Source organism: Drosophila eugracilis, unplaced genomic scaffold, assembly GCF_018153835.1.
Source record: "Drosophila eugracilis isolate 14026-0451.02 unplaced genomic scaffold, ASM1815383v1 contig_2152, whole genome shotgun sequence".
Classification (NCBI taxonomy): Eukaryota; Metazoa; Arthropoda; class Insecta; order Diptera; family Drosophilidae; genus Drosophila; species Drosophila eugracilis.
In genome coordinates, this window is record NW_024573036.1 from 1,839,265 (window position 1) to 1,983,443 (window position 144,179).

General features: G+C 42.4%; 6 protein-coding genes across 8 annotated transcripts in view; 5 read left to right on the forward strand and 1 right to left on the reverse strand.

Moving 5' to 3' along the window:
• Positions 1 to 10,082: 10,082 nt before the first annotated feature.
• On the forward strand, positions 10,083 to 90,695 carry LOC108110657 (hemicentin-1). 3 transcript variants are annotated; one of them, XM_017219770.2, is made up of 9 exons: positions 10,083 to 10,221; positions 11,182 to 11,586; positions 50,102 to 50,300; positions 55,448 to 55,708; positions 55,774 to 55,970; positions 73,476 to 75,665; positions 76,215 to 76,718; positions 82,859 to 83,227; positions 88,869 to 90,695. In XM_017219770.2, the coding sequence occupies exons 2-9, from the start codon at positions 11,493 to 11,495 to the stop codon at positions 89,048 to 89,050; spliced, it is 3,996 nt and encodes a 1,331-aa protein (XP_017075259.1). In that variant the 5' UTR covers positions 10,083 to 10,221; positions 11,182 to 11,492; the 3' UTR covers positions 89,051 to 90,695. The 3 variants fall into 3 exon arrangements, with proteins under 3 accessions (XP_017075259.1, XP_017075260.1, XP_017075258.1); XM_017219771.2 differs by lacking the exon at positions 10,083 to 10,221 and adding an exon at positions 88,562 to 88,608 and having other exon boundaries at positions 10,274 to 11,586; positions 88,869 to 88,985; XM_017219769.2 differs by lacking the exon at positions 10,083 to 10,221 and having other exon boundaries at positions 10,277 to 11,586.
• A 4,385-nt stretch (positions 90,696 to 95,080) lies between these two features.
• Positions 95,081 to 96,415, forward strand: LOC108110605. The gene is made up of 2 exons (XM_017219703.2): positions 95,081 to 95,582; positions 95,669 to 96,415. Exons 1-2 carry the CDS (start codon positions 95,366 to 95,368, stop codon positions 96,349 to 96,351), a joined length of 900 nt encoding a protein of 299 aa, XP_017075192.2. The 5' UTR covers positions 95,081 to 95,365; the 3' UTR covers positions 96,352 to 96,415.
• Positions 96,416 to 96,782: 367 nt separating this feature from the next.
• LOC108110629 (MAM and LDL-receptor class A domain-containing protein 1-like) lies at positions 96,783 to 97,879 on the forward strand. The gene is given in 4 exon segments (XM_017219728.2): positions 96,783 to 97,023; positions 97,113 to 97,653; positions 97,707 to 97,749; positions 97,751 to 97,879. Coding segments are annotated over 4 exon segments (942 nt in total). The 5' UTR covers positions 96,783 to 96,794.
• A 448-nt stretch (positions 97,880 to 98,327) lies between these two features.
• On the forward strand, positions 98,328 to 99,624 carry LOC121529970 (MAM and LDL-receptor class A domain-containing protein 1-like). Its single transcript, XM_041818130.1, has 3 exons — positions 98,328 to 98,445; positions 98,550 to 99,090; positions 99,192 to 99,624. The coding sequence occupies exons 1-3, from the start codon at positions 98,328 to 98,330 to the stop codon at positions 99,622 to 99,624; spliced, it is 1,092 nt and encodes a 363-aa protein (XP_041674064.1).
• Positions 99,625 to 99,973: 349 nt separating this feature from the next.
• On the forward strand, positions 99,974 to 102,417 carry LOC108110436. Its single transcript, XM_041818120.1, is given in 4 exon segments — positions 99,974 to 100,840; positions 100,957 to 101,667; positions 101,669 to 101,801; positions 102,038 to 102,417. Coding segments are annotated over 4 exon segments (1,938 nt in total). The 5' UTR covers positions 99,974 to 100,082; the 3' UTR covers positions 102,374 to 102,417.
• A 41,128-nt stretch (positions 102,418 to 143,545) lies between these two features.
• LOC108110643 (odorant receptor 24a) overlaps positions 143,546 to 144,179 on the reverse strand; it is a 1,423-nt gene continuing 789 nt past the window's right edge. Inside the window, 4 exon segments of the mRNA XM_017219744.2 lie at positions 143,546 to 143,596; positions 143,655 to 143,807; positions 143,863 to 143,961; positions 144,023 to 144,179. The exon segment at positions 144,023 to 144,179 is cut by the window's right edge and continues 216 nt beyond it. Coding sequence (XP_017075233.2) covers positions 143,546 to 143,596; positions 143,655 to 143,807; positions 143,863 to 143,961; positions 144,023 to 144,179 — 460 coding nt within the window.

The window sequence follows — 144,179 nt, forward strand, 5'->3', positions numbered from 1 at the left end:
ACATGCGATAATCATTCCACATTACGGTAAGATAATGATTTCATTTTTTTTTTTTCATGTTATTAATTATATATTTTACCCTCGCCGCGCGCGGAGCTGGAAATAGTGGGAAAATAATTATTGGTCTACAAATTTTCCTCCTTAAGACCGAAGACAATATCATGCTGGTAATTGTATGTGTGGCCCCTGTGAAAAGGAAGTTGAGCTGGGCTCGAAAAGAAAACGCTCGTCTATGGCATCTCCTAACGACACTTGCGTGTCTTTCGATCTTCGACTGAGCCTCGTATCATTTTCCAGTTTGCAGGTGTAGGATGCTAAGATGGCTTTTTAATGGCATTTGGGATTTAATGCGTTGAGATCAGTGACCCTGAACTTGAGTCAGATGGTAAATAATCATTAGATTGGAGATGGAAAGGGGTTTTATATTAAACTTTCCTATTGCAACTCTCAAATATAGACACTGATGTGGTTTTATCTTCGAACATTCTTTCAAATAGGTTAATCATGTCCATCTTTTTTCGATCAATCAAAGACCAAGCTCTCCACCTTCAGGCCTAATTATTTCAAGCAGATCGAACCCTAATCCCTAAACCTACATACAGTCTGTGCCCTTGGGTCAGCTCACACTTTCTTCATGAGATTTCTTTGATCTTCTGATGGCATTTTCATTGGCGCCAGTTTTAAGTGGCTTCCAGGGCGTGGCAGCTTGCCACAAAATCTATTTTGGATGCTGCAGCACCTTAAGATAGCAATTAATAATGGCAACACAGACTTAATAGTCATCATTTCCATAAGCTTAAGTTAGTTCTTATGGGTCACTATTCATGATAAACTGCAATTTCCATAATATTAATATTGAGATTTGACCTATTTTGGATATTATTTACCTTACTCCCTTCCGAATGACGAATTTTCCTGGAAACTCAAAATTGAAATTGTGGTCAGTAAGCTGATTCGCTTTCATTTCGGCCAAATCAAATGTGCCTTTGTTTGGTTTGCTATTGGACCGCAATCGAAGTCACTCCTGGCCAGGCGGAGGCACATGCACTTCGTAATAAGTCACGCACAATTGCACAACCACTCGACCACCCCTCGTCCGATTTAACCCCTGCCAGCCCCCGCCTTTCCGCCTTAACAGCAATTGTTGTCTGTCCCCGAGGTGAAGAGAAGCCAACAAGAGCAATTATTAACCATAAACAATTGAGAAGTTCCCACAGTTCGAGAGGGTTTCCCTCGAGGAAAGAGCAGCTGTACAAGCACAGGAGGTGGGCAGGGGTGTTCCGCCTTGGGGGGTGGGACCTGTAAAAGGTTCTGGCGAGGGTGAGCAAAGAAAACTTGTTGAGCTGGACGACGTTTTCGTACCGCTTCGTTGACTTCTTACCTGCAGTTGGGCGGTTGTGGGTTAAGGAAGTCGAGGAGCTGGGGGCTAAGGAAGATGATCAGGGTGCGAGGGTCGCAAGACATATTACTTAACCCGAGGGAGACTCCGGGAATGGCCCTCATCATCATCGCAGCCATCACCAACGCTGAAGGAAAATGTCTGTTAACACAACACAAGGTGGTAAAGGGGGTTAACTGGGTCGACAGGGGGTTAAAGAGGGTGGTTGCCGGTCGGCAGAGGGTGGTGGCTGGGTCGCACGGTAAATAAATCACATAAAATATCAATTTCAGAGCAAAATGTGAGAACTTTCATTCGCCACAAGAAAATAATTAGTAGCTTCGACTTGTTGGGTTTTATTTTTAATATTTCTAACTTCCACGCCCCCTTCAAGCCCCGTTTATTCTCTCAGTGCAGGAACTATTTCGATTGAGATTTGTGTTGCCTGGCTTCTCCTTGGCCACTAACAATAAACAAAATCAAATTTCTATAAACAAAAACAAAAACAGTTGCCTGCAATTGCCGGGCGGCAAAGAGGGTCATCAGGTGAGCAAACAGAGGTAGGAAAAAGGGGTTGTCCCGGCAACCTGAAGGCCAATTAATTGCAACCATGAAAAAACAGTTGACGGTCTTCCTTAAGGAAGCAACTGATGATTGCGGGTGGAAAAGCAGTCGGAAAGCAGTGGAAGGGGCCAATCGAGTTTTCCACTTCAAAAAGGAGTCATTGACTCAAAGGGGGTGCGGTGAAGGGAAAGGGAAGAGGAGATGAAGTGATAAGGGCTGAGGATGCAAAGTATCAAAGGACGAGCACTTTTTAAAAGCCTCTAATGGAACCGGCAAGCTAAGAGGTTTAGATTGAGGCAAGATAACGGTTAGAGAAAGATAAATGGGAATCAGAATAGATCTTAGAAAAGGAAATCAAATTCAAACTGCTCTGAGAATATTCAAAGTTTACGTTCTAAGTTAAAGGAACTTTAATATTTTAACATATTAAGCGCCATAAAAGGGGGTAAAACCCTTTTCTAAAATAATTAATTCTCCTTCTATCTGCTACCATTTATCAATCATTTCTTGGCCAAATGCCCTCTGCCTGCCTTCCATGCCTTCTTGCCACTTTCGCGTGCGATCTGCGATAGTGCGGCTTTGTGCTGGCAAATTGTCGGACTTTTGATGTATCAATAACGGAGTCGCGTATCAGCCAGTTACCCCTCCACCCCTCACTTTGCAGTTGTCCACATATGAGGTCAGCTAACGGGACCCCGGTTTTCCCCGCTCTTCCCCCTTTCCGCACCTCATTTGGCTGCAATTTCGTTCGTCTGCCGTTGGCCAAAACGAGTCTTCTTCTTGGGTGCATGCGTCTCATAACGGCAACCGGTCTTATGAGTGTCATAGTGCACTGAGCGAAAAGATGTGATGGAACTGAGGAAATATTACCAACATTATCTAGGAAAAGTGGTCTTGTGGGCTTATAAAAGAAATGGTCAATAGTTTAGTAATCATATTCATATTATAAATGAGTTTTAATGTATGAAATTTCTTTCAGTGCAGCTGTCTTTCCATTCCTTTTTCCAGCCTGTCGCTTGGTAATTAAATTGGCTTAGGTGCGCCGCAAAAAAAAAACCGAGGGACAAATAATTGCACATTCGCACACAGTTGCAGTTGGTCTGACAGAGTTGGCCAAAACGCTATTAGCCTAAACGGATTTTTGCGATTTTCAACTGGGCAAAAACATTGTGTTTTTTCGTCAAGTAAAAGGCACTTTAAGGCTTTGTATTTTAATGGAAATTCCGTTTTATATCACCTTTTTTATTGAAGAGATTTGAAGAATGTGCTAACTTGTTTGTTAAAGGAAGCACACGTGTGGTAGCTGATTTAAGAGTCCAAAATAAGCCCACTGTTAAAGCTCGGATGTTTCCTGGACTCCGGGAGGCAGCCACTTGGGTGTGAAGAACATTTCTCGAGAGCATCGAAGTGTGCGGAGGAAACTCTTCACCAAAATTAGACGATTTTTGGGCTTTTGTAGGCTAAACAGGAAGGTACTTACAAAGGCCTGGGGAAGGGAAGAGAGGGAGCGAGAGGAAAAAGCGAGAAAATCGAGACACACAAAGTTGTTGATACATTGGCCCCGAGTTCTGGCTATTGTGGCACTTGCTCCTAATTGAGCGCCAGTTGCAGTTGCAGCTGCAGTGGCCAATCCAATTATGCAGGCACACTAAACGGAAAAGCTCTGACCAAGGTACTTTCATCTCTTCTCATCTCCATTTCCCAGTTCCATTTCCATTTCGTTTGCCTTGAGTCTGCCGCAACTGTTTGCCCAGCTGTTTGGGCATTTCGATCACGTAAAATGTGCAGGATTAACCCACCGAAAATTATTAATTTCCAGGAGATTCGACGTGTCTGGGGCTTAACCCATGTTCCTCACCTTGCCGATCACTTACGTTTTCCTTCTGGCAATTAGCAAAATTAGCAAAAATGTGCTTGTGCTGGCCGAAAAACTGATATGAGACGCTGCCCTTCCTGCCTCCATTTTTCCCACTTCCCAATTTAAGCATTTTCACCATTTTCCGCCCCCTCTGCATTTGGATAATTGTGAGCGTCGATTGAGGTGGGAGTTCGGTTTGCGGCTCACTTCTTTTTCGGCGGTCGAGGGGTGCAATTAGCAACTCGAAGCGGGCCAATTTGCACAAGGCCAATAGCATTTGAGTCCACTGACCACCGCTCACTTTGCCTGTGTTTTCCAAGCTCCCGTCCTTCCGCTTTTCCGGGCTCCATGTGTGTGTTAAATGGGCAATTTTTGCATGTGAGTGGGCGGTCTGAGGGAGGTTTTCCTGTGAAACTTCTTCGCTGATTTACACTGTAATTCTAAGCTGGTATTTCGGGAGAATCGAGAAGGGGGTGGGGTCGTTTATAAGGCAGTTTAAGTGGCTCAAAAAATATTACTGCCGGTTTAGGTAAGTTGTTCCTGAGAAGAAGGCCAATGACCCTAGTTTAGCTTGGGAGAAGTTATTTTGCATTCTTATAAGAATGATGGTAGTATGTTAGCTTAAAGGGGATATATTTAGTGTTAGTTAGTTATTAGTTATTAGTTAGTTTAAATACTCATTGGAAAGCAGAACAAGCTTACTGCTTAGTTAAAGTAATCAATTTCAAGAAGTACTTGATGATACTTTCCAAAAGGTTAACTCCAACTTATCCCCTCTTGGGACTAAATTTAACTTCAATCTAATAATGCAACTATTTTGTGGCTGCAAACATGCACAGACACCCCTCTCTACCCACTTCATCACCCATTTTCCACGCCCCATCCCTTGGAGCAGCTGACTTGGAGGGAAATTGGCTGGCAAATTGTGTTTCGCAAATGTCAAATGAAATATGCAATGCATCTAATGGATTAACTGGCTATGAGAACCTTTAGCCATCAATGCATCAAACTCGCTCCGAGGGAAATGACAAGGGGTTGTGCATTTTGGGCGGGGGTGTACGTGGGAGGTCCGATGTTTGGCCAGTTGCTGAAAAGTTGAAAATTACTTTTCCCTTGCCCTGCAAAGTTGCTGCAACTTGTTATTATTTCATAACAGCTACCCCATGAAAACAAAAATTAAAGTTTAATTCGGAATATGGAACGTGGAAATGCAAGTTGAATGCCTAACAAAAGCTTAACGTTTTCTTTTAGATTAAGTTAAACTCCTCACAAGATTAGTTTCTTTTGCTGCAGCAGAGAGAGTCTTGTAAGTTAAGCCAATTTCTGTTCTTGACACATTTTTTGAAATATTTTGTATGTGTAATTTCCTTTTAGGAGTATTATTTCCCTGCTAACAATAAAATATTTCGAGAAATGCTAGACAAAGGCATAGGAAAACTCCAGCCCCGCCTCCCTACTCGTATATCCTTTTCCCCCGGCAATTACAGAGTTTTCCTATTACGTTCTCCTTTTTATTATTTACGCATCAAATTTAACGACAAATACTTGAAAGGCCCAAAACGGATTATGTGCAATTGGAAATTAAGTTAGGGGGCTGCTGGGAGGAGGGCGATGAGAGGTTGTATTTTTGGATTCGAAGGCAAGGCAAAGAACTCAAGTGGCGGTCACAGTGGGCCCCAAAAGAATGCGCACTCCACAGTGCTGGCTGCTTGTTATTGTTCCGCCAGCTTCTTATTCTTCGACTCTCTGCTCGGAAGGGAAAACAAACATTTTAATTCCCATTGAGTTCCTTATGGAGCAATTTCGAAGCGTTCCGCACAAAGGCGGACGGGAGAAAAATCTGGAAAATTGCGTTCTAATCGAAGCGAATGAGCAGCCCCACCCCCTTCATAGCCCCGCTACCCCCACACCCTCCTGCAGCCATTAAAATGCATCCCTCAAGTGCTTCTTCTTTTGCCTGAATGTTTCACGAATCGAATTACAACAAAAGAAACAAAACGCAACAGAAACGCACACGAGGCAATTATATAGAACTTGATTCCTGGTCGGAGGTCTCTTGAAAAGGTTACAGTGGGCACTGGATAGGGCGAACAGATCAAGTAACAGGGATTACAGTCAGTAATTGAGATAGAAAACTATTTCAGCTTCCATTTGAGTTAACAATCATAAGTTGTATCTTTTATATATCACTTACTGGGGGTCCACTGTACTTTTATATGCACAATGGCATATGGTTTCGACCCCCGACCGCAGGCTGAACCAATTTTCATAGAGATTGCAATTTAGCCCCCAACCTTTACCTTGCTGCCCCTCTCTTTCTACCCCAAATCAGCCCGTCTCTCTCTTTCGCCTTTTCTTCTTCTTTTGGCAGCTGCTGACGGAGTTGGGTTCGAAAACCTCAAACCCATAATTAACTTGGCCAATGCGAAATGGCCAAGGCAGACGACAGGCTGCACTTTGGAAGACAGAAGACTGGATGCAGAAGACTGAAGACTGAAGACAGTAGACTGCAAACGTGAGTCGAGTTAGACTTCAGCGGGCATAGGGGACTAGACGGGACTACGGCTGATCCGTGTTTAACGCTGATCAAAAATATTGGTAAATTACTTTTATTGATTATTGATTATTATTATTATATTTAATATTATTTTATAAAGAAAAAAATACAAAATAGAAAAGATTTGATTTCTTCCTGCATATCCCTTTTACCAATTCGGTATCTCAACTTAGTGTGAGTTCGTAACTGAGTTTTTCAGCCGTCTTTTCTTGCCCACTTTGTTGTGTTAAACTTCTTGAACTTGACTGACAGTTGAGTTCCCCCTCTCTCCCGCTCTCTTTCTGCCCCACCTGATCCCCTCACACCTCCTCCCCCATCCACCTTCCTCAGCTATCTTCGGTTACATTGCGTGAGTGGCAACAAGAAGTGGTAAGTAAAGGAGAATGGAGAAGGTAAGAACAGAAGTAGAGGCTTAGGTAGAAGAACAACTCCTTTCTTCGCTCTTCCAATTTACTTCTTTGTATGCTTCTTCTTTCCCATTGCACTTTCCAGTGGTCTTTTCCTTTGTTTTGTTGTTGTCCCTCTTTCTACCTGCATTTTTATCTCGGCCTTGATTAAGGAAATTCTGAGGGTTGTTTCTGTTTTTTACACTTTTATTTTTCCATCTTCGTTGGTTAAACGCCTTTATACTGGCTATCCTTGGTAGGTGTTCTTTGTAATATTTATCAGGTGCAAGAAATTTATATGTACTTTTAAAATATTATATAAAAAGAATATATATTAACATATGTATATGAGAAGAAAGAGCCCAATATAAAATAGCTTGCGGATTGCTGAAATTTAACCACAAAAAGTACTCCCCCAACTTTTCCCTTTTCTGTTTTTACTTTAATCTACTTGTTATTCAAGAAGTCTCCGAAACCGCAGATCATGTTTTGGTTTCTTAATTTTGCCCGCTGTCAAATTCTTCGGCGGCGTCGACCTTTTCTTCTGATTCTTCGGGATCTCCAACTTTGAAGGCGGGTTCTTCTTCTCCAACTCCAACTTCTCAGTTTTAATCTTCAGCGGCTTCTGACAATGTTTTGGTTTTTTTTTTCAGATCGCAGAGTTTGTTTTCTTTTGTGTTTTGGTTCTTTTTTCAAAACAGAAGATCAAGAGATCAAATCCGAAATCGATTTCAGCTCAAGAAAGAAAAAAAAGGTTTTTGGAGAATCGGATTAAAGCAGCTAGAAAACTAACATTTTGAGATGAGTCCCATTTCAGATTAAATGTCCTTCACTCTCTTTGAATTTCTTTCAATTCGTTACCCTTTTCTTTACAAAAATCTTTAGTTAATATTCAGTAGCCACTTCTGAAGTTAGGCTTTTCCTATTAATTTCCCCCGCCTTATGTTTTCTTCTTCCTGTTGCGATTAATATGCAGGGAAATTCCATCGGAATAAGGCTGTAAAATTAAGGCAATTACCGAGGCCTTGGAAAATCACCAGCTAAAGCCAGGGGATAGAGATAATTAAGCTGGATTTTGCGTGTATTTCTAGTGGGAAAAATTAAAAGTGTGGCCAGGGAGGGGGAGACTAGTCTAGTCGGCTTTTCACCTGAGGGAAATGGGGGCAGGCCCGGGGCGCTGAGGTCATTTGTATGCGTCTCCAGTAGCGGGACATGTCCGGAGTTTTATTATAAGGAGAAATCAGCCCGAGGCCCAAATCAAAAATTCAATAAACATTGAGGAACACGCAGGGCGGGCAGAACGAGCAGAAAATCTGTTTTAAAATTATTTACCATTCTTGGCCGGCTTGTAGGTTTATGCATTCATTATGCAAAGTGCGTGGGCGGACTCTCAAATAAAATTGAGAATTTTCAAAGTGCAGGGGGTCTTCTCTCAGAGTTATGAAGGGAAATAATCAATCATTCGCAGACAAACTCATTTTGCGGTGTTGATTTACTATTTAATACTAACTTATGTTAGTAACAGAATGTAAGAACAGTGAAATAAATTTAAAAAAAAACTTGCTTAAAAAACACAATTTTATTCTTTTAACCAATTACTTAGTTTCTTGTTAAAAATCTCGTGGGTGTGGTCGAAGATAAAAGTCTAAGAAAAGGTTCGAGCTGAAAGTGCCATATCGGCCAGGTTTTCGTCTTGGAAATAACGTGTTTGAAAGGAAAACGGGTTTACCAGAGGTATGGAAAGATGGTATGAAGGAGGAGGAGAAGAAGGCGAAGAAAAGCAAACATGAACTCGGGCGACAGAAACAGCAGAATGAAAGAAATCTTCAAGAATCTAAAACTTTAAGCTTTTGAAAACTGTTTTTTATTTCTTAATGGTAAATATTTATTATTACAGCGGCTATCATCTATGTTTTCTTAATAAAACACAAGCTGAAAATATATTTCATTCTTTTAGTTAACAGTTAAAGATTAACATAGAAAAACCTTAATAAACCTACAGTTTTACATTTTAGTGTATCACCTCTTCCTCTTCTCCTACTTCTTCTGCTTCGCTTTTTTCTACCTCACCTCCTTACCTCTTCTTCTTCACCCCCTTCTTCAAAAAAACTGGTTAAAAGATCGTTAACAGTGATCTTCAGGGGGTGTGAAAGGGATGGCCATGCATACGAGCGAACTTAACGAAGTTTCTTGCCTTCAAACTTGTTGCATGTCCCCTATCTCGCGCTCTGTTGCACTGTCCTACCCGTCTCTCTTGCACCCAACTTGTTGCTGGTTTTTCTTATTTTTCTTGACTAATTTTCCCGACTGGTTTTTCTTGTTGGCCGTAAAAACAAGTTTCTTTCGAAAAAGACGAATAAAACCTCTTGAAAAACGCAACATGTTGCTGAAGTCGAGCTTTTCTATTTCAGCTTTTCAGCGGTTTTGGCCCATTTATTTGCGTATTTTTTATGAATCAAGAAAATATTTAGATTAAGATATTGGTTTAAGATATATTTTATGATTATTTTGTATGACAGTTTTAGCTAACACTCAAACTTGAAACACAAACTGTTGAATTTGTACTCATTTTAAGGAAAGAAAGAAGCTTTCTCTTAAATTTGCTCCTCTCTTAATGTGCTGTTAAAATGGTACAATTCAGACTTTTGGCAGAATGTTAAATTCAAATAAAACGGTTGTTTCAAATGTGGTTTGCGCAAAGTCGTAGGGTTACCAAAATAGTAGTTTAAATTTGTTTCAATTAATAAATCAGGTAAAATAGGATACTATTTACAAAAAAGTAAATGAGAGCTCAATCTATCCCAAGTTGATTCGCTTATTTTCAACTTTAAAATCAAGAGGACATTCAGCAATACAAAAAATTATTATACTTTTAACATAATAATATATTTGTGTTATAGATAAAATGTTGTTATGCTCATGAAGATGTTTCAGTTGGTGTCAAGTAAATAACCATGTCTTTATGTCTAAGAGTGATTTTAAGAGAGTATTGAAAGTAAAAGAGTAAATTCCCATCCAACTTGAAATCCGTTCGAACTGCCGCTGTTAGCCGCTCTCCACGTCCAGCATGTTCGATTTAAACTTCGACTTCAAGCCGCTTGGTTCGATACTGATAACATCATGTCATACAGAAATGTTAAGGTACAGCCGCCATAGCGGGATTGCTCTGTTAGTCAAACGTTACCACTTAACAGGTGACGTTCGATTGTTTGATTCGAACCGTTTGACGGTGTTTGATTCGAGCCCTGCCCGAACTCAACTCCGACGCAACCGTCGAGCCTGTCGAACCTATAAGTATAGGTAAATTTTCGAGTCTTCTTTTCACCATTTTCGCATCGAACGCCTTCGTGGATGAAAGTGGGAGCGCGTCGCTGAGTTACCGCCGCGTTTTAGCCGATTTTCCGAATTTCGCGTGTGCGCGAGCAACAACAACAAGCTGAGGATTGGCCCAAAACAAATACAAAATACTAAGTTTAAGGTATAAAATTACACTAATTTTAAAGTGCAAAGTGAGTGATTTTTAGTATCGAAAACTGGCAAAGGAACAGAGTAATCGAAAACAAAAACCAACAAAAGTTAATAAATATATTAAAAATATCTGTATAACAAAAGTTATTTGAAACAAACAACAGTTAAAACTCAAAGAAGAAATAGAAGAGAAGCTAAGATAAATAAGAAAAAACGCAGCATCTGCGTCATCGCTCCCTCTCTCTCCGCATCACTCTTCTCCATCCTCGATCTCTGGCGATCGGTCTGTCCCCCTCGCTCTCGCACACCTTTACTGATTTACCTGGAAAACAGGTTTGCCTTCCAATCTCTGAGAGTGTGTGTGTTTGTGTGTTTCAACGTGTCTTTGTGCGAGTTTCTTGGAAACCTTTTAAGTGATTTTCTTACCTGCTCAAAAGTACAACAAGCAAAGCAATAAAACATGTTGCAACTCTAAAACAACAACAACAACATCTACGAAATAGTGTGAAGCACAAATGCAATTATAACTGTGAAAAAAGGAGAGGTTAGAAAGGTGAAGCGCAGATAACGATAAAAGTGACCAAAGGGAGTTGCCGAGAAATTAAACTTGAAATCATCGAAAAACGTTTAATAAATGCAAATTGTAAAAGTAATAAGTATTAAAACATAAGGAATATAAAGAAATGCCTAAAACCTAACCTAACCAAGAGAAGGAGAAACCCAAAGAGAAACCCACAAAAATGTTTCTTTAAGACGAAATTCATAAATGTCCCATAAAAGAACCCTGTAAAAACTCAAAAAGTGCATTACAAAAACCCTAAAAAGCAGTGTTATTGTTGACTACCAACATGTTGTTAATAACAAATACCTAAAGAAAAACACAAAAGCAAAGAAAGAACCACAAAAAAACGATAAAAGAAAATCTTAAAATCAAAGTTTAATCAGCATCATCATTCTTAACCCTTTTCAGTTGTTCTTCCTCGTTTTCGGATACCCATTACAAGTTCCATGTGCAATAAATAATAAACAACAAATAATATTAACTGAATAGTAAACAAAAACATTTTCCAACGCAATGGAGCGTTGCAACAACAACAACTGCAACTGCAGCAGCTAGAAGAAGCTGAAAGAACCGCTATCATTGCAAGAAGAAGAAGAGCTGCGGTAATAGCAAAACCTATTTTCGGAAAGGAAAATCGGAAGTAGCTATTCCACCCCCATCCAAAGATAAGGAAAATCAAACAAAACATAAAACAGATAAAATAATAAAGGAGTGACGATATGAGGCGAACGACAGCCACGGAAGAGATGGCAACAGTCGATAGGAGGAGTGCGAGGAGAGCAGCGCTAAATATTTGGAACTTTCTTCTTATCGGTGAGTTTAAGTTTGCTTTTTATGATTATTCCCTTGATTGCTGATAAGAAGGGCAGATTATGCGGATTAAAGGAGGTCTTAGGTATTCCATGTACTCTATCAGGGCTCCGCTGCATAAGGAAATACAAACTAAACACAAAGTATTCGAGTTTTTCTTATCATTCAATTTGAAATGTTTTTTCTTGGGAACTTTAAAGCTTTGATAAGGGGACCCCTGAGATCATCTCGGGTTAAGGACAAGCTCATCAAATTCCAGGTATTTCCCTGTAAGTGATTAAGATAAATGTATTTATTAGCTCATTTTATGCAAGTAAAAAGTTAATTCAACCTTTTTTGCCCTGACTTGCCACCGGATAATCTAGTCCCTCCCTTGATTTTCGTTTGTTTTTGGCACTCGCATATCACAAATCAATTAAAACTTTGGGTTCCTCCTTAGACATCCCCTGGTTATGACAGCTTCCCTTTTCCGCAATTTTCCCTAGCATATTCCCTCGATTTTCCATGTCGCTTTTGCTGTTGTCACCATGCGACGTCACTTTAGTTTTTTGTTGATCTTTGTTGCTGCAGCTTGACGTCAGCATAAAGTTTTTTATCTGCTCCTCAAGCCTTCCCAATTTTCCACCCGATTTCCACAGTCCCTCCTTTGTCTCACCCGCCCACTTAGGATCCTGTCAATTGGTAGCATTCACTGCTAGCAAGAGCCCTCGATATTGAATCTGAACTGGGAGTACAGTCAGTACTCAGTAGGGGTAACTTAAAGCATTAAGGGACCACTATACAGCTTTGGATATTCTATTATTCCTAGATCTCTTATCAGGAATACTCACTGTACCATGAAAAGTGGCACAAATAGAGGTGGAAAAGTGGGGACATAAGAAACTTTAGTTTGGCACGCCTCGCCAAAGTTTTCCCCCCTCTCACATGTAATAGTTTGCTTACAAAATGCTTTTTAATACTTAACGGACCCCTGGAAAAGCATCCGAGGGCGGGGGCTAAATTTAAATGTGAATTATATCCACTCGATCGGGCAAATCGGTCAAGTTAACTCGAAAGGGGGGGCGACTCCTTTATTAATTTGTCAGCCATTAGGTGGGCAGAGAGTTCTTGCCCCTCAGAAGATATGGTGCACCATTAACTTTATGGTGCTGCCACATTTTCTTTTGTGTTTGTGTTTCGGGCGCGTAATCATTTAATAAATAAAACGTGTTGATTCGACATCTTAATTGGGCCTTTGACACGTGTTCTTGGCGCTTCGGGAAGAACTACTCGTAAAAGCCGACTTTCAGCTTAACTGTCAACGCCTCCGACTCAGAGAGCAGCGAGAATCAGAAATCAATGAACTCTCCACGGAGGTTTTTTGGCCCCAAGCTTCTGGGGAATTGCTCGACTCGGGGGCATTATTAGATTTGATGACAGTGGCCGGGGGAAAAACTTCAGGGGTTGAGGGATCGAACATTAAAAACACATTAAAAGATTAGCAAAGAGCAGCAGGAGTACCCAAGACCTTTTCTGGCTTAGGCTAAATAGTTAGAAGTTAATGCCTAATAAAAAGAAATTATAATTTTAATTATTTCTGGGGGCGAACCTTTGATCTTTAATATTCTTAAGTAGACTATTTTTTATACCAACTAAATGTGACTTAAAGACATGTAAAAACTACTTAAAGGACAGAAAACTCTCCATTTTCCCAACCGCATTTCCATAGATTATTTTTAGCCATTTTTATTTGTTCTTCGCCGTCGCGTCCCCTTAATTTTCAGGACATTTTCCCTGTTGATCCTTGAAGTGCCTTCCGATTCGGCTGAGTTTTCCTCGGAAAATCCTGCGTGTGTGCAATGAAATGCTTAAGACGAAGCGCAGGATATTGCTTGAGAAGTGCTCGATAGGTTGTTTGCAACAATTTGTGTGCGTTTTCTTGAGTTTTTATGTTTGTTTCCCCGCCCTTGGTTTGGTTTTTATTTTCGTCTGTCTACCTGCTAACTGTCTCCCTTTTTCTTCTTTCTTTTTTCCTTTTTCCATGCCGTTTTCCTTTGAGTCTTTCCACATTCATTTCATTTCCTGGCTTTTCCAAGTGCCTGGGCTCCTGAAACCTCTCTTTTTTCCCTTCGCCCTCCGTTTACCCGCTTCCCTGTTGGTGTTTTTAGCGCGTGAATTATGATTGTGGCTTAGTTTTCTCACTTTTCCGGAGTTGTTATTGTCCCTGTTTTTCCCCGCCATATCCTTTCCGCACACACTCGCTTTTCCGCCTTTTCCGCTACCAAAAATATCTGCAACTGCTGCAACTTTGAAATTAAAATAAATTAAACAAATATTTTGTTTGTTTCAAACATTTTTTACGTGCAAAATCCAGCGACGTGTGCGGAAATTTGTTGCCCCAAAAAATAGCGAGTGGGAAGGGTGATGGGAGGGGGGATGGAGCAAGAGACAGGTGGAGCAGCAGAGTAGAAGGGGAGGTTGGCAACAGATGCAGTGGAAATGAGAAGCGCTTTTCCTGCAGAGCAAAATTTATATTTTTGCAATTTGCATTTGCAAAATCAAAGTTGGATTGCACGGAAAAGTGGAAAAGAGACGGCCGGAGGCCATGGCTTCAAAGGGGATTTTCTATACAATAAATTGGCTTAGTTGGCTGGAATTCCAGTGTCTGTTGTGGAAATATTGATAAGCAAAGGTTGGAGTTAAATAAACAAAGGAAAATGACACTCTTAGCTGGGAAATGGTTCTAGCTTTGCTGTAAGAGATGTTTATGAAAACAGGAAATGAGTGAATGAAGTAACTTAAATTAGTTGAATAAATTAAATATTTAAGAGTGGCCAGAGTTAGTTTATGCTCCCCTGAAACTCTGACTAACCCCTTAGCTCCGACTAAAGCTGTTTGCCACTCTACAAAATCCCTCAAAGTTTGGTTTTGCCAGAGTGAAAAACTAAAAAAACTAAAAAACGGAAAACACAAACGCATTTTTGTTTTGATGCTTTGGCATATGGAATTTATAACTCGCAAGCGGAGAATTTATATCTCTCGGTTCGCATATCTGTAGTCATGTTTATGCACTCTGTATCTGTGGCTGTTTTTTATTTTCCGAGGTGGGCGGTGGATTTAAGCTGGCAGCTGTTTAAACAAGTTCCGACGTAGAGGGCCGAAATGCAGGCAGCATTGGCCAACATTTATATGATGTTTCTCGCCCAGAGAGAGAGCACAATAAAACAGTAAATAAAAATAATAAAAATTCAATAACATTTGCTGACTGATGACGAAGTTAGCGCGACTTTTTGCTTAACCCCCGAACGACCTCGTCATAGGTTTTGGTTACACAAAAATTTTCACCAGCATTTGCAGAAAATAAATATTTTTCTAAAGTTTTATGGGACTCTTTTTTGCTGGCCGCTTTCATCGTTATGGCAATGATTTTTATGCACTTTTTTTTAGCATATCAAGCCAATTTATTTCTTCATTTCAACGTATGCAATTTGTGAAATATTAATTTCTGTAAATATTTTCATGAAGCGTTGATAGAAGATCGCATTTGAATACCAATTAATGCTGATTAATCTCCGGGCCATTCGTAATTGTGTTTCGCATTCCATCTGCTGCTGGCTAGAAGCTACTGACTCACAGCCTTTGAATATAAATTGATTTCCATATTATTTTTTACCTTCTCTTTTTTTTTTTTTGTCGTGTTTTTGCATTCCCAATCAAGTTGCCGGACAAACGGCAGGGGGTCGCGCTTGACGTGATGGCATTTCTTGACCAACTCCCCGGCGATTGTCACGCCTGGAAACCTCTCACTTGAGGGGCTCCTCACCTTTCCCACCTTTGCTAATTGCGTTGGCTACTGGAATTGGTAGTGGAAGTGGGGCTGGAAGGGGAGCGTATCTTCAAGATATTTCGGATCATTAGCATGGATTGTGTGCTGTGTGGTGGGTACTCGATGACGCCAATAGTTTTTGCTGGATTTCTCTGTGAGTTTCTGGATTAAATGAGAGTTTAATGCTCCTCCATAATCCGCCAGCCATGAATTTATCTACCTCTGAATTTATATTTCCTTTGATTCGAATTAAATCGGAATTTTAAAATGCATTTCCAGTGATTGTCCGTTTTAAGCTCCTTATGCCTGCTAAGCACTTGCATTTCCGAAATAGAATTGATGGAATTATTAATAAATAAGATTTCGGCCTGAGGGATTAGATTAAATTAGTTTGTGGGTACCTAAAGGGTATTTGTGAGGACTAAAATACTTTATTTTCATTCTGCTTTTCGATAAAGAGTATTTTACCATTCTCTGTGGATTCTTTTGTGTTTTTTATCTGCTTTCGGCTTACTTATTCCTGCGCTTTCAGCACTCTTTTTCCACTCTTTTTGCCCACGCTGTTTTTATTTATTTATATAATTCTTTCTTTAACTGCTTCGACTTTTCTTTGGCTTCTGTTTGCCGATTTCTGCTTTCGGTTCTCCTTTCAGTTGGCTTCTTTATTGGGGATTGCTTTTGCTCTCCGCTCTTTGCTTTTTGCTGTTTCGCTTCCAAATGAGCCAAAGAGGAGAAATCGGTAGGGGGCAAGCGAAGGGGCAGCCTGCTCTAATTTGTATGCGTAGCATGTCAAAAATCGTTGTGGTCAATACTCTGATTGCTTTTGCGTGTATCTGTATCTATGTATATCTCGATATGGATATGGCTATGGCTATGGATCTGGATCTGAATCTGGCACTGGATCCGTATCTGTATCTGTTTGGGTATCGCTGTCGGAGTATCTCGGACAGAGTATCTTTTTTGGGCCACTCGCACGTTTCATGTTTCGCTGATAAATTTATGGCTGACTGTTTTTCGCCACTGTTTTTTCCCTGATTGGAGGAGTTAGCGGGTTAAGTGGTCTCGGGGCTTCAAGGGGTTAGCCAGAGAGTTGGGTTAGGGTCGAAGAAGGCTTAACTGGGATGAGCTCAGACCGAAAAGGGTTTATCTTTGCGGCTTCCATAAGTTGTAAAGTACTTGGGGAAATTAAAGGGACTATTTTGATAGACTTAAAGAAACAAATTGAAGGAATTTAATATAAGAAGTTATCATTATAATCAACCACTAACTGCGCAATCCGCCTGAATAAACAGATTAATTAGACCTCATCCGAATGTTTCAAATTCGCAGTCAAAGCCCGAGGGCGCAGCCTTAACCCTCTGCAACCCCCGGCCGGCTTAGACCCCATAATGATCGTTTAGCACTCGAATTTGTTCGAATCGCAGAATGGGACAGGGAAAAGAACAACAAAGGCGGTGGAAAATGTGTAAAGTTTTCCCAGTGGTTGGCTGGTTCGGCGGCTGCCTGGGGCCCAACTGTTTGCTTGGAAAATTGAAGACACCGAAATCAGTGCATCCCTTAACCCACTCCACCCCCCACGAACACAGAATGCAATCCCCTTTCGGTACAATCCAATCCAATCCTGTGCTTTTGTTACTTTTGCCGGGTTTCTCAAGCATATCAATTCGCTTTTTTAGGGTTGTGCATCTGTCTGAGGTGGTGCGTGAGGGGAGGGGGTGCTAGCGGGGGCTTAGGGGGTTAAGGGGAGAACGCCTGGCAAAGCAACATTGTAGAAATTACACAAAATGAACTGTGAAAACCTTTTTTTGTAAAACGCATTTCGTTTTCAACGCTTAAGCAGTCGCACAGGGGTTAAACCCCCCTCCCTCTCGCAGTTGACACGCCCATCACGACTGAGCAGAGGAATATAGAATTTTACGCTATGCAAAACATTTTTCTAATCAAACATTCCATTTCATTTGCTCAATCGCAGGGAAAGGAGGCTGGGTGGGACTCGTCCTAGGGGTGGCTGCCTTCGAAGGGTTTTTGTCTTTGGCCGCAGCTGAAGTTTTAATTTCGTCTCAAGTGTAAAAAACTCATTTGGAGTCCGGCTGGGGGAGGAACAGCCCTCGTAATGCTCACTTGGCCGACAGAAATTAAGACTCGGTGAAAAGTTCCAGCAAATAATAAATCCTTAAACTGGATATTAAAAAAGAAAAGCTGAAGATATAAACTTGCAACCCCCTTGGCAGCGACGAGGCAACCCCGAAAGTGTTTTTATTAATTTCACTTTGCACTCGGAACGTTTTTATTTTATGCATTGCACGAAATTGATTTCACTTCGGAATCAAACGGAAAACACAGAAAACGGCAAATAAAGATTGGGGAGCGGGTGGAAAAACCTGTGGGAAAAGTGTAAAAAATTGCATTTGCTTATTTCCATTTTTAATCATTCCGCCAATATTTTTTCTATCCATTGTTTGTGTCTGCATTTATTATATAACACTCTGCATTTTCCATCCCTTGGCTGGATTTATTTTTAAATTTTCGCATTTGCATTAAACTTTTTCTATGGCCTTTCGGTTTCGATGGGGGAAATGTGACAAATGGAAAAATTGTTCGTGTTTTTATTGAGTTTCATTGAAGCGCATGAAATGGCAATAAAAGTCTATGAATGGGATTGAAGCCCAGCTCGTTCTCACTTGATAATTTCTGAATTATCAGAGCAAATGGGAATACTCGGGCAGAGCAATGTGCCTTTAATTAAAAACTTTAAAGTTTCCTTAATCAACGGGGGCGGAGGGGGAGAGTTCAAGTTGAGGGGTTAAATTAATACGCAAGACGGGGAAGAACAAAAAGAAAAACTGAAAGGGGGCGGAGAAGAGGGAGTGGAGGAGATGCCCCAATAAATTAAAAATGAATTATGGATGCGTCGAATAATTGTTGTTAAGCCGGGTTTAAAGATCAAAATGATTAATGTAAATTATGAGCCGGATAAAGTTTCAATTTATGTTCATAAGGCCGACTTAGTTGGTCGTTAGACAGGCCTATAAATCAAACGGCATCTACCCTCTGTTTACCTATAATCATAATTTGAAATGAGCAAAAAAGTAAATAAAGATTGCAATTTAATGCCTTGCATTTCCCGACTTTAAAGTAGAGAGCACTTTTCACCCTCTGAAAACTCAAAGGGAAAGCTTTAAGCATTTATTTCCACTCGCTAATCACCTGCCAAAAGCGGAAAAGACGCTGACAAATGATGGCTCAACCCCTGAAATCCCCCCTTGGCCCGAGTGTTGGGTTCTTTAAAAAAATTAATACCACAAAAAGCAGAAATAAAATAAGAAAGAAAATAAAACGCCATGAATTCAATTGACAAGCCAAAGAACGACGAAGAAAAAATCAATTTCCAGCGAAAATGTATGCGAAACATTTTTTTCGGCGCCAATTTGACTTGGTCCCCCCCTCGCTGCCCTGCCCCCGCAGTTTCCCTTCTCCTTTGTCTGGCAATGAAAATGTGCTTGTAATAATAACTTTGGAGGGGAGTTGGGGGGAATTCGGGTTCGCTGCTGCGCCATAGAAAGCCAAATTCAAGGACAAACAAACAGAAAAGTGAAGTCAAACAGTTTCTTTTCTGGCTTCCAACTAAACCCCCGTTCTGGCTGATTTTCCCTGGCTTTTTGGGCTGGCAAACATTTTCCCCTTCAGGCCCGAAAGCAGGCATAACTCTGCTTAGAACTTCTAGCCTGTATTTCCAGCCTTCTTTTTTCCGTTTAAGTAATTTTCATTACACTTACCTCAAGGCAGGCAAAGTGCACTGGAAATAAAGTCTCCTTTGAATAGAAATCTTAATCTAAGGATTCTAATGCCTAGTTGGCCGTGTTTTTCCGAGTGCAGGCCCCCCGAAAAGCCTGGCAAATGTTCTAGTAGGCTGAATAAATTTGGCAATGGCTTGGCAAAGGGAAATTCAGCTCCAGCAAAGGCAGCAATAAATTTTAAAGACGCCTCCAGGGCAATTTTAAAGCCTAATTTCCATTTCGAGGGGGCAAAAACGAAGGTAAACGCGGAGGTGTTCCGGGGCAGGTCTAATCTAAGTTGAAAAACTTTGCCATACCTTGGGCCGAAGTCTGGGAAATGGAGAGGAACTACTTTGCGTAATTATGTCAATTGCCATTAGGGAAATGTTTTTCAGGGGGAAAAAACCCTTGAACCCCTCCTATGGCAGTCATCGATATGTTGGCCCTCCCTGGCTTTCCCTTTCCTGTGTCTGGGTCTTATGCTTTGATTTCCCTCTACTCGAGGAATATGTCTTTGTCTGCTTTTCCAAATGGAAAGCTGTTAGTGGGTGGTTGATGGCGGTGCCTGCTAACCAGCATAATCCTTAACACTTCAAGGACGAACCGCTGTTGCGTGCCCAAAGACATTCCGGCCAAAATACGCTTAAATAGTGCCACAAAATCAATCAAGAGTCAGTTTACGAAGCCAATAGGGGTTAACGTCGCCGGCGGTGGTGGGTTAAAAGGCGGAGGAGAGCATGATTAACAAACAGCCACCAAAACGATTGCCATTAATTTTGCACATAATTGAAAATTGATTACACACGCGTAAAAAATATCAAAAAGACGCCGCCCGCACTAAATTAAAAATGAAATTTACCTTCGAGCATTACACTTCTTTTTTGCGGCAAAAGCTTGTTAAATATAAATTAATTTCAATTAATTTGTCATTGGTGAAGGCAGTCCTGGCTTCCTTTGAAGGGTATATTAGCAGAGGGCTAACTGGGCTATTTCGGAAAGGTGTTCTTGGTATTGGCAGAGGTGGTATAAGAATTCTTTACGAAGTATTTAAGATACAAGCTAGGTATTTTTTATTCGTTAGATATAGTGAATATTTTTATAGGGTATTAATTGTCTCATATGCCCCTTCGACCATAGCTCCTGGCAAATTTCATAAATGAAATGCATTTTAATTAATTTTGCACAATTTGATGCGTTTGTCAGAGTCGGCGAGTGTCCTTCAGCCTGCCTGTCCCGCCGCCTTGTGTGTTTGTCAATGTTTACATAAATATTTAATAGACCAGATAAATTTCAATGAATTGACTTTGCAACAGACACTTTAGCCTTTTTAATGCCAGACATAAGCAAATTAATTTATTTATTTGCCAAGATAAAAGCATCGTTGTTTGCCGGATTATTATTTATAAATTAAACATGTTACAGCCATATATTATTCCCCCTTTATTTGCTCATAATGCCTGTTTATTTTGCTGTTTAATTAGAACTACAAATGCGTGGAAGGCGCGTTCAGTTTTCAGTTTTCCCAGCACACTGAATAATTCAATTAGGCCAGCGGAAAATGGCCCAAAGAAAATATTTGGAAATAATTCATACAAATTCCTTTCCCAATCTTCGTTTTTTCTGCCGAATTTAAACTGGGAAAAGCCAGAAATTATGTGCATTTTTTATGCCCAAAATAATTGCCAAAAGCTTTAAGGATTTGCCTGAATATTTAACGGGCGTTCGATGTTTTTTCTTCCAATTAAAAAAGTGCCAGCAGCGTTAAAAATAAGCAACGAAATTAAACCCAAAGTCGGGATAATTATGCTTTAAAAAAGAGTATGAAGTTAGAGTTTAAAATTCCTAACAATTTAGTTACCTTCTGGCCAATTCGCAAGATCTCAACCACAGAGAGCTGTCCGCAGCTTAGTGGTTTTATTATTGGTTAATTTTTGCCTTTTTTTAGTATTTCACATAAAAAATATTGCACTAGAACGCTAATTAATTCATAGTTGGCTTTTTATGCCCCGGCGACAGGAGGGAAATAAAAAGCCACGCGAAAGAACTTCAAACTTCGCAGGCAGCGAACTAATAAGTAAACAAACTGCAATATTTGATATTCCCGACTATTGTTTATTAGCGGAATGTATAAATATTTAAAAGGCTCCAAGCTCCAACCAGCAGCGCTAACGTGCCCCACCTTCCAACTACATGTGCCCCACTTCTTGCCTCTTCTGCCTGCCGCCTTTCCTTGTTTGTTACTAATTTTGAACCCGAACTCTGCGAGAGAAAGCAAACAATAAACAAAGGCATAAAATTGTCGGTGTAAATGGGGTTTATTACGGCATGAGGGGCGGGGGGAACCTGTAGGGAAATGCAGCTGTCCAAGCAGAAAAGCGGGAAAGGTGTGAAAATTAAGGGCAGCACCTGGAGAAAATGCGGATACCCATTATCTATCTGATTTTTGGTATCACTTTGGATTGGATTCTAATCAGTAAATATGGGAAATACACCTTTACAGGGTATATACTAGAATATCAGAATGAGGAAAATGGGAAACTCTTTTGTTAAATGGCAAACCAATTTCTTACCAACTCGTTGCCCCACTTCATAAGCCGCGTACAGTCTTAACAGTATTCAGCTTTGGCAACAGTCACTGTAATCTTCAAAGGTAATGAACACTGTACGTGACTTGCGCTTGATTTATAACTGTAAAAAGAATGTCACCAGCGGGGAAATAAATAAAGCAGCGAACACACGAGAAGTGTTGTAAGAAGTGGCTCAGAGAGTCAGAGAATCAGTGGGAAAACGGTAGTTGTTGCTGGTTTTGCTTAGTCAGTTTATGTTTATCACCGAAGAAGAACGAGAGAGCTGAAGACACGAAATGGAAGACTGAAGACTCTCTTCCCCCGCCCAGTGACACTTAAAAACTCATTAGCCAGCGAAAAAAACAAGCGGAAGATTGGGAAAACAGCAAAGAACTACAAAGAGGAAGCGGAATCCGGTTGAATTGTCAACTTGTTGCGCCAGCCACGCCCACACAGACACATCCAATCATAACGCCTAAAAACCCCAAGAACAACAAAAGAAGAGAACTAGAAAAAAGGCTGGGAAAAAGAAAACTAACAAAAAGTGGCAGAAGCCTGCCAGCAGCTGCCTAAAACAGTTGGTCAACAGTTTAGTAGGCCTCCTCTCGGCCATTAGATTTGATACACTTTTTGGGCTTTGATAGAAGGTATTTAACTAATTTAATATCTTTTCTTAAAAATATCTTACATAACTCTTAGAGATTGTACAAATAACTAGTAAGTTTTCTCCTTGAAAAGTACCCCAAAGTACAGGGTATCCTAGTATTCGCCTAATCATTTTCCTTGGCTTTTTGTGGCAGCTTTGCCGTTTGAGTGCCACCAATGCTAAATCCACTTGTCAAATGCAGGCGAGCAAGCAGCAAGGGGAAACTCTGGGTGGAGGGGTGTATGTGCTGTGGAAATTCTGGGGGCTGTAGATGGAAAAGTGGACAGAGAAGGAAAGCAGGGAGGCGCCGCTGACATCTCCGCCTTAAGAGTGTCAAAACAAAACTATTTATTTCCCTCACGCGCTGCGACAAAGACAAAGAGAGTGCCCCCTCCCCTCCCCCGCCACTTTCTCCCCCGCTTGCATTTCTTTTTAAATTGCGGCGACATTGAAATTAAATTGTCTGTTTGCAGTCTCAAAAAATGAGGGGAGAGTCGAGCTGGAGCTCCGCTGTGCCGCTGTGTGGCAATGAAGAATTATTCGTGGAGTCGGCAAGATGCCATCTAAATTGCCAGCTCTGCTGTTTCTGTGCTGGTTTTTGGCTAAAAAATAGACCATTTGGAGTAAAAAATAGATTTGAGTTCTCCTTTTTGGAATACTCCATCAAATGCTGCACTCGTTGTTTGCTTTATTCAGCAGCTGAATTATTTATTTGGCCAAAAGCCGGGAAAGCATTCATAAAAAGTAGCCACCCACAAGGAGATTAAATCTAAATTGGTTTCATTTTGGCTATTTGCCAATCATCGAATGTTTTTCATCAGCAAAAGAGACTTTTTTATAGGATCAAATCATTTAAGAGTTGTTTAATTTTAATTTATTATTCATAATTTGAAACTTCATACGAGTCCTTAGATTTCCATTCGGGTTTCCATTTGCCAAAGAAGGTTTTCTTGAAATGGAAAAAGTGGGATCTCCCAGCAGCAGCAACTTGCAACTTGTGTTGCTGCCGCTTACTTTAAGTGGCTTTTCTGCTGTTGTGGCAAAATAACTGGAAAAGCATCAGCCACATGAGGTTGGGTGTGGGGGAGGGAGGTGATATTAGCAGGGGGATTCACATGCCAGGGAGCGAGGGAGGGAGCGAGGGAGAAGGCAGGATGAGAAACAGCAAAATTGACAAGCGCAACATTGAAATTGCTACAATGACAAACTGCAATGTGGCACAGGCGTCGGTGCGAGGAGGAGGGGCGATGCGGGACTTGAAAGAGAGGGAAGATGCACTGCCACTTGACAGAGACGAATGGTGAAAGAGAGGGGTGTAGTAAGAGCGAGGGAGAGGCAAGAAGTGCTGCACGTGCGTCTCTGCCACACAGACATTTAAATATAAACCGAAGATTGCCGCAGATGCTACTGCTGCACTGCGAGAAAATTCTATTTACTAAGATATGATATGGATATAGATTTCTGGGAAATTCCTGAGGATTTCCCTTCTCATGGATAATGAAATCCATGAACTTGATCTTGGAAAGTATCTTAATCCTTTTCTCTCAGTGCTTTGAGAGGGGGTATTGAAAAATCTACACCCAGTTGATGAGATGGTGGCGGCGGAAAGGGCGGGTGATCTGAGTAGGTGGCAGGGCATGTTTAATTAATGCAAAGTAAATAAGAAAAACGAAGGAGACGCCAGAGGAAGCCAACCAAATTGATTGAGGAATGTACCACAGGCAGGGAGGCTGGTTGGGGGGAAATGCACTAACCCCCCTCCCACCACAGCCATGCCGCCTTCCTGTTGCATTGTTTTCCTGGCTATTTATAAAGTTCAGCTTCCTCTGCCGCCCGTAGATCGGGCAAAAATGGCTGGTAAATTGGTTTTTGGTGTTTTATGGTCGAAAATTCCGGGCAGAACGACAGTTCCGTAATTGGTGTGGGTTTCCATCTCGAGATTGCGAGTAAGCCAAAGCAATGTCTGGTCTAAACGTGTGTGGCTGTAATTTATGCAGAAACATCGATTACTGCCCGGCAGATAATTGCGCTGACATCATGATGATATTATTAATTCAGTCTTGACATTCTGATTGGACTTTATCAGCCTTTATAAATCTGAAATTCAATGATAGAATAACTTGATATTATGTAGAATATATATTTATTAAAGGTCAAAGCAATATGTGAGGGATCAGGACCTTTAGGAGCTGCTAAAATGTGTTTAATTTATGTGGCAACTTTTTACTTCCCCTTCGGGCTCAATTACCAAACTGTCAGATTCAGTTTTGATTTTTTAAAAGCGATTTCTCATCTGTCACTTTCATCGTTTATATAAATATAAACTAATTAACGATTAAATAATCCAATTTCCCACCAACATTGACTAATTATTTGCCTTTTCTATCTCATTTTAGGTAAGTCCAGTGAATAAAAAGCGCGACAAGGCCTTGTGAAAGGTTTTTTATGGTGGGCTCTGTAAGTTTTCCATTTCATTTTGTTTAATTAACAATGCTTTTCCAAGATCTATGAACTATGTTCGCAGAGATAGAAAGTGCCAAGTAAATAGCTGAATAGGAGTACAGAAATAACTAAGCTGAAAATATTTCTCTATTAGGAAAGCGAAAAAGTAAAAGTTGTCGCCCCATCTCTGCCCCTTCTCTAAGTAGCTTTCAGCAGCTGCTCCAAATGTGATTGTAATTGGCAGAAAAATAAAGAAAAACATGAATAAATCCTAATCAAGTGTGGCCGAAAGAGGAAAAGCAGAAAAGGGGAGTAAATCGGATTGTGGCGTAGCAAAAAGTAAGTTTCTTTCGCTCTCCGGCTTTTTAAATGCAGGCGACAGACATCAATCTCCTCGTCTTCGTCACATGCTTAGAGCTCATTTCATTCATGACAAATAACCGCCAGAGAACCCTCTATTCCCTCCTCTTCTCCCTTCGAAACAAGCCATCTTCCAGTTCAAATTTCGAAATTCGAAACGCTGCCAAAGCAGCGGAGATAGTCAGAGTTTGCTATCGGTTTCATCTCAGCACAGTGGCCACCATTGATGTGAGGCTGCAGCCCCTCTTGGCCCCCCTTTTAACCCCCAGCACTGCTCTCGAATCAATGATGCGCAATAATTAGCGCAGCTATCGCTCGTTCCTGGAAGTTTACACGATCTTTCCTCTGGTTTTCCCTCTTTCCCTCCTCCCCTTTTCCCCTTTGACGTCTTGCAAATCAAAAACAGATGCATCCAGTGCATTTTCCCCCATGCTGCTGCTGCTGCTGCTGCTGCATTCGGAAAATCAGCAATGATTTCCCTCCTTCCCACCGTTTGCAAAACATTTGCAAATTGCCAGAGCAGCGAAAATCCTTCTTCGCACTTAAAGTTTTCCGCTATTAGCTGATTATTCGGTGTTAAGATAAGGAATTGATTTGAAAGCCAGATTGAAGGGCAAGTAATCTTCAAGCACATAACATTTTTGGAATAAATATTTACTAATATAATATATTCCATTTACCAAGAAAAGTTCTTAGAAACCTAATTCAATTTTCCATTTAATTTCATCTCTCAGATTCAATGGGAGGCCTTGCCCCCAGAAACCGTTCCGTAAATCACGAAATGCATTGCACTCTGTTCATTTCCCCATCAGCTCCTTGTTTTCCCTGCTTTTCCCCTCGCAACTTGCACCAAATTCGCGCATAAACAATTGACCCGTGGTGAACCCCCTTTCCTTTTTCCAAACTTTTCTCCCACCCGCCCATGTGTTTCCCCTTTGGGCAACCAACTAACCGCAAATGTACAGGCAATAAAATGGCTCATCTGTCGGCCAGCGAGTTCCATGGTCGGAATTTCGCGATGTCCTTGCTGTGCCACGCCCCTCAGCCCCTTTGGCCACCCTTTCAGGCCCCCTCTTTGTCGCCTTTCGCTGCATGTTTGCCAAATGCCGAGCATCATCATAATAATTATGGCAAAAATCGTCGCTGTCAATGGACACATGTACATTTTGGGGAGGCGATGGACGGGGCAGTGGGTGGATGGGTGCTAAGGGGGCCAAAAGGATGCCACTTCAAAATGGCTGCCAGTTTTCGATGCTCTCGAAGCCAAGTGGGTGGTTTTTTGGAGGAGCCTCTGCTGATGAGCCACCCTTCCGACCACATACAAAACCACAATTTCATGCGAATTTTCACAAGGACCACGCCCACTCTGCTGAATTCGCCCACTTTGAAGCCCTTTCACTTTTATTTTTGGTACCCAATTTTTGCATTTTTCGGAATGCGTGTCGCGTAAAATTTTCTTTTGCCGTTGCATTTTTTCTGCGTGTTGTGTTTTTGGTGGCTGCCAATTTTCCAGCCGCGCCTCCGTTTTCCCACTTTTCCCAGCCAGCCAAACAAATGGTACATACAAAATTCGCTGGCCACCCGAAAATGTAGTGAAAAACAGCGAGGATGATGTTCCCTTAACATTCCCCCCTTTTTTTGGGGGTTTTCGGTTGGTCGCTTGTCATTTTTGCCACATAAACTCGATAATTTACACTTTTTTCGAAGTTGCCCCCAGCTTTTGGCGACGATTTTTTACCTTTCTGTTTTTATACATATTCCCTTGTTCTTGTCTATTTCTAACATGGGGGGAAGGGTTATCTTCTATACATTAAACTTATCTTCTAACATTCCTGATTAAATAAAAGAAAAATTGTTTCTTGATTAATTCTAAACCCTTTTACTGCAGTGCATGTGTCGAGAGATTTCACTTCACCTGCATTGTTGGCTCAAGATAAAAAAATGCTTTTAAAATGTTGTTTTCCCACACGCACTCAGAAAAAAAGGAGTGGCAAACCCTTGGAAAAGACTGAAAATAAAGAAGCCGGCCAAAAGTTGATAGAAATCTGCTGACTGTTTTTTGTTTCTGTTTCGCATGATGCTTCCTCTTATTGTGTACAAATGTCATTAGGTCTGTCCCGCTCTCTCTATCTGGTTGTCTACCTCTCTTTCTAGATAGATATCTCCTCTTCTGCCGCACAAACAATGCAACAATGCAGCAATGCTGAGCAGCATTTTCCTTCTAAGCTGCTAAAGTTTTTCCTACTCTTCTAATCTTGTGGCAAGTGCATTTGTGTGCCGCCTCCCTGACTCCCTCACTCCCCCACTACCCTTCTCTTTCGGCGTGTGAGTAACTGCCAGCAGATTGACACACAAACACAATTACAACGATCACGACACACAATTTTCAGATAAAAACCAAGGAAAACCCAAAAGAACATTGGTAAAAAAAAGCAGAGATACGACTTCGGGTTTCCAGTTAGCAAAATTGAATTCCGAGCCAAGTTCATCGAATTGCAGCCATAAAGAAGCGAATGCAATAACCACAGCTGGGAGATGCCATTAACTAAAGTGGAGAGTAAACTTGAATAGTCGGCAGCAGCTGCTTAAGTTTTGATTTATTTTATGATAAATATAATATTTTAAGTGTTTCAACGCTAAATCTTAAGATATTATTGTTCTTCGGCTTAGTTAGCTTGACATTGATACTAATGTGCTACCAAAAGTAGGGTTTCTCTTGGCTGTTGCCCCACGTAGCACGTACTTACAGAAGCTACTGAAAAATACTAGAAAAACAAACAAACAGCCATTTCTCTGAGCTTAGTCAGCCTCCTATTTTGACCAACTTCAGGTGGCCCACATAATAATAATAAAGTTTATAATTATAAAACCAAACGAGCCGACATTTCCGCTTTTAGTGACTCACACGAAATTGCGAAAACCCCAGAAAGAAACTTTCTGCTTAAACATTTGGCTTTAGAGTCGGGCTTAATGAGTCAGACTTCTATTTCGAAATTGGAGACTTTTTGTAGAGTATTTTGCACTTTTAATTCAGCCAACAAAAATCGGTTTAAAATGCCTGAAATTTAAATGGAGGTTCTTTAAGATGCTGGGGGTGCCGGAAAAACCGTGTCAAGTCGGAAAATTCGTTCTGGTGGGCGTTCGAAAAGGGGGCGTGACGGGTGACTGTCTGCCAGAGAAAGGAAAAAACTTTTCTCTCGCTTTTCACGTGCGCGTCATGCATAATAAGAGGAAAATGGGATGTTGAATGGCGGAGGAGTGTGGAAAATCAGGAAGAGGAAGCGTAGGGCTCTACACATATGCGTGGGAGCCAGAGAGAGGGGGGGGGAGTCACATGAGTGCATTCAAATAATAAAAAACACCTCAGGATAGCAGGTTAAAGAGATGGGAGATGGGGGAAATGGGTGGAAAACTGAGTGGGAAACTGGACGAAGGGGGGCTGTCAACTGAAAGGCGTGGAAATGGGGCGTGGCACTTAGCCGAAATTAACTAAAGTTGAGTTCGCCACTTTTGTTGCTGAAACACTGCAACTGATGACAGTTGAAAAGCGGCGAAAATCTACAAAAGCGCAGCTGGACACGGGGAAAATGCGAGGGATAACCCCTGTAAGCAAACTCCTCTGCCCGACTCATTTTCCACTATTTTTGCAGTACCCCCTACCCCCAGCTCACTGCTCCCTGCTGCCTCTCTTTGTCACCATTTTCATTTGCCAAAGTGAAAAATAATTAAAAAGGCGTTAAAAATGGCAACAAACTAAGCGGCGGGAAAAGGGGAAAATTCACTGGAAAAAACGGACCAAGGACCAAGATATCCCGAGAAAGGCGAGCGAATAGGAGGGAAACCCTTTTGGCCCTGTCGTTTTGCCGTTGACACTTTAAATCATTTTGGTGCTGGCCCCGGATATTTTAATTATTAAATGCAAAGCATCCGCAGGATTTTCCAGGATGCCACACGAGCGGAAAACGCAACAAAAACAGCTACAAAGTGAGGAAAGCGGACGCCACGCGTGGAAACTGCCGAGAAGAGCCTGCGGTGCCTCTATCTTTATCTAAAGGAAAGGCAAAATTAGAGCACAGACTGTTGCAAGAACGGGAAAAGTGCGGGAAGATGGTGGAAAACTACCCTGCTGCGAAATCACAGGTGCAGGCAGATTGTTTGCCAAGGACCAGGCAGGAAGTATTTAGAGCAGTCAGATGAGAAGCCAGAAGAAAGCGAAAATAAAGCGAGAAAGTCTAGGAAAAGAGTGGCTAGCTAACCGACTATGATGTACCCTGTATTTTAATATCTTCTCGTGCAAAATTTCTTCTAAGTTTTTAGGTTTCTTAGATTATTTGAAAAGTAAGAAAATAGTTAAAAGCTACCGATAGACAGTATACCCTCTAAGCTCCCTGTAATATATGTCTGTGGGTAAGAAGAAAAGTACCCTCTTAGCCGCAATTACCGAGCATGAAAAGCGGCCGGGCGCAGTGAAAGCGAGAAAATCTAAACGCAAATGGAGCGACAAGGATGGTGAGCCAAGGATAAGCAGCAAGATGAAGCCTCGGGCTTCAAAATGGAAGAAAAAGGTGGGAAAATGGAAGTGGGGAAAATCCCAGGTAGCCCAAGGATTTGTTGGGTGCCATAACAAAGTGTCTTTCTCTCACTCAAGAATCCTCCTTGGCTATTCCTAGTTGTTTTTTTCTCGGTTTTTTGTGGGAAAATGATGGACACGAGACAGCGGAGGACAAGCCACATCATTTTCTAATTTGTAACTAATTCCCGGGGCAAGTCGCTGCTTCAAAATAAATTCTCCCATAAATTAAGAATTATATTTCCATTTCTTCTGGGGACTTTAAGGCGCAATTAGCATTAGCCCAGCGCTGGGAACTCTGGGATCTCTTCTTGGCCTTTGTCTCTGTGACCCATCAAATGCCTATCAGCAGCAGGTCAGAATCGGAATTGCCTGCATTTACATAATTCTATAAAATTCCCATTAGAGCCAGTCGATGACCAAAAATATCTCGCAGAGCCCATAAAATGACTAATTAACTTTAAGCGTCTTTTGGCTTTTATTTCGCTGCCTCTTCGCTGCTTTTACGCTGCCTCGTTCGACTTCTTTTGTTAATGATGATTTCGGCTACACCTGCTCTTCGGTTTGCATTTCATATGTGTGTGTGAGCCGTAAATATCAAATTTTGAGACATTGGCTTATTATCTGGCGCTGGTTTCATAATCGCTCAAAACTCGTCCCCCAAAACAACACAAATGCCAAGTTTGTCTCTATAACAGAAACCCAAGTTTGTTTGGCCAAGACGAAGACTTCAATGCCCTAGACAATAAAAGCTTCAACACAAATATGACATAAGAAAAACATGATTTTAGTTGATTTTTATTTAAATTTAGTTCGTTGTGTTATGCTAATCTGATTATGAGTTTATTAAATTCCTGCAACTAGAATTTCACCACAGCTGAACATCTCTTCAGTGGCTTCCAAACCTCTTGCCAGTTTGGCAATTCCCCTCGTGTTGAAGTGCCATCGAAATTTATAAAATATCATCTTTAAATATATCCACATACACACCCCTGCTCCCCTTGCATATTTTGGCTGTCTTTTGGAGTGTGTAAGATGAAACGTCATAAAAAAGACAAAGCCAAAAAATGAACAAAAAATGAAGAAAAAGTGGGGAAATAATAACGCTGAGTGAGGCAATGGGTTGCCATGTGTTGTGACGGCTTTCGGACGTCTTCTCTGATGGCTTTTGATGGAGGAACTCGCATGTGATGTACGGAACAAGCCGAGAGACCGACCATATAAAACCACACACATGAGAAACAAATTAGAAACGGGCTATTAAAAGTGGAGTGGGAGGCGGGAGCCTGGGGCCAAGTTAGAGGAGATGATTATGATGGATTAATCGATGGATGAATTTTCGGGAGAATGCTGGGCTTAAAGATGGGCTGCACCAAGCGGAAAATTGCTAGCTTTTACTTGGTTTAAATTGAAGATTTTCTACTTTTAACTTTTTTGATAAATGAATTGGGAAATTAGAATGAACATCTACAGAGATTCCAAACTGAAATACTGAAACTTTCATCTCCCAAAAATGAACTTCCTCTAGAAAGCTTGCGTTTACCTTTCCAGTACTATTTTCATAGCTTCCTCATTATTTTTCCTAATTTCAGGCTTCCCAGTTTTTGATTAAATTTGATTGTTGTTGGCCTTTTGTGTTGGCCCGTTTCCTCTTCGTTTTTTCAACTTCTAATTTGATTTTCGAAAGGTTATCGTGCTCTCTGGGCCTTTTTAGTTTATTTTATTTCTTTTCTATTTGTTGTAGGTGTGGAGAGATGATGCTTCTTCTTCTTTGGCTTCTATGTCTCCCCGCTGCGGTTGTTGTTGTTGCTTTTGAACTATGCAAATGACTTTATCGCTCCTCTATTATTCTCCCCTCTCTTTTTTCCATTCTTTTCTCGGTTTCTCTTTGCCTCTTGGCTTTCTGTTCTATTCTCCAAGAGATTTATAGACGAGAAACAGACAAAAAAGACAACAAAGGTATACCAGCAGGTGCACTGCGAGAAAAGAGAATGACTTTGTATTTTCAAAATAGAAAATAAATTAGATTTTACATTTTGTAGGTGATATCAGGTGAAAATGTTTGGTACTTAGACTTAATCCCTACTTTGCGGTGACCTAACGGAGGTTTATTTTCCTCTGTGCACTACAAATATGGTCCATGACTTGACTTTTGTTGGCTCTTCCTCTTTTACCTACCTGTTTCCAGCTGCCTCGACTTCTCCACCTTCATCTTCCCCCGCCCTCCCCGACTCTCTTTTATTTATGTTTGCTCGCATCATCGTCTTCTTCTTCTCCAGCTGCTGCTTTTGTTGCTTCTTCCTCATCTGTTGGCATTTCGTTGACCTAAAAAACGTTCAAGCCAAGAAAAAAAAAGACGATGGACAAAAAAAATGTTAAAAAATGCCAGCGAAGGAGACAAACATAAATTGTTGTTGCTGCTGTTGTCGCCGGCGTTTATTAACATTCGTTGATGATGCAGCAAGGCAGCGAGGCAAGCAGCACGGCAGCAACATTGCAGCCCAGCAGCAACACCAACAACAAGGCAACAACATCTGAGGCAGTTGCATTTTCCGTTGCAGCTTTCTTACCTGTTTTTTTGCACATAAAAAGGCAACAGCAGCTGCTACCCTAAAAGATATTTAAACTGTGGTTCCCCCTCCCCTTCAACCGATCTCCTATATATCTTTCTCCTTGTCTCCGTTTCGGCCTTCAATCTCAGCTTTAAAGTGCCAATCTAAAGTGTAATTAAGTTTTTTTCTGCTGCTCCGGCAAAACATCTGCCTGTGGAATTTTTCGCTTGAGTTTAAAGTGGCACAAAAAGGGGTTCGGAAGGGGCAAGAAAGGGGTTCAGGAAGAAGGGGATACGGCATGGGATACGCCCTTCCAGGAACTCTTCATAATCATCGTCATCGCCAGCATCACTTTTTATATTTTAGCTGCTTGCCAAATATTTACCTCCTGCATTATTTTTGGGGCTTTTACGCCCTTTCTGAGTATCGGTATCCGACCAAAAAAGATGACGAAGGAAGTCCTTGTGAGTTAAAAAGATCTTTGAAATAGTATATATAAGATAATATATAATCTCAAAGATTTTCCTAAAAGGATAGATATGAGTAGTCAAGCATGGATATCGATATAATCCAACTAGTTTCTACATATGTATAGTTCCTATATAACCTTTACGAACTCTGTCCAATTTACCAGAATTAATTCAAGATATCGAAAAACCTGTTCAAACGATTTCCATCCCCTACCCCTGCCCCCCGCAGCTGCCTTAAAACCCGAAAAAGAAAACATCTGCCCCTCTTTGTAGTTCTTTACTGCCGCTTCTGTTTGGGATTCCTCATTTCGTTTTCGGCTCTCAAACATTTACCTAGGCCATCAGACATTTCCCTTCCACCTTCCGCAATCTCCCGTATTCCTCGAAAACGTGTGCTGCCCTTTTTCGAAATTTAATTTTGATTTTAATTTGATTTCGGCTCCTCTTCTCTTGATTGTGTTTGTGTTTTCGTTGTGCTGCTCTCCTCTCTATCTGCCGGAAATTGTGTTTTTAATTGCCGGGAGAGAGGCGTGCGGGAAAATCAGAAATGATTTGCGGTCTAGGGTTGCATATAAATATTTATTGCGGATCGGATAGGATCGCCGTCTTTATCAGGCCCATCAGCAGTGCAGTTTGCACTTGTCGTTGCCGCTGCAGTTGCAGTTAGCAAGTTCTTCTGGTCTCTGAGTTGTGGATTCCCTCGTTGTGTTGATTTCTTTGTTCTAGTTTATCAACTTTTGTCATCGCCAAACAGACACCGCAGGGCAAGAGAATATGTGCGCAGATGCCACTCTTTTCCTTTCATCCACTTGAGTCGTCTTGAGTCTTCCCTATTCTTTTTGTTGGGTTTTCCCTCGGGTTTCGCCATCGGCATGCCACGGTCTTAGGTGGCAGGTTCTTATTGTTCTTCATCCACTGAGAAAAATCTTTAGACTTGAATACTAAGGCCTTAATTTTTTATCACAAGTGATTAAGACTAAAGCCCCTTTTCTCTGAGTACCTTCTCTGCCGCTAAAATTATGTGTGTAGCCTGAGAGCTTCTTTATCGAGTTCCCACTGCATTATGATGCATATTCATATTTCTTTGGCCCTTCTTCTACCCTGTAGCCCGTTTGTCTCTCACATGTAAATGTTATTAATAGCCCTGGTCTCGTTTTCCTGGTCCCGTCCTCCTCCTTTTCCCCAGCTCTTCGTTTTTCACGTAGTGTCCCATTACATATTTTCTGCTGTTTTCTGCCTGCATCTGAGTTTGAAATCCGAGCTTCCTGTTCAATGTCGGCCAAACAAAGTCGCACACACTCGTACCTGCCAGCCAGCCAGCCATCTCTTTCGTTCATCCTCTAGCCTTCTTTCTCTCTCTGAGACCACTAAGCACCTGGGGTATTTTTATGTAATTAAATGAAATTTTACACTCGCCATTTGAGGTGACAAGCAACGATTTTGCTTCCCTTTTTCGGGGACCTATCTATTAGACTCTAATCTTTTAATTAAATGCAAATTCCGGCGAATAAGGGGAATAATTTCACTTTATATCAGATACAACTTACTTACACTCTCCTTTTCTTTCTTCTCTTTGCAGGTAAGCTTTGATTTGACTTTATTGGACCAAAGAGGAGTGCAGAGATTGAGGTTATAAGTGTAAGCGGGCTGGGCGAAATCAATTTTGTTTGCAGCTCTGAGAGTGAAACTTAAATTGAATCAACAAAGGAAGGACGCTTAGTGTGCTTTTTCCTTCTTAATATCAAAGCAGCTTGAAGTGCCTCCTCCTACCGCCTTGGATATCCTTTTCCCCCGCTCTCCCTAGCTTCCCCTCTTCTCCCGTCTTTCCTGTCACGCATCACTTACATGGGCCACAACTCACTCTATACTTCTCTAGCACGTTGCTGCCATTTTCAATTTTGCATTTTAATAATAAAATTTTGCACAGCAGCAGTGCAGGGAAAAGAAAGCAGAAGAAAGTAGGAATAAAAAACACAGGATGGCTCGTTCGGCACGAAAAAAACAGGCAGCTGGGCAAACTTTTAACGCCAGACGACGATGCATGATTACTTTGTTGATGATGACAACCCTGGCACAACCCGCAGGCCACTGAGAAAAATCCTGAAAATATACCTTCTACCATTTCCAATGAGCAGGGAAAGTAAATCGTAAATGTAAATATTTTAAATTAAATTCAAGGCCAAAATTATTTTTAAGGCACTTAAGAAATGGATAGTAACCACGAATTGGTTATACTCTCCAATACTAAAACTTTCAATATGACGTTTCTCTTAGTGCTTTTGATGTGCCAGTGCATGAGTGATGGGCGTGCGGGGGCGTGGCAACATGCTGTTGTCTGCGCCACAAAGTATGCAATACATTTTGGCACGTGGCTTGCTCTTTGTCTCAACTTTTTTCGGGAGTCGAGTCTGCAGTTTGGAGCTCGGAGTTGGGAGCTTCACTTTTCCCCTGTTGTTTATCATTTCGCTGCGTGCTGCCTTCAATTTGATGCAACATTTTCCCCGCACTAAAATGCTCCTCACGTTTCCCGGTCCTCGTATTTATTTTCTTTTTTCGACTCTTTTTAATTACGCTCCACTTTGACGTCGACTTTTTCTAGTTGCTCCGCAGAAACCCGGTGCCCGACTTTAAGCCGATGTTTACACTAATTTTCCTCATCGAGAGCACGGGACTTTTGTTTATTTAAAATTTCCGCTCTTATTCAGCGTTCTCCGTGAACTTTCGATTGTTGATTCAGATACAGCTTCTTGTTTTCTTTGCGGTTTTGCGGAAGGCAGTTCGGTTGGATAAATTACACAACCGTGTGTCGTATGCATAAATTTCGCAATGTTTTTTCTTTTATCTTGGAACACATGTTTCAACCCTATTTTTTTAGGCCGTTCTCAGCGGGCGAAAACAGCGAAAAAGCATTTCAAATTTTACACTAAATTGACTTTTGGGCGCACAAATTTTGCATGCACAATTACACTTTCGCCGTTTCGCGTAGTAATTGTTGGAATATTTCACAAATTAAATTATGCAAGAATGACATTTTTGAAACATTTGTCACTTTAACTGGTCTCTCCCCTGGTCAAACGATGGCTAATCGTTTCGTTATATGGTTTATTGGCCTTTATAGTTAAAAGGCCGACAATTTCGATCGTTTGAGGAATTTAATCACCCCTTTGATAAGTTATTTTAATATCAAGAGTTTACTCTAACTTTGAGTAGTTCAAGCAATCATCATTACTGATAATTACATTACATTAACTGCCCAGCAAATCTTGAAACTTCCCAGAGTGTGTGCTTCAGTGTATGTTCAAACCTGGCCTGAAGTCCAGTCTAAGCTCCCAATTAAACAGTGCAAATAATTTGTGAAAGTGGCCAAATATTTGGCCATTGAAAATAAGATGGTAATTATAGTTTGTTGAGCAAATTATGTGAGTTCGAGTCCGAGTTCACTTTCGGTTTTCCACCTGCTGCTCAGCTGGCCATGAAGAAAATGGTTAGTGGCAAGGGGAGGAAGATGAAGAGGCAGAGGCAGAGGCAGAGGAAAACATGTGTGGCAATCGCAGGTGAATGAGTGAATGAGATGTAAAGCGAAAATCGTGTAAACTTCATGCACAATGAGCAGATTTCCATGGTCAGTCGTTGTCCGCCCCTCTCTTATCCAGCACTTTTCCTCACTTTTCTTCACTTTTCTCCACTTGTCTGGCTGTTCATAATGCGCTTAGCAAAGTTTTTGATTGCATTACAACGGATATTTAGATGGAGAGTCTGCCGTCTCTTATGCAATTTATCGAAACGCACACAGGTTTATAAATTGCTTCGATTATGGGATTACATCTTGTATATGTTTATAAATAGAGAGAAAGAGATATATGTTTTGCCGTCTTACATAACCACAAACAATTTGCTCAGAGTGCGTAAACGATTCTTGACTAATTCAGAGCAAGAATTTTTAGGATTCCCTGCCGGACTGGCAAACAGATTAAAGTTTCATAATTTGTGGCTCAGGAGAAAAGATAAAGTTGTCATTCATCTGCAGCTTTGTTTTAATTTATGCAAATTTTCTAAGATTTTTTGCCTCTGCCCTGGCTTTTTATCTTATGCATCATTTACAAATTGTTTTGCTTGGGAAAATCCACATAATTGCCGGCTTAAATGTAAATGAATTTCAATTAATGTTGGCCAAAGCAATATGCAAATCTAAACGCCTGCGTGTATCGCCTCCATTTCGTTTCAATTTATTTATGAACAAAGTTTCCCAAGTCTCCTTGAGCCCAGATTCACACATAATTCTTTGTCGAACCGGCTGATTAAGCCTCTTCATTCTGTCAACTCGACTCTATAAATATTTTATTTAAATCACTCTTAACGAAGTCCAAGGCCTGAAGCCTGTGGGAATTCGGAAATTAACTTTCAGGCTGAAGATAGAAAATAGTTTTAAAGCGGAAATGAAATTGTTGAGTTTTTGTTTTAGGGCAGCCAACCAATTAAAATCCTTGTACTACGTTTTGCCCTAAAACGGAAAACTAAAGTTTAGAACCCAAACAGGGGATAGATTTTGGGAGGTGTTGGGAGATGGCAAACTAATTTTTTCCCTTCCCCAACCAAAATCGTAAAATGTCAGCCATAAAAAAGAGTGGTTTCAGGGGGTTAAGGGCTGGGTTCTCCCCATTTTTTTGCCCCTTTTCGTATTGATTAACCAGAGCAAATCCATCATTGTCAATGCGGTCTGGTTGCCTCAGCCTCATTAGACATTTGTCCATTAAGGGGGGATAAATAGTAGGGGTCTGCAGAGGGGAAATGCAGCATTAAAAACCAGAAGGAGGTTTTCCACCCAGCGGGAAAGAGAGAACAACAAGACCATTAGATGCCACAACCAGATGAAAAAAGGACTGGAAAAATGAGTAGGGAGGGGGAGTTTGACCAGGTGAGAACGTGCGAACACCGGTGGTCAAAAGGGGAAGCTGTGGACCCTTCCTTGCATAAACTTGACTTAATTAGCTGCACAACTAACTTGGCTATTTAAACAGGTGCAAAAGGGGCCAAAGACTTGGAGAGCAGAGAAAAAACAGCAGCAAGAGGAGCGTGAGTAAGTGCAACAGGAAGAGAGGGCAAAAAGAACAAGCCCGACCCGACAATTGCCATTTCCCCATTTGCTTTTGGGCTTTTAAGTGCCGCAAATGGCTATTAAAATGCAAAAAAATCCGGTGACTTTAAGCCCCCATTTGGATTGTGATTGCGAGTGTGGAAAACGCAAAGCCGAAAGCTCATATATGCAGGGCCAGTGTAAATGGGGATTAAGACCAGATTTGGTCCTGGCCAAATGAAAACCAAATTCAATTCTGGACAAAAATTAATAGGGGTGAAAATGGGGCTTTACTCTTAGAAGGATGAACAAGTTTTCTAATGCAGTGATGTATAATTTTTAAGATAAAGGGGCTTATGTTATAAAGATCAAAGAAAAGTGGTTGTTTTTAGATCATTTTGCTGCATATTTCATCTTCCGCTTCATGAAAACACTCCAGGAAAAGTTGAGGAAAAGTCCCCACACAATCATCGATAAGCTCTCACCTACCGAATGATAAAAAGTGTATTCCCCAACCAGGTCCAAGGAGTATCTGGCCAACAAATTGAGCTTGACCCGGGGCCAAGTTGGAATAAAAGAAATAAGTTAAAGCCAGGAGAATGCAGTGCTGGTTGATTTTTGTTACAATTTTTGTCGTGATATTTTTTCGGACTTGTTGTTTGTGCGGTTGTTGTCATTGTTCTTTAACCCTTGTCAAATCCCTGCCCACTGCATGGACGTACAAATACTGGTATGAAAATGGAAAAAAGAAGCCAAAAAATACGAAGAACCCAAAAATAATGTGGGTCACTTGACGCACAACAACAAGAAGAACACGACGGGAAAAACAGTTGGAAAATTTATTGTCGCCGGTAGTTTTTTTTTGTTTGGTTTTTCGTTTTTGTGTCGGAGGAAAGAGCTGCTGCAAAAGCTGCCAAAAAAGAGCGACACCAACAACCGAAAATGTTGTCATGCATTTGCTCCACTTTGGTGTCCCCATCTCGCTCGCTCCGCATATGGCCATCTCCCTCTGCGAACCCATGGCTATCTCCCTCCACTGGCATGTCTATCGCTGGTTTATTGAGTGTCGCAACAGCGGGACTTCCACCAAAATTGGGGATTTGGCCCGGATAGAGGGATTGGGTTCTTGTTTTCCAGGTCCGCTTTCGGGGCTTTCGATTTCGAGGAGTTCTAATTTCCCGGCCGGGTATTTTGTTTTTAATTTATTGTGGCACTTTGGTTCGGCGTGCCATAGAGATAATATTAATAGCCGGCCGACCGCACAAGTGGTCAGCGTAGGAAAATCTGAAATCCGAAAGGTAAGCGGCTCCTAATGGCTGGGAAATGGAGATAGTCCAGCCAGCATTTGCGTGAAAAGATGTCACGCCATAAAGTTGCTTTATTGAGCCATTTGGGGTCAATATATGTGTTTTAGGCTGGGCTCGTAAATGTTTTCCGAGTGGTTTTCGATGATAGTTGTGGCTTGATAAATGCCTAGTTGTAAAAGTCAGTTTCTGCTTTTCTGAAAAGGCGTGGGAACTTTTTGAAGAACTTTCCCAATATCTTTGTATTTTGTTTATTTAAAATTTAGCCCTAAAAAGTTAAATAAATTTGTTCCTTGTCTTTTAAACTTTTGTAATGCAAAGTATTCATAAAATTAAAATCCATATATTCCTGATTTTAGTGCCTTGAAAATGAAATTTCCTAGAATTTTCCCCACATATCGCAAAGTTTGAACCATATTTCAAGAGCACTTTCCCAAGTATCCCGGAAACTTTGCTAAGCAACAGTTTGAATTTAAGTTTGGCGCAACTCCTTTACTTGCGAGTTGGCTACCTTCGAACCCTTGGTTATGTTCCACCTATTAATTACTCGATGCTCTCGGGGAAGCTTTTCCGTTGGAAAAGCGCTGCATATTGCGTATACGCCCGGCTGTCATGCTCTGTTGTGCGCTTTTCCATCATTTCAACCATTTTTCTCGTCTACTTTGTGTTCTGCATAGTTTGCTGCGTTTTTATGATGATTTTTAGTATTATTGCATTGCAATTTTAAATGGCAAACATTTTGTTGCTGTCAGCAGCTGTTGAAGTTTCTTTCAGCTGCCTTTCCCTGGCCCTTTTTTCCTGCGTTCCCGACTCCCTCTGACTTTTATTATATGTATATTTTAATGCTAAATGGGAAAAATTACTTTCATTTTCCTAGGAATTGGTTTTACAAGCAGCAGTAGTAACGGCAGCAAAAGTTGAGCAAAACAAGCGGCAAAAACAGTGAGCCAAACTTTTTGTTGAGTGAAAAATGCAGCAGAGATGGGAGCTTGTTTTCCCTTCGTTTCCCTTGAGCTCTCCCGCTAGCTGCACTTCTGCGACTGCGACTCTGATCCTCTCGTGCAATATATGTAATGCAAAAGTTTTTAATTTAGCGCCAACTTAGCGCCGAGACTCGCAAAACGCAAAGCAACTGGAAGGGAAATGCCGAAAAGAGCAGTGGGAAAAATGTACGAAAACGGAGGAAAGCGGAGGAGATTTTTGAAATATGCTTTAAAAAATAATCAACTTGCCAAGATTGCCAAAGCGAGCATGCAGAGCCGAGAAGTGGAGCAGTGGAGAAAATCTCAGGGAAAAGGAGTCTCTGGGCCAAGGAATCTGCCCCAGTTGCTTTGCCAAGAGGTTTCCCTTTTCTCTCCTTATTTGTTTCACATTCTTCCCCATTTTTTTGGCTTATGATTGTTTGGGAATTCCGTATTAGTTTTTATTTATTAGCTTGTCTCTAATTGGCGGTTTTCTTAAGAGGATTTTCTATATAAATATCATTCCTTGCTTAGCTTTATTTAGTTTAAAAGTCCCAAAGACCAATGCAGTTTTCCAACGACTTCCTGACCCAAAATTCCAGCTCCAAAAGTGGAGTTTTTGGTTATGCAATTTAGCAATCCGAAAGGCGCTTGGTCAAATGAACTGCTGTGGTTTTCCCCAGCTGCCGGCCCCACCCTCGCTCCGATTTTTCCGGCTTTTCCAGGCCCAGCTGCTGCTCCACAATTCTTTTGTCTGCACTCGGAATCAAAAACACGAGGTGAATGGCGGCCGTGGCCAGAAACCAAGTTGCATGAGTAACAAGCGTGGAAAAGCTTGTCGAGTGGTCAGTAACCAAACTCTAGCCCAAAAAAATGTATATAAAAATAAATGCGGGCCAGCAAAAATAAAATAAAATAAAAGAGAGTTCAAAGGGGCGGCGGCGGAGTGTGTGTGGGCGGGTGGGCGTGTGGGCGTGTCAGCCATGTTGGCTGAAAATTAAATTTGCACCACGCAAAAACACGGAAAGTGGGGGCAACAAAAATTGCGATACAGATAGAGAAACGAGGGGATAACTTAGCACTAAGCTCCAGTTGAAACCCGCAGGACAAATGAATGGAATGCCATGGAATGGACACAGGACATGGTTTTTAAGGAGACGGTGAAGGGGGTGCTCGTACTGCGGACTGGGAACAATGCAAAGGATGAGCGAGGCTTTGCTGACATATTCCCAGTGTCATTTCCCAGGATCTCTGGATGCCAGCGGGCAAAAAGGATAAAGAATCAAGAGGAGTCCTTATCCTGGTAGAACAGCTGTTGAGGGTGGGGAAGTCTCCTCTCCTTTTCCAAAGCCAAAGCTGCTAAGTCCTTGTTCCGACCCAAATCAGCAAGGAATGTTGAAGATTCAATCTGGCATTCTATTCAAGATAACACCGGTGGGTGAGACAAGATAGTTTTTGTGATAATATTCAGAGACTATAAGTCAAGATTAAACTGTTTATTTGAGATCTTTAAACAACCTACAACTATTTCCAAATCTGGTCTATATTTTACAAAATATTTTCAAATCATTTTTCTTTCATTTAAATTTGAATGAAAAGTCGACCGCAGCTGTACATTTCGCATGAAATATGATTTTGGGTTCGGCTTGGGTTTCTGCTCCCGGTTGTGTGGATATATTTTTATAGCATACTTTGCGGCATTTCCTCGGAGTCGGCTCCCTTTGTGTCTCAACTTCACTTTGGCGGCACAAATTTGAATACAAACATTGTCGTCGTCCTCGCTGTGGTTGTTGTTGTTGTTGCTGCTGTTGTTCCTCACTTGTTTCCACATGAAATATGATAATTCATTACACTGGCTTGAAGACGTTGCAAGGGAGTCGGGAAAGAGGAAGCGGCAGGAAAGGACAAAAAATGGAGAAGGAAAATATAAAGAAACGACACTCACTCAATTGTATCTTATGCAAATTGCCAGTGATTTTTCCTCAACTTTTTTTCTTGCCTTTGCTTCTTCTTTCCTTTCCTGTTTCCTGTGTGCTTAGAACGATGCTTCCTTTGTGGGGAAAGGGAAAATCTTTTGCGTGCGAGCAGAGACAGGTTTTCCTTTCGCTCATCTCGCCCGTTGATTTTTTTGCGTTTGAGCAGAAGCAAAACATTTAGAAATATTTATGACATGCCAGGCTGATTTTTAATTGAATCAAAAGCGTGTGTGGCATAAATAAAGGAATAATAAATACAAAGAAAATATTTGGCAAAGAGAAGGTTGCTTAATTTATTTGCTTATGATTAGGCAAACGATAACATCAGTGGGCAATGTTTGTACGCTGGAAATTAAAAGATAAGAACGTTTGATCAAATTAGAAAAATATTTTCACTTTAAATTAAATATGGAATGTGCACTTTTGAAGATATTTGAGAGTTCAGTGGCCTTGTTTCTGATTTAAAAAAGAAGAAGCCAGCAGAAAGGGAAGCTGTAAGTAAAACTGCAAATTGATTTCACAAGTGGAAAGACACTAACTGGTCTTCGAGAAATCAATCAAAAATGAAGGGAAAAAGAAAGATTTATTTTAATTAGCTCTAGGGAGAAGTGTCCAGTGGCAATGAAGTGCTGACTCCCAGTAATGAGAAAATCGTTCCGCCCTTCGAGAAGAACCTCAACCCCCATGATTGTCAACAACTTGAAGTTGGTCAAGCAATGGGTTTTCCTGCCATTTCTTACCTGACTTTTTATCGTCTTCCTCCTCGGCGGAAGCTCCATGCACCCAGCTATGTTCGCCTGCACTTGGGTAAACAAAAGTTTTTGCTGGCCGGTCTCTGGTGGTTTATTTGTTTGGCTAGCAAACTTTGCTACCTCCGTTTCTATCTGCCAGATACTTTCTGCCGTATTTGTGCGGACTGCAATCGATGAAGCGTAAATGTTCAAATATTGCCACAGATATTTCAGCCCTTCTCCCTGCACCACCGCCACCCCGGAAAACAAAACGTGCTCTGGTCATTACCAGCGGACAACCGCAATCCCAGTGCAGTGGCAGCACAAAAGATACAAGAGTATCTTGCAGATTGCCTTGGGGTATTTTCCAGCAGTTCCAGTTCGACCGAAACTACTTCGACTTGTTCTATTTCTTCGCAGCTGCTGCTGTTCTTTTTCACATTTTGTGTGTGCTCTATCTGGGGAGTGCCAAGTGATAAAGTGGTCACCAAAGCTGGGGGCAATTTATGAAGTGCAGACAGAGAATCAGATGGGGTCGAACTTTTGGTTAGGTGACTTTTAATCAAGACTGCTTCCCCCTCTTTTACATAGTTAAGACAGACTAAAACGACAGCATAATTATCTTTTAAAATCACAAACTACCTTGACTATTTCTCTAACTGTACCCTTTCACGCCGATTCTTTTCCCACCCAGCTCTTCTCTTCATTTTCAAATGCATTTTTAATAAACTCCACCTGCTAAAGTGTTGAACTTTGCAATGCCAAAAGTTTGCGCGAATATGATAAGTGCCACGCCCCCTGGGTCTGGGCCGCCTGCATATGGGCAAGTGAAATTGAATTTTCCCCAGTGTTGATAAAGTGATACGCAGCGCGGGTTGGAAAAATGGGGAAAACTCTGACCCAAAAGTCAACAGCGAAAAAGGAAAATTCTTGGTGTACTTTTCCCGTATTCCTTTGCTGTTTTTCCCTTTTTTTTCCCTTCCGCCTTTCTTCGGCTTCTCTTCTGGGCTTTTTCGAGTGCAAAAGTTTGGCGCACTTGGCCCGCTTTTGATTTGGTCGAGAGTGGGTTAAGAGAGGGGCTGGAGGGGTGCTTTCCATGCATGTGCAACTTTTCGTGGCAGCAAGAAAAATTTCAGCTGCCTTTGGCCCGTTGGTTTTGCGGTTTGTCAAGAGGGGGTGGCAACCCTAGAGCTAGCTGGCGAAAATTGCCAAAGTTGCCAGGCTTATTTATTAATATTTCAACACCAGTTCGGCTGCGAAGCCCAGCCCCTTGCTCTTTCGCTGCAAATCAACAAGTGTTTGTTTTGCTTTTGAAAATTGCATTTTCATTCGAGTTTTTCTTGCCGAAATGTATGCCAAAAAAAGGGGCTATAAAAGAAGAAGGAGGAGCAGGAGGAGGTCACTTGTAAACAAGAAAAAAGGCAACAAGAATAAAGAGCTGCGAAAACATTTCAGTTCTTGTGGAAACTTTCGAAAGTTGCAACTTATCTGTTGTTGCTTATATTTCTTTTTCGGGGCATAAAAGTTTCTTAAGCCATGTTAACCACACACATTCGCACCAGAGGGTTAAGAGCGAGGGTTAAGGGGTTAAGGGGCTTGCGGCTCGGCTCATGTGAGTATCTTGCAGCCAAAGTTGCAACTCGAACTGGTTTTTCCACTTTGGCCAAAGCAATTTGGAGCCCGCTGCATAAAAACGCATAAATGCCGCTGCCATTGCAAAAAGAGTTGCCTTTATATATATACACGATATATACAGATATATATATATATATATACAGACATATCGGTGAGATACAACTTGTATTTCTCCTCGACTTTGGCTGCGAGTCTTGTGCCCCTTTTTTCTCCGATGAGAGTTTCTCGTTCGCAGCTTCTTATGTTCTCCCACCTTTCCGCATTGTCATGCAAAAGTTGTAATGAAATAACGGTACGTAGATACTCGTATAGGTGTCCCCATCTGCCGGTGTCTTAGCCCCTGCCCGGCTGGCCCCTTTCTCGGCAGCCACCTTTCGATATTTGCGGTGGAACAGCTGCAGCACGCGATTTTCTCTCTGCCTTAACCCACGGCTGTCTTAATTTATTCGTGTGCACTTCTTGTGGGCTTGCTTTATGTAACTTATGGAAATATATTAAGTTTTTTTCTTAGTCCCATGTCAGAAAGATTTATCTTATTATATATATTATATAGATTAGTACTTAGCTCTTAAATTCTATAAAAATATTCAAAACCAAATGGAAAATAACTCTTTTTGGATATTAAATATGTCCTGGTCTTGAGAGGGTTAAGTGTGCCACTTAAATATTGTCACGTTTCTCCTGCCACTCCCCTTAAACATTTCTGATTTTGTGCAACTCGAGGCTTCTTCTTATTACTTTTGTTCCTTGCCCAAGGAGCTTGCAACTTGGCCATCAATATTTCTCTGTATTCCTCTGCAGACACACAAAAAACCGGTTTGCCGCACCTTAACCCAACCGCCACGTCCCACGCCCCCCTTTCCGCCGCCCTTAAATTGCAATCTTCTTCCGTTTCGTTGACTTTTGCTGCCTCAGACTCTTGGCTTTTGCTTTTATTTGGGCCCTGCTTTTGCTTTTGGTAGCCAGGATAAACGGGAGCGCCGTTTAAAACAGATAACATTCATTGTAACAGTAGCGGAGTCACCCACCCCCCGCCTTAACCCCTTAACACCTTAACCCTCTCTCACCTTCTTGCAATCGTTTCGTTTGATTTTCTGCTCGCAGCCATTTTTTCTTCTCTTTGTCTATCTGTGTGAGTCATAAGAAAATTATGTTGCATTTTATGGGCCAGGAGCAGGAGCATTTGCAGTTTTTATCGACTCTGCTTTTGGCCAAAAGGATTCTGCAAGTTGGCAAGGATCTAAGGAAAGGCCAAGTATTCTAGTACAGAGAACGAAAACCTCTGATTCTTGGTTGTCCCATACTTTATGTAAGCCAAGACTTTATCGGTACTTTTGGCCAGTGTAGGGATTCTCTAGACCGGCCAACATTTGGCTTAAGCATAGAGACATTAAAGACCATTCGGGGGGAGAGGCCGAGGGGCAGAGGAAGTAGAAGGCGTTGAGATTGCGACTTTGGTGCAGTGCCAGGACAACAACCAACAACCCGATTGCCAGCTTTGGAGTCCTGCTCTCGGTCCTGGCTCTGTGATTTGCCATTGTTCTTCGCCTCGTCCACAGGCTGCAGGCAAAATAATAAGACATAATTCCTAAGCTTCTGTTGGTCCTGGTCCTGGTCCTTCATCCTTCGGCATCTCCTTGCTGTGTCCACATTATGCATAACTTTGCAGACCCATCCCCCCTCTCTTTCTCTGTCTTTCTCTCTCTCTCTGTATATTTATCCCTGTGGTTGCAATCAGGGTATTACAAACTTTTGAGATACTCAGTCGATGGGTTAGGTTTAAAGAGAGATGGAAAATTATAAATAAGTTTATATAGAAAAGGATTCAAACTGCATTTTCACATTTGATTACTCATTCAATTCCGACGATTTTATTATCAAAAGTATATCAAATGTCGCCAGAAAAACCCAACCTAATATTTTGATATTATTTCGCCTTTGTGTATCTAATTTCCAACTATAACATAGCCCGACAAGATGGCAAAATGTTTCACCAACTTTTGTTTCCAATTAAAATCAAAAATCTATGCCAACTTACATTGTAATCACGTGAGTGAAAGAGATGGCCAGCGGAGCTAGGGAAAGGCACGGGCGGTGTGTAGGTATTTCTTACATTTTATGGCTAAATTCAATGCTGGTAATTAACTCTGAAAATCCAATTATGGCAAACTTTTCCCAAAGTCTTCGTAGCTCTATACAACATATCGCCGTCCCTCTCGCTTGCCATGCTGCCGTCTCTTTCTTCTGTGTGTTTTGACATGTGAGGCAAGGTGTCTGTGAAAGTGCGAAGTTGACTGGCTGTGACTGTGTGGGTGCACTCATAAGTGATATGCAGAACATGCAATTAACAAGGGCAAAATTCACTACCGTAGAATTGGTCTTGTGCTCTGGTTATACACTGAAAGAAACTCACATTTGACCATTTTAAAAGGTACTAACTTAAAGGTTAGAGAATGATGAAGGATAATCTTTGGTTTTCCCCTGCGATTGATAACAAAAGCAACCTCTGAAAACCAAACTCCATTCTTTTCGGTGTACTTTCTTAGTTATATGTTATACGTTCTCTGACTTCTCGAGTTTCCCCAAAGGCAGCCACAAAAGAGCTCACAGCTTGGGGTTTCCCACCTCCCGCCCCTTTCGGAGGCCCCTTTGCCTCGTCATTGTTTCCATTTTAATATAATTCCCACGTCATAATTGCGTATTGTAGCTGCAGCAACCGAGGCTCCACTGTACCAAGAGGTGTTGGCCTGAGAATTCTCGGCCCGAAGAGACAACAATGCCCATTGCAAGGGCCGTTGACCAAATGTTCTAGAAAATTTTCCAGCTCTTGCCATTGAGGCGGAATCGAATTGCTTCCTTTGAATTGGACTGCAGAAATTCTCGGAAAATATTCAGCTCAGCAGAAAATTCAGGAAAATACAAATTAACTAGATGATGCGAAAAGCTGTTGTGTTAAATAATTTTCTACGCCAATTATTTTCCAGCAAACAAGAATCTTGTATGGGTGAGTTTTGCAAGGTTGCACAAGATAAGGACCATCTAGGCTCGAAAAACTGAATTGTGAAATTTCATATTCCTTTACCTAACTTTAACTTTAAATTACTTTACAGTTTCTTTAAACAAATAAAAACGTAGAAAGGCAATCTGAATTAATATCTCTTTGCTGATGAACCTCTAAAACTAGATTCTCTAGCTCTTTGAGCCAAGATATATCCGCAATCTGCGAGTTAATGTGTAAATGCTCATAAAAAACATAAAGTATATAAATGAAAACTCGGCTGCTTCCGTAGCCTCTGTCCTTTTGGCTCCATTAGCTCTTAGTTGGTATGGAAAAGTGAAGTCTTGACCCTGTCCTGGGCGGAAATTGAATTTTTAGCCTTTCGCTGGGCTGCCTTTGCACTCGTCGCTCCTTTTGCATATTATTTTTAATTTCCAGCAATTATAAGAAATTTTTCTTCCAGCTTTTCCTGTGCTCTCCATTTTCGTGTGCCTTCTTTAACGATAATTTAATTAGTTGCAAGTTGCCGCCGTCGGTTGGCCGTTGCCTTTTCGCCGTCTTTGCATTCGCCCCATTAATTGCACTTAACATTTCGTGAATTCTTAATGTCCAACAATAAAACAGGCGAAATCGAAAATATAAGGAAGCGTTGACGTTTCTTCTTTAAGCGTTTCGATTAATCAGCCATGGACAGGATCGAAAGGCGACGCTTTGTTTTTAATTAATTTTATCCAAGAGTTGGCTTCGATTACTCTTGAGGAAGCTATATATATGTATTTAAGATTTCGATTGTTGAATTCCAGTAAATGTTTCTTTTTTAGTTAGAATGTTTTTGGTACAGTTTGGCAAGTTTGTTTATGTCCGGCAAAAAAGGGGTTTCAGTGTTCATCATGAAGTACTTCTAGGTCAATGCTGGTCATTTCTTCCTTTTAATTTTCGCTATGGTTGGCGAGCAGGAAAAACTGAGACGGAGTATCAAAATGAGAAGATAACTCTTTCGGCCAAGTCTTCATCAGATAGGGTTAAAATACGTTGTTGTCATGGCTAACCATCTACCATATAAAATTCATCTAAGTACTTCACTCAAACCGATTGTATAGTTAAGAACATTTCTTAAGAAAATTCGCATTTCACATCTACTTAAATGTTGACCCAAGGTATTCAGAGGGATAATTCAGTGGAACAGGACAACATCTGGCAATTTGCCTAAGTGCAGCGAGCTGAACTTCTTCGTCCCTTTCACAATCTCTTTCTCTCATTCTCTCTCTGTCTATCTAAAGTTTTTAATTAGAAACGCATCCTGCGAAAATGGACAGCGCTAGCACTCTCTCTCTCTCTTTCGTACCCCTGATTTTCCAGGGCTGCTCCCCAGCCCTGTCACCGGGTTTCCTCCCGTTAAGCAGTCAAGTGAAATGAGCAAAGAAATGCGTTGACAACCAGGCCAAAAGCTCCACAAAAGTAACTTTAATGGCAGACAGAGACGGCCAGAATAAATGAATGAAATGGGCACAGCGCCCAGGACTTGGAAAAATAACAAGAAACGAAACTTTTGACATAAATTCCCGGCCCAAAAAGATAGAAAACTCGGGCGCAAAATGAGAAGTGAAGGCTTTTGGCCGCCAGAGTTGCCACCTTGACGTGTGATGCTATTATCCATCGGATTAGATACGGATATTTAGGGCCTTTAGCCGAGTGCCAAATTAATTTTAATGCGATTTTCATGGGCTGCATAACTTTGGGATTTTAACGACTATTGGCCCTAATGCAAATGCCGGGAAACAGACCGAAACAATCTTTAAATTTAGCACAGACTAAAAACAGTCTGGAGCTGCAGCTCAAATACACAAATTTATTGCCTCTCAAACACTCTTTTTGCGCACTTTTTTTTTCTTTTGGAGTGGCTTAAACGCCGACTCATGCATATTTGATGCCAAATATAAAGCGGCTATAAATTCCACTCGAAATTTACGCACCAAAGTAAGAGTAATGCGCCAAGAGTCCGCCCGAAAAGAAAGGAAAGGAAAAGTGGGCGACGAAGCGAGTCCTTGGGATACGCATGTGTTCAAGGTGCGCTTAAAGGTAGGACATGTATCTCGAACTTTGTCGTCTAAGCATATGAAAAAGTTACTCGAAATTATTTTCATTCTTTTCATCCGAGTTTGCCTTTTTATTTCCCTCTTTTCCGTTCTGTTGACAAGTTTCGAGTTGAGCTGTTGAGGTATAATGCATTATTAAGAATTAAACAAAAATTGTTCTTGTTGTCCTTTGTTTTTCTTACGGGCTCCTTTATTTTAAACCGATTTTCGCTTTTGTTTCGGGGAAGAAAGAGCAACGGCTGATGAAAATTTCATGAACACTGAAAAGGTTCTTATGTCGTCGGTTTTCGGGGCTTGGCCTGGGATGTGAGTGAAAAGTTATGATTCTTTTCGGTTTAAGCCTTATGAAAATGTTATAAATTTGGTTTGTGTGGTGGTCAAGAATTTCAATTATTTATGGGAGTGGAAACACAATTATTTTTGGGGTCACCATCAAAAGTTGTCAGCTTGCGTAGGGGTAGCCAGATTATTACTTTAGAATATTCTTTTAAGTTGCCTTCGGATTATGTATAACCCCCATACTAAATACTTTATGTTCCCTAATATCTTTACAGCTCTCGTAGCGCTGAGCTCCATGATTCTAGCCGATGAATCGATTGACACACGCGAAAACGCCGACTTAACCCTCAAGTGCCGGTTTAACGACAAGTACGAGGCGGACGACTTCTCGTTTTTCTGGACCCGCTGGACAGCGAATCCCGCTCAATTTGATAACGTGGCCATCGGCGACGTGCAGTTGAGTTCCGGCTATAGGTGAGTAATCGATTTAACTATCGATAAATATTAATATTTTTAGATATTTAATTTAGTTCCTTAATTTAAGTTTAAAGTGAAACAAAAGTACTTAAATTCCGGCTAAGGTTTAACCACTATCGATTCCCTCTATCGATGTTTTCGCTAGTCCAGTGAGTAATGGACATCGAAATGCGACCTAGCAACGAGGATGATAATTGCGGGAATGGCTGGCTTTGAGGGATGTTAAATGCTGTCCATAAAGCTGATGTCCTTAATGGCTATATGGGCAGATATATATGTCTGTGTGTGTGTGTGCGGGGTCGTAAAGTGAAACACGGAGGGGAATCCCCGCAGCCATCGTCCTTCTGCGGCATTAACGGTTATCCTTCCGCCGACCGAGAAGTACAGTTTATCCCGGCAGCAGCAGTTGGCAGCCATTTGTTAAGTTAATTAAATGTTTCACACCACCCTTCCGCCCGCCCGACCTGGATAATGCGATTTATGCATGTGACTGACTGGGCTAGCAACTTAATTAAAATCAAGTTCTTGGCAATTTAAACAAATGCCAGGCGAATGGAACCGTTGAGTCCGAGCTTGGTCGCAGTCCGATATTCCCTTAAAGGGGTTTATGCATATGAAAAAGCCGTTATGAATATTCATATACGACATTAACTATCTGTCAGGAAAGACCATTACTATTTAAAGAGTTGTCTTATTAAACATTTCCTTGCGATTAATCGCTGGCCGTGAGTCCATCGCTATGGCCCGTGTCCTGGCGTAATCCTTAATGTCAACGCCGCGTGTTGCATGTTGAGGCATGCATACTCGCACACACACATGGCCTTCCGCCTATTGGTGTTTGTGTTTATGTTTCATTTTCATGACCCCCCTCCTTCCCCAGATTTCAATTGTATTTTTATTTGCCTGGTGCCTGCGACTTCCGTTTCCTGTTGGCCGCCTGCTTTTTAATGTTCGGTTTGGTTTCTTTATGTGGCAACGCATAAATTTTAAGTGCCAACTGTGCCGCACGGAGCTCCATCTTCTTCTTCTCCGTCGGCTTCCTCTTCTTCCGCGGAAAGTGCAACCCTCCGTCCGTTTCATTCCGTGTCGTTGCGCTTCCGTTTCATTCCGTTCCGTTTCAATCCGCTCCCTGGTTGCCAAATAAAATGGCCACAAGCCAGCACGGCTATAAGGCCATATACATTTTATGGATGCACTGGGGAAAATGCTTTGATTAATACTTAAAAGTCGGACAAGCTCGGCCCGGATCTTAAATTAGTTGTGGTTTTAAGCAGTCTTTAAGTTTGTCAACTGAAGTATTTAAAGAATCTTAAAGCTAGACTAGTTTTTTTTAAACTTGAAAAACTTTTATTTTCCCTGTACAAAAGAGCAAGAGCGTGGGCATAATAAAAGCAAATCAGCAAATAGGAAAGCAGCGTAAAGAGGCGTTGAGGGGCCGCAGAAATCGCGCTGCGGGCCCAGGCAAATTGTAAAATATATTTTTACTGCAATTTGTGCCGAAAGCTAACAAGGAGCCCGAAACAAGCAGCCAACAAGGACAAATAAGAGGACGTGGAACAGAAGCCAGGACACGAGAACACGGCTCAAGGAAACCGAAGCGAAACTGGCCACATAATGAAGGCGAAGATAGTACCCAAACCGAAGCCCCCTGGAAAATTCCTATCTGTGCAAAAGTGAAATTACTGCAAATTTGCTGGCAATGCCAAACAACACACAGAAAACAAATACAACAAAAAAACAGAAAATCGCAAAGGAAAATTACAGAATTTTTCTCTGGGCCAAAATGTCGCGACAGGTCGAAGGAGAAAAAGAGAAGCTCAGGGCTAATATTTCGCCAAACATTTAATTTAACGAGACATCAGGGGAATGCTGTTCTCACAGAGATTGAGAAACAATGAGTGCGGCATTTAGAAGTGGGGAAAGTCGAAAGGAAAGCGATTCCCTCGAATGCGAAATTCACTTGTGGAGGACTTTCGGCGAGGGGACAAACACGACAGCATTCTTGAGAGGAAAATCTGCTGGAAAATCAGTGGGGGTATCTGAAATCTGAACAAATGGTTGGGCATAAACATGATTCCTAAATATGTTTTCGCTTTCATAAATCAATTTTCAAATGGGATGTGCAATCTTTGATTTAAAGTGTCATTCAACTTTTCTCTCTATTATATTTTGTAATCAAATCTTAAATAGTCTTAGTTTTAATCTTAAATCTTTATTCCATAGCCCGAAGAAAGCTTCCTTCCTGGCGAATAATTGGCGGCCCTTTAAGGTTACCCCCTGTCCTGTCATAATAATAATAAAAAATAAAAACTTTCTGCCTTTGCCCGGAGGGAGCGACAAAAAGTAAAAAATTGCGAATCGAGGCCAGCCCTGTAGTAGCAACAACAAATCACGAGTTGCAATGCAGGAGGAGGATTTTCCGAAGGTGGGGAGTCGGGGTGATATAAATAAAACCAGCTGGGGATAAACTTGAAAATTGCAACAAGAAGAAGGCAGCCGGGGGCCTTTTGCCTATCCCCCTGGAGTCCTTTTCGGCAGCGCTCAAGGACACGCGTCCCTTTCGCCAGTTTCCTTGCTCGTTTAAAGCGCTTTTCATTTGTCGATAGGAGGTGGAAATCAAGGGGATTCCCCAGAGTGGCGGCAATGACGATGACGATGACTGCGCTTTGCCAGCAGTTTTTATAATTTGCACTTTTTTATTTCGACCGAGCACGTGTCCTGAGGATTCTCTCTATCCCAGCTGCAAATGAGCAAGTCGCCAGAGACTCGGCCCCAAAAAGATACCAGAAGGGCGGGAGTGGCGCAAGTAGGGAAAGGCAGGGCAGCAGCTGCAAATAGAAAAATACTCGTAGTAATAAAAAAAACCACCTAGACAAGGACACTCGGTTTTGGGGTGGAAGAAGGAGATGAGCGGGCCAGTCTGTGGAGAATTTAGTAAATTTGCTGTCTTCTGCAGAGGCAAAAATTAGGACACATGTACTTAAAATTAGTCGTTGTAAAGACGTTAGATTTGCCACTAATAATGTTGGATACGGTATTGATTATAACCATAAAAGGTATTGCAAAAATATTGTACTTAAATTCCAGCTGGTTTACTATTTATTATTAACAGAAAACCTACTGACATGTCCTAAATTTTGTTTAAGTACACTTCATTTTATTCACTCCTTTGGATTCTCTTAGCAAGTTACTTTTCCTTTTCCCTTGGATTTTCCCCTGCATTTTTTGGCTTGTCTGCGCATTCTGTTTAGGGATTTCAAGAGCAAGGGACCGAGGCAGCTTCAGTATTTTTTTTCGTCCAGCTGCGGTTTGCTGCTGGGAAAATTAAATTTTCACACAGACGCGTGTTTTATTTTCCCTTTTCTGGTGGTGCCACTGCGGTTTTTGGCAGCAATTAGAACACGAGTAAAACTGGTGTGTAAATAAAGCGAACTTTTGAGCAGCTAATCAGTCTTAGCCCTAAGTCGGTCCAATTAGAATCGCAAAACCGTCTAGACAATAAGTGGACATCGCTGAAATCTCTCTAAAATATCTCAGAACATCAGAAGGAAAATTGCCACCCAGGCCGGGCCAGGGGGAAATCCTCGAGATGAGAACCAATTTCTGTGTCAGTCAAAAGTCCACTTGCAGCTTGACAAATGAACTCGGAGAAGACTTGGGAAATGGAAAATGAAAATCGTATCTGTAAGACTTAGGAGCATCTTGTTTGCCAATCTAATAAACTGCTGGCTGACCAGCGTGGAAAAGCCAAGAATCCAGCGAAGCGCATTCGGGCGGCATCAATTTTCAGTAGTTGTCCAGGACAACGATGAGGATGAGGACGAGGATGAGGATGACGACCAAATAATCATCGGCATCATCATCCTATTGAAAAATTGTGAAAAATCGCAGGACAAGAAAAAGTTAAAAGAGGACACTGAAGTGGCCTTGAAATATTAAGACATTGATGGAACGGAGGTTGGGAAAGTGTGCAGGAGGGGGAGGGAAAATGAATGTCTGACAGAAGCCAAAAACAGAAAATTGACTAGCTTGTCCCTGTCCTTTCGCTTTTTGTTTAGTTAGATGAAAGAGGAGCAACTTTCCGATAAATTCAATATGCAGCTGGACACGTGATTGGGCTTTAAGCTGGCCTTTAAGCTGCGGAAAACTAACAGAATTTAGTCAAAAGCTTCTGATAGAAGTAATCACTTTAAAAATTTAATTAAATACGAAGCTTTCGAGCTCATAAAATAGCATTTAGAAGGATAAATGGTACCATAAATGGTCGAAAGTTTTCTTCTCAGCTGAAAATACATCAAAGTTGTCACATGCGAATTATGGCAAAGCAAATTTAATTTACTGCCTCTCTTGATTGGGCAAACATAGTTCGTGTTTTATTTATTTGGAGAAGAAGGAATATGCCGAGAAAAGTTTGATTTGGAAACGAATTTAAAGTTATCTTCGATTTTCCAATTATACATTTTCTTGCAATTAATTTGGTTTACGGGGCTGCAAAGCAATTACGCCTGGAGAACCCCTCAGTGCCTAATAGTCCGGCACATAACAATAACAATAAGGTAAACATCAGGATCAGGGAAATTCCGAAGGCTGTGCGAAAATTACTTCACTTTTTTCTGTTTACCTTTCACTTGGACTGGCGGCGTCTGAGACCCGGGTTCTTATTGGAAATTGTCTAGGAAAAATATGCAAACATTTATTCGAACGTTGATTTTATTTATGTTGGCCCCCTCTCTTCTCTCTCCACTCTCCACTCTCCCAGGACAGTCCTCGTCCTGCCATCTCCTTCGTCAAATATTACCATTTCGTATTTATTTATATTACGAGCGTTTAAAGTTTGGCCACCTGCGGGCGGAAAACAGGAAGCGAATCAAGGACAAGAGTGGGAAAATCCAATATTAGCACAATTAGTGATGGCCACTGAGGCGGGCAGGGCGGTGGTGGAGCAGAGAAGTCCCCTGCAAGTTTTCAAATAAAAATAAATTGATTTCCAGGCAAATGGAAATTGATTGACTGGATTTTGACATTTAAGCTTTGAAGTTTGCTTCTGGTTTGGCTTTGCCGAAATCTTGGTTAAATGTATATTTTTATAGGCTTAAAGACTGGAGGATTTTCTTTAATTTGCTTTTCCAATTTTCTAATTTCAGACTCGACTTTCAACCGGAGCGCGGCATTTACGATCTGCAGATCAAGAATGTGTCCTACAACCGGGACAACGGCCGCTTCGAGTGCCGGATCAAGGCCAAGGGAACGGGCGCAGACGTCCATCAGGAGTTCCACAATCTCACAGTCCTCACACCACCCCACCCTCCCGTGATCTCGCCCGGCAACATAGCCGTGGCCACCGAGGACAAGCCCATGGAGCTCACATGCAGCAGCATTGGCGGCTCTCCCGATCCCACCATAACGTAAGATATATCCTTTCTTTATTTCTTGATATTTAAGTTATCCTAATTTCCTAATTGTTATGTAGTTGGTATCGCGAGGGCTCCAACTCTCCCCTGCCAGCCACTGTTCTGAAGGGCGGCACCAAGGACCAGCCCACCAATGCCACTCTGTCCATCATTCCTCGGAGGGAAGATGATGGTGCCAAGTACAAGTGCGTAGTCAGAAATCGTGCCATGAACGAGGGAAAACGATTGGAGGCGACGGCCACTTTGAATGTCAACTGTAAGTAGAAATGTTTTAATATGTTAATTAAGATATTATGGCATAATCAGGATGTGTAAATCCCACTTCTATACTCGGAATCTATAGTTCTTTAATCAGAAGAACCAAGAAAATCCATTCAAAGACCCATTGACAGCGCTGAGTAATGCTTTCGGTTGAGAGTTCCAGTGAGGGAACTGCTGAAAGAGATGATCCGCCCACTTCTATCCCCCTGATAGTCTTTGCCATTACTCACACCCAGTCCTCTTGAGCATCATTAATAATTTCCACATTCTGACATGGAGAATAATTCCCATAGACGGCGGCCATTGACCATTGTTAATTAGAAACTTCGGATGGTGTTTTTCGTATCAAGCGATTCCAGGCGGAGTCATCCATCCGGCAAGGCGACCTTCTCTTAATTTGCATGCCACGCGGCAATTACAACACCATCTGAGTATCAGAACATTAGCATAATGAAGGAAGGAGACAATGAACAGCCAGTCCTCGACGTTTAACCCCGTGTCTGTCGCATTTCCCCTCCGAATGCACATGACACATTTCGTTTAAAGTATTTAGATGCAACCGGCCACCAGCAAGCAGGCACACCACAAACACACCAGCAAATAGCAACTAACAACTAGCGACAATCGCATAATCGCATATATCTTTTTTAAAAAGCCAACAAAGCCAGGCCCATAAATTTCAAATGCTGACCTGACCGGCGACCTGCTGCTGACTGAACGCAAGTAATTAGAATACAAATTTATGTGCCACTCGTCGCAGTTGTTGTTTAATTGTTGTTGTTAGTGTAGTGTTGTTGTTGTTGTTGTTGCAACAAGTGGCGGTGTATTAGTGGATGTGCGGCTGTGTGTGTGCGTGTGACCTGCTAGCTGTTAACGCTGGCTATTAGGGCTAATCAAAAGGCAAATAAAGTGAAATATTGCCCCGGCCGCCATGGCGAGGCAATCGAGAGCTTGTGCCTACACCTATGCACTGAGCGAAAGAAGGGTAACTATACTAAGAAAGTGTTAAGTATTAAGATCACTAAAGGTTGGTAAATGCATACGAAGGTGTGATCTGGTATAGCAAACCTTCTGAAGTTTTGATTTCAAAAAGTAAAAATTCCTCCTAGTTTTCTCCTGTGTACCTTTGGTTTTATAGCCCTGCTATTACCTATGGCCATGGTGGCTATCAACTGTGTAATTAATTCAAAAACAACACACACACATGCAGAGGTGGCAGTAATGGCCATAGAATCAGCGTTGGTGTTAGGGTTCGTATTAGTCTTAGTATTAGTATTAGTAGAAGAAGAAGGGCCGAATAGGAGTGGGCAGAAGACTATGCTAATTGCAGAGAATGGGAGAACTGCGGAAAGTAGAAGCAGCAATAGATTCTAAAGGAAAATAGAGGAACTAATAATGACTTTAAAGATTGAAAGAAGATATCTTAAAGATACTCATCTTGTCTCTCGCTTAACCTGCGTCTTACCTCGACTTAAAGCTTAACCTTTCGAGAACATTTAATTTGCGTTATTAGGAATTTCCACTTTGTAAAACCGCATTCCAAATAGATCTGAGCAGACCACTGCGCATATTTTCCCCACCACAGAGAGCCAATAATTGTGTATTGTAAACAACAACGGTGGCTGGAAATGCATTAAAGCCAACCGCCAACGTCGTCACACATGTCGTATGAGTAATGCCCACCTGAGTTAGGCCAAGCAAAACACCAACGCATCGTGATGTAAATATAAATATAAATATGCCTGTGTATGTGTGGACTATATATTGACGCAACGCTAATTAACCGCCTCTTCAATCGACCACGCCCACTTAAAATAGATTGCAGCTAATCGAGGTGGACTTAAAAAACTAAAAAATAGATACACATGTACTGCGTCATAAGAGTGTTGGGATGTGAGTGAAATATATAGGTCGCTTGCGGTTTAATTAGTCGGGCTCAGGGCCACGCCCACAGCCGCCCACATTTGCATAAGCCACATGAAACAAATGGGCATAGATATAGGCATCAGATTCATTATGTTTATCTAAAATGTTTAGTCAGTCGGCAGAAGCGAAAAGGTTTAATTACGAAAATATTAGGAAAAGTCTGCGGAAACCGCAGAGTAAATTTCGAGGGATTTGCAATTGTAAATTGTAAATGTTTATTAATTGCCAGCATTTAGATTTATTTCATTCGTTGGGGAAGTTGGAAAAGTTGGAAAAGTTTTTAAACACATTAAGGACCGAGAGGAACCGCAGTAATTGCAGGAAAAATAAAGAATGAAAAAGGTTAGCAGGCAGAACAAACAAATCGAGAACGAAAAGGATATGTGAACTCTGATTGTGGCGAAGGATTTTCCACTTGCGGTCACCTCCGGTTTTCACTGGGGTTTCCTTTGCCATTTCACCCCACTTCCCCTCCAGTAATGCGTTTTTAAGCAAGCCGAACCCGGCTTGGAGTATATCAAACAGGGAAATGATGTCCTGTCTGTGTCCTGTCCTCCTTTCCTTTCTACCAGCCTTCGGGCATTTTGCGGTTGCTGCGGGACTGAAATCCTAAGGAAGATGTATCCTGGAAAAAGAGGGGACTTAGGATGCTGAAAGTAGGGGGTGTACTGGGAAAAAGTATCACCCAAATTGGTCAGCAGTTTTTTATTTTATCACAAGCTTTGTGTTAGGAGAATGTATCTAAAAGAGGACTTAGCATTTTCAGAGCTACCTTAACAAGTATATTATTCTCCCTGTGCACGAAACTTAACCCCTAACAGACAGTCGGGACTTGGACCCTCACTGGCTTTGTTTGTTTAGCCAACAGTTTGAGCTCTAAAATTAAATCAAAAGCAATTTAATTGAAATCAACAGAGGAGGAGGTCGAGAGTGGCTGTTATCCTTTTTCGCTGTGATTTACGCTGGGCAATAAAATTTCACTTTTCCCGGGCTTTGGCTCTCTGTCTGTGGCCCATTGACACCTACAAATTAATCAGAAAATGAGCCACGTTCTTGGCCTAATCTCCGGTAATAACTCATTGCCAAATGGCCGGACATAAATCGCAGGGAAAAGCAGTGGAAATTGTCGCGCTAATAACCGCAAAATGACAAAATTGCCACGAAAAATCAACGATGGCAATAATTTCAAATTTCAGAAGGCTCCGAGATAAGATGTAGGGCCAAGAGTCAAGTCTAATCTGGCCTGGCTTTAATGTATTGCCTCTGGCCCGAAGGGTCTCTCCTTTCCTTGCCTTGCCTTTGCCTTTTCCTTTCTATTTCTGATGATGAAGCCAATCGGATCTGAAGAGCTACCAAATTGTGGGACGGTGGACCCCATTTTCCACCTGGGAAAAGTAGGCAAGCAACAGACAGCTGCTTTGCAGGGATATATGGGGACGGGGCTTTTGTTTTTGATTCTAAGCTGACAAGGCAGGGGGCAAATCTTCCACGGGCTTTATATTCTATTTTTTTTTGTGCTGTCAAATCTTTGTCCCCAACTTGAAAACCGCTTAAGTTTGTTGGCGGCTTAGCGCCTGCTAAAAAAAATACCGAAATGCGGAAACTGGGAGGAATTTTTAGAGAATTTTCACAGAATGAGGCAAATGGGTTAGAAAAAGCAAGCCTATTAGAGCTGCAGACCCCATCAAAGATTTTTGTAAACAAAAACTTAAATAGTAACGTTACATAAAGTAGCTACACTTTTCCCAGCTGTTAAAGTTCGTAAAGCGCTTAAAGTGAGTTGAGTCGCCTCGATGGCGATTCTTTTTAAAAATCATAATTAAGAGGTACTTGCTGCAAGCCTTGCAACATCGGAAACTCAATTTTCCCAACTCCTTTCCCAGGGGTCCATCATTTTCCATAGTTTAATGTCAGGCAATTAACTTTTGTCTGGCCCTCCGAGAAGAGCATAAAATGAGAGCATTACAATGAGCAGTGGGAAAAGTGGGAAAAGTGGGAAAATGGGAAAAGTAGGAAAAACGTAGTCCGAAGAGGGGTAGGCCTGTCACATGACCTGCCAGTCAGCGATGAGATCATGCATAAAAAAGCCAAAGGAAAAGCCGGGAGGAGAACCGAACCGAACCAAGACCAAAGCGAACCGAACCGAAGCACGTCCTCAGATGGAAATGGAAATGTTAAATGTAAATGCGGCATATGGAAAAACGGGAAACGACCTTGCTCTGTGTTTGGGCCTTAACACCCCCAGTGAGTGGGCCATGGGCCATGGGTGGAAAGTGGTGGGGAAATCAGTGGGCAGAAGCGGGAGCAAATTGGTAGATTGTCACAGGCAAATAGGCGGGACAACATGAAAATCAACCAAGCAAATGCCAATACACATGCAACGCCGGAAAGAAGCTGCCACGCACTGTGAGAAATATTTATGGACTTCAAGGGAGCTAATTCCGTATTTTAAGTTAAAGTTAAGGCAGTTTAAGGCATTTTGTATATAAAAGAACACGTTCCACAAAGGTAACTTAAATATTGATTTGAAACATTTCTCTCAAGTGAAAGTAGTTCCAACTTGACTTTTGAAAGATCTTTTGTTTGCGTGTAAAAATAGGAATGGTCGACTATGTTGCGGCTGTGGTATTCAAGGATTCGAGGCTTAACATGGCGTAAACACAAAAGCCTCTAAAGGCATCAACTGCGGCATATAAAGTGGCATTACATTAGAGTACGAACCGGAAAAAAAGACCGAAAAAAAACATACATACAGAAAATAAACGCAAACATGTCCTTTGGCAGGAAGTGCCGCAAAGACAAAAAGAGATTGTCGAGTGGCATCGTCGACGCATTAAATTGAAGATGATGATGATAATGCGCCAGATAAGTCTGGAGTCTGGAGAGTCTGAGGTCTGGGGTCCATGGGGTCATAGGTAACAGCCAACTTAACGTCAATAAACGGGAGTTGAGGGGCGGAAAGGTCGCTCTTCGGTCCGCAACAAGCCATGAAAAGAAGGAAAACTGGGAAAAAGAGCCACAGGATAACATCTGCCATTTGCGGCCAGGACGAAAGATGAAACAATGCGGCAGGAAGGCAGCAGGCTGTCAGCCGGGGAAAGTCGGGGGATAACTGGGGGACATGTGGATGTTGGGTACTATTTACTTGGCATTAAGCAAACTTCAAATAAAAAGGATAACGAGCGCATTGCGAGACACGCAGGCAACTCAAAATGCCACTGGAACTGGCTCAACAATAATAACGAAAAAAGCGAGCAATCAGGGGGGAGAGGGAGGCAGGGAAAAAGAAAAGCTGAGTGACATTCCCCAAGTTGAGGAAATTGTGGATACTTCGAGGGACTTCGAGACAAAGGACTGCCATGAAAGGCACGACAATTGCACACAATTTTCATTTATTGTTTGGCTACACATTTGGCCACATTATGTCAGACTTTCTTCTTTCTTCTGCCGCCCCCTCGATGAGCAGAAACAAAAAAGGCTTCCTCCCCCCAAATAATCCTGCATTGCTCTGCCCCTCAAAAAATGAAAAGGAAAATGTCTAAGGGCATGTGTGAGTGAGTGTGCGTGTGTGTGTGTGGGAATTTTCCGCAAATATGTATCCTTAACCATCCAGAAAAAAGAATACCCCGAAAAGGAAACCAGAAATGCCGCCTCACATTTTGACGCTTCATTTCCATTTCCCTCGATTTTGCGTGTTGAGGTCACTTTGTGTTTTTGGTTTTTGGGTAAGGTTCGGTTTCGGTTTCGGTTTCGTTTTCGAGCCTGGGCGTTTGGGGTTAAGATTCTGGTTTGGGTTAGGGTTAAGAAGTTGGCTAAGGTTGCAGTCATGAAATGTTTTCTTTGCTTAACATTCGAGGCGATTGAAATTAGAGATTTATGTAAAGGAAAAGACAACATTCCTTGAGGGAAAACTGACTGAAAGAGCTGATGCTGGGAGGGGTAAGTAGGAAAGATAAAATGGCAAGCCAAACCACGCTTTATCATCGAACAACATAGAGTCGAATTCGATGAATGAACCTGTCTTATTAAAACACAATAACGAAAGAAACTCCCCCATGAAAACATGCGAGTGTATGGCCTCATAGCGTTGACAACAACTGAACAAATAGAAAACGCATAAAGCCCCGTTTGGAAAGGGGAAAACATTTCAATTTCGCTGCGGGCTTCTGTTTTATTTCTCCGCTCTTCTGCTCTTCTGCTCTCCAGTTCGATGATATGCCAAACGACCAAAACAAACTTTGCATTGTTAGTCATGATGATGGCGATATGTATATCCCCCCGTATCAGGTCCTATTGTTGCCATACATATATGGCCATGATGATGTTGCTGATGACGATGATGATGATGATGGTGGGGACACCAATGAGCACGAGTATGTGTGTATGATGTCAACAGTGCAAACAGCACGCGTCGCTTGTCGTAGTTTCTAGGGTTAAGCGGGGCTTTTCCAGGGGGCTAAGGGATGGACAATGATTCGGCATTGTTTTGGATGGACTGCAAAACAAACGCCACTAGCCACGCCCACCAACGCATGGCGACAGGCAGGACAATGATCATTATATATCAGCTGCTAATTAAAGTAAATTTTGCGATTCAATGAAACCGGCCGAGGGACTAGGAACCTCGGTACCTATGGAACTATGAAATCAGCACCCAGCCACCCTCCACCCACTCCCAAAAATACTATACACCAAAAACCCACACAATCGCACACACACTCGTGCCCACTCGTAAACATGTCAATAATATTCAAAATTGAAATGTCAAAATGCTAATTTGGCACATTTGTTTGACTTTTCCAGTACAGGCAGCTACACTGAGAGAAATAAACTGTTATTATTGTATATTTTAAATTATATTATATTTTTGAGTTAAAGAAACCTAAGCGTTGGCCAGGACTACTATTCCTTCTGGCTTAATAATACTATAAATCTGAATAGAGGGTTGCCTTTTTTCCCAGTGCATCTCATTCACCTCCCCCTCTCAAGCACTCCTTCCTAGAGAGAGAATCCAATGCAATTTGCGCAATGTGTGCAAATTTGCACAAGCCGCACCAAAAATTTTATTTACAAAATTTTCGTGCCAAATTTGACTTTTGCCAACGCACGAGAGGAGCTCCGCAGGATGATGGTGAAAGAGTCAGTCGGGGGAGTCATGGAACAGAGATGTCTGGTATTCTGCACTTCTCCAGCAGCAACAGGAACAGCAGCTGCAGCTGTAGCTGCCATCCCAATATTTTTCCACTGACTGACTAATGAATTGGGCATTGGGACCCAAAAACCGAAAGCAGCTGATGATCAGCTTGCCAATTTGACACCCTCGAAAAATGTTGGGAATTTTGGTTCCTTTTTGTTGGTTTAGTGAGGCCCTGCAAGGGGACTCTCTTTCATGTAAATGTTTGTATTTTAAAAAGTTAATATTATATAAAACTAATATTCACCCAATTTCATTAACTTAAAATGCCTTAATATTAAGCCAAGCTAGTGCGAGATTTCATTTTATGACAAATTCAATCCCTACAGCTCAAACTGACAGTTTTTAAAGCTCATTCAGGCGGGGATTTCGTAGAAAAAAAAAGAAATTTTCACTACGATGACCTATCAAGGGATAAATCCGATTTAAGCCACCAAAAACATCTAAGGGATTTCTACCAGTTCGGAAAACTTTTCGCTTGAAATGTCATCGAAAAACAAAAATGAATCACGGGAATTTCCGTTTCCAATTGAGAACTGTACAGATTTCGTTGTTCGGCGGTTCCATTGTTAGCTTTTTTCAGGAAACTTGACATCATCAATTGCATTGGGCACTTCGTCCCAAACTGGCCTCGGGATGTGTCCATTTTTCGTGTAAATTAAATTGCAAACTTAACCAGAAATATGGATTGCTTTGGTTTTGGCGAAATAAATTGCGTTTTAATTACATTTTTGCACATTTTGCGTCCGTCCGATTGCCTCAAACATTTTGTTAGCTAATTAAAAGTTTTTTTTATGGTCTTCCACAATTCCGGCATATCAAACTAATTTGGTCAAGCCCGAAAATTCCTCGTCGCCCTGCGGACAGAAATCTGAAATTTGAAATTAAATCTCCTTTTACATTGTTATTTCTGGCCGATGCCGAGAAAACTGCAAAATATTTACAGCCAAATCCAGGCGCACATATAAGTTTATTGTGCCTGTAAAAGAGTTGCAAACAAGGAATTTTCGATGAGGCACGAGAAGCTGCAGAATGTGGCATAACATTGGAGTAGTAAAGTTTTTAGGGCACACATGTTGCTCGGGGCATATGGCAGTCAAAAGTGGAACACGTTGAGCAAATTTTCAATACTCTTTCGAAAAATATACATTCATAACACTCATCCGACTTAAATAGGTCTCTGAATATCTATCTGAGTTACATTCAAGATACTTGCTCTCTGACATTTACTGCCGATTTCCTTGCTCCCCAATCGAAGTTAGGAACAAGAATTTCATAAATTTGCACTCCTCCAAGTTCCGTGGAGGATCCCTTGAGTTGGAGGGCCATAAATCATCATTATCGTGTGTGGTAACTCCGAGGATAATACCCAGCCAAAGTTAGTAGAGTGCATAACAATTGACAGCCAACTGGCTGGAGGTTCTTACTTCTGCGGTCGCGTGTGTTTCGCATATAAGAATTTTCCAACAGGGGGAGGCAGAGGAAGGGAGCCCAAGTAGTAAACGAAAGTATGAAAAATCTGCAGGCAAATAAAGCCAGCAAATGTGGCAGAACCAACAGCAAAACTATCGAGGTTGCAGGGCGGGAAAAGCCAAAATAAAAAAAAAAAAAAGAATGTGGCGCAAATGGAATAAAAAAAAGGAAAACAAAATATAGCAGAAGAGAAAAACGCAGAGCAAGGAAACTACGCAAAGTGCTGAACAAATGGAACAACTTACAAAAGCTAAAATGGCAAACAACCAGCAGTAGTTGGCCAACAACAACTGGCAGCCATATGAACAACAATCTTGAATATTGCACGTTTACATATGTAGATACATTTCCTGCAGCAAATGCGCCAGATGCAGATGCTCCTGCCACCAGTGGCAAGTGCAACTGAAACGGAGTTCAACTCAACTGGAGCTGAAACTGAACTGAACGGAGCAAAATTGCTGGAAAAATGCGAATGGAGTGCACGGGGAGAAAAGTTTGATTACAAAAATAGGAGCAGAATTAAAATCAGAAATGGAAAATTCACAGATTATACCAAATTAGCATTTACTTGACCTGTTTCAGCTCTCAATTCCGTATTCGAATTCTATTTTTGTGATTCTTTCTTTCACTGCACGCACACGTGGCTGCCACTGGTAGTTAATTTAAAAATTTTATTTACATTTAGCCTCCTGCTGCAGCTGCCGGAGGAGGAATAGAAGGCTTTCGAGGGACCGGGGCTTTGTTTACATTTGGTGCAGCTTCTACTTGACTTGCAGCAGCAAATACAGCAGGGCAAGAACTATGCAACCCCTCATGCAAGGGGCCCTGCCAGCTGACGTGGCCTGAGGGCCCAAAACCAAAAGGCTGAAACGGTGGCGACTTTGCTCCGACTTCGCCCTCTGGCCTCTGATAACAAAAACAGAACAACACCAGAAATAGAGGAGCAACACCAGCAGCAGTAGAAGTAGTGGCAGAAACAGCAACTGAAACAGCAGCAGAATCAGTGTTTTTTGTAGCCGGCGTTTCGTCCCCAGAGGGTTAAGTTGTTGCCGCCTCACACACAGCTACACAGCCACACACTAACAGCGATGATGAAGCGCCCCGAGTTATGCAACAGAGACGGCAACAGAAGCAGCTGGTGTGGCAATCATGACTGACTGCAACCCAGAGAAATGGCAAAATAAGAAGAGCAGCAAAACATAGGAGTTCTTTTTGAAATAGACAATGTGGGGTAGGGTGCAGGGTATAAAGAGGATTATTTTAAGGAAATATTTCAATTAAAATTGAAAATCATTGGTGGAAAATCACATATGTATGCTAGGATGGCTAATCCAAAAACAATAGGCACACGCACTTTCCAAAATTCCCAACTTTCTTAGAAACCCACGTGGCCCAATTAAGCCATAATCTCGCCTTTGTTTCAGTCCATCGTCCAAGCCCTATAAATATAGATACCTGCGTTGAGTAACTGGGGAAAAGAAATCCATTCAGGATTGCCCTGGCAACCAGACAGTCCCCTCTTCATATCTCAGATTTGCAGGCCCAGGCCGAGCTTCCTGCCAGACGAAAACTTTTCCATCACACGCCCACACTTTCCAGGGCCTTTCAGACACCTCTCGAGGAAATTAAAGTAAATGTGTCACCGGCAGTTACAGATACGCACTGCAGATTTCCATTTCCGCCCTAATGCAATTTGCCGGACTGACAAAAGGAGCAGAAATCTCTTCAAATTAACTAAATATTTACAAAAGCTTCGTTTCCTTTCTTCTTTCTTCGATGCCGAAAGCCAAGGAGTTGCAGTGGCAAATTAATTTAACATAAAACTAAATGAAACGAAATGAAATGCATGGGGCAAGGGCAGCAAAGAAAAGTTGCCCATTTCCTTGGGAGTTTTCCTCCTTGTCTTGTCGTTTTGTCGCCCCGAAATGAATTTAATTATTTAGGTCAAAAGATGGGACAATGCCACTTTTCTAGCTGTTTTTGCATTGGCAAAAAGGGAGGGTGATGCCGAGTTTAATACGGGGCAAGGTTATCAATCCCCCAGCACGATTCGCTGAAGAACTTTTGCTTTTCTTTCCTTGTTTTCTATTTTCCTCTCCCTTCTTTGCTTTACTTCTCGCAAATAATTCCTTCTTGCGCCTAATGCTCGGCTACAGTTTTCCGCAGTCTTTTCATGTTGGTCGAAACATTTTCCCTCGAAAGTTAAACAAAGCATCTTGCTGCAATTGCTCAACTGCTCCTTCATTGGGATCATGATCATCATTATCCTCATCATCGCCTCTTCTTCTTTTTGCGAAATTACGCCATTCAAAAATTTGCTTTACGTGTGCTCTCGATTTTTCTATTTCCTCGGGTTGTGCAAATCGTTTGGCCCATTTAAGTGAATACTCTAAACGCTAGAGAGTGGAAGTGACTTATCAAGCATGTTTGGACTTTACAATTTAATCTACCTCAAGCTTTATTTAAACCCAGTAAAATATTAGGTACTTTACGGCTCCTAATTAAATATTTCATTTCGTAGTTTGGAAGTAAATTTCCCTTGTAATTTCAGGATGTAGCCCTTGAATTGAATTTCCAGACCCACAAGAGTATTTAGGCATTCCCCACATCGAAAGAGCAGGCCCCTCAGAGCATCTAAATTTTTCGCCAGCCCATCCAGAACTTTTGTTTACCTACTTTTTCGCCCTCGTTTCAGAGCCTATTTCTTTTTTTTTTCTCTGGTTCGTCTGTGTTTTGTTGCGCGTCAAGTAAATAAATAAAAGCAAAAGTTTTTGGCCCACGATTCTGTTACTTTTTGGGCGGGCTACTCGCATTTTCCCCACCGCTTTCCCTCAGCAATTTTGCCAACACTAATGACATCGTTTGCGGGCTCTGCTACTCCCTTTCGCTTTTTCCTACCCAGATCTCCATGTGTGCCTCTCTGCCTGGAAAAACTTTGTCAATAATTTTACTGCCTATTTAAAGCAGCCTCCCTCCCGGATTTTCCCGTTTTCCATTTGCCAGCTCCCTTTTTTTTGTTGTTGTTTTTTTGTTGTTGTTTACCATTAAAATTCCAACCAGACAATTTACAAAAATTTGTGTTGTTTAAATAGCGGGGCAAGAAGTTTTCTTTCCTTTTAAATTAATTTGGGGCAGCTTTGATTGCGTCTGCTTGGTCGGAGGTGAAGATCCGAAATTGTTTACGCCAGGAACATGTGGAGGCCCATAAAATTAGAGGAACTTTTCATTGATTTGCCACAAATTGTGTGCCATAAAAATAAACTGGACAGATGGGAATGCGAGTTCTTGACTGCTCTCCAATTATGTTCTGTTTGCTCATTTGTATCTCGCCGATGCACAGATACATCTGTTTGTTTACACGTTCGTTTGCAGCAGCTTCTGCTGCTGTTTGTCCGTCCAGTAGTTTATCAATATGTTCTTGCTCCGGGGAAATCGAGAGTCGAGGAGGAGTCCATAAAGTCATGCAACATTTATTAAATCTTTTACTTGATTTTTCCCAACAATTTTCTCCGGCCTCTGTGTGTTTTTGACCAAACATTTGCTTTGGTCGGCACAATTTGATTTCATTTTATGGCCAGCCATTGTCAGATATATATATATATATATATATCTTTAGCCTGGCGTATTCGTATCTGGTATCTGAATGTGTGTGGCCAATAAAATTTTTAGTACAACAAACATTTGTCCGTTTATCAGTTGGTTTTGCTCTCTTATTGCTTTTTTGAAAAGCTTTTTGCACATTTGTGAGTCGGTGAGAGAGAGGAAGCCCAAGAATTCTGGGTGAAGAATTTTCCATGGAAAATGACACAGAAACCTGAAACAACAAAGCCTTAAAATTTGCCTGGAAAATGTATCTTTATATCTTCAATGTGCTGTGCGTCTCTTTGATCCGCTTCGAGATCGCCTTAAAGTGTTTCCATTTCCACTCTGGCCAACTCATGAGTGTATTTTTTATGTGCTTTGCTTTTTCAGGCACGTTTTTGAGTTTGTGGTTTATGTGCTTGGCCATATGTTAGGTTTGGGCACGTTCCGAGGTATTAGATCTATTCGGCCATTTCGAGATACAAGTGGAGCCGTATTAACTAGCTTCTTATGTAATTAAGTACCAAGGAAGTGAGAAGTGAATATAGAAATCTAATCAATATTCCCTCCCGATTGGCAGTGCCTTTAAAGTCTTCCTTGAGCTGTCGCCAACCACTTTTAAGAGCCTCTCGCCATGTATATTCACAGCTTCTGAGTATCTCCTCCTGTTTCCGCTGAAACCCTTAATCTCCAGCTGGTCGGAGCTGTTCAATTAAATGATTTTCTTGTTACCGACTTAATGTGCCTGCTAAATACTGTCCACCAAACTGGGCACGGATGGATTCAGGGGGCGGCAGGGAGGCGGCGGTTGTTTATTTGTCTCCGCAGAATATGTCTTCCTGTAATTTATGAGCAGTGGCCAACGAGTTTCCTAGCTACTTCTCCATTACTACTGCCATTTGCCATTCTTGTTCGGTTCCCTGTTCTGGGTACTGTGTTTTTTTTTTGCCTCACTGTACCATCTTCTGGGCCGCAGTTGTTTTAGTTTATGCGCTCAATTTAGTAACTAGTTAGCCAGAAATGGCTGAGACGGTCGCCTCTGCTGGTCACTCTGCCCAGTGGTGGCGCACACCACACAAGACCCCAAAACCAAACAAGAAACTAATAAAAAGCCGAACCAGAAACCACAAGAGCTCATAGCTCAAATGCGCTGACAGCAGGCACGAGTTATGCGTACGTATCTCCACTCGAGGAACGAGAAGTGGAAGTCGGCGGAGTAGGGGAATCGGAGGAGGGGTCCGATATGGGTCCGGAGTAGGTAGAAGTATGTGCAGCTTTTCCAACTAAATGCTATAAAAATTCTTGACTTAATAGCAAAACAAGACAGGGAACAAGCGTTTCTATGCGAGTGCCGTGAGTGTGTTTGCGTAGGAACAGTTGCGGTGGCGATAATAGGAGCTTAACCTTATCAAAAATAAAATTTTAATTTTTAATGCTGTTAGTTTATTTTTCCTACAAACAGGCTTAATGTTATGTAAAATATAATTAAGTTTTTTAAATCTTAATTACAAAGCAACTATTAATTCGCCCGCTGCTGTTCGGCCTGTGTGTCTCTGATGGAGCAACCCGTGTAGGGCCACTAAAGAAAACTAACAAGTTACAAAAGCAAACCATCTGGTGGAGATGGCAAAGATGGGAATGGCAAGAGTCCAGTTCCGAAGTGGAGAAAGAGGAGGAGGAGGTTCAGCAGCTGGAGAAGATGCTGAAAGAAGTTGGAGGAGCTGCTCGTGGATCCACATCCATATGTAGCAGCTTGGAAACAAGAAAAACTTGAAAGGCCAAGAAAAACATTTAGTAGATGATGAAAATCATGGCAACATCAACTTGAAGATGCCACACAACTGGCAACCCGAAGGGTGGAGACGGACGGCAGAAGGATAAAGGAGAACTCGGAATGGAGGAGAGATTCCTGTTGATAAGACTGTGATTGGAAGAGGAAGCTCTGCCAACTCTCGATGGGTCAATAACATTTTAAGGCACTTGTCTGCTTAAATTTAAGAGTTAATTGTTTAGGTTAGGTTTTCAGATATGGAGACTGAGGCACATGATTATAGTTATGGACAAGAAAACTATCATTTCTGATTGGACTTAATAAGTAGTAACTACTATATTAAAGTGAAATTACCAAAGGCCGAAATAACTTCTTGTCTTGACAGGGCAACTTAACTAATTGTGGGCCTCAGGCCTTTAAAATCCCTGTAGCTCTGCTTAAATTTATGGTATCTTCTGGAAAATTTGTGTAGCTTTTTAAACTTAACATTCATTAGTTACGAATAGAAAGGCCCGAGGAGGAGCCGAAAAGGGGGGATGAGGAAGAGCTGAACTGGGGATAAGTCGTAGTCGCCTTATCATTTATCTTGGACCTCGGGCCAAATGTTTTCTGGCCTGCCAATTTCGCGTGTCTTGAATGGATGGTGGGTTAAACTGGAGAAGGGATTCAGGACTATAGACTAGGGAATCGTGGCTCGGGAGTCGGCGGGGCAAAGACGAGTGGTTCGTTCGGTTTGGTTTTGCGCTTGTTGGTCATATCAAATCGCTTTTGCCTTGGCTGCTTTGGCTTTTGTGGCCTGTGGCTCAGCGCGTGCCTTCCTCAATTTTCCCGCTTTCCCAACCGCCATTCCACCCTTCCACCCGCAGCCCACACATCAAAATTAGATTTGGCCAAGTTAAGCAACGGCCATTGAGGGAGTTAAAGCTCTGTCGATTATTTTTAATGGATCTGCTGCTTTCGCGCCACATTCCCTTTTTTTCTTGTCGTTTTGTAATTAAAATTAAAATTAATATTAGCTGGCTGCTGTTTGCTCTAATTTTATAGCTCTTTTGATAGTTGTTTTCTGACCTTAAGTTGCTGCGATTTTTTTGGCAATTAAACCTGCCAAGAAATCGGAAAACTAAGTGAATATGAAGTCTGATAGGGGAAATTTGCTGCAACTTTGAAGTTCTTGAATTCGTGATTTCTTTAAGAACTGAAAACAAACTGGAGACCCAGTTAAACTTATAACTAATTGCCGAAAGAGATCCGAAGACGAATTAAGTTAGACCCTGTCGCATTTTCCTGTTTGGGTAAATCGAGTTACCTGGAAGCGAAAGTGCCGAATTAAATGTAGCTTATTTTCCTTTCATTTAGGATTAGTAAAATAAATTGCCGCACACCCCCAGATGTAAACTAAATTTTTAATTTTTTCACTACGTGGGCTGGCGTCTCAAGAGATGGTTTTCTTTTTCCCTTTGCGAGGGTCCTTTGTGTTTGTTAATAGTATTTTCCGAGTGAGTGGCTGGGGCGCACTTGTAAATGGGGAAAAGGCAGAAACCTGGCAACAATTTGGCAATTGATTGAAAAAATATTTCTAACACGATTTTCAGGGTCCCCTCATTTCTCGCTTCTTACTTCTATTTTTGTATTTTTTTTGATGCTGCAAAATAATTCAATTATTTGCGTACATAATTTAAGGGCCATGTCCGAGAGCGTTGAGCAAGAAATTTATATGCAAAACACGCATAAAATTGTTTGCCCCGTCTCTTTCGTTCCCCTGCTGTCCCTGTCTCTTTCACTGGTTGATTATTTATGAACACGAAGCGTCGGCCATGGAAATAATTGAAGGAACTTCACTTCACTCCACGCCACTCGACGACTGTTTGCCGGGGTCCATTTTAAAGTAATCAAGGGAATGAAAGGCCTATTTTCAGGTCACTAGCCCGGCTTTCCCCGCCCGGAAAATGCCGGGAATGCAGTGCAGAAACGACCTGGCCCAAATGTGTAAAACATGTTCGCAAAGTGACAATTAAGCCAATTTGAAGCCATTTAGCGGGCAAGAACGCAAACAAAAACTGCGGCCAACTCGGAACCAGAAAACAGACCAAACTGTGGAACTCTGCAACTCTGGCGGGGCATTTAAGCAGGGGCATACCCTTTATACGAGTATAGAGAACGAAATGAAACAGTGGCAGGTCTTGATTTCTAACCAAACAATGCTTTAATGGTCGCCGAGTCGGCAAACAAAGCCAGACAATCAAAGGTAATTACACGCACATAAACACGCAAAAGACGCGATTTCGTGGCTGAGACTGAAGCTTGGGTTAGGGGAACACTGAGAGAAAACTCATGTATTCTATTCGGAGAATATGATAATCAATCCAGTTATAAATCTAGGTTTGGAATAGAGGGTGAACTGTTTTATTCTTTCAAAAACAGAAATATTGCAACCAATCAAGGCCATATAGGAGACTAAAAACCCCCAAAAGAATCTTAACTATTCTGTACCTTCAATATCGACCACATAGTAACCAACAATAAGTTGTAAGTACAACTTAATTTTCTCTTGCTCTCTGGCTGGGACACCTGAACGCGCTTCTCAGACCTTTTTGTAAAAGGTAGCCAAGAGAGAATCACGCAATTTACTATAATTTGCAGGAGAAGATTGCGCAAGTGGAGATGGATGGATGGGCGGGAGATGGCTGGTAGGAAGGGTAGGAAGGGTCCGAGTCGAAGACCGTGGGTCGCCTGCTCCAGTTTCTCGAGATTGCGGCAACTAAAGTTCTTTACACCAGACTGCCGCCACTTTTTGCCGGCTGTCAATGGTGCGGAGAGCGGGTTTATGGGCAAAGTCATTAGGCAGCTGGCGACACTTATCCAGGGGGCAGTTAATTACAAAGTGGCTGCGGTGGCTCAGACATAATTTCACGCCATTTGCGGTGCATAAGAGGCCACTAATGTTGGACTATGACTTGCAGTCAGCTCTAGTTTGCGGATGAGTTCCTTGCCAGTCAAGTGCAGAGTTTTCCGAGGGAGTTAGGAAAGCAGAAGGAAAATTACCTGCAGAAGAAGGGATTCCCTCTGGTAAACTTATTTTTAACTGCCACACTACGAAAGGAATGTTTAGAATGTATTTTGGTAATTTAAATGAAAGTATTTTAGTAGCTTAACTGAAAAGGTAGAAGGTTTGTCCTTCCTTAAAATCAAAGTTTGACCCCTTCTAACAGGGCTACCACTTCTTGTAACATCGAATTATCTGACTAAGCCTCCTTCACCTCTTCTCCTTGAACTCTGCTAATGAGTCTCTGGCAGTATTTTCGGCATTGGCCGACCTTCAGACACTTCATTAGTTTAATTAATAATTGACAAATTTCGTGTCTAATCAGCAGACTAATCATGACCAGCGCCCCGGCCCTAGGTTGCCCTGATTAATTCAATTAGAAGTTTGGATTATGCCGCCTGATTATGCCAAAAATGCTGCGTGTTTATTAATTTTCATCTAGCGGTTTGCTTTGATTCGAATCCTGTCTGTGTGACTTGACTAATTTTCGCTACTTTTCTGCTTTTTCCAGATTACCCCCGAGTCGAGGTTGGACCCCAGAATCCTTTGCGGGTGGAACGTGACCGGACTGCCAAGTTGGAGTGTAACGTGGATGCCAAGCCGAAGGTTCCCAACGTCCGATGGAATCGCGATGGGCGGTTCATCAGCTCCTCATTAGTTCACACGATCCTTCGAGTGAATGTTCAAGATGCTGGCAAGTACACCTGCATTGCGGACAATGGTCTTGGAAAGACTGGAGAACAGGAGCTCATCCTGGACATCCTGTACCCGCCTCAGGTGGTGATAGAATCGAAGACTCGCGAGGCTGAGGAGGGAGATACAGTGACCATTCGCTGCAATGTGACCGCCAATCCTGCTCCAGTAACTATCGAATGGCTGAAGGAGAACAGTCCCGACTTCCGTCACAACGGCAACGTGCTCACCCTGAATTCCGTGAGGGCTGATCATGCCGGGAACTACATCTGCCGAGCCGTAAACATAATCCAAAGCCAGGGAATGGAGCGGAGCGAACGAGTGGGAAACTCAACGGTGGCCCTGCTAGTCCGCCATCGACCAGGACAAGCCTATATCACGCCGAACAGGCCCGTGGTTCATGTTGGAAATGGTGTTACCCTGACCTGCTCCGCCAATCCTCCGGGATGGCCAGTTCCCCAGTACAGATGGTTCAGGGACATGGACGGAGAGTTCTCCAGCACGCAGAAAATCCTCGCTCAAGGTCCGCAGTACTCCATACCCAAGGCTCACTTGGGCAACGAGGGAAAGTACCATTGCCATGCTGTGAATGAACTGGGAATCGGAATGATGGCCACCATTGTCCTGGAGATCCACCAGCCGCCGCAGTTCTTGGCTAAGCTCCAGCAGCACATGACCAGGAGGGTGGCCGATACGGACTACACGGTCACCTGCAGTGCCAAGGGTAAACCAGCTCCCAGTGTTAAGTGGCTGAAGGATGCTGTGGAAATCCTGCCAGAGGAAAACCTCTACGAAGTACAGACCAATCCTGACCAGGGTCTCAACGGCATGGTCACGGTGCAGAGTCAGCTGAAGTTCAGAGGAAAGGCCCGGCCAAATGGCAATGCCCTGGTGCCCGGGGATCGCGGCTTGTACACCTGCTTGTACCAAAACGAAGTCAACTCGGCCAACTCATCCATGCAGCTGAGGATCGAGCACGAACCCATCGTGCTCCATCAATATAACAAGGTGGCCTTCGATATCAGAGAGACCGCCGAAGTCGTTTGCAAGGTTCAGGCCTACCCGAAACCCGAGTTCCAATGGCAGTTCGGCAATAATCCATCGCCTCTGACCATGTCCTCGGACGGTCACTACGAGATTAGTACCACCACGGATAACAATGACATCTATACGTCCGTGCTGAAGATCAACTCGCTGACTCATTCGGACTATGGAGAATACACCTGCCGAGTGGCCAACACTTTGGATACGATTCGAGCTCCCATCAGGTTGCAGCAGAAGGGACCCCCGGAGAAGCCGACCAATCTGAGAGCCACCGAAGTGGGTCACAACTATGTGTCCCTGAGCTGGGATCCCGGATTCGATGGTGGTCTGAGCAAGACCAAGTTCTTCGTTAGCTATCGCCGTGTGCCCATGCCGAGGGAGGAACAGATAATCCCAGATTGCGCCACTTTGGCCAACTCGAACTCCGCTTGGGTGGAAGTTGATTGCCAGCGTGATATTCCCTGCAAGGTGACAGCCCTTGAGCAGCACCAGAGTTATGCCTTCAAGGTCAAGGCCCTCAATCCGAAGAGTGATTCCCCTTACTCCAGTGAAATTATGGTGACAACCAAGGTCAGCAGGATTCCCCCACCACTGCAGGTGACCTACGAGCCCAGCACCCGAACTCTGGGCATCGATGTCGGTGCCACCTGTTTGTCCCTGGTGGCCGTTGTGGAGTCCATGGTGAATGCGGATACTCCAATGCCCACCTGGGAGGTGGTGGCCACCATGGATAACCTTCAGCTGTCCGGAAATGGACCCACCCACAAGGAGAAGGTCATCGACAGAATAATCGGCGCCAGGAGAATCGGAGGCGGACGTGCTTTGGGCCACACCATCAGCGAGGATGAGAATGACAATGGTCTGAACTCTCTGGCCCTCGAGGACGAAAACAGTCCCACTGTGCGGGTCAAGTTGTGCCTGAGGACCAATCCAGAGCACTGTGGGGACTACACGGATGCGGAAAGTAAGTGGAAACTTGTATTATGAAATCGAACATATATTACCAATTAAGGAAGAGGTAGAAATAGCAATCAAAATTCCCAGTTAAAGCCAGATTTACAGGAAAAGTGTGTGGGAAATGCAAGGGTAAAGGAACGTAGCGATGGTTGCCTGGATGGAAACTCTTACCGATGCTGATGATTTCCATTATATGCAAAGCCATTACGAGCAATTGCACCACTTGAATGACCGGCTGCCGGCGGACAATCAATCACTCATCCCGTCAGTGGTCTCGCCGCTCCTTGCCACCCATCCTTCAAACGGCGCACCATCTATCCAGCCATTCAGCCATCCAACCATCCACCAACCAAGGAACCATTCATCCATCCACTTCAACTCCTTGCGATGCATTTTTCATGGCTTCATTTCATCTCGTTCCCAGCTACAGAGCCAAAAACTGGATGCAATTAAGACATTTGGCTTCGAAGTTCTTAAATTAAATACTTAAAATTTAATAAATTTCGTTATTTTCAAGGACATTATTCTAATTGTATTTCCTTTCCTTTCCCTTTAGTTGGCCGACCTTATATAGCAGAGGCCAATGCCCTGGCCACGCCCACTCTGATTGCGATAATTGTGTCCTGCGTGGTCTTCGCCCTCTTCGCCGGCCTGATCCTGATGTTCTGTCGCTGCAAGCGGAATCAATCTAAGAAGAGTGCCGCCGCCAAGGACTACGAAATGGACTCGGTGCGTCCTTCGATTGTGGCTGCCCAGCAGAACCAGGCCCCGCCCCCGTATTACCCCGCCTCTGGCCTGGACAACAAGGCCTTGGAGCACTCGATGGATCTCGCCCTGAGCATGGAGGATCAGAAAACCGCGCTCTATGCCACCCAGAATGGATACAGCTATCACCCTGGAAGTGGGGTGGTGGGCGTTGGCCTTGGAGGCGTTGGCGTAAGCGGAAGCGTGGTCAGCGGAATGGGCGGCGGAGTGGTGGGCGTGGGAGGAATCGGAGGCAGTGGCGTCGGCGTCAATGGAATACCTGGTCTCAACGCGCACACGATTCCCGGAAATGAATGTGAGTAGAAGTCTTATATGTTTTATATTTTTAATTAAGTTATGCATTTTAAATGTATTTTTAAGTCTAGAATTTTTCATACTTCCATCAATTAAAACTAAACTAAAAATCTTTAAGTGTTGCCCACGCAGGGGTGGCGAACAAAAAACTAAAAAATCGACAGCCAAAGTGAGAAATACTTCCGGTTGGGAAAAGTCCTCACAGTCCCTTTTTTATCCAGAGGTTTGGGAGGGCTCACCTCCGTTCGGGTTGCTGTGATTTTTCATTGTCCACACAAATACATACACTTCCTCAGCAAAATGAAATCCGTGCTGACGTTTTAAGGCAAAATTCGGGGAGTGGGCTGGGGGGCTTGAGGTGGCAGGCGTAGGGGGATTTCACCGGGAGCTTTTTTCGAAATTATGTTGCCCCTGAAAATGGGAAAAGTGCAAAACGGAGTTGAGTGCAAATCGATAGAGGCGAGAGCATTCATCAAGCGCGGTTTGTGTTCTGTCAGAAGGGCCCCCTTCTACGCACCTGGAAAACTGGGGGAAAAGCACTTTCAACTTCCGTTGTAAATTTGTTGAAACAGCAATTTTTTTCTAAACGATTCAACATTGCTGTTTGTTGCTGGTCTGCAGCGTTTTGTAATATACTTTCCATTTTGCAATTGTTGCTGTCGTCCATTCATCGTGACGTCCCTTCCGCCCACTTGTCCTCCCACTTCTGGAGTCCCTCGTCAAGTGGGGATTCCCCCTGTTTCTTTTCACCATGACTCTTGTTCTCCGTCCTCTGTTTGAATGCGTAAAACCGGACTGAAGCGTTCTGTTCAGAAAACCTCCCCGGTTTCCCCCTCAGCGGTTTTACACAATTCATTATTAATTGTGCTGGTTTTCATTTTTTTCCTTTTCGCCCACTCACACTCCCACACTTTTTTCCTTTTGGAGATTTAACCTTTCACATGGGGAAAGGAGGAGGAGAGAGCGCGTTCGGCACTTGGTAATGATGTGCAGATTAAAAATTCCTTTTCGAACCACAAACATAGGGCAAGGATCTGCTGTTACTGGGCAATGTGAAATTTCATTTACTTTTATACTTTTTAAGCCGCCAAATAGCAGCAATTCGCTTTGCCAATTTCGTGTTTCAATTGTTTTCGAAGGCCAATTAAAATTTTAAGGCGCTTAGTCTGCCAAGGACTCACCGGGCATTAAGGGGTTAAGGGGGCTGCCACTTAATTGCATTTAAAAACGATTGCGGGAGGAGCGAGGAGGGGGAGTTGCAGTAACAGCTAATTTGCCAAGTGAAAGTGGCATGAATAATAAAGGGTTGCAAGTGCACGAACCGAAAGAGGAAGCAGAGTGTTGGGAAACTCCATTTTCCCCATTTTCCTGCCCCTTCTCCGTTGCATTGTGAGCGCTAATTGCCGCTTAAGGAGCAGAGCAGCCACAAGCGAAGAGCCGAAACACACGGCTCCGACCAAATTGTCCTTTGGCAGATGCAGATGCCCCCAAGCCCCTTACTTCATTTGCCCTGCACTGGGGAAAACGAAAAGAAAAATTAGTCTGATGATTATTCATTAGGAAGAAAGTTCCCAAATCGTAGAAGACTTAAAATTAATCTTACAAAAATATTTAAAAAATAATACATTTTTATCAGAGAATTCCAAACCCAAAAGACTTTCTCCATTATTTTCCCTGTGTAAGAACCCCTTCATTTTATACTTTGTCTACGACTGAGAGTTCTGGCGGCTCATGGCTGTAGTTGCCTGCACTTCTCGGGCTCGTTAACGGCCATCCAATTCGGGTCCTTTGGCGAACCACCCCAGAGCCCAACCCTTCCCCTTCACATGGTGGCCACAATTGCTTTCGACCTAGGCCAAAAACCTAATGAACTTTGCATGTAAACCGGCGACGACAATAAAAACAATCAACTGAAGAGCGAAAGTGCAGCCAGCAGGAGGAGTGGTGAAAGGCGTCGTCTGCTGTTTGGAAAGGCTTTAAGAACTTGAACTGAAGGTGTTCTGGGACTAATAAGCAGCACCAACATATTATAATATGATAGAATGGAAAAGAAGATCTCAGTAATTATCAAACTAAGGAGCCCCTTAAAGTCTTTAAGTTATTTTAAACAAAGTTTCTGGCACTCTCCAGATGAAAGATCAAAAGCCAGGGTCCGGGGTATATATACGGTAAATATATATATTTATATATGGCACACGCCCACGGCTAGACGATGGCTAGGACATGTTCCAGCAAATAAATGCAGAGAAAAACAAGCAGCTGGAATTTGGAAAACCAAATAAATGCAAACAAATGTCGTGGCACACAGAAGAGGCAACCAACCATCGAAAATGGAGGGGGAAAAATAGAAATATAAAAAAATAGCTGGGCAAAAAAAGAAAGAACAGAAGGAATCTCGCGCTCGGCAAATTTATGCGCTAAATAAATAAAGCCATGAACCCGCGCGTCGGGCCAACAAATGTCTGCCATGTTTTAGTTGGGTTTGGTTTAGTTCGGTTCGGTTTGGTTGGGATTCCTCTGGTCGGGGGTTCTCCACTCACTGCCATTCTCTGGGCTGGGGGTTGGGCTTCTGGGTTGGGGTTCCATTCTGTTCAGCTCAGTTCTCCTCTGTTCTGGGCTTAAAATGCAGCCCTGCAAAGCAAATAGCCGCAAAATAGTTTTGCGCGCCCCAAAAACGTAGGCCAAACAGGGGGCTGAAAGAGTTGGGCCTACACTTTAACAGAAAAAAAACCAAAATTTAAAATTGAAATCCCTTAAATATTTTTGGGAGAACATAAAACAAATATTGTTTATATACACGTCTCTTCTAAAATTTTTGTTTGATATTTTCTAAACATATCAAAACTTTATGCCCGATTAACACTTCTTAAAGATTTCTTCGAGTGCATTCCAGCTGCTGAGTTTTAGGACAGCATTTTGCTGCCCTTTGTTCCACTCAATCTGTCTTTTTTTGCAGTGATTGCCTCTCGAACATGTTTGTCTTGTAAGCGAAGGGTTAACACTAGGGGTTCAAGGGGGTCGTCAGCAGCCTTGGCACAGCTGACTGAGTGACCAACCGACCAGCCAACCAACTGACCCAACCCAACCCAAACAAAAACAAACCAAAATCCGACCACACAAAAACAACATTTCGAAGACACCATCTATGAGTTCCAATTTGCTGGCCTTTATTTTTTGCAGCTGGCCGAACTAATTGGCTTAGGCCAAAACACAGTTGGACAGTGCAGAGGAGAGGTCTTTAAATTATTGCTGAAAAATCATCAATACCCTTGACCTGTCGCTGCTGCTTTCAGCCAACTCACTTTCTTGGGCTGGAAATTCTGTCATGCCCAGCTGATCAGGAACAACAAGGCGAATTCCGGGGAGAGTTTCGCTAACAAAGTTATTTTACTTTCCCTTCCACGCAGCCACAGGCTTTTCATTCATTATCCTAGGGAAAAAATCTCAGAAACTGAAGCTGTTGCAGAGGCAGCGGGCCAAACTTTTGGGCCAACTTGGGTGCACAAAGGGCTGGCAGGAAAAGCGGATGGAGCGGCGGAAAAGTGCAACACGGCAAGTACAGGAACTCAGCACTAGTGCGCCACCCTTTCCAGCTTTGCCCTTCTCTTAAAACACAACCCTTGTAGCGCCCGCTACATTTAAGCGCATTTAGGGCAAATGCCAAGCAGCCTCCGACTCTGCACTCTTGACTCTCGGCGTCTCCGAGTCGCGTCGCTAATTAAAAGTGCAACAAGGAAAAGGTCACCCGGGGTTGGGGCAATCGTAGGGAAAATCGTAGGTGCACGGATAGAAAATGGGGTGTACTATTACGACTGCCAGAATATGTTCTATAGACTTGCATTCAAACGTTAACTTATTCTTAAAACTAGTTTCATAGTGACTCTGATGATAGTTTCTAAAGTTAAATATACTCGTACTTGCAAGTAAGGGCCTCTTTTATTTCTCTCTGTGTAGAGTGAGAAACCTAGATAAGGAGCGAACTGGTGCTATTAACACCCCGAACACCCTAAAAACAGCGAACTCGGCTTGAGTTCAGTTCGGTTGAGTTCAGTTGGGAGGAGGCCGAGTTACTGGGATTAAATGTAAGGAGGCAACCGGCACAAGTTGGCCCCCATCCTTAACCGGGGCCGCGGCCTGCTATTTAGTTAACCGTTAATGGCATTTGAAACTGTTTTTATTGTGCGTCTGCTGTTGCTGCTGCTGGCTCTGCTGTTGCCGCTGTTGCTGTTGCACAAAAATGTTGCATAATTGTAAGCGCTTCCGGTTGAAAAGTTTGTCGAGTGAATTAGAGGGAAAAGTTTCCACCAGCCCAAGCACTTTTACATGAAAAGATTCTCCAAGTGGGGAATGGGTTTAATAATAAGCTGTTGGGGAGCGGAAAAGCTGGGGAAAACGGAGGCGTGACTGGGCCAGAACTATGCCGCAACTGTTGTTGTTGTTATTTGCTCAAATCAATGCACAAAACTTTGACAAACTTTAATTGCTAAAAAAATAAAAAATAAGAAGTAGGCAAAATGCTTCCCTCCAGACAATGGAAATGCATTAAAATTTTCATCAGCGAGGGAGGGAAATTTTGTTATTTCGGTCAAATATTTGGCAAACTTGAGCAATCAAAAGTTGCCGCCGACAAAAGATTTGATGCTTATCAAATTGAAAAGTTTCGGTCTTTTTTTTCCGCCCGTATTGCAATTGGAAAATGTATATAGGCAGAATGTTGCGGCATAAAATTACTCGAGCAAATATGCAAATTGGCTGAGCAAATAAAGAGCAGAGGAAAGTTGGTCGCATGAAATGTAAATGAAGTTAATATTATTACTGTTTTAGTTTTATGGCTAATAATAAAAATTATCACGCCCACCAAAACGAGGCATAAAATCGGGGCCCTAAACTCGAGTCGCAGTTCCAGTCCCAGCTGAGGACACGCAAAAAGCGCGCAAACTTGCCATAAAAACGGTGGACAAAAAGCCCCGCTACATACGTCAGGGCCAAGGAGGGGTCTGTCTATGGGCCTGTTTCCGGAACCACTAGCTATTTTAGACCTCCGAAAATATGGCAGTCAATCTGGGGAAGTTCGTTGAAATCGAACATTTTTATTGCATACTTTTTGGTGCGTGAGAAAAATAGTAAGTGCACAGCGAGAATTGAACACTTTAAATGCCTATATCGGCTTCAAATTAAATAAGAGAAATGGGAAATATTTTTGGAGTAAGATTATAAACTCGAAGAATCCTTTTAACCGTGAAAGATCCCCTAAAATACCAAAGATTATACACTTTTGGTAACAATTTTCCGCAGCCAACTCAAAATTCAAAAAGTTTTTGTTTGTCGGCAAGCGTGCGTTTAATATTTATGAGTGATTTATCACGATATAAAAATAATAATAAATGCGTCCAGGCAGCAAGCACGCACCAGCAAGCATAGGGAACAATGAATGAGAATGGAAAAGTCGGTTGGCAGGAGTGGGAAAATGGGAGCACCAGCTGCTCCTCGTCGAAGGACAAAGGCTCCTCCATCCGTTCTGTTTGCCCCATAAAAATTTGTCAAATGGGCTGAAGGAAGGTGGAAGAATTCGGTGCTCTTCAAGGGTTTATGACGTTAGGATGGATTTTAAGTGGCGCACGCGGCGTATGCGCAATGTGATAAACTATTAATTACGCCTTGTCTACGACTTGAAGTTAATAAATTTTATGCCTCTGTCATTTTTATGTGTTAATCAATAAAAATCCGGCCCAAAGTTGGCCCCAACAGCGAGAGCTTCAACTTTGTTTTGGGAGCAAACTTTGGCTTAATTTTAATTAAATTTTATTTTACTGCCAACGAGCGAAAGTTTTACTTGGCCAAAGGCCAAATAGCCCATGTTTTACATGTGAGCGATGGCGGATTAAATGGGAAACTCCACGTTGTTTGTTCTTTATAACATTAATGCCAAGATATATGAATATTTTCCAAAAATAAAGCAAGTTTTAAGACTAAAAATTAAGTTCGGCTGACATCCAGCGTTTTCAGCCCCTTTAATATACATGCATATTTCGCCGCTATGAATATCATTAAAAAGAATAAAACTCTTTTGCGAATTTATGGCATCTGTACTTGTTCGAAAAATGTTCATTCATCATTTATGTTTTTTCTGTTTGTTTCCAGGGGTCAACATGGGCTACATGGAGAACAACTACTCGAATTCGAACAACGGCGGCAGTGTCAACTCGCAGGATTCCTTGTGGCAGGTGAAGATGTCGGCAGCAGCGGTGAACAGCCAACAGGGCATGGTCCAGGCCCCTCTTAACCAGTATGTGGAGCAGCAGCCCGCCTACGGATACGATCCGTTGACCCACGGAGGCTATGGGGCGGTGGACGACTACGCCCCCTATCCCCACCTCACGGCCACGCCCAGCCAGGTGGGCGACGAGTACCACAACTTGCGCAACAGCCAGAATCCGTCCCGGCAGGACTACTGCAGTGATCCCTATGCATCCGTGCAAAAGCCGAAGAAGCGAGTCGATCAGCATTTAGGTAAGTCGTTTGAAGAACTTAAATCTAGGAATGTGGCACTCTCAAAAGAGTGCCGTCTGATAGTCACCATTTAGATAGGTGCATATATGAGGCATTACCAAATTCTTACTTAAATTTTACTAAGAAACACTAAGTATGTTTTACAGGAAAGTGAGTTGGCGCTTTCCGAAGTAAAATCCATTAGAACATGAGTAACGAAACTTATTAGTGGGAAGTTCCCACTCTTTCGTGAGAACAAGATGTGAACAAAATGTGAATGAATGCCGATAAAGTAATGAGAGGAAGGCGAACTGCAGAAAATTACACATAGATTGCGAAGAGATTTGTTAGAGAAACTTTTCCCGTATTTTGATTGATAAACTTTTGCCGAGCCCTAGGACCGACGGACCATCCGACCAACGACCCAAAGTTTCTATTTTCTGACACATTAAGCTGCTAGACTTTCAGAGGCATCCAGACCTAGGAAAAGAGTAAGGTACTGGCTTCCAGATTCGGCGAGTTTGGCCTATGTCAAACGAGTGGGCCGAAGAAAGTGAGAGGGGCCAACATTTCTGTTGGCATTTTGGGCTTTGGCTCGCTTTCAGTTATGACAAGTTAAGCACTGGGTTCCTGAAATGTTTTGCGCCCTTTTCCATGCTAATTATAAGAGGTCAGCGGGGCGGGACATGCTGCAAATAAATATTATTCGGCAATATGCTGCTATGCTGTTCGAACATTTGGTCTCGGCTTAAAGTCTTTGTCAAGTTTGCTTTAAGTTCACCCGAGCACGAAACACCAACCGCAGCAAAAGCAGCAGAATCAACAAGGACGAAGTGGGCGGCGGAATGTGCAGGATATGGGGGTGCCCTTTGGCGTCCACAGCTTGTTTTTTGGGACTGTCTATTGGTGTGTGCGAGTGTAAGTGTGTCTGTGTGTGAGCTCGAATTTTTGCGGAATCCATTTCTGCCGCATGGCCCTTGTTGTTATATGTGTTTTATTATTTGTATACTCTGCAGGGAACAGGCAGTGTTCCAGCTTTGACTGATGTTGGTCTTTTAGTCTTTGTAAAACAAAGAAGATCGAATTAATATTATTAACTGTATTGAGAATGCCATTTTCGGTTATGTTGCTTGCCAAAATCTAAATCAAGGAGTTTTAGAAGAAGTAGAAATAACAATAAATTGATATACGAGAGTATCCAGATGTCCTATACATCTGAACCAAATTTTCCATATTGTTTGTTGTTGTTATTGCGATGCCAATAACACCGCAAGTGTTTTAAAATATTAAATAATAAAAAGCGAACCGAACCGAAGCGAAGCGAATGAAAACCCAAGATGAACAGCCACAGTGAGAGTTTTGAGTTGGATCAGCAGCAGTGGTGACTGTAAAGCGCCAGCGGGTCGTATGCGTAATATTCCCCTCTCTCTCTGTTTTTGCTGTATGTGTGTGTTAGCCACAACTATGAGCGGTGTGCTTGTGTGTTATCTTTACGCTTTATGAGCACCAAAACCCGAAAAAAATACACTTTTGGTAGCTTGGTTCTTGTTGTTCTTGGGCGGTTTTTATTGCCCTGGACTCGCAGGACGGTGTTATTGTTTTTGTTGTTGTTGCCGTTGAATATTGTTAGCAATTTTTTGTTGGCTCAGACCTTCCTTTACTCACTCCTTGCATATAAAATGCAATAAAAAAGGAAGAGGACCAAAAAAAGGTACTGGAGGCTGCACACCCTGTGTCTCTTACTCACTTTTTCTGTTTTCCTGAGGTTAAACGCAAAGCACAAACACGAAAAATGCAAACTAACTCTGGGAAAAGTGTGTTGTTTTCGGCCAAGAAGTGCACAGTGCAGGGAAACAATAAAGAAAATATTTGTAAAAAACGAAAGAAGGAATCTATCCGTGCATGTCAATAAAATGCAACAGCACCATCGGAGAAGAGCAAGGTTCAAGATACAAGCTACCAGATAGACGATAGATCCCCACGAGGGCCATCAAAAGCAAAGCAAACTTAAGGGGTAGTGCCTCTGAAGAGGGTTAATGTAAAATGTGGGGGCTAAGAGGACGACCACGACGAACACAAGGCGGGTTGAGAGTGGAAGAGCGAGGCAGCCAGCAGATTGACAGTGCTACAATATGCAAATACATCTTCATTACATTGATGTCAGCTTATGCACAGCTTGCAAATGCAACTGAATGTCGGCTCCCTGTATGTGTGTGTGTGTGTGTGTGTGTGTGTTAGTCTGTCTGTGTTTGTATGTTTAAAAGCTTTTACACTTGCCAAACTCACATTTAAGACCCCTCATCGCTCATTCTACGGTCCCCTTCCCCGTCCGCTTTCCTCCAGAACCCCGCTTGACTTTTGTGCCATGGAAAATGCAGCTAGTGCACTGGCAAAAATACTCTTCACATTTTCATTTCAATATTAAATGCAGTTTGGGTTCTACGGAATTCTCTTGGGTTGTGGATGAGTTGATAAGTTGTAAGACTCCCTGTGTTTTCCACTGTGTAAATGAGAAATCAACGGATGCACGCCGAGGGGAAAGGGGAGCTGGCCATGGCCGGAAGGAAGTCTGCGGCAGGCGCCAAAAAGCTGCGTAAGCAAATTTTTTGCTCATCTTTTAACATGCAAAGAAGGCTGCACAGAATAAAGATTGGGGCCACGAATATATGTGGATACATGCATATATATAGAGGAGGGAAATTTTTGGGGGACCGACAGACAGACACACCAACTGACTGATTGATTATGCAGACTTTTGTGTCAGTTGGTTGAGCGCCTTTGTTTGGTCTTTTGTCAAACAGACTGGCACACACAGTGGCCCACAGGAAATGGCTTTAATTCATCATTAGGGCAAGGAGTGGAGAAAGCCAGCCGCAAGACGGGGAACAAGACGGAGATTATCCCGGGCTTTTAGCAGATTATTCAAATTGCTACTTCATGAATATACATAAACGATTTTGATTAATATCGGAACATATGCTTCTCATACTTTTTCCGGGTAATGTAATTGGGGGTATGACTTATAAGTCAGCGAAAGTGAAGGATAAGTGCTTTTGTCCTATTTAAGAGTTAAGAATATATGGGTAAGACTTTCTTTAAATAATAAGATAATCAATAGACCTTTAAAAACAAAAGACCAAAGTCCTTGTCTCTGCCAACTATCTGATGATTTAAATCCGAACAAATCTGTTTTCGCCATTTCGAAGCCCCTTTTCGCCTGCTTATCGCTCGCTGAAAGGCTCATAATGCAGTTTGCTTTTGGGATGAGCAATAAATGCCAGGAAAACTTATTCAAAGTGCCATAAGAATCTTGTCCCGGCCTCGCAGTTCGCTTTCTCCTTTCTTCTGGACAGCTTCCAAATAGTTGCAAGGATGTGGGAAAAGGGAATCACATAAATCACATGAGTCAGGATTTTCGAAACAAGAACGGGGAAGAGGGAAGAGGGAGAAACAGCAGGAGGCGAAACACACTCCGCAGCACTAAACACACTCTAAGTGGATTTGCGAGATGAGACGGGGGCTAAGAGCAGCTAAGAGGGCCCAGAAGAATCGGGTGGCGGACAGGAGAAAGCCAGTGGCCAAAAGGCAACAAATGATAAGCGCTTTAACCCCTTGTTCTATGCATGAGAAAGTGTTGCCAACCAGTTTGTTTGTATGTTGCTGGGATAAACTCATCTGCAATTTGTTTACTTTCGACGTTTCCGAAAATTTACTAAAAAAGAATGGGTTATTACGAGCTTAGCATAGCAAAAAACTTGGCCAAAAGAGGCTAAAACAACACACTCACACTCACACACGCCCGCATTTTGAGAATTTGCATGGAGAGACAGCTGGGCAAAAAAGGCAACAGTGCGTATGCTTAACGCAAAAACGATTAAGTTGTTGAGAGAGTCTGAATGGAAATTGAAAAACAGCAGGAAAAACCACTAGCCAAGGGGGCGCTTTGGTTACGTGGGCGTGGCACAATAAAGTTATGCGCATAATATCCTCAGCTCACGTATTGGCCATAAAATGCTGGCAAGAGGAGAGCGCCAACAGGAGCCAAATCTTGAAGAGTTGAAAATCTACGAAGGGAAATAGTTGGGAAAAAGGATTGCCAGCTTTCCTGGCTAGCTCGCTAGATGGCGGACTGAATGGCTTTCCCTTTTCCCTTCGCTTTTTGGGTCAAGTTCATGCAAAATGCCAAAGTGGAGTGGAAAAAAATCCAAGGGGCGATGGCGACAAACGCGCTCAGGAATTTTCACACGACCAAGAAGACGGAAAAAACGGGTAGGGGTCCGGTGAAGAAAAGCCAGTCGCACGAGACGGAATATGTTAAAGAGCAGTTGTTAGAAAGGATTTACGTTTTACATTCGAAGGCACAGGGAGAAAAATAGTCGATTAATTATGAAGAATCAAATCATAGAAAAATAAATAATAAAAAAGTATTTTTTTAAGAGATTCTCTTTTTGCTGATGCAAGTTTTAGAAATTTGTTTAATATTTACAAAAATTAGAAACCACCACCAAGAAATCCGTTTCTTCCTGTGCAGAAACGGGTCAAAAAAGGAGAGACAGGAGTGAGACATTCACACATTGGTATTTGGCCAAAAAAGCATTTCGATGCGGCGATTTCGTTCTCGCTCTCTTTTTCCTTATTTTGAAATTCAAATTCCAATAAATTTTCCAACGATTTGGCACACAAAGCAATCCAAAGCAGCAGAGAGCCAGCAAAAAAGTTAGGGGCTTAAGTGTGGGAATGCGTGGGGTTGTTAGTGCTGAATCCTTTGCTGGATTTGCATGGCCAAAAGAGCTGCGGACATGGCTCGAAGTGGTGAGATGGAGGGATAGAGATGGGGATGCGCTTAAATATGCAACAATTTGTAGCAGACAAAGATGTTTGCCAAAGCGGCGGGGGAACGGTGCCGCTGCAGCAGCCAAGTCCTTTGATTATAAATTAATGCCCTGTTTACCAGAGACAGAGTCCACCCTAAACCAAATGCCAGAAAACGCCTCTAACTCGTTTAGGATTTCGATAGGGGCGACAAATGCAGCAATCTGTGCTGCAATTGGACGTCGTTAGTGAGGGCAATCAACTGGTAAATTAAAACAATTGCCTTTGGAATAAAACACAAAAAATACAGCTGACAATTTGAGGCTTTGATGGACTTAACTGAACTGGGAACCAAGCCCTTTAAAATTTTAAGTTTTTGAATCAGAAAGAGTTTTTGCCTTCATTCTAAGCTAGACCTTAAGTATTAGCGTGTATTACTTGTTCCCTAATATGGCTATTTTTCTCTACTACTCTCACACATGTCTTGCCCACTCATAAATCCAAAATATTAAAAACAAATCGAAACCATAAACAAATCTGTAGCGGACATTATACAGGATGTTACGCTCTAACGGAGCGCGCAGGCTGAAGTAAGTTGAAATCGGCAAGGACATCATATGAAAATCGAGAACTAAGCCCAAATTCCATTACTGTGATGATGCAGAATTTTTGAGTTGCCTAAGTTTGCTATGATTTTTCAAGCCTACGCACAGACAACCCAGCCCAGCACCCGAAAAACACTGTTTTGATTAGCATTTTGTTTTTAATTGTTTGAGCATGACTTTACCGCTTTTCCGCCCATTTTGGTAAACTAATTTAAACAATTTTCGTGCTCTCTCTCCCAAAACAGATTCACCATATCACGACGTAAGCGGCCTGCCCAATCCCTACAACATGGAGCACTTGGAACAGGACGAGGTCCTGCCACCGCAGCAGCACATTTCCCTCAGCTACGACGACAGTTTCGAGGGTGAATATTCGACAACGCCGCATGCCAGGAATCGTCGCGTCATACGCGAGATTATTGTCTAGGAAAATCTAGTTCGAAAGCGTAAAATCAGCACTCAAAATATTCTGTAAACACCATACACACACTCTTACACACACACACACACGCTAAATTCCATGATCATCGACGCGAAATCACCCATTTTATTCTCATTTTAACTTCCTGCTCGACTGCCAGCAGCAGATCTTTTGAAAAGTGGCCATTTTGAATACTTTTTTTAATATATTACTTCGATGTAAGTTTAGTTTGAGGGATAGGACGAACGTGTGTTGAGTTTTATTGGCAACGAAAGATATATACATATATATACCATATACCATATACCCTAGGATTAGAGTCGCGATCTATCATTGCTCTAGTTCAGCACCTTGTTGACACAACACAACACAACACTATACGACGCGACACTGAGAGAAATACAGCCCGAGAAACACACGGATTAAACCATCACTGGACAAGCACTAAATGTTACGATTTACCAGGTAGCATAGAGCTAAGTAGTAGTTAATATTAACGGTCATCTAGGTCCCAGTTGCAACAAACGAACTTTAAACTGTAAGCAGAAAGGCGGAATTACGGAATTACGGAATTTCGATCGAAACAAAATCTCACTTTTCACCTAGGCTTAGGCTAATTAACTCGTAAGTGATTCTTGTTGGGTCTGTGCGGTGTTCGCGGGCACAGGTCCACGAAAAGTAAAGGATATACATAAACAGTACGACCTGCCACAGAAAATCAAGAAAAACACAAAAAAATCGAAACAAAGGAAACAAAACTTACCTTAAACTAATTTTAAATTTTTAAATAACTCTGAGAAAAACGAAAAACAAAAAACGTTGCTTTAAGTAAGTTATATGATACGAAAACAAAACTAAAGTACAGAGAACTTTAAAAAATTATTAAAAATAATTGAAAAAGATTAAGAAAACATAAAAAAAAAAAAAAAAAAAAAACAAAAAACAAAAACAACAAATCCTCCATTCAGAAAACTTTAATTTAATTTACAAAATTTAGCAACTAACTGTTCTGTTTTCCATTCGTTCAAGCTTTGTGTTGAAATTCAAAATTTTAATTGTAATTACCTGTAATTAAGCCGACTAGGAAGTTATGTTGACCACGCATACCTATTGAGTTGAATATAAATGTTTTGTTTGTGCATTGCGTTGTGTTTTTAACCCTTATCGTGTGCTTTGCAACTTTTTGACAATGGCACGGACACGGAGACGAGAGAGGAAACACTTTTTGTAGCTAAGACTTAAATGTAAATACATGTGTAATTGTATATATTTACTTGACTTGCAAAGTAAATAAGCAGCAGCGGCAACTTAAATTAAATTGTAGTTAATTTTAAAAAATTTCAAAATGAATTTAATTAGTAAGCAAGTGTTTAAGAGCAAATGCCACAAAATAAAGCGGATAAAACGAATTAAGAAACCTTAAGCAGACATGAAAATCTCGTTGAATGAACAAAACAGAATATACGAGCGGGAAACTTTATTATATAAATTATACACTCTAAACCAGATAAGCGGATATACATTATATATATACACGTACATATACATATACTTATTATTTGTAAATAAGTAAAGCATCATTTTGATTTGAAGGCCCCAAGCGAACCGGAATCCATTCAAAATATATTTCCAAACTCTACAAAAACCGAAACAAGAATCAAATCACATTTTTTATTTAGCAAAATATTTATAAATATATTTTGCAATTTGACTGACAGCAGTGGAAGTGGCACACCAAACACAAAAAACAAAACACAAAATACGAAATACAAGCGATAAAGAGTAGAGACAGAAACGGAGGCCCTCGGGCTGGTCAAACAATAAAACACTTTGTTAACTATTTTGTATGCATTTCTGATTTCATTCAATTCAACAAATTGCCACCCCACAAAACGGAAAGCAAAACATTAGCTAAAATATTTATGCATACACACACAACACACTCATTCAGTCACACACACGAAAACAAACATATAATATTTTTTTATTCAGTTTTAAAACGAAAAGTAAAAATAAAGCAAAACATCAAAAAACGAAGAATTTAAATTAAATGCCCTGTGTTTTGATTGGCTGTGGTTGCTCACTCTCAGCTGCAGAGCTGGCTCTGGTAATGGCGAATTAAATATATTTTTTGGTTTTTAAAATAAATTTTGTTTATTAAACATGATGGATTTGGGTTTGTTGGCTATTATTAAATTATTTTTTCGGTACGAAAAGTTTTCTCCAATTTAAAGACCCCGAAAAACGAGGCTGTGGGCGTGGCGGCAGACATCAGCATTAATAACAAAGAAGCAGCAGCGGCAGCTGCAGCTGCAGGCGTTGCATAATGTGCCATGTTTAAGTTGATTGGCACCAAATTTATAGCATGCAATTTGACTTAAGTGGCAGTGCAGCACTCCGGCACTCTGGCACTCTGGAACTCTGGCAACCCTGGCGGGCAATCCCGGCGCCGGAAGTAACACGACACTGACATTTTAATTTAGTGCCAAGCGCAGGACCTCTGGTCCCCTCCGCCTCCTCCCACTCCACGATTCCCTTCCTGTTCGTGTCACTTTTGCAGTTTTGCGTAAGAAACGAAAGTCAGCCACTTCGAATACCGCTGACAGCTGGGAAAAGCGGCAAATCGGGAGAAGTGGAGGCAAATGCCAGACATCAGCTCGAAATCAAACGGAAGACGATTAACAACCAGATAAGTGGATTAAAGACGAGTTTATTTAAGTAGTTGTATTCGAGGGATTGCGGAACACAATAATATAGTTTAAGAATTAAGGCAAATAAAGATTAAAGAAGGGATCCTTGTTTCCCATTTATTAAAGTTTAAACTCAACCTTACTAGCTTTAAAGCGATTCCTTTTTTCTGCGCGTGCAATCGTTTGAAATGGAACGTAAACAAATTCCTCCCCATTTCTTGCCCTGCTCCAGCTGCACTTCGTGGTATGTGGGCCACAGAGCAGGAACAGGAGCTGTCAGATGTCCCATATAAGCTCACAAAGAGCCAGGCAGCCAGGGAGCCTCCGCTGAAACGAACCGCAGTCATTCATTCATTTATATCTCGGTGGTGAAAACAAAAGCGGCATATGGAAATTCATTTACTCCACTCGGCTCCATTCTTAACCCGTGAGCGAGCGGCCCCTAACGCCTTAACCCGCCCGTGACCAAGGGTGGCTCATCCAGCACGTAGCCGGCAACCGCCGTCAATTAAAGCGCTGCCGGTGGCGCCTAATTGGATTTATGCCACATTTATGTGTGTAGGTGCAAATTCGCGGAATCGCAATTGCGGGCCTGTCGGGAAAGTCGTGCTAAAAATCAGCAGGATAATGAGCGAGGAACGGCTGCCATTAGGCGCGGTAGAAACAGTCGAACCCACAAACTTAGTGCCTCTTCATCCACGACCGCAACAACAATTGCAACTTTCGAGGACTTTAAATGAAATTACGCGAAAACTTTCGGACTGCCATCAGAAGTGGCAACTTTTTGAAGAGATCGCCAGGCGGTGTAGTTCCTGAATCCCACGAATGCAGCCGATGGCACGCCCGCGAACATAATGAGTTCCATAAATTACCGCAAATTAAAGACCCGATGAGGAGTCATCCTTGTACCCAAGTGGATGCACCACAAACAGGGAAGTCTAGTAGTAGGTTACTCTTTATGGGGAGTATATGATAAAAAAAAATAAAACATATTGCAATTTAGCAATAATTAAAAAAGCTATATATATGCTGCATTTATCTGACTAAAATAATCATTTTTCTATCTTCCTTTTGTCAAATATTTAAAAAATTGAAGAAAAAAAGATTGATCTATATGCATAGATTCCCTTCTGAATACCCAGCTCGGCTTTCCCTGGGCACTTCGATTGAGAATACCCCACATCGCCATCGTCCATTCTGTTTGTGTGTGTTCCGCGGTCATTGGTTTGTAATTAATGCGACCAGAAGCTGACCAAGGAGCGACTTGCCACGCCTGCGGCGGCCTAATGTTGCACGGATCCAAAAGCCGGACCCAAAGCGCCCGAGTCGGAGGTAAATCGCCGGAATGGCCCGTCTGTCTGCGGTTTCCCTCCACGGATGTGGTGGCCAGGGGGACTACTAGGTGGCTGGCAACATCTCCGATGCCTCGTTGAGTGCTTTTGTGTTTAATTTTATTAATTATCGACGTAATCTTTGAACTTTGGCGCCCCGACTCCCGGCGAACTTCAACTTTTGGGGCCTCACATCTCGCAGAAGCAAGGCGCCTCCATTAATCGCGTTAACTCGAACGTGTGTGTCAGTCCTTGGTGCTAAATTCGCCTGCACAACTTGAGGGCGAAAGTTCCAACAAAACACAATTAGGTTTTTGGCATATGCAAGGGAAGAGAGCAGCTGACGGGGAGGTTACGTTCTGGTTCCACTTAATCTAATAATTCATTTATTCAGTACCAAAACACCCAAATATCTGAGATAATTATACAAGTGAATGAGTAACCCATTTGCGAGATGTCTATTGATTTGATCACTGTCTGTCTTTTCTTTCTATGAATTTAATATATCAAAAATCAACTGCCTTACTAAGCTTTTAAGAATTTGTTACTAGGGAAAGCTAAAACAGGATGTGAATAATTTTAACATTCTTGATAACCGTCTGAAAATTCCGCTGAATATAACGACTTTTCCCATATAATAAATTATTAAATCATTTTGAATCATTTGAGTTATCAGATAATGCGAACGCAAATGAGCTGTATATATAAACTTCTTGGAATAATTCAGCTGAATCAGAGTACATAAGAAACCCACTCAGCACCACAGCGCTATGTAGTTCCTTCTTTACAATCTCGAATTCAAACGATTCGATATATATATATTATCAACAATTTCCTTTCAAAGCTTTAGCTAACTTGCTTTCTATTGAATGGTTTCCAAAATATCCCAATTTGATTTGGTTATCTGCGTTACCATGTCAGGCCTTTTCACGGAACTTTTAACCTTTCGCAAACCGCCCCCTGGACCCATTGCCCTAGCAGCGAACCTCCCCTGGTAACAGCTGCTCATTTGCTGCTAATCCTGGCCACCGATTGGGCTCTTTCGGACCTCTGAAAGGAATTCCCACCAACCGAACCACCGTCATTGCCGGGCAACTAGACAGCCAGTCGGTGGTTGAGTCCGTAATTTGAGCGCAAATATTGAAGTTTCAAAACCACCGGCAACAGTGGCTGCTGCCACAAATAAAAGAATAATAATAATAATGAGCAAATATTTAAGCAGCCGGGAACTTATCGTAGGAACAGCGACGGCAAGGGAGCTCAGCTCTCGATCTGGCTACACGGGAAAAAACGAATGCAGATACTGAATTTGGTTTTCCTTTCTCTCAATGTCAATGTAAAATGTGAAATGCATAAATCAAACTATATATAAAATTAAGAGTTTTAAAATATTTCAAATATTATAAAAATAATAAAAATTAGAGCGTGGCTTATTTTCTCTATGCATCCAGGAGTTTGCCTGACAAGGAACATCCCCCAGATGGCAACACCCTTCGTTTCCCAGTTTTGCTGATTGTAATTATGACTGAAATTTGAATTGCTGGCGGGAAGGAGGGGAAACGGAGAATCAGAGAATGGGAATTCGCTACACTTTCCGTTGCATTTTGCCGGACACGTGGCAGTTGCTGATCCCCGGTCACGTGGCCTTCGCCAGCCCGTTAGACCCATTCCCCCACCGCCACCCATTCCGAGCTCATCGGAAGTGCCAATAAGTAGTTGTCAATATTGACTGATTATCTCGACACGGCGAAAGTGGGGGAGATTTGCAGGGAGATGCGGAGAAAGCGACGGTCGTGATTGCGAGTTGTTTGAGCTTAAGCGGAAGCAAACATAAATCACAGCAAGAAGCGCCACCCTCGGCAATTATTTTCCAGGACTTTCCAGGAGATGGCCATAATTAAAGATTGCAGGCGACAGGAAGAAGCTGCTACCATTTAGTTCCATTCCCCTGCAATCCAATCCGACCGGAGATCCGTACATCTGCATTTGAATGGCGATCCGAGACGATATTACAATCGTGGCTTAGTGCTGTAATAAGGGAATGAACTAAGCTAGAAGTCAGAGAGTTCCAGATGGTGGAGATCTCGATCTATGAATTTCCCGTTTCTGACTAAACACTACCTTATCATCGAAATATATATCCCCTCCTTATAGGGGCGATAACCATTTTGTGTGAGTAATTATTAAAAACAGAATTAAAACTTAAATTTTGATAACTCAACTTCCAAAGAGGTATATATTTCAGGCAATAGTTTCCTCTTAAGTTCAGTCGTCTTCGGACTTTCGAAGTTCGTACAGCCATGACATTTTTCTGTGCTCTTGCAATCCTTCTGCTTTGCAGCTTAGTCCCAATACAAGGAGGTACATGTAAGCCTAGCTACCCATTCGAGAACGGAAAGGTTGAAGAGAAGAATGGTTCCCAATTTCTAAGGTGCAATGAAGGATTCACCCTGCTTCCTAGCTCGGAAGTGAACTGCACAAATGGTGTTTTTCCGGAGGAACCAAGGTTCTGCGCCAGTAAGTAACATACCAAATATTTGTGGAAGAGACTTAAAGCCTTATTGAACCATTAAAATTATTAATTCATTTTTTAAATATACTAGAGTCGGGCTGCAAGGAGATTGAGAAGCCCGAGAATGGAACTATTACGTATTACAATGATAAACTGGAGAGCAGGACTGATTTCACTGCCTCTTGCCTGAAGGCGGAGATCAAGTGCGCCGAAGGATTCATTTTAGCCGGAAACGACACTACTTACTGCAACGGAGAGCAGTGGCTCCTTAAATTGGGAAGCTGCCAGGCCAAGGTTAAACAAAACAAAGACGCACATTCCACGGATGTAAAGGAACCCATTACAAATGAGAAGTCTATATCGAAGAAAATTGGCACTGCTGAGACAGAAAACAAGACATCAGACACTAAGCAGTCTCATGACAAGACATCCAACCCAACAAAAGCCCCAAAGGAACCCAGTAACCCACATCAGGCTCCAAGCAAAACAACAGCTACATCGGAGAAACCCAAATCGGGCTCCAATGGTGAAGACAAGTCTTTGAAGAAAGACAAAAAGGCAGCAGAACTCAACAGCGCTCTGTCAACAGCACTTAACACAACGGCTCTAAAGGAAAAAGTCTCAAAAGCCGCAGATGCAGCAGTAAATGCCGGAAAAGATGTCATAAATTGGGTTAAAGATGGTTCAATACTGAAGAACAGCGGTGCGAATCAGTGGGGAAAGTTTTGCTTAGCCTTGCTCATTGGGGCTGTACTTGCACTTATTTTTAAATGAGAACCTAAGTAGTTAGTCAAATTATATAAGACTCTAGTAAGTATGCAGATGACTCAGGGAGAGTAAAGGAAATAAAGAGTCTGCCAAAATAAGAAATCGAATTTGTTTTTAATCAAATGAGAAGGAACTTTTATTTCAGCCAACATAGAATATATCGAGTAAGAACTCCAGAAATTACAACTTGAGTTCGGTTGTTTTAACTTCTAAAATATTTCATGAGTTCTGAAGTAACAAGCAGTTATCTAAAACGAGTTTGTTCATATAATTACAAAACAGAAATCGAGACACTCTGCACCGAAATCTAAACTGGAGATTATGCAAATATTTAAAGTTTCTTAAACAAAAACATTTCAGCAAGATAAGAATGTGCGTATTACTCACTTCATGTTCAACGACTACGCTCAGTTCAGTCGGTGCTTGGCTGCCAAATTTATACAATCGCAATGGCTTTGGCGAGTGTTTTCTGGGCACTAGCAATGCTTGTCTTACTCACTGTGGGGGAATCGACTGCCAGCTGTGATCTTGAAATAAAGTTAGCGAACGGGAGAGTTAGGGAGTCATCTAGCTGGTTCCCAGGTGACTACATCAAATTCGAATGCGATCTGGGATATTCCCTGCAAGGCAAAACGTGGCACCTAGGCAGCGGCAGTATTCCGAGGCGTTTCTGCACCAGTAAGTGGAAGTGATGTGCCGCAGGGAAAGGAATGCTTATTGGTTATATTAAAAACTAGTAAATAAAACTGAAAACATTTTGTTTCTAGAGTCGGGTTGCAATGATTTGGCAAAACCGGAAAAAGGAATAATTACCACCACGGACGATGGCTTAAAGGCAGAGATCGCGTGCGATGAAGGATTCGTTCTCACCGGAAACCGCCTGACTTACTGCAATGGAACGCAGTGGATCATCCCGCTGGGAACCTGTCAGGCGGCCAGTTACGCCAGTGACTACTCATGCGACTTTGAGAGGGAGGATCAGTGCGGTTGGAAAGCCAGTAAGGCCATACCGCAGCCGTGGACGCGGACTAGCGCTGCGTCTGACTACCACAGAAACATGTGCCTCCACCAGGATCATACCTTTCAGAACGGCGTCGAAGGACACTTTATCCGCTTGCAATTGCAAGTACACGCTTCCAGAACCTACCACTTCGTATCCCCGATTCTCCCCAGAAATCTGACTTTAGGCAACTCCTTGCGGTTTCACTTCCAACTCTTCATGTCCGGGACGAGAGTGAAAGACCTGACGGTGTCAGTGAAACCCGAATCAATGGCAGTCGAAGAGATGTGGTTGGGTTTCAAGAAGAAGTAAGTCAGTAATAGGAGATTACATTCAAAGAATTAAAATTTTTATCACTTAGTTCCACCAAACTAACTGTGTCTGGCGATCAAGGCGCCAGCTGGAAAGAGCCATTCGGTCCCCATCCAAGAATTAAACACGGACTTCCAGGTAGTCTTCACAGTGGCGGACCCCAGTTCCCTCTCTGGAGAAATTGGGATCGACGATGTGAGGTTTATAAAGGAAAAAGTATAGAAGGGAGCATGCAAAAACATTTTAAAATAAATAACATATTTGATTTCCTTATATTTTCTAATGAATCATTGGAAACAAGAATCTTATGGGAATGTTTTGAATGACTGGCTGATAAAAACAAAATCTTAATAAAATGCCTTGATTTTTGCCTTTGATAGTTTTGCCTCAAATGGAATTGGGACACGATAAGAAGAAACAAAGTATATAAAGCAGCTTTCGCTTATATATAACTATATTGGTGTATTTTATGTACCTACCAAATCTTTTTTAAAGTAGAATTCGATCTCAGCTCAGTACAGTCGGTTGGAGTTTTTTAAACAATACGCATCTTGCAATGGCTGTTTCAGCCATCGACCTTGTCTGTATTCTGGCAGTACTTATTCTAAGTTACTTGGGCTTAAGCAGCGCGGATTATTGTGAGGAACTCGTGACTTTAGACAATGGATCAATGAACACTTCTTACGGTCAACCAAAATTCAGTTGCAATTCCGGATATACCTTTCAAGGAAGTATCATTAAGGAATGCACAAATGGTCTTGTGAGAGGAGAGAGAATATTCTGTACCAGTCAGTATTATCAGTAAAAAAAATTGGCCCATAATCTGCGGATAAAAGTCAATCAGCAGTTTACCCAGAAATAATTCTTCTACATGATTTTTCACATTTTTCAGAGACGGGTTGCAAGGAGGTTCAGAGCCCGAAGAACGGATCCATTGTCTCTGTCGAAGGCCTAAAGGCGGTTGCGACATGCGATGAAGGATTCGTTCTTTCCGGAAACAAGGTCACTTACTGCAACGGAGTTAATTGGAACACTGACTTGGGAGAATGCTTGAGGATCAATGCCACAGTGGACTATTCCTGCAACTTCGAGACAGAAGATCAGTGCGGTTGGAAGGCGAATGACGATCAGAGCAATCCATGGAGGAGGATCAGCGCTGCCAATCACTTCCACTCCATGCGAACGGGTCCCCAGAGAGATCACACTTTTCAAAGCGACTCCAAGGGACATTTCATTCGCATGGAAACAAGCTCTTGGTTCTTTTACGAAAGCCACTTTGTATCCCCGATATATCCCAAGAACCTGACTTCAGGGAACTCCTTGTGCTTTAAGTTTCACGTATTTATGTATGGACAAAACGTCAGAGATCTGGTGGTGTCAGTCAAGCCCGAAAAAATGGAAATTGAACTTATGAGGGATGAGTACAAGAAGAAGTACGTTTAGTTGGTAATAGTATTCTGTCAGTTCTGTATATGCAAAGATCCGTAGAGCCTTTTAAGGGTTTTATATCTAATCTACCTATTCACCGTTTCAGCTCCACCAAATTTATTCTGTCTGGCGATCATGGCCGCCAGTGGCTTAGCTATTCAATCCCCATCGACGAGATGCAGGAGGACTTCCAGTTGATCTTCACAGCCACGTCAACCAATTCCCTGTTTGGGGACATTGGAATCGATGATGTTGAATTGGCAAATGGCGATTGTAGGAAGAATTTTGTCCCAGAAACCACAGAGTCTTTTGAAGACCCGATGGTCGAAACCACCGAAAACACCGAAAACAACGAATCCGCCAACTACAACGAATACGCCGACTACAACGAATCCACCAAAAACACCGAATCAGTGAACATGAATGAAAATTCTACAGAAAGCACACAAGTGCAGAGTGGGGCAATGGGCTATAAGAAGTTTGGAATATGCAACATTGCTTTGCTAACTTTCGCGATGATTACACTTTTACTTAAGTAAGCCGCTTTATTTAGAATTCATATTTTTCATTTTGGTTTTTAGCTTTAAGATATAATAGCAAGAAACTTTTTGAATTAAACTTACTCTGCGGAGGCAGAGTATTCTCATGTTTAGTCCCAACATTCTTGCTCCTTCAACAGATTATATTTCTTTATAATAACTAGCGTAATGTTATTATATTTATATTATATTTGCGATTGGAGTTTGTTTCTCTAGTGAATGAAAAATAACCAGCTTGTATGGAATTGTGAATGAACGATAAAAAAGTTATCAGCAGTTGCGGTTTTCTGCCCGCTGTGATAGTTCGAGAACGTATCACTTGGAGACCCGATCTCTGCTTCGTTGAATTGGAATTGTCTCAAAGTCTCGACTCGGGAGACAGTCGAGCCACGACTGGCTCTCAGTATTTTCTCTGCTATTGGGCACTAAGTACATCAAGCGACTCTGTAACCACCGCAATGGAATTTTTCTGGACTCTGGCCCTGCTGCTGATATATAGTATAGACCTTACCAATGGCGCCTGTGAAAGAATTTCGGATTTGAAAAATGGTTCAATCGGAAGACGAGGAAGGGATATAGTGAGATTCAGGTGCGATCGCGGCTACATTCTTCAAGGACCATCGGTAGCTACCTGTGACCGGAATGGTCGCGTTCGAGGTGAAAAACGCTTCTGTGCCAAAATCGGATGCCAGGGCCTCGAAAACCCGGAGAACGGTCGAGTTTTCAATCATAACTTGAGGGCGGATATCGTGTGCAATGATGGCTATGTGCTGGTTGGGAGTCGCACAGCATTTTGTGATGGAAAAGTGTGGAACACTCAGTTGGGATCTTGTCGAAACAGTAACCACACGGCAAACCATTCCTGCGACTTCGAGAGCGAGGATCAGTGCGGTTGGGACGTGGACAAGACCTGGTGGAGTCCTTGGAGACGGGTCAGCACGGTGTCCGACATTCACTCCCTGAGCACAGGGCCCCGCCACGATCATACGTTCAGAAACCAATCCGGCGGTCACTACATGCGCATGGAAACACAGATGGGGTCCTATGGGAGCTTCCACCTTATGTCGCCAATCTATCCCAGATCCCTCAGCCTGAAGACCGCCTGCTGCTTCCGGTTCCATTACTTCATGTACGGAGCGGGCGTGGATAGCCTGGTGGCTTCCGTAAAACCCGTCTCGATGCGGGTGACGGACATGTGGAATAATTTCAAATTCAAGTGAGTTTTGCCGGGGCGGAAGTACTGTGTGATAAGAATGCGCATGCAAGTGCTATTTTAATAAGTTTTGCTGAATGGCTTCCGTTTTAATATTATCTTTGCTTTCCAACATTTAGCTCTACCAAATTCAAGATAACTGGAGCTCAGGGAACCGAGTGGCTGGAGCACACGATCACCATCGACGAGATGCAGGAGGACTTCCAGGTAGTTTTCACGGCCACGGATGCGCGGTCTAGGTTTGGGGACATTGCCATCGATGACGTGAAGCTGATGACGGGCAGCGAGTGTGGCACGAATGGGTTTACCACCACCACCGAGCCACCTGCACCGACGGGCGACACGAGTGAAATGCCGCTGGTTTTCGATATGATGAGCTGCACGGGTCGTTGTGGAATCAAAAGTTTGGATTCTAAAAATAGCAGTCAAGGTCTCATTATGGGATGTGGGTGCGATGAGAGCTGCCTTTCTTATGATAATTGTTGCCTCGACTTTAATGAGGAGTGCGATAAGGAACTAAACGTATTTGCCGATGACGATCCACAACTTAACACTACAACAACCTCTGGCACCACTACACCAACTCCAACGACAACGAGAGCGACAACAACGACTTCTTCTACTACAACTACAACGAGGAGGACGACAACACCAACGACTTCTACTACTACAACTACAACCAGGAGGACGACAACACCAACTACTACTACGCCAAGGCCGACTACAACTACCAGAAAGGCAACAACCACTCGAAGGACAACAACCACTAAAAGGCCGACTACGACAACAACGCGAAGAACCTCAACATCATCGACTCCAAAGACAACGACAAACCACTCGGAAAATGGTAACAACGAAGAAAACTACAACAACACTACAACCTACAACTACTACCAAAAAGGTTGTTGTGACAACCACGACTGGAACTTCAACAACGGCTGTAACATCTACAAGAACACTTCCAGTTTCAACTTCCGTAGGCCAAAAGACTACAGGTAAGAGCATCATATCTTCGATATTAAACTTGGGCTGCTTATATAATTTCCATATTGTAGTATTACTTATGGTTACTTATAAAGCAAAGAGAAATTCCTAGTACCGGTGGGATCTATTCAGATTAAGCCCTGTCTATATCCTAGACTAATAAGCATGATACTACACCCCATTTCAGTCCACCCAATAATCATCACCACGAAAAAGATGAGGAATTATACTTGGGAGGTTGATCCACAGGACATCTCTGGCCACATGGACATGGGCGAAAGTGCCCCAAACCCCGCTTTGACAGTTCTGTTCCTGCTTGTTGGCGTAATCGTGGTGGTAATCCTGGCCAACGTTGTACACCGATGGATATTACCACTCAGTGGATCCAGACCCAATAGTGAAAAGGCTGTTAGTTTCCGGAAGGCTTTCCAGAGTCTGAGGAAAACTCGGAAAAGAACTAGCTCGGATCAGGCATTGTGCGACACTGATAACGAGGACGGAGATTACTTCGAGGAAATGGGAGTGGACATACGTAGTAGGACCGACCTTTGAGAGTATTGATGAATAAGAAATATAAGTGAGATAAGAAAATTTGATCATCAGTTGATTATATTAATTCATTGGGAATCAATATCAGAATTGCAAAGTGAAAGCATAAACATTAAGTTGACGAGGGACTGCAGGCTCAAGTTCTTCGCATTTCAAGGTAAGAAAGTCCATTTCCTTTTACTTATCAAAGGGTGCAGTCCTTCGATCCAAGAGTAACTATGAATAACCCAATCAAATTAGGCTGATACAAAAAGGGCAAGAAAAACGAATACGCGAAAAGCATTTGAAAGCAGCAGTATTATTTGACCTGGAAGTCAACCCTCGGGATTGAATCGCTTGTGGACGCGTTTAACGAGCATGAAGGAGTAGCGTCTGGCTCCCCGATAATCAAATCTTGTGGGGAGTGTCAGTTACTAGGAATGGCCTAGGGCTCTGAGTTTCTGCGGATTCTTGGGCTGCTGTCAGTCACTCACCCCTTACCCAATATTTTCACTCCCCTTCCTTGGAAGCCCGATGTTGCACGTGTCCTGCCAGCGGCTGTTGCAACCACCGACTGCTGCTGAGCAAAAAAAAAACGCTCAGGACCCAAGAACCCAATAACCTAACCAAAACCCAAGCCATAGCAACCACCAACAGAGTTTTCCGAGTTTTCCGGGGGCAGGTTCGTGTTTTAACAGCGGCTTTCGGTTGTGATTTACTGGCAGCTTAGCGTCTGGCACGGGACCAGTTAGCAGTAACTAGACAACCTCTATCACACCCCTTCCTCTACACAGAGAGAAATTGAGCTTATTGATATACTTTTAAATTTAAAGGGCAACCTTGGGCAAAATCAAAAGGGATTCTTTACAGGCCTAGATACAAAAGTAAGCGAGAAGTTCCAATAGTAATAGTAATAGGTAACACCATGAATGCATGGCGCAATTACCTAATTAAAAACCATAAATTTTCTCACTGTGCATGAACGATTTGTGCGGCTCTCAGCAGAAATATTTTTCTGGGCATTTCATGCAATTATTGCCCCTGGACCAGACGAGTCCCAGACCGAGAAGCCCATCGCAGCCCGGCGAAATAGCAAGTTTGCACGCTCAACAAATTTTCACACAAGATTTTCCAGCCTTGAGTTTTCCGCAGCGTTTTGCATGCACCCCGTTCGGTTTTTGGGATCCCCCTGCCCCCTAAACTTTTATTTTTTCATGACTTCCTGTTTGCCATTGTGATTTAACGCCCGCCGTCGCTCTCTATCGACTTCTCACACATCATTTGACGGCGAGAATTTTCCAGTTTCACTGCTGTGTTTTCCCCCTTTGGGTTTTAATTAAAAAGGCATTTTGATGGCCCAGACAGGGGGCGTGCCTGAAGTTGCTTTTGCCGCATTTTCACCCTAATGCTCATTGAGGCCCTAATTAAATGGTAAGTAAGTCGGCTTATCTGCGAAATGGAGGGGTTAAGGACGGCCCGGGGATCGTCGGGTTGGGTCCTGTATATGAATATTTACTCGCTTATATTTTTTCGGCTGCATCGTATGGTGAGCGTCGTAAATTTCCGGGGGACAAATTTTTGCATGGAAAATGGCGTGGTAATGGGGGCTCTAAGGGGCTCACCTTATCTATCGCATTCCGGACAAGCCCACACACGTAGCTGGAAAAGGGGGCGCACCCTTGACACCCTGTTTTATCCCTGCCAAGTCCCTGGGCCTCCAGCTGCCCCGTTCTTATCGCGGCAATAAATTGCATTAATTTATTGTTGTCGCCGCATATTTGGCGGTACGGTGGAAATCCCCACCCACTCGTTCCTTTCTCCCCAAATGGGCTTGTCCACTCAGTGGGTGGAAGTGGGCGGCTGGAAAAGAAAAGCGTTAGCCACTGCAGTATTACTGTTTTCGAGTTAGCACTTCTTTGCTAGGACAGAGCACCTGAAAATATGCAACATGTCTATGAAGTCCAGCTAAAAACCTTCTTTGGGACATCTCGAAAATCTTGCGGATGGATTCATATATGCTTCCTTGAACTTGAAGTAAAGCTAAGACAAGCTTAGGATAGCAAGTAATGGAAACTGCACCTAAAATCTCGTTGTTGGCCATCTCTTATTCAGTCTTTATGGTCATTCAGAAATAACTCCACTACTTTTTGTAGCTGTGTATCTGGCAGAGTATATGTCATTCTTCAATATCGCCCTCCAACATGAAAATGTCTCTGCATTACGTTTTTATTGTTTTCTCATTTCTGTCAGCTGCGTCAGCATTTCAGTTTCGTCCTTTTAATCTCCAGTGCGAAATTGTTGCCTAAGATCCCAATCGACGGCAGAGTGTGGAGGAGGGGGGCCAGGACTCGGGGGCCTTCGAATATTTATAACACTACGGCTGCAATTTATTATGCAGTGTCTGGACAGTGGTCAGTGGGAGCGGAGTGGAGTTGAGTTGAGTTTTGGCTACTTTAACGTGCCAGTCACCAAAGATGTCACCTTATGTGGGGCTTCAGGGGGTTAAAGGGCTGCATGGCCTGCAAGGGAGCTGTTCGGCCAACACACAAAACCTGGCCAAGATTTATGCACTCAAGTTATGGCGGCCCAGACTGCAACTTTATCGTTGCCACTGGGATTTTACACTGAGAGAGAAAAGTAAGCCTTTATTATCAACAAAACCTAATAATTTTATCTATTTTATTGCTTTTAAATAAATTATTTGTAGATCTAAACTTATCTTTATCAACTTCCATCTAGTCAAAGAGATTAATTATTAATATGAATACGTAACACTTTGAGTTTTTCCCGCAGTGCAGCTTGACCACAGTTCTCAGCGCCTCCCCCGACTTTCCCTTCACTGCAGTTGTTGTTGTTGCCTGGTCCCGACATTTCCTGTTGCCGTCCTTTATCAGTTTTCCAAAGTTGTTGTCGACTGCAGATCTTTTTGCACTTCTTGTGTGTGTCAGGCAGTATTTTTGCCCAAGACTGCGACTACATTTAAATAAATACAGGAGGGGAGAACTAGAAATGGCAGGGCCCTTATTAGGTTGTTAAAGGGAGTCCCTTGGCGAGTTTAAGTATAATTTATTTGCCTTAAGTACACACTCAACAGCAGAGATGCAGATTGCTCGGATGTCATAAGATTTATGTTTATATAATGAAAAATCAGGTCAATTGGGAAGTTAAGTTAATGTAAAAGAAAGTAAAGGGCTGACCAGGAAATAGATTTAAACTCTTTCATGCACCATTTCGTGATATACAAATTTTCGAACTAATCGTGATGACCCTTGATACCAATAACATTAATCAAAATTCGTTACTCATTATAACCAAGTTTCTTCGAAATCCGCTTACAGGCCAAGCCAAACGGAAACTAACTACCCTCCCACCGCTTTCCTCTTTCCACTTTCATCGCCGTCATCATCGGGATCAGGATCATCGTTGTAATCACCAGCAGGAGCATAAAAACTAATTAAGCATCACATTTCACATCCAATCTGACCTCTGGCTCCCCTGAGTATCCGCAAATGGCAGGAAAAATAATATTGCAAAAATGTAAGCAGAGGAAAGAAAAGCAAACCGAAATCGAAATATAAGCCAAATAAATTTCCCGTTCACCAAATGCGCTTTCATAATTAATATGAAAAACAAGAGGAGAGCCAAGGAGCAGAGTCATAGCTGCCATGACAACAAATGGAAATGAAAAGGAAAAATAGATGGCGGGAGTGCAGAAGCTATCGTTCCTTCAATATTTTCAGGGTCTGCATCCGCATCCGCAGCCGAATGAAAAGTGCAGCGGAGGCAGAATTACTTAGAGTCTCCGACACACACGTAAAAAAAACACCTTTACTTTCTAGAAATTATGAGTATACTGCATGAGTATACTACATTGTACAGACTTTACATTATGTAAAGCAAAATACAAGAAATACAGAACAAAACTCAAGCTCAACTTGCCCTTAATTTGTTGCAGTGTAACTCCTCAAAAACATATCGAAAATCAAACAATTGTCTTTCCTACAATGGCACACAACATTCATTGTGCTGGCACACCCGGCAATTGATGTGTTGTTCTCCACCAGCCACCAGCTGCTGGAGGAGCTGGGAAAGCCGAAGGAAAATCTGGCGGGATATTCAGGAGGAGAGAGAAAAGCCGAAAGAAGCTGCAACATTGCATGGTTTAATCAGCAGCTTACAAGGGTAAACAAAGGGAAGGGAAAAGCCAGAAAGTGCATGAATCGTGGGGAAGTGGGCTGAAAAGTGGGTGGGTAAATGCGATCCATCAAAATGAAATTGAAATCTTTTGCTCATTTTTGAGCTTCGCCGAAGGGGGAAAGGGATTCTCGGATTCTCGACACGAGGAGGTGGATACAAAAATTGGGATTGAAATTCGCATTTGGCATTGCAGTTTGTCTTTGGCTTGACTTGGCTGCCTGCCTTCCGTCCTTACAGATCCTTCTCCTGGTTTTGCTCCGTTGCCCAACCTCCCCCATCCTCGCAGTCCCTGCCATGTCAATCAATGTCAATAAAACAATTACTGTCACTTGCAGCTGGGCAAAAGGCAAGGACAACCGAAAGGGAAAAGGGGAGGCAGCGGTTGGAGTGGCAGCGGGATGAAAAGGATGAACAGCCAACGACTTTGGACTTGGTGTCATGTTCGAGTAGCTCGAAAAGGGAGTTCAGGGATCGTCGAGGGGCGCAGGACGAAGGACTCTCCTGCAGTTGTCGCAGCTGGAGTTTTGAAATCGAAGCGGGCTGGCCACTCAACAAAAACCCGCCCACACGCTGGGTGGGATGCACTGGGAAAAAGCGGGAAAGTAAGAAATTAATATGTCAAAGTAGTCCTAAAGTAAGTATATTTTTAAAGGTCTCTGACAAAAGGAATTTGTACTTTAAAGACGCAAAATGATTTATTTTTTATTCAACCCTCTCTTCTTTAATTAGTTAACAAGATCTTTCTAAGTGTAAGCTCCCTTTGCTGCCATTCAGAGCCCAAGGAGAAACCTCCCTGCTGCAGCTTTTTCGGGGTAAAGTGTTTGCGGTTCTGCATCTCTGGTCCCCACTTTCCCTCCATTGCCACCAACCGATATTGGCAATAAAACCCGATGCCCCAGAACCACCAACTCCCCCGAAATACGGAACTCAACTCCGCCGGAGAACTCGACTCAACTTCATTGGCACTGTGACAAATCGTTTGCTTTAGACATGGCCTGCCATTGGCATAATCGTTCAGCCATTGCAGTTTCTGTTGCACAACTCGACGGGTTGGTTATTGTTACAGGAGCGTCCACCCCTTTCAACCCTTCTACCCCCTTAATCCCCTTTTACCTCATGGAGCCCTGGAGCAGCAACATTGTGCCCAGCTTTGAGTTACATTGTCTCCGCATCGAAGTTGCGTTGACAGGCATCGACATTTGCTGGAGGTTTTTGGTCCTCTGCAGCCACATGCATTATACATGAACCTCAAAAACCCCCCAAAAAACCCTCAAACTTTGGATAAGGTGGTGAAGAAAGAGAGCGGGGCTGAAAGGCCAGGAAAAGTGGGTAGAAGTTGCAGCAAGGAGGAGCCTTTTGGCAAGCCATGACAAACTTTGTGTTTAGCCAACATTCGAAATTAAAAGTAAGAGGGCGACTATGGGAAAATCAAGGCGACACAGTAAAACTGGAATGCACTTCTACAAATATTATTAAGTTTTTCTTTCTCCGAATGTACATTTTTATAAGCCTAGTATGTCTGTTCATAAATCCGCTTGTTCGTTAAATGAAATTAAAGTAAGAAATGGATTAACTGGGAAACAATCTTTTTCTTAGCATATAGGTAAGTGCTTTTTCTTAGTGTTGAATATTAGCAGCAGGATGAAAGTTTTAGGAGAAGCAAGTGAAGGCGGAGGGAGATCGCCAAAGGGGCTCTGCTTGTTTCGACTCCTTCCCAGAGCCTGGGATTCTTCATCTGCCACTGTGATTGGCTTGGAAGTCACAGGAGTGTACCGGACTCGGCAATAATCCGACCGGCATTGAATGCTCCTGCTCCTCGTACACTTTTGCATACAAGCCTAGAAAGGCCTAAGAACCGAACTCCATTTATGAAGGTGGTCGCCTAATGGATTGGATTGCTTTTTGCAACAGCTGTCACTAAAATGAAGAAGCAAAAAACAGGCATCACTAAAAAATGGGTCAGCTGAAAGTCTGTATTGATGGAACTGTTAATAAATTTTCCATTTAGTATAAACAATGCACCTTAAAACACTTCTCAAGATCCCAAACTGACCTGATTAACCTACAATGAAATTCTATTAAGTATTTAGCACTTGGAATTCCCCTTTCTTCAGTCAAGTAACCCAGCCAGAGTCCTAATTAATTGATAGATTATGAATGCCTAATACCTGACCACTTGCCTCTTCCCCTTCCCCCATAATGAATACAATTACAATTAGTCAATTAGCTAATCGTACTTGCTCCTTGCCGGTGAATAAGCCGAGTCAATTCAAATGTATCTGACGGATGCATAAGTATGCATATGGTCGGAGTTCAGTGGGTGAGTATCTGGGAGTATCTGTGACAGATTCCGCCCACAGATCGGATCACTGCATTATTCATGCAGACTGCATGCGGTTCTCAGGCGAGCAGAATGGGCAAAACTGGCGGGAAGTGGGCGCCACGAGGTGGGAAAGTGACAAACGAGCTGTAAAAATTGTTCCACACGAAACGAAATGAAATATTCACGAAATTGTTGAAGGAACTGCAAATGAATTATAAAACGTGCACGCTTACAGAAGACGACAGATGAATGGAGATGGATTTGGTGAGGGGATCTTTATCTGTATCTATGGAATAGATGTCAATGATGATGATGATGTGACATTCAATGATGATGGATTTTGGCAAGTGTTGGAGCAGAGAAGACGCGCTGTTGTCAATGTGAACGGAAATACCCTGAAAAATGGGACAGTGAAAGGGAGAATATGGAACACGTTTGGGTATAAATAGGTTGTCTGGTTGTCTGATAAACGGAGTTAAGTACCTGAGAATACTTTGGCTATAAATAGTAATAAATTCTAATACGGCCTTGGCCATAACCACACTAAAACCACTTACTTAATATGCAAAATATGGAAATTTAATCAATTTATAACGATAAAAGAAAACAAGCAAAGGGGCGTTCAGGGGATCAGTTCATTATCCTTGGGTATCCGCGGGTATCTCGATCTGGACTGGTGGTTTTACCTCCTATAAGTGTGGCTTCTATCTGATCTAGATCAACCACTGTGGTTCTCCGCAGACACACTGCCTGATTCTGCGCTCCAGGCCCTTCAGAGTGTTCAGCAAATCCTGGCACAGATTATCCCGTTTCGGGCATCCAGGGCATGGCTCACCACCGGGACCGCATGGCTTGCAACCACATCCTGGCTTCTTGGTGGTTGTCTGCGGAGGTTTTTGGGTGGTTCGTCTGGTTGTCTTGGGTGTTGTCCTCTTAGTTGTTGATCTGGTGGTTGGGCGGGGTGTTGTCGTTGTTGTTGTGGTGGTGGTTGTTGTTGTTGTGGTTGTAGTTGTTGTGGTTGTGCACGGTGTAGTAGTGGTTGTCCTCTTAGTTGTGGTTGGAGGTGGAGGCCTTCTTGTTGTCGTAGTTGAGCAAGTGGTGGTTGTTGTCGGACACGGTGGTGTTGTTGATTCCGTGCAGCCACAAGAGGGCGAGCTGGAGCAGCCGATCAACAGGACGCTGACTGCAAGGCAAAGTGAAGTTTAGTAAGGACAAGAGAGGTTTTTCCTAAAGGATATTACCAATCAAAAGGCAAAGAGTAATCTTCATGGTGACTTCCGTTCCGTTGGTGGAGCTACTAAGTTCTCTTGAGAATACTGAGTCGAAGACTGATGCCTTTCTTCGGACCTCCAGTCCCGTTTTATAGTCACTTTCATTCTGGAATCTTGTAGTTAAAAATATATAGGCCCTGCTGGTTCCTATCGGCTCCACCTGCGCTCTATTAATAGCGCCCAGCTGATCCGAAGTTCGCTCAAGTTCAAGGTTGTGTATACGCCCCGTGTTTGCTTTGCTTTCTCGTGCACAGCAGCTCTTGTTGTTTACTAAGTAGCCATCAGGCCTTTATACTCCGAATATTGATAGGCTTATCCGTATGATGTTTGTACCCTTATCACTCAAAATTCCTCTTCACTAAATTATGCAACCACATTACCAGACAAAGTACCATCGATGTTTCTCTGCGATTAAACTTTGTCTGCAATTTCGTGCCCTGGCCAAATGCCGCGTAAAGAAAAACTAATCAAATAATCATAAGTTCCAATTTCCATTCAACAACCCTGCAACAAAGTGCCGTTCGCCTACGATTTTGTGGGCACAACAAAGTCGGGCTCTAAACAGTCTTCGATCTGAGGAGTCTTGGTACTTGGCATTCCCATTTGCATGCTGGGGGGAAATTGCCGCGTGGACAATGCAGAGATGACTAGAAACGGGCAACAAAATGCCATAAAGTAGTGGGATTGGGATGCATCTGCCAGGGGCAGAGCCGCAATGCCACAACATCGCAGAACCATCGCACCACCCGAATTTCCGATCCCATCCAAGCCACCCACTCCGAAACCATCTAGAACTCTTGTCGCCACTGACACGTAAACTATTTGGCACGCAATGCACTTGGCGACTTGCTGATGTTGACGCACATAAAATGCCAAATGCTGTGAAGGATGTCGATGGCGGTGCGATGTTGCTCCTACTTTAGATCCTCCCTCTCTCCTCACTACAAGCCTGGGCTCTCCCCACCGCCGGTGAAGCCACGAAGCAATTTTCCTCAGGACTCCCGCTTCTGGCAGCGGCATAATGCGATTTGGGAATTGATTGCGCCAGGCACTCGGCAAATGCGTGCAGGGGAGTGCACCGCAACAAAAACTAAGTAAAAAGGGGCTTTGGTCTATTAAAAGGGTTCTGGTTTAGAATTATTTAAGTTAGATAAACGGCTTAATAAATGCCGGCTAATGAAGGACTTCAAGACAGTTATATTTAACCTGAAAAGTTACTGAAAAATTATCATTTATTTTAATGATGGTCAATATTGATAAACCGAAATCTGCTCTGATACTAAATAATGTCGAATCCAAACCAGCTGGAATACTAAACGAACATCTGTTACCTAAAAATATGATTTTAATATAAATACCTAAGCTTGCAGTTACTAAAGGCAGTTACCAGGTTTTTATTTTGCCTTTTATCATTATTTGATTCAAAATTATTGTAATACTATTTAAAACTTAATACATTCTCTTGTCAATGTTAACAGATAGATTTCTTCTTACTAGATTAGTTTAAGTTTTGTTTTTCAGCAGTGCAGGACTCTCGGCTTCACCAAACATCAACTAGCTGAGCTCCGCACTCATTTTACGCAAATTACATTTTGCGTTTCGCTGGTCGGTCAACCCCGAAAAGCCAGTGGAAAAAACCACAATAGGCGAAGCCAGTTGCTATACATTTTTTAATATGCCATTCATCAAGGCGATGAGAGCTGAGAGCTGGAAGAGATGCGGGTTGCTAGATGCCAGGAGGGCCACTTGTAGACTGTTTGTAGGCCTGTCATTCACTCCGACTTTATTGACGGGGCGTCCGCCCGGTCACGTGTTGGCAACAATTCAATTTGAAACTCGTAACTGCACCACCCAGAGCCCCCTTGAACCACCCAAATGCCCGACATCTGAACCACCCAACCATACTCGCCCAGCATGACGCATTCATTCATCTCCAGAGCTCCTCCTTCGATGAGGAATACTATCCCCTGTCCACTTGTCCCATTCACTTCTGTTCTGCAACAACTAACACAAGGGGCGAACAACATGAGTAGCAACAACTGTGGGTTGCTGATTGCGTTGACAACTTTGTGCCTTTGTGTGTCAGGTCATAACGCAAATAGAGATGGGCCAATCCCATCCAGGAGGAGCTCTAAGAGACCAGCAGTTTCAAGCTTTTATTGATTTATGCTACTGATTTCAGAATTTAGTTTAATATGATAAACTTATAAATATACGAGTATATATACACAGAACCACATTTTAATAAGATCTTGTCATGCCCTATGGCCCCTTTGATGTGGCCAGCTCTCTTTGATTCAGGAGCTTGGTCACAGTCATCGTTGTTATCATCGTCATCTCCAACAGATCCCAACGGCCTATATGAGGCAGCTCGTAAATCACGCAAATGTATGCACCCCTTGGCACGCCCCCACCACCCACATTTCAAGGGGTGGCAACAGCCCATATTTACCGTAGCAACAACTGGCGGCGAACGGCACTTTTCTGCCACTGTCAGTGGTTCCCAAACTACACTCATCGAAATTCTACAGCTTAGATCTTATCTAATGTTTTCATTCTCATTAATAACTCATGTCCGAGTAAGCTTAAGGGTGTATCAGACACAGTTTGGTAATGAAAAGTATTACAAGTAGTACAATTATTTTTTTCTGTGTATTTGGGAGTCTTTGACAGGAGCGCTTCCTACCAAACCCTGGGCGATTCCAATTTGAATGGTCGGAGGGCATCATTTTGGCATTGTGTTTATGGAAATTCCGGGCAGCTTCGCTTCTCTCCCTGGCTGCCATGTTTTGCCAGGCCCCTTTCGCTTTTCCACTCATTGTTGGTTGCTTACTACGACGTAATTGCAACAATTTTCAGATGACGCATGCTGTATGTCTGTCGGTACGCCCACTTTTCCGTAGACCGCCCCAGTTCTGGATTTGCTTGATTTACTTGTTTGGGTTTTGATTTCCGTTTGATTTGTTCGCCGAGTTTCGGAGCCCTTTGCCGGAAAGCGTCTTTCGTTAATCGCCCCCATTTCGGCCGAGTCTGTCTAATGGTTTAATGAATTCACTGTCTGGCCTCCTCTCCTCTCCACTCCCGTCCACTCGACGGGTATTCTCCATTCCGGATTCCCATTTGGTAGCTTTTACGAGCAAAACACTTAAATGCAATGGCCAAGTATATTTCACAATGGAGTGCGATTCCCGCTTAATTATGCGCAGGCAGAAGCCAGACTGAAACCCAAAACCCAAACCCTGGCCTGGATAGCCGGGATCCAAAAGTGGGAATACCCCCAGATGGACTCAAAAATGGTAGCGAAGGACTCGGTTCGGCATTCCGAAAATTTGTGCAGAAAGGCTCAGAACAAGTCAAAGCCAGTGCCTCCTTAACTAGCAACAAACAATTATTAATGGCAGCAAGAAAAGGGGTTTAGGAGAAGGTCAGCCCCTACGATACCCAGCAAAATGAAATATATTTCGTAATTAATAAAACAGTTCCATTGCCCATATGGTCAATGTCTGAGCAGATATTATTATAAACATTTAAGAGCTTGTGAGATAGTTGAGATGTCGTCCCCCATTCGAGTACACCCTGTACATAATTTCAATAATATTCACTGAGTACCAGTCGAAGGGTTGGACATGGAACCCCTCCACGTTCATCATTACCGTCTGTTGCTGTCCTCCCATCTAGTCGATGTTTTGGGTTCGGCAGGAGCAGGAGCAGAAGGAGAACGAGAACGAGAAGGAGAACTTGATGTTAAAGCCAAGGCAATAACAGAAGCAGCAGTGGAAAGTGGAAAGCAGAAAGCAGAGAGAAAGCTAAAACAGAAGCTTTGACCATCTTGGCTGGCATTTTCCATAAGGACTTTATTACTTTTTCATCTCGTTTCATTTTGTTTTAATTTTATTATGAGCCAAAATGGCAATGGCACTCCACTGGACCAACTTCATCGTTCTCTGGCAAACAAAAACAAGGGGAAACAAGTGTAAGGAAGTGTCCGAAAGACAAAGGGAATTATGCCAATGAAAGTGGAGATGGAGATGGAGATGGAGTAGGGGATGGAGTTGGGGATGACGACTCCCCCCTTTCGGTCGAAGCGAAACAATTTTTAATTAAATTCTGTTTGTATTTTATACAAATATGAATAATTATTTATGGCACACACACAGACAGACGGGAGAAACAGATACGGGCAGATACTACGAGTATGCGTAGGCAGTTAATGCCAACAGGCAGCCGTATATATTATCTGTCTTAAAATAGAAAATGAACATAAGGCGCACATTTGGGATATTTTATGAAGAGATATAATGGGGCGAAGGGGCTGGTGCTAGCACGATTAATTATCGGGCTCGGGCCAGAGTGTTGTTGTGCATTTAAATTGCAGATGATTATTTAAATTTCGCATACAATTTACATAATGAAGGTCGCCCCCAACCCTCCCCGCCCGCTGTTCAAATTAATCAAACAAATTGCTTCTGCCATGGATCTCTGACTCTTCTATTCGCTGCGAAATGAAAATTTGGCTATTGGAGCCGCGTCTTTTCCGGCTCAGCCTTCAAAATGTAATTTGCAAAAATATTTGCTTTCAATAAAATCTGGGGTCGGGCGGGGGAGTTGGCCAAATAGCACTGGCTGAAAGAAAATGGCTTTCTTTTTCCGCTGAGCTCAGCTTGGTCCATGCCATGCATGTTTTTCCCCGACACAGCAAGTTCCCTCAAACCTTTTCTCCACCGAATTGTTTGTCCTACAATAATATCGAGCTTTACATTCTGCCAGCTAATAGAGGTTTTCTGATAGATCTGTAAATAAATACATATATGTAGAAGTATTTCCTACATTTTAGTAAGTTTCCCAAGAGAAACTACTTTGCAGAACACCTTGTTCGACCCATAAATATGCCAAAATTCTGCCATTACCGAATTTCAATCAGTTTCCAATCAGTTTGCCCATTTCATTTGATTCATTCGCATTGGCATTTTGTGAGGGAGCCACGGGGCAGGCGGCTCTTCTATGGCAATTAGCTTAATTCTATTAAAATTCGATGCGCCCGAAAGTGGCCAGCGTTGTAGGAAAGGCCTTGAATGGAAAAGCCAGTTGTTGTAATAAGCTTTTGAGCGTATTGTGTTCAGCACAAAACTGCATTACGGACCACATAATGATTTTGATTAAAAAACAAGCACAAACATGTGTAATCATTGCAATGTAAATGCATTGTGGAATATCAATTTACATTTAGCATATTAATTGAATTTTTGCTTTTGTCATATTGTCTATTTTGGCTCATGATTTGTGTACACACTCAGCCCCTCCTCTGCCCTTCTGGGTAATTGGAATATTTATATTTCATCCCAGCTTGCAGTCGGCAAACCGCAGTGAGAAAAACACCAGGGCCACTCCCCTTGTCCAGCATACTGCCATTGGCACAATTACAAAGGTAATTGTCATTCATTCGGCGTGTCTGTCTTGGACATTGCGATGTCCTTGCTGTCCCGTTTGCCAATTTGCCGAAGTCCGGCGTTAATTATGGGCCAAAATCAACGCGTGGCAAAAATGCCTTTGTCTCTGCAAACACATCATGCATGAACAGCTGCGGTCACAATAATAGCACAGCCAGCAATTAGTTTTGTTGCAAAATAACGAAATAATAAAATAATTGTTTAGCCTTTGAAGAGAGGCTGTTGCCTGGAATAAAAACAGAAATAACTCAATGGCAAATAAAACACGTATAGAGTCGGAATCGGTTAAGTTTTAGGTTGATTTCGATTTCAGGCGATCCTTTTAGGACCTAGAACACTTACGGGTATCAAAACACCACCCTGAATTGTTCCTCGAAATGCCCTCAGAGCAGTGGGCTTGCTTTTTGTGCATTTGTTTTCGATTAGCTGCAAGCGACAAAGTCAACAAATCAATGCAACTCAAACAGGCAAATAGATGCCATTGAGTTGTTTTCCGAGGGATTAAAGAGGGGAGTGGCGACAGCTATCTGCTGGTACATGTGTAGCCAAATGCCCAGGGGCCCCCCGTACGGTGCTCTAAATTTCATTTACTTTGTTACTGCGCAACCGAAAATATCAGTCGGAAAATGTAACCAATCATCAGCAGCATTTTCCCCGCCCAAATACCACCCCTCGAAGCCCCTCGTTAGCCCGCCCCTGCGGCACAATGGATTCAAAGTTGCAATTAGCGTTGCAAATCGAACGTTTTGCAATTAATTATAAAGCATGGCAAAGAAATCATTTGCAGTTTAAACAAAGGATGAATAATCTATGAGAGCAGTGGAAACAATAGGTCAGACAGGGACAGGGACTTTAAAGGCAGTAAATTATGGAAAAGCGCTTTAAATGTGAATTGGGAAATGAAAATGAATTTGCATTGGATTAGGTTAAAGCCAGACTCTCCTATTTTAATGTGTTTTAGTGCACACACAGCTTTTAGTATTGAATTTCAAATAACACACAATCCTTGCTTAACCCAATCTATAAACACCTCCTTCAAGGCTCGTCGCAACTCATTATCCCACCGAATGCATCTGTAAAGACTGGAGATATTATCTGGGAACTCCCAGAGAGCCATTTTCCATTTAAACCAACCTCGGGCATGTTCTCGCAATGATTTCCCCAGATGGCACTTAAGGCTCTTAAGTTAAGGGGGAAAGGCGGAGAAAAGAAATCCGCACATAAATAAGGGGAACCCCAAACACACACACACACATCCCTGGTATAAATAAAAATGTCATCAAAAGCATTTAAAAATTCGCAAAATGCGGAATCCAAAATGGGCGAATAATTCAATTTTGGCCCGGACCGCAAGTCATAAGTAGGCTAAGGCCACTCCCCCTTCACTGGGAGGAGGAGGATGAGGTACTGGCATTTTCTTGCTGAGATTTTCCGGCAGCAAAGGAATTACGACGATTAGATTATTACGCATACTTGACGATTTATGCGATTAAGAATACGAGTGATATGAAATAAAAGCAGAGGGTTGCAGAATGCACTTCGGGGGGTTGGAACTTAAGCCAGACCAGAAACGGTTATTGTCCAACATCAAAGGGGGCGAAAGGCGGGGAAAAGCGAGAAAGAGATGAGCTCAGCTGTCGTGGTCTGATTCTTTTTATAAACCCAGAAACTGAAATACCAGCAGACTACCAGAATCATATTAAAAAATGCCAAATGCTGAGGCAACCGTCACATCATCTGCGGAATTGTCATCAAATTGAAAGCCCCAGATCCCAGCTTTTTTCGCCAGCTAAGCTGCAACGCGTGGCTGCTCGGTGTTCGAGTATTTCTATCATTTATGGCTTTTGCAGGGTGGCACAGGGGGAACACTTTTCTTTTCGGGCTGAAAAGTGAAAAAGTGGAAAACTGGAAAATCAATCGCTGCTGCTTCAGCATTTGGGTCAAGTCTTGGTGGCTGCTCTCTTGTAATTAGCGCAGATAAGAGGCAAGCCATTAAGGCATTAAGCTCGAATTCAATGCCAACAGCTGGCTGGATATTTCTGATCCCTTAATGTCGCCTTTGGATTCTAAAATGCCCCAGTAAACCGGAATAAGAGACCGTGGAGAGCAGGCATCTATCACAGCAGAATTCTGAACAGGTCTGGCTTCAAGTTTCAGTTTCTTTTGGACAACAAATCCGTTGCTGAGAGCCCTTTAAAAGGGTTTCAACCCAAGTACCGCATCAAAGTATACAAAATATACGACAAACAGGAAGTTTATCAGACAATTTTGGGGTCCAAGAAAAATAAACAACCCACAAGATAAGATAAGATAAATCTGTTACTCAAACATATATTCGTTAAAAGGCGATTTCAGATACCAGAAAGCAAATCCAAAATCAGTATAGATTCAGATATCGGTCAGTGTTGATCTCAGCATTATATTATTTTTGCGCATTTATTGTTTGGAAGAAAGTCCTGGTCCCAGGATAGTTCAGGGCCAGAATGTGTCTTGAAAGATGCCCCGAATCAGTGCGGAGCCTTTTGCCTGGCTGCACTGCGTCCACTATATGAGCGCCTGGAAGATAGCCATCATCAATGGAATATTCTTGCTGCCGTGTTAAATGAAACTCAGGCAAAGCTGGACAGGATTGAGGCTAAGCTGAGGAAGACCTGACAATCTTTCCATCTAATTTCAAGCAGATAGGCTCGAGGCACTTCTACACAGACCACAAAATTCTTTTAAACTGGATCTTTGCTGCCAACACCTGCCGTCAGCTGGGTGGTAACCTGGCAGCCATCATGAACCAGGAGGAACTGACCGCCATCAGTGCGAGGCTCAAGATCGGAGTTCACTACTGGCTGGGTATCAATGATAGGTTCAAAGAAAACCTGTTCCTTTGGAGGCATCCAGGAAACTAGCTCCGTTTTTCAATTGGGGCCCAGGGCAGCCGCACAACGCTGGATATCTCGAGCATTGCGTTGAACTCTTCAATGGCCAAATGCATGATGCGGACTTTACAGCCAGCAACCGCTCTTTTCTTTGCCAAAAAGACAGCGACATTAAATTTACATTTTTAAATACTCCTATAACTACTTCATTTATAGCCCACAACTGCGAAGTTTCAAAGCTAAAATAATAAAAATTGATTTACCAATTTCGCTGGATATAAAAAGATAATTGAGTTTTAAAACCGCCCTTAAGCTATGCAGATAATACGGTACAGCTTTTAAATTTCTAAACATTTACTTAGTTTCCATTCCGATTGCTCTCTTAATCCCCTCCGCACTTTAAGCCAAAAGGACATTGCACTAAATGTCGGTCGTTCCTTTATTTTTCAGCACTTGGCGAGCACTTCTTTGGCCGCATTCACGTCGCGACAGGTTTTGTCTGGCCTGCGCCCGCGGCTGTTGAACGATTGTGAAGTGGTCGCAAAGGGCTTCTTGTGACCCCTGACCCCGCTGATTGCAAATAGCATCTTTTGTGGCCTTTGTTTATCGAGCATTTAAATTGAACAAGTTGGCAATCGATTGGCGTTGTTTTCGTTGTTGCATCAGCACGTTGCTCGGGGCGTGTTAATAAATCGAGTGACTCTCATGTGTCGATAATTATGCCATTGATTGCTTAATTGCAATGCATATGCATTCCCCTCACTTCACCTCCCCGTTCCCCCTCTCTGCTGGGTAATTCCCCGTGCGACTCGTCCTGCAATTTAATTGCAAGCTTAAAGTACACACTCAGGACTCTCGACCAGGCAGAGAAAAAACGGGGCAATGTTTAAATTATAATAAGGAAAAAAGTTAATAATATAACAAAATACTTAATTTAATATAAAAAGAGATGTCTGAGTTCTTTAATACATTACTAAGTATAATATAAAAGAAAATCAATTTCCTTATCAGTTCTTTCAGTGCAGGAAAAAAGACGAAGGCCACACAGCCGCTGTCATATTTCTTTTTGCCGCTGTCGCCGTGGCACTTTGCATGCATTTCATTTTAATTTAATTTCAGTCGCCTTTTGCTTTCATCTTGCGCCTGCCAAAGGACTCTTGGCATCCTGGCAGCGCAGGACTCCAGCCCGGGACTCGGGCGCAGGACTCTCGAGTGTCCCGCATGTGTGGCATGTGCAACAACTTGAATTATGCACATGAGACTTGGCTGCCAGCCCACAGGACAGCCCGGCCCCTTTTCGCTGCCGCCCTGCGACACGCCTCTTGCGACCTTCAACGATTTACCCAAAACGCAACACTCGTCCTCAGGAATCAGCATAATGAAGGATCCTACTGTAATGGAGATGCTCGAGGAGATGCAGATAATGGAATGCCAATCAGGGGATGCATTTCCGTATCCGGAGAAAGAGGAATCGAAACTGCATTATCCTGCAGAGGGATAATGCTTATCGGTCGAAGCGAAATGTTCAATACATTTATTTGTAATCTTAATGAGGACAAGCTGCAAACATGTAGGCTTTAGGGTTATTATTTCATACCATCTACATGCCGTACTCCACTTCAGTTTCTTAATATTAATTGCGACTGCTATTTAAAGTTAAGTCTAGGAACAATAAACGTCCACTGCATCCTGTTAAGAAAGTACTAAGAACCTAATTGCCCAAAAACTTAGATGGTGAGTGGTAGAATGTGAAACACAAATGAGACGCTAAACATACTCGGGTTTTCTTGGCTGACAAACAAACCGGAGACCTGATTTAATTTCGAAATAATTACGTGTGAAGGACGACGACCAACACACCAATGCAGGCCGACAAGAGCCATGGAACTGACAGCCATTTCCGGAGCTTCGTGAGACAGGATGCTTTGCCATTTAGTCACATTTAGACGCATTCAGTCACATTTGCCGACTTGCCAAGTGCTCGCCACTTTCCATTCAAACCGTTCGACCAAATGCTTGCCGTTCGATTCATTGGATGGCCAACACTCAACCACTCAAACACTCGTCGAAAGCCACATGCACACACATTTGGTTTATTAAATAATTACGCTCTAATTGCAAAAGTGACTGCGGTTGGGCGGGCTTTGGGCTCGGCTCTCCAAAAATAATGCCAGATTCTTGTTAAGCCCGATGTGTGAATAATGTGGGGTAGTAATTCGGATTTCGGATGAGAGGTTGGTGGGTTTTATTCGGGGAACTGCTACCGTTCGTGGCTCATTTGGTTGATTGAGTGGCTGCAATGGAAAGTTGCTACCTCTAACTGTATCCTAAGCCAAGTATCCTAAAGGTTTTTTCCAATAGCTTTGTTGACCTGAAACAATACGAAACGGCATTTCCGTGGTTTCTACTTTATATTCAATATCCTCCGATGTGTCAATATTCCACTGTGCCGCTGAATAAAGGATTTTCACGTGTATTTACACATTTGCTCGGCTCGGAATTTTCCGTATTTTGTTTCCATATTTTCCCCAGCTGAAAAGCAAATTCTAGGCAAGCGAACTCCTATTAATTGAATATATAAAACTGAAATTTGTTCAATTGCGAAGGACGCAGCAGCATTCCGTTGGCGATTAATATGTATGGCATAGAACATCGAAACTCCACAAATTAAATTTAGTGCACCCGATCTGAGTGGGTTTTGATTGAGAAAAAAATAAATATCTTAAATATTCATAAAACTTCAAAAATGTTTTGGATTTATCTAAAGAATATAGAGATTTAAATCAGCTTAAAAGGTAAAGGAAGAATAATACACTACTATTTTGAAACACCTTTGATGAATTCATTAAAATGCAGGCCTCTGGCCACCCCACTGGTTACCACTGTACCTGTCACATACCCCTTGAGTGTGTGCGTGTGTGAACTTGTGCCCTTGCCCTGGATGCATTGGTAGTGTGTACGTGTACGGGTGAACGTGTGTGCAACATTTGCAACACTCCGCGGACAGTACGTGGCCATAATTAAATGTCGACATGCAACGCAGCGCTGGAAAGTATGCTACACGGAGGCAGCAGGGATTTCTTTTTGGAGGAAAAAGCAGAGTGCAAGAAGAGGCGAACTAGGACAGCAAAAAAGGGGTTCGTAAAGGGAAATGGGATGCGGATTTCAAAGCAAGGCCTCTCCCTGCACGTAATGATGTAATAAAATCATTTCACACCTCATGAAATGTCGGCAATTTCCGTTGAAATTCGATTGAACTTCCTGCCTTCCATCGCAGCTGAGTGGCCGGGGTAATAGTGGACTAGGCACGACCCCGGATTGCATACGTGGCATGTATATCATTATACACCCGTTCACACACTGGCTAACACAGAGGAAACACATTCCGATTCCCAAACGCCGCTGACGTTTTAATTTTATTCGATTCCCTGTCCTGAATCCAGAGAGCGAGCTCCGAAAGAGGAATTCTTGACTCAAAATTGATTGAAGTGATATGGCAAAGGCGTGATATGGCAATGCCCCTGTCATAGGCGTGTGAATACACTGAGAGCCATCCTTTATACTTTATTTCGTAAATTGGAACTTCTAAGCTGATATTTCGCAGAACTCTTCCAAATGTTTTTGTAGCTATTTTTCTTCCTAGTTTATAAATTAAATTTTATATTCTCTCATTTTAAGTTAAAATTTAGCTTTTAAATATCTGCTTGGACGCTAGACCCAGCAAGTTAGTGGTCTTCTTTCTCTGTAAATGCGTGGGCAATCTAAGGCTGAGTCCGATGCCATTCCAGTTCCATTTCTCGCAGCTGGAATCGTAAAAAACACAGGAAATCATTTCGTCATTCCATAAATTGTTATGTCGTAAATCTCCGCAATCAAATGGGCTGCACACGTACGCACACATACGAAGCGGCCTTCTCCTTATCAATGTCTGGGTGTGAATGTCCTTGGGCCTGCCCCCAGTCTCCTGTCTCCTGTCTCCTGCCTCGTGTTTCATGTTTCTTTCCGTTGTCTGTGGCCAAAATGTTGCCTTGGTCTCGGTTTCCCTGTGATTGTGTGACTTTAAGCCGGCAGTGATTTGGCCAACTAACCAAAAAGCCTTCGGGCTACTACGGATGAGCTTCAGCAGGATAAATGTTTGGTTTAAATTAATTCCATAAAGGGAATATACGATGTATATTTATAATATAAGTTGATTATTATTTAAAAATAATTGATGAAAACTAGGAAAATAAGTTTAGGACCCTGATGAATATAAATAAATACAGGTGTCCGATTATACCTCATACTAAGTTGACCTGAAAAAATAGAAGTACTGGAAGAAAGATGAGGACACAACGGATATTGTAGCCGAGAAAACAGAGAAGGCAACAGCAAAACGGATGTGTAGTTCATAAATTTCGTCAACTGCCATAATAACAAGCTGGGGAGTCGCCAGAAATTGACTTGTCGCCTGCTCACAGATTACACAACACGGCACAAAAACAGTTTCCGTTCCTGCAGTCGGAGGGAGGACCAGAAAAATCAATGAATTCCAAGAAGCAGCGCCATGGAGCATAGTCATCTTGTGGCTAAAATCATAAATATCGGGGGGATTGGCAGGTGAATTTGTCAGGCTGCCTTGGCCATATGTCCACATCCACTTGCTTGGCCATTAGTCAAAGTGTGACGAACGAGGTTGTAATACAAGATACAGCACTCTTTGGATAAATGAGATTCCTTGGCATAAGAGGGACAATAATAAGAGGTGAGATCTATAGAGCCGTTGCAATATTTCGATATATGTGATGAAAACAGACGATAACTACAAACTGTATTTGAAGAATGAAATCAAGAACCTCATCATATTTGCTTAACTAGAGGCAAGTGAAGATATGTTCTTTAGGATCCGTGGTCCATTGAGCATATCTGGATAGCCGTTCAAGTTAATGAATCATCTAACTTTAAAACTATAATAGAAAATCATATTTCAAAATTCATCATTTGTTTTATGGAGCTATTAAGATCAAAGCTTTCCTTTTCCCTCCGAGAACTAAAAGATTTTCAATATAGCGGAACTATTAAGGCAGTTAAATGATAAATTATGCGCCACAATAAGCAGTTGGCGCAAGTCAGGAGCCGTGAAAGCTTTTTATGATGACGCACTTCCGTCCGGTTCTCCGGCTCCCGGTTGCCAATCCCTGTCTGTCTACGGTCCAGTGCCCCTTTTGCCCGTTCTTTCTTCTGATTTCTCCTGATTTCCCTCGCTTTACCTCCCCCTTTCCACTGATGGTCAACCGAAGCCGTTCTCTGCGGGCGTGCGACTCAATTGCGACTTTTATGGCACATCAATCGTAGTCATCGTCCTGCGTCGTCCGAAGCCGTTAAGTTTTATTGATTTCAATGGCCGGGATTTGCTCAGTGATTGTCCGCAGTCCACGCAGTCCATGGGAACTGACCAGGATTCGGGATTCAGGATGTGGCAGCCAGTACTCCAGACTGCCGGCTCATAAAGTGCCTTCAACGCCTTTTGACTTAACCGCTCGCTTTGTCTTCCCTTTCCTCCCCTTTCCTTCCCTTTCACTTTATTTTTCCTGCACTATCGACCCTCTTTTTCCTCAGTGGAGGTCATTAAGTCAAGCTGTGGACATAAATAACCCGCAGGACATTGCAAAAGTTTCCTGGGCGCTTTAAGGATTGCCAGCTAAAGACTCCTGCAGGTGTTGAGCCTTTGGCTTTCGCAGCTGGTTGGTGGTAATGTTCCTGTTCCTGGTCCATCAAAATGCGGTTAAAACTCCTTTAAACGGGCCAATCAACTGGGCAATCAAAGTTGGGGTATTACCGGCGATAAGGGATTGGATAGCATATGCTAATAGAATATTTCAGGAATTTATACCCCGAAAACTTTAGATAGCAAATATAACAACAAGTATAGTAAAAAAATAATTTAGTTTAATTAATTAGCCGCAAACCAAAACATTGTTTAATTTTTCCCAGTTCTAAAGCTCACAAAACTTCCCCGGAATTTCCATTTCAGCTCGAGTGTCGTAGGCAGACCAAAGAAAATTTGGTAAATAAACATTTTGGCCTTGCCACTTATCCCATTCTCTCCTGAAAAGCACTTCAATAGAAAGCCATGTTCTCGGGAGTGTTTGGAAGCCCGAACAGTACAGCCAGGGTTGGATCTCGGTTCTCGGATGTGTGAGAACTGTCTGTGGATACGAGTATGTGGCCAAGTGCATTGTGTTGCCGCTTAGTGGTAACTAATGCAGGAGCTTAAGGCCCGTACCAGAGTTGTATGGCAGTTCGACGCTCAACTGGTGTGCACTGAGCGAAATAAAGCAATCTAGCAAGCATCTATGCTATAAGAATGCATTCTTCTCTTATGATCAAAGACAAAAGGGTCACATCCTTCGAGATCACGGAATCAAAGATTCACTCCCACTTCATTCTGCCTTTATCAAAGGTATTTCTTCCAGTGCCAGGCTGAACCTTTTGCCGAGTTCAGTTGCCTAGTGTTTTGTAATTAACATGGCATTCAAAGTTAAATCTCTGCAACAAGCCCTTGCCTCCTTCCATATGTCTGCGGTTGCCAAAGAGATTCCAAATTGAAATACTAAGAAATGTTTAAATACGTTCTCGGGTGCCCCAGACAACACCTTTTCACTACTTTTCACTCGGAGTTGCAGCATGCAACATGTCAATTAGTCAGAGTTTGGCAGCAGCTGCCAAATTTAATTTTCCCAGCCCCGTTCCCCTGGCTTTGCCGCTCCTTCCTGTCTGTCTGCTGAATGGATTCAAAGCATTTTCATGTCGCACACACACAAAAAAACGGCAAAACGAAGCGAAAACTTTTCAACATGTGTTGGCAGCTTTTTGGTCGAAAGGCGAGAGAAAAATGTCGAAGAAAACTCCTTCAAAGTTGTAAAAAAAAAAGAAGGTGCCAAGTGGCAAGTGGCAGGTAATAATCTATGCATGTGTGGGTGGTCCACGGCCGTAGAAGGGTGGCCAGAGGGTCCAAGGGGGTTGTGGACTCAGCCGACACTTGGCAGCACTTTACATTTATTGTGGCAGTCGAGGATGCGAGATCTGAAGGCGGAGGAATGCATCCGAAAGTGCCTGTCACGGGTGAAAGCAAAAAAGCAAAAGTAGAACCGAAAGCATTGCCACAGCAGCGGGCAAGCAAATAATAATATTTAAAAAGTTAAATAAATTGATTTGCTGGCCCCATTTGATGTCTCGATAAACTAGAGCCTTTATAAATCCCTTCTCATTTTGGAAATCGTATTGCAAGTTAAGTAAATAAATTATCCAAATACCTGTTGCGACGCCTATATTTCTAACCCCATCTGTAAAAAGTCAAGGGGTGGCTGTGGGCTCTGCGCCGTGAGAGCAGGACATGGCCACAGTTCTAAGCTGTCTTAGTTGCTTATTATGCAACCCCCGCCCCTCATTTCAGCTTTCCATTGCCAAGTCATCGTCGCTGAGCGTGCGGAAATGAGCAGCTGTCTTGGCCTGCTTTCCCCGTTCGCCCCACGACTTTCTACCAATTTTCCTCCATGGCAAGAAGGAAAAAAGCCTTGTTCAAGTTTAAGCCAGGTCCGCAACCCTGTACCCCTCAAATTCCAGATGCCTTCGGGGGCTCTCTTGTGCTAAGTAGTCACAGCAGTCGAGTGCAATGAAATTTTAGCTGCTGCCTCAGCTGGCGTTTCGAGCGCAGCTACTAAGTCAAACACACATGTACACGTAGAAAAATGCACTCAAAATCGTGGTTAAAAGATTGAATCAAATCTAGCTTAAGGTTAAATTTTCATTTTCCACATATTAATTGATGTAAAATTTTGAATGATCAAGCTGATTAAGTCGTGGTAGTAGAACAGGTTTGGGTATTGGCTTAAATCTGGAAAAGTACTTAATATTTCTCTATCTGCACACACAATGACACCATCTACACACACACACACACATGTCATAAACACACACAGAGTGGGAGAGGGAAAGATAGAGAGTGCTGAACAGCAGCTGCAGCTGCAGCAGCCATTTTTTATCATCATTTCCGGAACTCGTTGACAAACGGAAGCGACGAGCCGAGTGCAAAAGGGTCGACGATTGCACAGGGCCGTGCTGGGAGGAGGCTGTGCGGCCAAATGGGGGCCAGAAACACATTAAGCGAGGGATGGGAAGAGGGGAGGAAGCGGATATGACCGAAATAGCATAGCCATTGCTTATAATTTTACATTTGAAAACTACACTTTGAACTACTTTCCCATGTAAGTATGTACTTACTTATACGACCATCGAACGAGTGATTATCCCCCAGAAATACCCTTTTGAGGGTTTCTCCTGGCCTTTCAGCTGGTCCACTTGGCCAAAGACCAAGTGCAGAGAAGGCCAACCAAAAAATATATATAATACTTCTACGCAGAATAAGAATTCTTCTAAGCTTACCCAACATCGCGGGCTCTGTTTACAAAATAAATCATTTGTCAAAAATAATGTTCCATCAAGAAAGGCACAAATACGTAAATGGCACATTATAGGCGTATAGGTTTTATGTATACTATTAGCGATAACTAAATATATTTATATTCAATTCCGTGGCAAATACGGAACCCACATCATTCCGATAGTGACAACTTTTTATGCCCCATCCAGCCACTGGCCATAAAAAAGTCATAAAACATCGATATCAATGAGCACATATTTGCACATCCCTTCGAGGCACTCGAGTCGAAATCCCCGGCTAATTTCTTGGCCCAAGCAGCGCATTCGCTTGGTCAACCATGGACGCGCTCAACACTTGCCCAAATCCCGTCCTCCTGCTCCGGTTTCCCCCTTTCGGTCCCATTTCTTTTGGCTACTTTCCGCAGTTACTGCCATTTACTCCATATCAGCAAATCCAAGCCCACACCACGCCCTGCTCGTTGTGCTCGTTCGACAGGACTGGCTCCTTATGTATGTGCACTGTGAATAATTTCGAGGTTTCCACCGAACTTAAAAAACCTTAAAATATTACCAAATGCTATGAAAAATCAGCTTAGAAGCATGAAGATATCATTTTGTTCCTCTCATCAATAAATCGAGTTTTGGGAAAATAAGTTCAACGCATTTTCTCTCGGTGTATTAGAAGGATATGTGTATTTGTGCGGAGTGTTTTTTTCGCATTGACAGCAAATTCGAAATATATTTGCCCAGTGGCCGACTGGTTTCCTTTCCAGCCACGTTTTACACCACATTTTCGGGGGCTTTCAACGGGCCGCTTGAGCTCGGAGCTGGGAATGTTTTTACTGCTGAATGGGTAATTTAGTATTTGGCAATTAGCTTTTGCTTTCGGCTCTCCTTTCTCCGGCCAGCTTCATTTTCTATTTTCCCCATTCTTCTCCATTCTCTCAAGCATTTCCCTGCCATTCAATTGGCACATGCATTCTGCCGAGTCGTCGCTTCGGCTGCTGTTTGTTTATCTGTTAAATTATGCAGTCGTCTATTAAGTGGCGGAGATTTATGTGGCCACCGCCAGCAGGAGTGGAAATATGGCCACGGGCCTGGAAAAGCCTTTTCATTTCCATAAGCCAGCACCAGAAATCGAGTTCTCCGAGACACTGTTTCATGTATGTGTAGATTCCAGTCTTAAGTCTTACCTTGGTTAAGCAGTTTAGTTTCCATTAAACATCCAAGCTAAACGTATACTTTAAAATTCATAATAAAATGTTAAAGAATAGTTATAATCCTTCCATAAATTAAATATTTAATCAACATTAAACAAAATTATTTAAAATGCCATTGTGCGTGAAACTCTGGTCTCCGTGCACATATGATATAATAATCAAAATACATAAATCCGAGGCACACTTAAGCGAGAGTGTGTACAGAATAATACGCACGTTCGGCTATATATCTATAATGTACATAAAGTAATATGCGGAATTTGTTTTCCACTTTTGTCATTTGCAATTATTTTGCCATGTTGGCCCGGCTTTGTAGCGCTGTCATTTAATTTTGTTTACGCTTCATTAAATATTATTGAAATGCTGCAATTAATTGCGTAATTGTTATTTTATGTCGCAGCGCAACTGTTTCGGGCACTTTAAGCACTTGACACAACAGCCAGCGGCCAGTAACTGTTGCCCTTTGGCTTAATGCTGCCTTGCCCGACCCTTCCTCGTCTTCCGCTGAGTTTTCCTTCGCATTTCCCCGGTTCACCCGCCCGCTTTCATGTGAACTCGTTGAGGGCCCCGAGGGCCATTTGCCGGTCAACAAATTGCACATTAAATTAAACACAAATAACTCGTAAAATCGTAAAATTGTTGAATGTAAAAAACGTGAAGTGCAACAATTATGTAATTAGCTGCCAAATCAACAAGCGCGCAAATTATTAGTGAAAATAGTGAAAAAATAAAGAATAAATATAATGAAACTGCCGGCAACCGCAGAAAACTATGAAATAATTTAACACGCAAAGGAAACCAATTGAGGAATACACGCGAGCACTCTCGTGGAAAAATCTATAGACTTTGGATTTTCCAGTATTTGATAGGGGAAATCAATAGGTCTTCATATCTACCTGATAAGTATCCTCCTGGATATCCTTCAAAAACACAATTAACTTCACACTTTCAATTCCAACAGAGGGTATTGGTATGTACAGGGTATCAGGGTATAGCCTTTACAGACCTAAGGCGGTAATAACACACATAACTCGTCCATCGCATGCAATTTCAGAACAGTTTGAGGTTTTCGTTGGACGTTGAACAATTGCCTGACATTTCACTTAGCCAACCTCAACACATTTCACTTTTTACATCCATTTCGCTGTGAATTAGTCTAAGTTGGCTCCCGGTGCTGGGCAAACAAAGGGAAAAATGTATGTGTATACAAAATGTGGCAGTAAATCAAAAGAAGAAATAGGGGGCCAATCCCCACCCAAAGCCATTTGTCAAGCGTCAACAAGAGCGCTGACAAGTGAGAAGCGGATGGGGTGGGTTTCCCTTCGGATTGGGGTTTAGTTTCCAACCCTCCAAAGCTCAAATACACCGGGGAAAACAGTGAGAAGTTATCCGTTTCTCTTAAGACAAGTTTAGTGTGATGTTTCTTAGTGTAAACTGCACCTCAGTTAATATTTCAAAGTTATTTAAACTGAATATATGATACCTTTCAATGGGTAGATTTTTCCACGTGTAGAGTTTGTTGGCCAAAACGATTTAATTTCATTATTAAACAATGGGCGACAAAGTGGCAGCAGATTTCATTTATGACCCGACTGCTCACAACACGCGATCAACTGTGCCCCAGCCCCAATCTTATGTGAAAAGACTGAAGTGACCTGGCCCAACTACTACCACGTTGGAACTGGCCATCTAGCACGCAAGGGAGAGGGGAGGACCGGGCTGGAAGGGTGGCCGGGGGCGTGTCAGCGGTCAGGTCAACGTTGACGCATTGCACAGGAACCAGATAATTAAGCATAATGACAGAAATATTATACAGCACTTGCAGCACTTGCTTGATAGATGACCCCTCATGGAGTGGGCGACGTGTGCCGAAGGCTGACTGAAATATGGCCAGATGACACAGGAACATCCAATTTGGTGCCAGGACTAATCAGATCAAAAGCTGTTGAGGAAGAGTTACGAGAAAGTGGTCAAGGAGGACACTTAGCTGGCAAAGACACAGTATGAATAGAATCTTAGAGATTGTGTCCTATCCCGATTCCGTTTCTACCACTGTAAGCTTAAGATCAGTTCTATCCTTAAAAACTAGCAAAACCTTCTATTTAGTTCAACGAAAAACATTAAGCTCTGCGAAACTGAACTAATATTTGGCCAACTAAAGATTTCCCCAGTTGTTGTTTTAGCCGCAGCAGTCGGGTGGAGTGGAGTCGAGTTCAAATTTGCCTACACTTGTTGGTAATTGCTGTGAAGTGGAGTGTCTGGTTCTGGTCTCGGAGCCTCCTTCACTTTGTCACTCCTCCATTCAGCCATTCAACCAGTCAGCCAGCCAGTCAGTCAGTTAGCCGGTAAGTCAGTCAAACAACCAACGCAACCGCATTCATTTGCCAAATTAATGGCATTTCATTTGGGGGCTGCCGCCTCAGCTCGATTTCATTCCTGCCAGGATCTTGTCCTCATCGTTGTCTTTTTCGTTGTTGCTGTCGTTGTCGTCGTCGTTGTCGTTGTCTGTCCTGAATTTACGTGTCTGGTTTGGCCGCTTCTGGCGAAAAGATACTGCTCCTAAACCAACTCCAGTGCACTTTCAAAAATATCTCAAAAAGAAACTTTCAATTATGTATAAGCTTCTGGTAAATTTTGATAAAGTATCTTTGAATCTATATCTAGTGATATCCCCTAAGCATCAAAAATAACATATAGTTTTAGATTTTCGATAAAACTGATTTTTGTCCTGTGTACTAGCTCCATCCTTCCAAAAGCCACTCCTTTCTGCCAACTGGCGGCTGGCCAGGAAAACTCCTTTCTCTGGATTTTCCCCCGGGTCAAGGGGCACAGGGAGCAGATTGAGGGGACCACATTTCCAGGCGAACGATTTTGGCAGCCAGTTGTTTGTCAGCGGCGTGCGATTATTCAAAAGTGCAACATGCAAATTTATTTGCTGCATAAAATGTTATGAGCTCGCATGAAAATGTCTGACAACAATTGAGACTGGCAGTCGGTGTCGCCTCGCCGAAAAGCTTGTTGGCAAACAGCTCGCCGGCTTCGGGCTTAACCCTCTTCGGAAGAAGTGCCCTTTTGACACCATAACTGGAGCTTCATGATAAAACAATTGATAGAATGATAGAATTGATTTAAGTAAGCAGTTCTTAGACATGGAAGTATTTCCAATGTGTCTTCTAAACAGAAAACTGACCTCAAAAGGAATACCCCAAAGGGCTTAGACTGGGCAAGCCGCAAACGGACTTTGGTTAGGGCTTTTCGACCTGTTCTCCCGTTTTGTTTTGTGGCACAGTTGCATCTTAATTGGATGTTGCAAAGTGTCGAGTGGGCTAACCACTTCTTCTCTGATTGTTTCCATCCATTATGCACTCCGCACTCTGCGACATTGAATCGATTTCAACCGCCGCCGCATTTCAATTAATATGTATGTATGTTGTGGGCGCGGCAATATATTGCCACCATATTCATTTCCCAACTCGCGGGAAAAGCCGCCAGTGATTTGCACTTTTCCAGCTCATTAAAATCGCATAATTTGTTAAATATTTACGAGTTTGTTAAGCGCGTCCCGGCCGCTGGATCCGCTTGATATTTTCCTCAACGGCTTCATTTACCTAATAAAATTACTGTCAATTAACGCCCGGTATCGCGCTTACCTACATTTCCCGGTCCCAACCCTTGGCCCCTTGAGTTTCTCGGAACCCTCCGCTGGGCGGATTATTATTTACTTTGAGGGTTCAGGTACAACACCAGCAACTTGGTCAATAAATTATGTAAACGGCTTAAGCTGCTGGCCATTTTTTCCAAGCCCTGCGCATAAATTACCAACTGTCAGTTCGGGGCATAAAATTATGAATTTCTGAAAATTATATTAAACAGTCATCAACGAAGGAACCTGTTTCAATATCAAAACAGGTCTTTTATTCGGACAAGGAATTCTTCAAAATTTCCATGACTTTCTTTCCGTCAAAAACTCCGATTGCCTCCAAAGTGAATTTAATTTTTCCGCTGATGCAGCGAAGAAGGATGCGAACAGAAAGGAAAAACTGCAGTTTCGGCAAAAGGAAAGACGAATCAAAAGCGGCAAACTTTCAACACATAAAATTTCAAGCGGAAGAAAAACTAAAGCTGATGGATCTACGAACAGAACAAACCATTTTCCAGGGGGCGAAAGTGGAAAGTGGGTAGAAAGCTTGGTGGTTTGGTGGCTGTCTAAGAGCATGCCACCAAATAATAATAGTTTTTCACTTGTTCAGTTTGACCGCCAGCAGCCAAGCGCCGAGTTTATGTGACAAACGTGACTCAAGCGACAATTGCTCGGCTTTCACCCGGGGAAATCCGGGAAATCGTGGGCAGTGGTGGAAAGCAGGGAGTTGGAGTGTGGAAAGTCAAAGTGGCGGCGGGGGTTGCCTTTTTATGGCCACACAATAAAGCGAGCAATTGAGCGTCTTAAAGTGTCGCCCAAGTGCATTTAAATCACACACTTTGCGACCATTTGCCGTAATTTGACTTTAAATGTTATGGCCATGAGTTGATTCGCCCTCGTCGACACACCCACTTCGGCACACACCCAACCACCCACTCCAGTAGGCCACCCCCCTGGTTAGTTTGCTATCCGAAGGACCTTTGGCTGAGCTCCATTTTATGGCCAATGTCTGGTGCCCGCAAAAAATAAGAAAAACATAAATTTGATGTACATGTCGATTATGTGCCAAAAACAAGCAAAAACCAGAAATTCACGGCCCGAACCAGTCCCAAGTCAGCTTCCCGACCTTGGCCAAATGAGGTCATCAGATGGAATGCAAAAGTGGGAAAAGAACCAGCAGAAAGACTGAAATTCACTTAACTTCTGTTACTAAGCGAAGTAATTTAGCTCTACAGAAAGTTGTTTAACTAAGAATCAATACTTAGGACTATAGAACTAATATTCCATCATACCTAGAGGGGCAGTTTTTTAACTCAGTAAAACAATAATATTTAGTTCTTTAAAGTTTAAATTTAAAACACTTGAAATCAGGCCAGACGAAGCGAAATTGATTTCTTACCTCAAACCAAAGCGGCATCAACGATGCAATTTGAACAATTTTGCGGATTTTTTGTTTTCCGATTTCGGATCCATATGAATTACATATTGCAATCGCGGGCTTAATATGCTAGTTATAAAGGCTCACAGCTCCACCGCCGAGTGGGTCAGAAAAAAGTGTGGAATGCCCGGGAAATGTGGCAAAAATGGAAACTCTAGCTTGGGTGAATGAAAATGATTTTCAATAAAAAATAGAGTGAATGGAAATATATACGCTGGGATGGTTTGGCAAATTTAAATGAAAATAATGGAAATGCCGGAAAAACAAGTGCCAGCTGAGAGGTGCTAAATATTATTTCCGAGGACCCCAGTTCAGTTTTTCATTCCGTACGATTCGAAACGATTTTTCTGTGTTTTTTCAAAATGGGCGGATTCGCAATCAAGTTGGTTAATTGGCAAGTTCAGATCAATAAAAGAGCGTTTAAAATCGAAAAAAATATAATTTCCCTTCAGATATTATACAAATTAATGTGGTTATAGGAATGTATTCATCAAATTAAGTTATTCAAAACCAAATACGCATTAATAATCATTTAATTTTCTTAAATATAGCAAAGGAAAAGTTCCTTTATAGTTCAATTAATTTTTAACTGGCAATAAAGCAATGTTTACTTCCATAGACGGCCATCAAGATAATGTGGCTCTCTATCTATGGCTAATTTGCGTGCCTTTAAGAGCTGCGGAAAACGTGGGCGATGGGTAGAGAAGCAGGACGGCTGGAAAGTCCCGCGGAGAAAAGCGCTGGATTCTCGATTGCAGGATGCGACCGCTTAAGTGCCTCTGCCAGAGTCATAACAATACACTACAGAGCAACAAAAGCCGCCGCTGACATGCCGCTTATTATTTATGTATTTTAATAACAGGCAGACGACGACGTCGCGACAGAGCTAAAAAGAGACGGCTGGAGCCGGAGTGAGCGAGAGGGGAGTTCTGGCCGCTGGAAAATGAAGTACAATGGCCGACGGGCTACAAAATGGACATTGGTTAATGCGACAGCTGTTGGGGAGATCGAAAAAACCAGCACAGCGAAAAAAATGGGAGGGAAAATTGCGGCTGCTGCTGCTGCCTGTTAAAAACAATCAACATTTACACATATATATCTTTATATATATGCCACAGTACTCTTGGCGTATACTTAATGACAAGCGAGACTTGAACTTTAAACCAAAGTTGCCGCTTAATTGAAATGTTATCCTCAGATTCTATGGTTCTTTATTATATATAAAGAAAATTTAAAATCCTATTAAAACTTGCACTGCGAGAAAGCTGTATAGCTGATCGAGGAAGAGCTTAATGTTAACTAATAAATATTTCTAGTAAGTATCAGCAACTAACTTAACACTTTCCTAAATCAACTGCAAAGTAGTTTAACCAATGTCATGGTAGGTACCCAACTTGACTTCTATTAATCACGAGTTTCTACCGCCAACTAGTCGATACTTTTCCTCCGTGTGGACTCGTTCATTGCATAATTAATGCTCTGTGTTTTAAATTTACATTTACAATGCCGTTACAACGATGTTCACCGTTGCTGACTCGCATTAAGTGTGCGTGAGAGTCTGTGTGTGGCAGGGCAGGTGAAACCGCAATCGGGCGCACATAAATACCAGTCAGACATACACTCACATCCAAATAAGTACTGAAAGCTCCAGCTCCGTAAGTTGCTCACACATCCCAGCGAATTCAAGCTGAAAGGCTTAATGAAATTATCATTCTCATTTCATTCCAGACTCTTTGTCTTGCGGCCTTGTGAAATTGCCAGAAAATTGCCAGCAATTTTAAGCCGACCATGAATATATCTCAAGGCAGAGCTCCCTTATTTCAAAGTTTAAAAAAACGCATTCTTCAAATGGTGCAATATACTAATATACAATGAATCAATCAGATTGCAAGCAATATCCCTATACATTATGCCTCAGTGTAGCCAACGATTTTTCTCTTTTCTCCTTGCTCTAATATTTTCTGGTGCATCCATCTCAGTGTCAGCGGATGCTCGGGAAAATAAATGAGCAACATACGCACAATATTCAGTTGCTTATTGTGCGCCACGCCCCCCGCCACCCCGCTCATTAACATCCCGCAGCTGCAGCAGCTGAGCTAAAAAAGGAAAATGCATAGAAATTAAGCATACGCAGCGTGTGACGGCGTTGAAGTCGCCCGCTGCCGTTCCAGTTGCTTTTGTGTTCGTTTTTGTATATTTTTGCTGCTGCTGCAAGCTCTGCTTTTGCAACTGCTGTTGTACTTTAAGTTGTTGTTGTTGCTGTTGCTTTTGGGCGTTTTTAATGAGCATAGGCAACCAGCAGCATCAGCTCGCAAATTTCTTTCGCCATAGTCGATATTCATGCATAAACATTCACGGCCTCCTATCAGAGTGTGTGAGCAATATGTATGTATATGCATATGAAGGAGTATGTTGCACGTGCTGGTTGCCATTGCTGCTGACGGCGGATTTTTAACATGTACACGGAAAAATATTAATCGGTGCGCCCCAGGAATCTTGTTGAAGTAAACTCTATACGAAAGTCTATCATTTGACATCTGAATTAGAAATATATAGAAGAATAGTTTCAAAAACAATCAAAAAGGAATCAAATCAAATTTTAACAATCAGTCAGAGTTCCTCTCAGTGTTTCTTCTGGCGTTGCCATAACATTAATTTTGTTAATTAAAAGTTTCTCACAGCTTTAAAGTTTACTGCCAGCTGGTGGTTGTTGTTGTTACTGCCTATGTTACTGTCAGTCAGCGGCCTTGTAACACTCTTCTATGCATGTGTGCCATACACACACACACCCACCCCTTCACACCCACACACTGCCAGACAGAAATAGACGAACATTCACACAGACACCTGTCCTAGAATCCAGACTTTGATTTGTTTGCCCAGGCCAAAGGCAACTTTTACTTGCAAAACGGGTCATCATTGTCATAGTGTTTCTATTCTTATGATTATTAAACAGAACCACAGAATTCCTAATGTGACGGCCATTGATCTGAGTATTTAATATTGTAAGTAAGTTTTGTGAAGAAGCTGGAGAAAGCGGGAGAAGTGCATTAAAAATGCCCAAATTAAATTTTCGAAATTTCACAAGGACCCACAAAATGTGATTGCCTTGGGGAGCAATTTGGAGGTTGCTAGGAAGCTCACATTCAAGTTGGCATAGCTCAAAAGATTACTTAAGTTTTAATTTTAAGCTTTCCTTTGGCTCAACGTTAGGCCAAAGTTTTAAATATGTTGTAAATTTATAGTTCTTTATATCTCAGAAACATTTTTTAAATTCTGCATTTTAGTTATCAAAAATATTTAATTTATCATGTAAAATATATTCTAAACTAGAAATTAATTAGATATTCATCTGGGAACTTCCAACAACATTTACCTCAAATGACAAAATGTTTCATAATTGGTTTCATTTCATAGTCATTAAAATTGATCTTTCTGGAAACTTTTATCGAATGGTGCCCTTTAGAATAGCTATAATGATGCTCGTTTTTGATAATGATACAATATTGTTATAGAAATCCGATATAGTGGTCCGATTCTACGCGCTTATTGGTTTTGATTTATCATTAGAAATAATCATTCTCTTCAAAGGTCATCACCAAAATCACATCATTATCTCTGGCCAAATGAGTACCAACAACTTCCACGCACTCTGTTACATTCGGGAAAATTGTCTGACAATTGTCTTCCTACATTATCGGAATTATTTTCCCCAGAAAACGAGAACTTTAAAGCGAGTTCTTGCTGTTTTGTGAGCCAACTCGACCATTGTTGTGATGACTGTTTCTGGATGCGTTATTGCCTTTGACAATGTCACAATGCCATCGACAGCTTCCGCAATAATTTTTTCCTCCTTTTTTCTCGCTTTTCTCTTGGCAGCAGACTGAAATATATTTTCTTTTTTTGCGCTTTTGGCGGCGCTTTGTTGTCAAATTGAAAGTGCTGGAGTCGCATGACGGGGATATTTTATGAGCTCCTTTGGCACTCTCTGATGGCCCAGTCATTTGCACAAGTCGTGACATACTAACACGCTTCGAATGAGGGCGCAAATGGTCTGGGGGGCGTGGCAGCCGCCAGCTTGCCGCTTCGCCCTACAACAAGAACAACACTTCCACTGCCAGTCTGTTTCTTTTTTTTGGCTTCTTATTTTTATATGTGGATATGCAAAGCGGCCATAAAATTTGCAAAAACTTTTAATGGTTCATAAAATATTTAACGTAATGGCGACGGCGACGGCAGCGGCAACGGCCAAACCGGTTAAAGAGGCAAAAGACCAAGAGGTCACCCAGCCGGCAGGCGATGAAGACCGGGACGAGGAGCTGAAGGAGCCGCAGGACAAGGGTCCAAAAGGGCAGGATCAGGAGCAGGACCAAGGACCTCGCCAAAAGAGATTTGTTGGCTGCCAACAGGCCGCAAACGATGCAACAACAGCAACAAAACACTGCACATGCTTGCCACAAAGTACACTGAAAGGAAACCGGAGAACCTGTAATCTGTGAGAAACGTTGCGTATGAGTTATATGTATTAAAGCCAACTTGGTTTAAAAACTATTTGTAGTAAGACCTTTTCAGTTAAAAAATTGAATATCATATTCATTTTAAATTAGTTTGTATGAATAAATAAATACGTTTACTTTAAGCTAGAGATACTCTCCACATTTTCCACCGTGCATTTTCATTTCCTTTTTTCCACCCACTGCCGCTGTGATCTCTGCTCCGCTGCAATTTATTTAAACCACTTTTCCACTTGTTGTTTTTCCACTCCCCCGCTGCACACTCCTTTTCCTGGTGGGGTAACCTCCCCACATAATTGCAAATTATCGCTTCAGCCATCGTGTCGTGGCCATTTTTGGTTAGCTGACCACTCGTCTGTTTCCACCGCACCGATTCTCGGGGGGATTTATGTTTGAGCGAGCTGCCCTCAGGTGTCGCATCCTCTAAATTAATGCCATGTGCATGTTTTAATTGCAATTGCTGATGCTGAGCTGCTGAGCGGATTTTCATCCCCACTACCTCTGGGCTTCCCTCCATTTCGGGGCCAATAAATTGCTCGCTTTCATTTTCCCTCCCTTCGGTGTTCTCCCTCATGGGCTCCATAATTCGCTGGGGTGTTGAAAAGTCGAATTCGATTATCGGCTGTGTCTATGACAGGATATGGCGGAATCGGATAGCAAATGTCGACGGGAGGAAGCCCCAGTTTATGATATGGCGATGGATTTAGGAAAGATTTTCTCGCTTACTACATTTTATTTAGGTAACAAGAGAAATAGTTGATACCTTATTACATTCCATAGATTTGTATGTGATACTAAGCCGAACCACAATATCCCACCGACCTACGCCCAATCGGCGCTCCTTCCGCAAATTTATCATTCCCGCCCACATTTATAATACAGTAATCACCGCCTCGAGTCACAGCCATAATTATGTGGCAGCAACGAATTCAACAACTACCTGGATCCGAGCCCTGCGGCGGAAGTGAGTGAACCAGCGGCCGGAAACGGAAATGCGCAAAAGCCAGGCCAGCAATGAAAACGGCTCCCCGAGCGGCTTTTATCACAGGAAGCTGAGAGACTCAGACAAAGAGTTAACTTCGAACGTGGCTAAGAAGTTGACAGAATTCCAGAACTGAATTGACTTTGACGGTTTTTTGACGTTTTTTTAAAATGTAAAAGAAATAAAAAGATTACTCCCTCCATGTTTTTGATGCGGGCGTGGCGCTTACACGAAAGTGAAAATGCCAATGAAAAAACATTCGCATGCAAATGCAAAACATAGTCAAAGGCAACTTCCGTTCCCATTTTCCAGTCCTCCGCCCAAGCTTTCCCGACCCACCATCACGTACGAAGGAAAAGTGGAAATGGGGCGGAGAAATGGAGGCGTGCTCGCCTTCGCTTTTAATTTTAATGCGTGCAACACGCTCGCGCTTTCCAAAAATTAAACGTCGGTTTACTTGCCTCGCCCCTGCCTTGGGAAAACTTTCGCCATCCAGAGTATTCACAGTCTTTCTTTTTTGGGTTTCTTTCGCTGTTTTCTTGGTCCAAACAAATAGGCGTCGATTAGGCAAATCAACGCATTTGTATGCAGATTATGTGCTGCTGCGAGGGAAAACAGCGAGCAGCGGGCTGGGATAGGGGTGCCGAAGGAGAGTGGTAGACGGCCGCTTGTTGTCTCTAATTGCGCCTCAGTCCTTTAGGCGCTCAACTAGGCGTATGCGTGATAAAAACTGCGAGCAAAACATTTCAGACAACTCTTATGGGCAGATAAAAGGGGAACTCGATGCCGAAGAAAGTGGAATGGATTAGAAGGAAAACATTGTCTTTTCTTTTAAATAATAAAATAATTTTTAATTGCTTGATTTTTGCATAAGGAAGCTCCTACCAAAAGTTGAAAGGGGAAAACCACCATTTTTACAAAAATAAGATAGCAGACTTTCATTATCACCCTCTCCTGAACACGCTTTCGAGAATGTGCCATTGCCATATGAGTTTTAGATACCATTCTCGAAAATCTAAGATCCGACTTGTACGCAAATGAAAATAAGAACCAAGTTTGTTGCAATAACCGCGAAAATGGCTCGCACTTAAAGCGATCAACTGACACATTCACCGCAGCTTCCCGACATCAAAAGCGAAAGATTGCCAGTCCTCCCATATCCATTCGTGTCCCTATCTAGGAGACATTGTCATGTATCATTACCATTTCAATTCACTTGACTTGCCTCCCCCAACTTATTCCACTTTACGGCATCTGTAATTTTGTGATGCCGCCTCGTGTCGCGCTTTAAACAACAAGGATCTGGTGCTAATTTCGAGCGTTTCAAAATACCACACGCCTAAAATCATCCAACCCCCTGGAAGCCCCCTTAAAACACCCCTATCCAACCCTCTGTAACAACAATCAATACTGGCAACGTTTTTTGGTGTCCCTTGCCGCGTGTTGAATTTCAATGCATACTTTTAGGCCGTACATCAAAAAAATATTTGTTTGCCATTTCACATATCATACAAGGACGAGAGCGCGGGGCAGTATGTGTGTGTGCACTAAAAACAATATTTTACATTAAATGATTTCTTATACTTATGTTTTATTTTTCCTTCTTGAGCCTCATGTACTCATTTCTGTGAAATATTTTGTTTGGCCACTTATCTTTCTGATGAAAACCAATCCTACTCATTATTTCTCCAAGTGCAGAAGTGTTAGAAGGTTTGCTGTTGCTACTCTCGGAATTCTAGGACTGCAGGAATCACATGCGTTTGGCATTTGACGCCGCCGAAGGAAAAAACGCTGACGATGACGAGTTTTATGCTTTTTTCCCTTTCACAACGGCGATTTCTTCGCCTTCTCGACTGAGTGCTGCTGGTGTTTTGTTTTATACCACTTGCAAGTGGATTTATTTTGCAATGCCCCAGCGGAATTTTAATGGATCCCCCTCTCGCGATTTTTCCCTGCCCCTAGCCCCTTCCTATTTCTTTATTTTTTTGTTTTTTTTTTTGCTGCGAACGTGTCTTGTCCTCTTGTAGGGAGAAAATGGCCCAAAGACTTTGGCGCCTGCTTAAAATTTCACTCATGTGGCGATGCTGGCGCATTCCTTCATAGTCCCTATGCCTCTACCCCGGACTTTCCACCCCCTCTACCCTCTGGAAAACGCTGCGTTTGTTGGGGGTCACCATTTTACAGTTGGTCGTGTTTGTTTTTGTTAATTCGCTGACAAGCTCCTTGTTTTATGTACATTTCTCTTGGCCTGTTGGGCGAATAAAATTCGAAATTTAATTAGTCGTGTAGGTAAAAATGACATTTCAAATTATTTTGTCTCCGTTGGCAATAACAACAAGGGAGGCCCAAGAAGGAGCGCAAGGTTAAAGGTTAAAGAGGCCCAAGCTGAGCCAAAGTTTAATAATTTAATGCCATGGTAGAGCCAACCATTATGCTGAATAATTAGTTTATTATTTGTTCTAAATTAAATTGCTATCAATTTAAAAATGTTAACATAGAGAGATCCGAACGTGATACGTTTTGTAATTAAAAACAAGTTGAGTCTGGTCGCTTAATTTGTTATTAAGAACCCAAATAAATAGTGTTTTCTGTATGAACAGTCCCACTTTAAAGAGCATTTATGCATTGCAATTGAAATTCATGCGCTACTCATTTATAATTTTTATTTCTGCTGCATTATGCATGTTTGTCACATTTAATTATTCATACTCGTACATACCCATTTGCTGTGTGTGTGTGTATTAATGTATTTATAATATGGCTTACACGCTTGCCATAACCAACTATTTGGCTTCCTTAATCCGCAGTGCAAATTCTGGCCGGCAAAATAATTATTGAAGGCCAACAGAAATGTATTTGCTATGGTCCGCAGAGAAGGAGCTCGACTATTTATTTAACTTTCTCCTCTTCGGAGTAACTCTGCGGATGTGACCCCCAGTTGGTGACCTTAGCCACCCGCATTTCCATTTCCATTCCCACTCCCACTCCCACTCCCATCACACTCATCCACATGTAGTTAAGCTCACCTAAATACATTTTTGCTAGAATAAACAAGCAACCTTGGGTGTTTACCATAAAAAGTAGGTAAACTTGAGTGCAAAAATTGCGTAGCAAATGCGGATGTATGAGTTGAGTTCACCGCACACACACACACACACACAAAATGCACATAAAAATGTGAAAACGAACAACATTAACAAGCGGCAGGTTGCCTGGGTGGGTGTGGGTATGGGGAAGGACGAAGGGGTTGTGGGTGGGGATTAAACAAGTTCTGAGCTCTGACTGAATGGAAACGAAATAAAAATAACAAGCTACAAGCCAGCTAGCAATACCATGTGGAACACAAGAAACGGAGAAATGAACACAGACCCGAACCTCAAAAAAGGGAGAAGAAAGCATCAAGTGGGAGAAAGTTTCAGCCAGTGAAGAGTGAACGTACGAAATTCTCATTAATTTAACTTTAAGACAGAAACCTATATAAATTCTTCTCTCCTTTATTTATATTATCAAGTTTACAGTAAGATCATTTGTTCTTATTCTTTTCTATGTGATAGATCCTAGGGAATATCTATCCCACATTCTACACATGGAAACAAGCAGAGTTCCCAAATAAGTTATATGATATATCTGAAAAACTACAGAAAGAGGCTCAAGAAGTTACGGTCTTAATGGTAAGAGTTGTTGAAAAAGAGAAGAAAAGGGGTTCCAAACTCTGACGTCGAACACATTACAAGCAAAAGCACTTTTGACAAAGGAGGCGCCAGCGAAAATAAACAAACAAATGGCAAAAGAAACAAAGACGAGCAGACAGACATTCGGAGAGGGACGGCTAGAGGGGTGCGAACGGGAGGGCAGATAGGTCCGCTCATGTGCGTGTAAAGGATTCCAAGGACTACAACATTAAGGGGGGAGGGATGGCAGGAATTTGTGCATGAACAATGGGCGAGATAAAAAAACAGACAGAAAAATAAAACACAAAAATCAGCCGAGAAGAACCCCAAAAAACACACAACATCCACTCATTGAAGAGGCTGTCTTCAGAGGGGGAAGACGGGGGGAATCAACAACTGCGGCAAGGATATGAAGTACCCTACCCACACAGACGCAGACCGGATGTCATTAAGGTGCGCGTGTGTGTGTGCACTGGAAGAAACTATCACTCACTACCGTCAGTTAAGCTGTCTCTTAGAAATTTCATGAAATCGTGAGGTATATTCTATCGGGTATCGGGATATATATTCTTATACTTTTCTACAGATTTGATAGGTATATATCTACTTATTTATCATAATAAAAGTTTCTACAGAAGTATTTCCGTTCCCGAACACTCCGTCTGTCATTTCTCTCTGTGCACGAGGTATGGAAATGAACTGCAGTTGGAAAAGCGTGCAACTGAAAATGGCCAAGTGGAATGGCCAAGAGAAAAGTGCCAAACAGGAACGGCCAGGGAGGGGGAAGGAGGCTGAAGGGGAAGGTCGTGATGAGCAACGGCAAAGAAAGCAATTTGCAGGAGCAGCTGAAAAGCAGAAGGACACCCAAAGAAATGTTTAACAACAGTGCAGCTTTAATTCGACAACAACAATCAGGGGTCAATGGTGATGCCAAGGAAAATGAAAAGAAAACCGAAATTGTTGTAAAGGATATACGAATTAACGCACTCCCAGACAGAGAGAGTTCCGAAAAACAGGACAGAATATATGAAGCCAGGAGATGGAAATCAAGTCCAGGAAAGAATAAAGGAAATTATAAAGTAGAGTGTTCTTTATTAAAAAGCCTTTTCAAGATTTCTATAACACTATCCACCAACATGTTTGGTATTGAAAACAAAAGCCCTATTTAACACAAATTTTGTTTTTGTATTTCCAAACAGAGCTTATATAACCGACTTTGCCAAGGCAATAAGGGATCCCGTAAAGCGTAAAATCTATAAGGAAAGAACCAAAGATATATAAATTTCAATATTCATCTACTCTAAAACCCACGGAGGTCAGCGTCTCCAAAGATGGAGAGAAGAAGGGAATCTTAATTGTGAGAACTCGCTGGGCACGGGCCACCATCAGGAGAGTCATCTTCTGGACGCGGACACTGTGTCCATACCAGTGGCTGGCAAAAGTGGAGCGAGCTAGATCGGAACACTAGAGTGAACATTGAATATGGGAGGTGAACTACAATAATCGTTGAGATAAATACCGCTTCCATGATGTGAGAGCCACCCAGGCAGTAGAGAAAGATTTCTACGCCCACGGCGCAAGTATAGACCACATAAACAATGATTCCCAGGCCAGAAAACTAAGAGTGTAAAATATTACAAAAATATTAAAGTCACGATAGGTAATCCCAATGTACCAACCAATAACATATCCACCACACTGGTGCCGATAATCAAACTCGAGGTAACAAAGTGGGCCAGTGTTATTTCCACCATAACACCCGACAATCTCTCTGTTAGCTCGGCCACCTCGTTGTGCCGATCCACCAGTTTTTCCATTTCCCGAACCACCAGCGCT

Coding starts and splice junctions, on each gene's coding strand:
- LOC108110657 (XM_017219770.2), top strand. CDS start 11,493: ATGAGGCGAACGACAGCCACGGAAGAGATGGCAACAGTCGATAGGAGG. Junction 50,301..55,447: donor CAGTTGAGTTCCGGCTATAG/GTGAGTAATCGA, acceptor TTCTAATTTCAG/ACTCGACTTTCAACCGGAGC. Junction 55,971..73,475: donor GGCCACTTTGAATGTCAACT/GTAAGTAGAAAT, acceptor TGCTTTTTCCAG/ATTACCCCCGAGTCGAGGTT.
- LOC108110605 (XM_017219703.2), top strand. CDS start 95,366: ATGACATTTTTCTGTGCTCTTGCAATCCTTCTGCTTTGCAGCTTAGTC. Junction 95,583..95,668: donor GGAACCAAGGTTCTGCGCCA/GTAAGTAACATA, acceptor TAAATATACTAG/AGTCGGGCTGCAAGGAGATT.
- LOC121529970 (XM_041818130.1), top strand. CDS start 98,328: ATGAACACTTCTTACGGTCAACCAAAATTCAGTTGCAATTCCGGATAT. Junction 98,446..98,549: donor AGAGAGAATATTCTGTACCA/GTCAGTATTATC, acceptor CACATTTTTCAG/AGACGGGTTGCAAGGAGGTT. Junction 99,091..99,191: donor AGGGATGAGTACAAGAAGAA/GTACGTTTAGTT, acceptor TCACCGTTTCAG/CTCCACCAAATTTATTCTGT.